Here is a 126,812-nt window from a genome sequence, read left to right on the forward strand (position 1 = left end):
CGGAGGCGAGGGCGACTTCTTACTGCACGCCTTCCATCATCTTCAGGAACTCTGCGGGGACGGGGAAGGGAAGCATAAATTGCACGGCACCGGCGAGAGCTCCCCACCCTGCCCACAAAGCCACGGAGTGCCGCGTGGGGGCCACGCCCCGGGCGTTCCCGCGTGGCCCCGCCCCCCGCCGCGCTCCCGCGGGCCTCACCGTCGAAGTCAATGCGGCCGTCGTTGTTCTTGTCACCGTCTTTCATTAGGGATTCGAGCTCCTCGTCTGTCACGTGCTCCCCAGAGGCCCTGAAAATCTCAGCCAGCTCTTCCGCATCGATGTAGCCGTCTGCGTTCCTTCGGGGCGAAACGACAAGGCAGGACTCAGGGCAGGCGAGGGCGAGTCGCCCTGGCCACGGCGACGCCCCCTCCCGCACCCGCGCGCGGAGAGCCGAAGCGCCCCGCCGGCGGGACTCGCCGAGCTCAGCGCCTTCTCGGCCCCCAGGCCCTCAGTGTCTCGGCCCCCAGGCCCCCAGTGCACCTGTCAAAGATGCGGAAGCACTCAGCCAGCTCCTCCTCGCTCTTCCCCTTCGCATCCTCTTTCATCTGGCGCACCATCATGACCAAGAACTCCTCGAAGTCGATGGTGCCGCTCCCTGAGGGGAGCAGGGGGTTGAGTGAGCCTCAGCCCTGCATGCCCCCCTCTCCCCACCATCGCAGCCCCGCCTCGGAGGACCACCTGCTCACCGTCTTCGTCCACCTCCTCGATGATGGCATCCAGCTCCTCTTTGGTGGGTGTCTGGCCCAGCATCCTCATCACCGTGCCCAACTCCTTGACGCTGATGTCCCCGCCACCATCAGCGTCAAACATGTCGAAGGCAGCCTTGAACTCTGGAAGAGGCAGAGGACTGAGGCGGGCTCGGCTGGACTGTCAGCCTCACACCTTCTCTCCCACCCTGCCCAGACACTGAACACTGCCCAGCACACACCCACCCAGCAGCCAGCCCTCCCACCGGCACTCCTGCACTCACCAGCGATCATCTCCTCGCTGAGGTAGGACCGGGCCTCCGCCTGCTGGTCAGTCTGCAGAAGACACAGAGTCAGAGAGCAGAAGGGGCGGCCCCAGAGCTCATTCTTGCCTTAACCCCATTCTCTTCAACCCCCTTCTGTCAGTGCCCTTTGGTCTTCCAGAAAAACGATTCCAAACCAGCAACACCTTCTGCATGCTCCTACAGCACCTGACCCCAGTTTTGAAGAACTAGGGAGGAAACACAGATTATGCCCAAGGTCTTCAAACTTGCTAATCAGATGTCAAGTCAGGAACCTCCCCTCCCCCCCCCCCGCCCCATTAACCTCGGGCAAGTGCTAATTCTACCCTATTTCTTCTCAGCAGCTTTTCAGGGATGAGATGACATCAGGGATGTGAAAGGGGTTTGTACGGTGCCAGCACTATTCCAGCGTCATTTCCCAGTTTTCCCTAGCTCCCAGCAGAGCCTGGCTCTGTAACAGGTGCTCAATAAATGTTTGTTCTCAAAGAAATAATAATGCAAGGCAAAGTCATTGAGCACCGGCTAGGTGTCAGGCCAGAGACTGGGCACTGAGACCAAGATTGAGACACATCATCCCTCCCCTCCAAGAACTTGCGGAGATGGAGATTTTAAGCTTCCTTCTTATCATTCAGCCATTGGAGTAAACACTACTCGTGCTGGGCAGAATATGATGGCGGGCCTTGTGGAGGTGAAAATAACATTTCGGGAGAGGGGATCCAGCCACATCTAAGCCAAGCCATCGGGCTATGGGGCTTTGGACTGAGGCGGGTGGGGAGGAGGGGCTGAGGTGGCCAAGGCATTCTTCGACCGGCTGGCTGGCTGGCCGCCGCCTTCCTTCTTGCCCTCCCCTCCGCCCTCCTCCTTGCCCATGCAGGAGGACAGGCTATTTTTAGCTTGGCATGGGCAACAGCAGCTGTCCTCCAGGGTCTAGTTACCCCTTGAAGTGACGTGGGGAAGGGGACCTCAGGGGAAATGACAGCCCCAGATTCGGACCGCTCTCTGGGAGGCCGGGGTCTCTCTAACCTTGGTCTATCTTGCCAGAAGCCCCCTCTCTTCACCCTTGGAGCTCTTGGATCGTGCACCTCAGCTGGCTTGAGACCCTGCAGGCCCCCTTTCTTCCAGACAAGTCTTCAGGAGAGTTTGGCAAGGCTTCTAGCCCACCCCTGCCACGGGCTTGCTAGGTGACTCACTTTGGCCCTCAGGGTCCCCCCCCTCTACAATGAGGGAGACAAGCGAGCACCCCCTCATGGCTCCGTAACCAACACTGCCGAAGCCTCAGGTCTGCAGGGAGTCGGCAATCCCCAGGACCCCCCAACCCCTCCCCTTCCTAGAGAAGTCCAAGGCCTTCTTCCCAGGCTTCCTCCTAGACATCTGGGCCCCAGGAGCCTTCATGTTCCATCTTCAGACGTCCAATTACTGAACTACAGAGCACCCAGATCTGGCCTGGAAGAGGTCCAGAAGTGCTCCAGCAAGCAAAGTGATGAAGTCCCTTCTTGTCCTTACCATGGTTGCTAGTCCCAGGGCCTCCTCTGCTGCAGGTCACCTCCTCAGCTCTCCACCACCCAAAGATGCCCTGGCCTGCTCCAGTCCCTCAGATTTGTAGGGGGCACCCTCTCCTCCCACCTCCCTGCTCCCCAGGACTAGTTGCCCTGGCCAATCAGATCCTGGGGTCAGCGAGCGCCTCCTCCCCCCTCCCCCCTCCCCCCCGCCCCCATCCCAGAGTCCTAGCCCATTACCTAATTTAGCCAAGGGCCCTTGCAGAGAAATTTAAGCCTCTGAGCAGGTGGCAGGCCTTAATGTCCTAGATTCTTGGAAGGAGAACCCGCCCTGCTCCTCTGCCTTAGGGAACCCCTGCTCAAGGAACACACTGGCTCCAAGATGGGTGAGGACGATCGGAATCGAGAAAAGTGAAGCAGCATGGCAGAGGGGGAAGAGCACAAGCCTTGAAGGATGAAACCCAAGATCCAGATCCTGTCTCTGCAAACAGTGCACTCTTAGGCAGGCGACGTGCCACTCTGAGCTTCAGTTTCCTTCTCCGAGAGGTGGTGATGGGGACAGTCATGACCTCCCTCACAGACAGACCATGGGAAATGGGGGCCCAGCTACAAGTCACCCAACTTGTGCCCACTCCATAGGGTTGGTGCTTGGCAAGTGCAACGTCCTGTCTTTGAACCACGGTAGAGGGCAGGGGAGGGGAGGAGGGGAAAGTGACGGCCACAGTCATTGAACCTCTAGGAGGAGCCACACTCTATGATAAGCATTTTAACCACGTGATGTCACCTAGATCACCCCATCCCATGAGGGAGAAGCTAGGATTATTCCCTTTTTACTAGGGGGCTTTGTAAATCATAAAGGCCTCTAGTCATGTCAGTCATTCTTTTTTTTTTTTTAAGATTTTATTTATTTATTTGACAGAGAGAGAGACACAGCGAGAGAGGGAACACAAGCAGGGGGAGTGGGAGGGAGAAGCAGGCTTCCCGCTGAGCAGGGAGCCCGATGCGGGACTCGATCCCAGGACCCTGGGACCATGACCCGAGCTGAAGGCAGATGCTTAACGACTGAGCCACCCAGGCGCCCCATGTCAGTGATTCTTATTAATCCTGAAGGGAAGTTGGGACAACCCTTGAGGAGACCTGTCCAAACAAGAAATCCAGGGAGGGGTCCAGGAGATGGGGATGCAGTTGGAGGAGAAATAAAGTTGAAAGCACATCTTCCTCTCAAGTTTACCTTCTCCGGGAAAAGGGTGTTTGGGATTCTTTTTTTTTTTTTTTTTTTTTTCAGGGAGAGGGGGATTAGGGGCAGGTTCTCTAGGTGAGTAAAGGGGCAGCAGGCCCCTTCCTAGAGCTCAGTGAAGAAGTCCAGAGCAGCTCAGCTAGCCATCTGGAGAGATGGGCAGAGCAAGTCCAGTCCGAAGGGAGCCCATCCTGCAAATCCACAGGGTCCAGGCTGGGTGTTGGAGAGGTAGGCGATGCTGTGGACAGTGGCTAAGTCAACAGAAAGAGCATGAAGACAACTGAGCGCAGAGCCTGGGGCCAGTGAAAGGAGGCTGGATTCCAAGGAAGGTAGACAGACAGTGGCAGCTGGGCCACCATCTTTCTCTATTTATAGACATTCCCAAGAAAAGTTCAGTGGAGCTAGGCCAGGCTACACAAGGCCTCCACTGGCCAGGCAGAGAGCCAAGGGGCAGCGACACCAGGGGAGTCCAATTTGGACGTGAGCCCTGGAGCCACCAATGATTCCTTTGAAGCAGAGAACTTGGAACCCTCAGCAATCATTTGTTCATTAATTTGTTCTTTCATTTATTCAGGAAAATAGATAAGGTCCAAATTTATCTATTCCCTTTAACCACTCCAACCTCCATCTCCTTCCCTCCCCATCCTGCATGCTGCTCTGCTCTGGTCAGACTAAAATACAGCTCCAAACAACACCCTGTGTAGTTTCCAGGTCTTTGCACGTGCTGTTTTTTCTGCCAGGAACTCGCATCTTCTCTCTCTTTACCTGCCTACTTCACTGTAATCTTTCTCAGCTTCAATATCACTTCCTTCCGGCGCCTGGCTGGTTCAGACAGTAAAGCATGCAAATCTTGATCTTGGCGTCATGAGTGTGTGTGTGTGTGCGTGTGTGTGTGTGTGTTTATATATTTATATATTATATATTTATATAAATATTTATTTTATATATATATATTTAAAGGGGCACCTGGCTGGCCCAGTCAGTGGAGCATGTGATTCTTGATCTCCAGGTCATAAGTTTGAGCCCCACGTTGGATGTAGAGATTACTTGGAAAAAAAAATACAAATCAAAAATAACATCACTTCCTTCAGGATCCCAAGGGAGTCCAAGGCAGTCTTCAGTAGTTTCTTCAGTCATAGCCCTGAGCATGCCACATGACATGACCTGCTCTGGGTTCCATGGACCAAAGACTGTTACCTGTTCTTCACTGCATTCCCCAGCACCCAGCACTTAGCACATGCTCAATAAATACCGTGTTTTTTATAGGAATAACTGAATGGAGTGGCATCTGGTTATGAGGAGGAAGTTCCTAACCGTCAAGGTTGAAAAATCACAGGAATGGGAAGCCTCCGAAGATAATGAGCTCCCTGTTACTGACTGTATGCAACCAGGAATGTAATGACCATCTCTCAGGGTGGCTGTAGGGAGATATTATAGGATAGTGGAGAATACAAGACTTCAGGAGGAATAGTTCTGGTCCTATTTGTATGGCCCAGGGTAGGTCCCTTCCCCTCACTGAGCTTCAGACTTCCCATCTGTAAAACAGAAGTACCAGACCAGATTTCTGACAACCCATGGTTTTATGAACACCTGCTTTGTGTTTTTGAACACCTACCCAGATTTGTGAGACCTATGCCAAAATACAAGTTGATGTTCTTCGGTGTTCAATGAATGAGTGAGTGTTGAATGAATTAAGGAATGAAGTGTGTCTCTTTTTGCCCCCACACCCTGCTGCTAAGCTGAATGAAGAGGAGCTAGATTCTTGAAATTACGTGGACTTGGCCATAAATCCTAGCTCCTGTATTTCCTAGCTCTGGATTTTGAGAAAGTCAACTTGCCTCTTCATCCTGAAAACGGACCATTATTATCCAATAACAGCCCCTCCCCCAAGATGTGACTGTGAGATGTGACCCCATGTAAAATGCCTAGAACAGGATGTAGGTCACAGTGGAACCTCTGCACATAGTGGAGTGTGTTTCCCATTCAAAGCTACTTCCCCCTCTTCTCCCTCCTGTGCTGTTCAAAAAGGGTAGGAAGGACTGTCAGAGAGATTTTATTTGTTCGACTGTATAACCAACAATATCTGCCTTGCTAGGGACTGATAGCAAGGCCTTTTGACAGGAAGTGACAATAAATTCTTCCTGACCCACTGCTGCCCTCCCGGTAAAAGATAAAACACAGCCAGCCCTTCAGAGAAGCTGCTGAGATTACCAGGCCTTCTGTGTGGGAAAAGAAAAGAATGAGGAACTCAGGAAAGGTAGGCTACAAGGCCCCACACTCAGAAACCTCTGGCAAGCTGTGTGACTCTGGGCACATAACTCTGCCTTTCTGGATCTCACTGCCCCGTTTGCTACTTCCTATGTGTGAGGTTCAAATGAGATCGTAAGAACGTGTGAAGACTGTAGAAAGGATAATCACTATGGAACTGATTAGTCTGTCAGCCCCTGGTCTACGCCAGGCACTGGATCAGGGTCCTTACGAGGACTGCAAAATTAGTACTAGTTTTAATTGTTCCTGTTTTACACAGGAAAAAAACCTTGCCTCTAGGCTCGAGGTCAGATTCCAACTCACATAACGTGTCTTCCCTTGGCCTCAGTTTTTTCACCGGAGAGATGGGCTTCCCACTGTGGCATGACTTTGGAAAGTTAAGAGTGCGGGATGGAGATTGCGGGATAGATTGGGGGCAGTCGGGACAGACTGGGTCTTCGGGACGGGTGGCAGGATTCACGGGGGGAGTGAGACCCTGCGGACTGGGTACGATCCCGCAGGACGCTGGGGTTCGCCCTAGGCCTACCCAGGATTCCCAAGTCCCTCACGGAGCGAAAGGCCCGGGATTCCCGGGAGGCTCCGGGGAGCGGGCGGGGCCGGGGGCGGGGCCGCGGCAGGAAGCGGCCGGAGCGGCGCTGGGAGCGGCCTGGGCCCGGCGAAGCCCGGCCGGCCTCGGTAAGCTGCCGGGGCTGCACCCCGGACGCTGGGGAACCGCGCGCCCCTGAGCGCACCGCGGGGCGCGGGAGGGAGAGGCGCCAGCGGCCGAAAGAGACGAGGGGAGTGTCCTGGCCTCTCCCGGCAAGAGCGCGGCCCTAGGCTGCGCGGAGGGGGTGGGGGGGCGACGCCAGGAGACGCGCGCGGCTCGCGGGAACCCCAACGGGCTAGGGCGGGGCCTCCGCGGCGTCCCTCCCTCCGCCGGCTGGGCCCCGCCCCTCCTCCCCGCTAGGGGCCCCGGGTCTCCCTCCCGCCCCCGCCCAGGACCCAGCGTCGCGCACTCCCCCCAGGGTGCCATGGCCTCGCGGCTCCTGCACCGGCTGCGGCACGCCCTGGCCGGCGACAACCCGGGGGAGGCGGCGACCGGCCCGGAGGCCGAGCAGTTCCCTGAGAGCTCGGAGCTGGAGGACGACGACGCCGAGGGCCTGTCCTCCCGCCTCAGCGGCACCCTCAGCTTCACTAGCGCCGAGGACGAAGAGGACGACGACGAGGAGGACGACGGGGAGGTTGGCCCCGACCCGCTGCCCTCTGGGGACGGGGCGTCGGGAGAAGATGCAGGCGAGTTCCCGAAGACAGAAGCGGGAACCCTGGGCCTCGATTAGGCCTCCACCCCAGCCCTGTTCCCCAGCCATCTCTTGGCTGTGTGACCTTGAGAGAGCCACACCACCTCTCTGAGCCAAGTTTTCCCTCGTGTCAAATGGGGGAAATCACTCCCATCTTGGGGTTGCTGGGGGCATTGAATTTACAGGGTCTGGGATACAAATCGTTAATGTGCTCGCGATGTTTTGGGGGGGAATATTTATTTAGAGCCTACTGTCTGCCAGACACGGTGTTTGGCACCTGGCCCCTCTCTGGCCCTCAGTTTCCATTTATGTCAAATGGAAATAAAGCCTCTCACCTGTTGGGAGGATGAGTGAGGTCACCACACGTGGTTTATGTCCACCTTAGCCCCAGGCCCGTTGATGTGACTGGTCATGTCCCCATGCAGATCGGAGCCTCCCACCTGATGGACAGCGGGGCAGTCAGCCCCTGGCAAGGCAGTTGCAGGATTTCTGGAAGAAGTCCCGCAACACTCTGGTGCCCCAGCGGCTGCTCTTCGAGGTGACCAGCGCTAACGTAGTCAAGGATCCACCCTCCAAGTACGTGGTGAGTGAGGGTCCAGGAACCTCTGGGCTGTGAGTCTAGAAGTCTGGCTAAGAGAAAGGGAAGATTCCCAACTTCCTTGGGCTGAGGTGGGGCCGGGGGGGGGGGGGGCGGTGGGTGTCTAGCTGTATAGTTATAAATGGTCACTGTATTTTAGGAGTGGGGAAACTGAGGTCAGAAAGGGGATGTAATTTGTTCAGGTCCTTAGGCAAATGACTTAGCTTTCTGAGGGATTATGGACCTGCCCCCCATCCTGGTTTTGAGACTAAGAGAACTGATGTGTGGGTCCCACCCCCCAGGTTTTGCAAACTGTAGCAAAATACAGGATATACAGGAAAGAATATCTGGGTCAGACCTGAGACCCAAGTTGCATTTGTTAGTGGTTAAAAAAAAAAAATGGGTTTTGGATCCAGACCTTGATTCAGATCCCACTTATTACCAGCTGTTTCACCTTGGGTGAGTTGTGTAACCTTGATAACCCTATTTCCTCATCCGAGCAGTGGGAATAATGCAGAGGATTGTTGCAGAAATTAAATCAGTGCACAGAGAGCCCTTAGCACTGTGCCTGGCATTATGAAGTGCTTGATAAAAGTCTTATTATTATGACTTAACTTTGGCTTGAAAATGTCTGGCATCTAGGGCCTGTTGTGGCCTCCTTACAACCCAGGTCAATCAGTCCCCGGGCACCGACACTGTACACAATAATCTTGTTCTGAGGGTTAGATTTAGGGGGTAGGGGTTGGGATGAAGAGCAGTGTGGGGGAAGGCCTTGGAGTCTGGTTTTCCTTGCCTGTGGAAAGGAGAAACTGACAAGGGAGAATGAGGTCTGCCAGGTCCTGAAACCCAGCGTGACCTGGCCAGTCCTGGCCGACTCAGACGTCCCTCCTCTTCAACACCCTCCTCCATTTCTGACTCAGCAGGAAAGGGGCCTGGAGCCGTGTCCCACATGTGGGCCTCTCCATTCCTTTCTGCTGCTGTTAGTAAACAAGGGCCACGCCCATGGGGTGACTGCTCCAATTTGAGCAGGGATTGACTCTGATGATCTAGTCTTAAGGGGCAGAAGTCCCAGGCCTCACGCACTGGCAAAGGGACCCCAAGGAACAGCCGGGAAGCAGGGAAATTTGGGATGATTCTGAGAATGACAGGATAGAGCAGGATGGTCAGATATGCCCTGGCCCATGTCTGGGGAGACAGGTCCCGTCCTCTGTCCAAAGGGGACCCTAAATCCTGATTGAACTTTTCCCGACGGGGTTGAAAGCCCAGGCTGTGGAATTAGGTGGGCCTGGGTTTGAATCCCAGCTGGACCATTTACCAGCTCTGTGACTTAGGGGAAGTCTTTGAGCCCTTTGCTTCCCGTGGAGCCTGCTTCCTCCGCTGTCAAGTCAGGGCCTCCCTCCTCACTATGCTCCATAGTAAAGTGCCCAGCACAGCACATCATAGCAGGGGCAGGTGCTAAGTTAATGGACCTACTGTCATTATTACTCATGAGATAATGGACATAAAATGTTTCCTTTTTGCCAAAAATTTAAAAATAAAAGTAAAAGCTACATGAATATAAGGGGTCATTTTAGACAATGCTTCCTGAAGTGTATTTTGCAGGAAACTGGTTCCCTGGAATGTTGATAACCATTCCTTAAAAAAAAAAAAAAAAAAAAAAGGTTTTGCAGCCAGTATGTTTGGGGAATGCGGAACTGAATGGGAGTAAAATAAATTTCTTTAAGGTTAAACCTTTTAATCCTTAGTATTAACATACACTCAATCTTTGAGAGAAGTATAGAATAGACCAGAGGTGGCTAGAATATTGGCAGTTTCACAGAACAAATTCAAGAGAAAAGTCTGGGTTTGGTGTTAGTGTGCCTTCAACATCTCATGCTTAACTAATCCCCCTTTTTAAACCTGGTGGGTCAGCATTATTACAGATTAATCCGTATTCAGGTGCTCAGACCTAGGGGCAGCTTCATGGTCATCTTGATCAGCGTTTCTCAAACATCAGTCATTCCAGTACCACCTTCATGATTCTCGTCCTAGCTAAATGCTATTTGTACGATTCCTTGCTTAATATTTTTCTTTAAGTAAACCTATTTTTTTCATAAATAAGTTCAAAAGACTTCAAGGCAGTACTGTAGCTGGAAAGCCTTGCTTGCCATACCGTAAAAATTAATACAATAAAAGCAGTCATTAAAACCCTGCATGAATGCTGTTGCCTGAAGGCCCTGACCTGAGATTTGCTTTCTAGGTCTTTTCTGAAAGTGGAGATGAGACGTGTGGGAAAGTGCATTTTAAAAACCAAACAGAGAGCTTCTCATCTGTAGTCAGGATTCAAAGAGAATAGGGGCGGGCGGGGGGAAGTCGGGAAGTCACCTCCTGTCTCTGCTTCAGTGTTATTTATACTCCAGCACATACCACCTAGAATCTCAGAACCAACATTTACTTATACGCATCCCACCTGTGAGTGGACACTGACCTAGGCCACCACTTCGAGGAAAGCAGACCCAAGGGGGGACTGCCTTGCCTGACGACACGCCGCGAGGGAGTAGCTGACCAGGGGGTTAGGACCTGTGTCCCGATGCCCTCTTCACAGTGATCGCTACTTGGTCTATCTGAAGACCTCTCCTCCAGGTCTGCTTCGGAATAACCTGGCTAAGGATGTGGGGGCTCTGTGTCCAGAGCGGAACAAAGTCCAAGCTGGTCTTGAAGGTTGGTTCAGAGGCCCAAGAGATGGGCCTGGGTTTCAGCTCCCAGCTGGTTTACCAGAGGGGCTGTCAGAAGAGCTAACTGCCCTATGGGAAGGGAGTGCTCCCTGGAAGGGGGCAAAAGGGGTGACAGCTCCAGGCACTGAAGCTCATCTCTGTCTCTCTTTCCCCGTGCTGCCTTCGGCCCGGGTCATTTCAGACGAGCCTCAGGTAAGATGGGACTGGGCTCCCTGGCTGCCGCCCCAGCAGCTCCCACCCTCCTGGGCCCAGTCTCAGGGGCGAAGGGAAGAAGTGGGGCAACGCAGCTTGAGGTGTGGGTGTGGGGAGGGAAGGGGCGCACGGACAACTCACACCTGCCCTGGCCCCACCCTCCCCACAGCTCTACACCCTCGCCGTGATGGGTCCAGGGCCACCTGATTGCCAGCCTGCCCAGATCTCTCGCCGCTACTCGGACTTTGAGCGGCTGCACCGAAACCTGCAGCGACAGTTCCGGGGCTCCATGGCCGCCATCTCATTCCCCCGGAAGCGCCTGCGCCGGAATTTCACGGCAGAGACCATCGCCCGCCGCAGCCGGGCCTTCGAGCAGTTTTTGAGCCACCTGCAGGCAGTGCCTGAGTTGCGCCTTGCCCCAGACCTGCAGGACTTCTTCGTACTGCCTGAGCTGCAGCGGGCCCAGAGCCTCACCTGCACCGGCCTCTATCATGAGGCTCTGGCGCTCTGGGCCAACGCCTGGCAGCTGCAGACCCAGCTAGGCACCCCCTTGGGCCCAGACCGACCTCTGCTGACCCTGGCTGGGCTGGCTGTGTGCCACCAGGAGCTGGAAGATCCTGGGGAAGCCCGGGCATGCTGTGAGAGGGCCTTGCAACTGCTGGGGGACAAGAACCCCCACCCTCTGTTGGCACCCTTTCTGGAGGCCCACGTCCGGCTCTCCTGGCGCCTGGGCCTGGACAAACGCCAATCAGAGGCCCGGCTCCAGGCCCTGCAGGAGGCAGGCCTGACCCCCACGCCACCCCCCAGTCTCAAAGAATTGCTCATCAAGGAGGTACTGGACTGACTTTGCCTAGACTTCAGGCCACTGCGGGGAGAGGCACCGCCCCGGGATGGAGGATGGGGGTGAGCAAGGAGGACATGAATAGCAGTTGGGAAGCTGTAGGGGGTGCTGGGAACCCCTAGAAGCCCTATGAAGGATTTGTAGCACACCAAGGAACCATGTTCCTTCTGTCGAGCTGGGCTCAGGACAAGTTTGGCCGGGGTTGCCCTGGGGTGGTGTAGGGAGCAAGTCTGATGCAGCCTCTCCAGCTCATGAGTGTCTGGGGACCGTGCCCCAGTGTCGGTCGGCATTACCTCTTCCTTGGCCGGACGGCCAGGAACTCTTCCTCTGGAGTCCTGGAGTATGGCTGTCGTCTGGCCCAGGGGAATTAAAGGCCAGCAGCTCCAGTGGTATTAGTCTCTTTATTGGGTTTGGGGACAGAAAGCCCAGCCCTCAACTGTACGGAGTTGGTGGGGAGAAGAGTGATCCTTGAAGCCCGAGGCCAAGCTGGTCCCTCTGGCTACAGCTTGCTCTCTGAGACCCGGGGCTTCACTCGGATCACGCCCTCCTGGGCACAGGACACAGCCAGGACGCCGTCCCGACGCCACAGCCGCCCTTGGACCAGCCCCCGGGAGCCACCTGTGGGTGAGGGGAAGGGTGAGAACAGCCTTCTCCTTCACCAAATGTGCTTCTTGAAAAGGGTGCAACCGGTCTGGCTGCCCCATACAAGGGCACATCGAGTGTTGTGGCCTCCCCAAGTCTCTAAGTGCCGCGTGATGAGCCTATTAGGAATGGTCCCTGGGGGGAACTCCTGAGGGAATCCCACTTGACAGTTTAAAAGCACTTTCACATATCTACTGGCTTCCTCAGAAAGCTCACAGCGGGGAGAATTCTGAGGGCAGTCTCGGGTCAGTAGCTTGGCTAAGCAGATCCACCCCAACTCTGGCCACTTGTGGTAGGAAACCCCGCAGTTCCCTTTCTAATGAATCAAACCGGGTCCTCCAGGGCGGTATTTCACACCAAAAAAAAAACCCCATTCTCACCCCTACCAGGACGAATGGGGTGGGGTGGGGGGACCTGGGGCCATCATATCTGGCCACCCTCCCTCCCCGCCTGGAGACTCCTTTGCTAGCCTTGGCCCTGAGTGGAAGGTTCCGGAGGGAGCTGCTGGTCTCCCTTACACAGAGTAGAGCTCTCTTAGTTCTCATAGTAGCCAAGTGAAGCAGGCCTTGGCCCATTTTCCAGATGAAGACACAGGGAGCCTCAGGCACTCAGCTATAAGGAGCTGGCCAAACCAGGTGTCCTAACTGCAAGGCTGCTGATCTGTGTTGCAACATTACTGATGCTGCAGAGTCCCCCTTCCCTGAAGAGAGGATCCCTTAAGTTTTGTCCCTGTTTTATAGAGCAAGGCCTTTCTTCATCTGAAGTGTGCTTCCCCAGAAAGGAGCCCAGGGCTCTGAGACTAGACAGTGCTGAACGCGTCTGGGCTTCCCTGCGTACCACGAGGGTCCAAGTAGCGGAGCCCTCAGAGACTACGGAGGGCCCTGACCCCCAACCAGGTTGGTTAATCTGCACCATTGTTCAGGGAGCTGCTTAAAAATAATAGTTTCCTGGATTTCATCCAAGACCTGAGTCAAAATCTTGGGGGTTGAATCTGAGTATCTATTTTGAAAAAACTCCCCCAACTGGCAGTCTGACATGCCACCACATTCAGCTACCACTGCTCTCATGTGACCCTATTTGTTTAGATGGGGAAACTGAGGCTCAGAGAGGAGCTGAGACTGGCCCAGGATCACATAGAGAATCTGAAGTGCTTCCGGGCCTAGAACTGGTCTCTGACACTCCCTGCATGCTACAGAAATTCAGCTGAGCAGGTGTCCCCTCTCGAGCCTCACGCTGTCATTTTGAAGACAAAAATGCCAGAGCCGAGACGCCTGGGTGGCTCAGTTGGTTAAGCGACTGCCTTCAGCTCAGGTCATGATCCTGGTGTCCCAGGATCGAGTCCTGCATCAGGCTCCCTGCTCAGTGGGGAGTCTGCTTCTCCCTCTGACCCTACCCCCTCTCATGCTCTCTCACTCACTCACTCTCTCCCTCAAATAATAAAAAAATCTTAAAAAAAAAAAAAATGCCAGAGCCTAGGGGGGCAGGAGAGGAAGTGACGGGCAGTGCCCCACAGGATCACCCGAGAAAGCAGGCTTCCTGCCCACCACACCCTGCCAGCCCCCTTGTCCCACGTGGCCCCGTACTCACCAGCCCAGGGGCTCTCACACTCATAGAGCATCCAGTGGTCAGCTCGGAAAGGGGTGTGGAACCACATGGAGTGGTCCAGAGAGGCCATGAAGTGCACCTTGTGCTGCCGCTGGTGGGGCAGCATTGCCGTGCCCAGGAAGGCGTAGTCCGAGATGTAGGCAGCCACGCAGCAGTGTATCTTCATGTCGCCCTCCCCTGCAACGCATGGGGGCCCCGTCAGCCCTGGGCTGCTGGGTTTTACAGCTCAGGACCTGCGGGGAGGTGGGCAGAGAGGGGCTGCCATGCACAGATGTGTAGAGTGCTCACTGCATAAGGGCACCTGGCCCGGGGGGTGGTGGTGTCTATGTCTGTGTGTGTGTGTGTGTGTGTGTGTGTGTGTGTGTATGTGTGTGAGTGACAGGTGACAAAGGAGGCAGGGATGGGCAGAGGAGCAGGGCTAAGTGAGGTATGAAATCCAGTCTTCACTCCCTGTCTCCCACGCTGAGCCCTCTAAGGGGTGCAGCTTGCACAGAGGCCATGTGGTTAGCAAGGGGTCCTGGAGAAGAATCTCTAAAAGGTGCCTTGCCTTCCCCAGAAAGGGCCTCTATTGGGATTATTGCAGTCACCTCCCCCGTATCTCCATGTAGGCAGTGGACAGGGTCCTGGTGAGAAGCTACTTCCCCATCATGCCAACAAGGAACAGCAGGCCCAGAGGGGAAAGTAACACACCCAGTGCCACAAAGGGCGTATAAGGTCCCAGCCTAGCCCCTAGAAAAGTGTTTTCTTCCAGTCCTTGGGGTCCTCTTACCGATATGGCCCCGGGCTCGCACCCAGAACATCTGTTTGGGGTCCATGCTCTGCAGCTGGCTCAGGGTAGGTGGCTTTACCGGCTTAATCTCAATGGGCACCTCCTTGGCAGCAATTCGGTTCAGTCCCACCCGGTACTTCTCTTGGAGGTTGGGGTCCCTGAAAATAAAGGGGAAAGGGAGAGCCTCTCTGAGCTGCCTCTGTGACCCCCTCCTTCCTCCATGGGGACTCCTGACTTTTCCCCACCGCGCCCCTCCCGTCTGACAGGCAGAAGAGCATAGTGTCTGAATGCTTTCTCTGCCACTTAGGAGCCCTGTGACCTTGTGCACGTTAGTAACCTCGCTGAGCCTCTCTTCCCATCTGCAAAACGTAGACAATGACAGCAGCCTACCTCCTAACGCTTCAGAGTAGCAAGGCGGACCCTATCAGAGGTACCCTTCTAAGCATTTCACATACACTACACACTATCTCATCACGACAACCCTATGAGATAATGCTACCATTACCCCCCTGATAACTGACCTGAAATAAGCAGCGGGAGTTCGAGGAGCTTGCTCAGGAAGTGGAGAAGGCAGGATGTGGACCCAAGCAGTCCGGTTCCATGGTTCAGGCTTTTATCCACTTTGCTATTCTCAACTTTCAGGAAGCAGGCTGCGCAACTGGGACCAACCTACCTAACCCTAAGCAATTGGGAAGACCGTGTTCCGGGGGAGAGTGGGGAGCCCATCTCCAGGGGCGCCCCCTCCACCCTGGTGACAGCCACCCCAAGTGCTCTTCACCAGGGTTTCCATTTTCAGCCCCACCCTCTAAGGCACTGTCCCCCAGACCTTACGTGACGGTGGGAAGGTTCTGGACCTGCACTGCCCATTCCGCTAGCCGCTAGCCACATGCGGCTACTGAGTGCTTGGAGTGTGGCTAGTGTGACGACAGAATTGTGCGTTCTATTTAACGTTACCTTAACAGAGCCTCATGTGGCTAGTGGCTTCCTAGGTGGACAGTACAGCTCTCTCTCTAGGGACCTTTAAGACCAATGTCCTCCTTTCCTTTCAGCGAACATTTGTGAGCTCTGAAACCAAGCTTTGTGCTTACTCCTGTCAGTAGTGGTATAACTACAATTCACGAGCTGTCACGAAGTGACTTATTATCTCTTACAACATTTAATCCTCCTACAGCTTTATGAGGTAGGAATTATGATTCGCCCCCTTTGTACCTGTGAGCAGAGGCTCAGAGTGGGAAAGCAACTTGCCCAAACTCACACAGCTAGCAGAAACAGAGTCTACATTTGAACCCAGGCCTTTACCAAAAGATCAAACACGTATCTATCCCTTCAGTACTCTGCTCCTCCCCGCATGCAGCACAGGACAGGGGAGCTCTCCCTAGCTACAGCTGTGAAGTAGGCAGGACAGACATGACCATTCCCAATTCTTGGACAAGGTAGGACTCTGAGAAGCTGGGGAGTCGGGCAAAGTCACACAGCAGGGGAACACTAACAGAGGCACAGACCCGGCCAGAATCCGTGCTCTGTCCTGTGTCGGGGCCCAGAGCTCTTTCCCCAACTTTATTAGCTGTGATCCAAAAGAAATGTATTTCACCAGGTGATACTCAAAACATTGAACACACACTAAGGCAAAGGCAGCAGGGACCGTCACCCCTGCCAGGCATTACCTCCTAGGCTGCTTCATCATGAGTGATCCCAAAGGAGGAGAGGGATCTCTCGGGGACTGGAGAGGTATGTACCAAGTGATCACAGAAGTGTTCCCATGTTTTAACAATCAGTAAAGCTGTAACAGTACCTGAACCGGCCGAATCAGAAGCTCTGCATTTACATCATGACGCAACACGCTTGCCCGTGCGCACAGGTACACACACCAGACACACACAACCGACACACAGGACTCACAAAATGGGGCTTACCCTTACTACACACAAGATGCTCCAATATCTGCATTTTTTAAAATGCCAGTCAAGACCCACTAAAGGATTCCGTGACCCACTCCCAGGTGACAACTGCAGGTGTCCTGGAGCCTCCCAGCTCTCTCACCTTAAATACTGGTCGATGAGGGCCTCGTGGTCCAGCAGCTCTTCGGGTGGGCGCACGCTGGGCATGGAGAACTGGTGCTGCACGGGGTTGGGCTGAGCCTTCTGGAAGGAGGCCTGGCAGATGAAGATGGGCTTGCCATGCTGCACGGCCTTCACGGAGCGCACCGAGAAGCTTGTCCCTGTCCGCGTCCGCTCCACCTGGTACAGCACCGGCAACTTGGGGTCCCCTGCGGCAGGCACAAGTGACACATTGAGTCCAAGTGAGCCCCATGTGAGCAGTCATCATCACCACGGCTGGACGGGCACCTCCGCTACTCGTTCCCTATTCTGCTCGGTAGCCCCTGACTGAGGCCTGCGACAGCCCTGGGACTAGGGATGCCGCGAGAATACCAGAACCTGCCCTCTCTCCACAGCACAGAGCAGCGGGACGTTCCCTGCATTCAAATCCTGGCCCGGCCACCTCTCACTAGCTGTGTGGCCTTGGGAAAATCTCTGAGCAGTTTACTCATCTGTAAAATAGGGATCATCAGTGCTTAGACCTCTGAGGATGTTAAGGAGAATTCAATTAGTCATAGTTGTAAAGTGTTTAGAATAATGTCCAGCATGCAGTAAGTGTCCCATGTGTTTGTTAAAGAAAATAATCCCAGCTTTTGTCTGGTTTCATCTGTGACTGGGATCTTGTCATGGAGTCCAGTACTAATCTTCTAGATCAGAGGTCCACAACTCTGGCCTGCACCTTTTCAGAACAAGCAAAAGCTATTCATTCCAAGTTTAGTATAGCAAGGGAGTCAGTCACCGTCACTTACGTTTGGCAGAAACTCAAAGGCAGGCAGAGGAGCGGGAAAGCAGTATAGTGAAAAAATGATTGAGTGTGTGCCACGACAGGAGGCTGCTGCCATGGGGAGAAGCAGGGAAGCTAACTAGAGGCAGGGCAGCCTCTGTAATTGGGTAGGTGTGCACATTTGGCTTTCTCTGGTTGGTCCTAAGTTGGAAGTGGGGACAAAAGCGGGGAAGCTATTAGCTATTAATCAAGTCTCTGGTGTTTGGGGCTGACTGGTAACAGGGGCTATGGTTCGGCTTCCTGGACTGGCTGCTAGAGATGGTGGCCTGACCTCCTCCTACAGGTCTGACGTGTAGACAGCAGGTTGGCTTCCTAGGCTGCTTGCTGCCAACTGTGGATCAGAGTTCTTTTTTTTTTTTTTTTAAGATTTATTTATTTTGTTGGGGGGGAGGCAGGGGAGAGGTCTTCAGACTCCCCCGAGTGCGGAGCCCGACACGGGGCTTGATCTCACGACCCATGAGATCATGACCTGAGCCAAAACCAAGTCAGACACCCAACTGACTGAGCCACCCAGGCAGCCCAGAGTTCTATTTTTATATGTGGTCTGGCCATTATCTGTTTGACTGTTCATTCTCTCAGGAAAAGCCTGCTGTCAGTCAGTCCCTTCATCCTAGATGCAAACAACTGTCACTTGGCCCTTTTCTTTTGGGTGTCTGCAGCCCCAGGGCAGGATGGAATAGGCCTGTGTTGAGGCCTATTAGCTAGCCCTCAACAAATCAGTCAGGAGGGTTTTTAGGAGGAGAGAGTCTCCTTGGTGTCCCTGAAGTCCTTCAGTGTCTCTCTGATTCAGGCCGATGTTGGAGAACTCTGGCACCTTGGCAGTGAGACATCTTGGGTATGACTTTCAATATTCAGATCAAAGAAGCAGGTCTCAAGAAGTGTTGCTTCCTCCACCATCATCCAAATGGGGAGCCAACCAGGCACTGGAGGCTCATTCAACAGCAAAAACTATCACCATCCAAAGCTGGCTGGTTTGCTCCGCAATCTGCTGGCCAGCATTGCCAAAGGGGCATTTTTATCAGAATGGGGGCTCAAGGTTGAAGGCCTTTAGGAAGGGCTTCCCAAGAGTCCAGATCCTGAAAATAGTTAACGTGTGCAATCTGATTTCAGGGGCTGGAAAGGAACCCTCCTTTCCCTCCCAACAAACTTGGAAAAAAAAACACAGGGTGGCTGGGTGGCTCAGTCGCTTAAGCATCTGCCTTTGGCTCAAGTCATGATCCTGGAGTCCCAGGATAGAGCCCCACGTTGGGCTTGCTGCTCAGCAGGCAGAGTCTGCTTCTCCCTCTCCCTCTGCTTCTCCCCCTGCTCATGCTCACTCTCTCTAATAAATAAAATCTTAAAAAAAGAAAAGAAAAAGAAAAAAGGCTCTATTCTAATCCTTCGGCTGTAGCTAAAACATAGTACTTCCAGTTACTAGTGATTTACCTTTCAGTGTGAATGAGTTCCAGACCTGTTCTTGGACATTTTTATTGGAACAGTGCAGGTAGGCCCTGGAATATATTGAAGGAACAGAGTAAACAGTTGTGGAGTACCTACTGATGGGTACCAGGTGGCATTAGAAACTAAGGCAGATTGGGGCACCTGGGTGGCTCAGCTGATTAAGCCTCTGACTGGGTTTCTGCTCAGATCATGATCTCAGGGTCCTGAGATTGAGCTCTCCCCCGCCCCCAAAATCAGGCTCCGCGCTCAGTGGGGAGCCTGCTTGAGAATTCTCGCCCTCTGCCCCTCCCCCCACCCAGCAGGCTCTCTAAAATAAATAAATCTTAAAAAAAAAAAAAAAAAAGGACACGAAGGCAGGTTTTCTCAAGTGGGTCTCACAATAGCTATGAAAGGTTTTTTTTCCCCATTGAATAGATGAGGAAATTGATGCCATTAGTAACATTTTTTAACTACACACAAGCCACCATTTTTTCACATATTTTCTGTTCTTGCTTTTGCCCTCAAAACCTAATTTTTTTTTTCAAGGAGGCTCCAGGCCCAACGTGGGGCTTGAACTCCTGACCCTGAGATAAAGAGTCACATGCTCCACTAACTGAGCCAGCCAGGTTCTCTAAAACATAAAATATTTTTTATCTGGCCCTTTACAGAATAATGTTTGATGACTCTACTCTTGATCTGCCAAGCTCTAAACCTATCCCAAGTCAGATGACTCCTGTACTACATTCTTCTACATCTCTAGAGAAATACCTGGGGGGAAAAAAAAAGACCACAAAAAATTAAACTATCATTCTATCCTTGGTTTTTAGAAAAAGAATTGATATGATAAATAGCCAAGGACAACCACCCCCCATCCCAGCATCTCTTATTTAAAAATATTGAAATATCATCGTTGGACCCGGTCGGAGGTCACGTCTCACACTTGTAAGACAGCTTCCCTTTTTGCCTTGCTGCCAGGAAGCTCAGAATGAACTTTATAAAACTGCAACAATATGCCTTAGCCTAGTTTTTTTTTTAACAAAATCATTTCTCCCAAATCCTGTTACTACTAGTCTCCTGTCCCGACTTCTATTTTAATAGGCCTGTAATAGCTGCCAATTATTCAATATATATTGAAAAACTCCAGTCTTTTAAGAAGCAGGTTGGGACACAAATGATTGATTATTTTGAAATAGTAGCATGGACATGCCTCATTCCATGATGCCCCTGGATGGAGACTTTCCGAGGAAAAGGGTCCTTCCCCCAAAACCTGGTAGCTCTCCCATGGTTTGGAATTACCTCCCAAGAGTGAAAGAGAAAAGCAGAGGAGGAGGGCAGAGTGTGGAGCTTGGAGACACACACACTCAGATTTAATTCCCGCTCTGCCTCCCTGAGCACTTCAGGAGCTGGTTCCATAACCTCTTCCGGTGGAATGCTGGCAGGAACGCCCACCCGTCGGGTTGACTTACAAGGGGCCAAACAAGATAATGTACAGAGCTATGCTCTGCGTCATGCAAATTTTATTTATTCCCACAAATTCCTCATTTAAAAAGAATGATAGTTCTCATCTATGGAAAACCAGCAACAGTCCAGGACCCTCCCCTTCTACAGTTTTCATGTGGGATGAACCAAGCCTGGCTGCGGATAGGGGACGGGGGACGGGGGTGGTAACCTCACTCAAGATCCCTTGGCGAGATAGTGGCAAAGCTGAAACCAGACCCACGGTCTCTTGATTTCCAGGCTGGTGCTCTCTTCTCCAAGACAAGCTGCCTACTGCCCAACTCCTAGCAGAGGTGACAGCACCCCTCTGAGGATCCAGCACAGTGCTTGGCACCAGAAGGTGTGTAAAGAATGAACAAAAAACCTGCAGGACCAGTTAAGCAACAAATCTTGTATCATTTCACCCCAGATAACAAGTGACGTGGGAAACAAAGGTCAAAGAAAAAATTAAATTTCCTTACTACTTACAGCCCACTGACAAGTCCTTGAAACAGGCAGAGTGACGTCCCTCGAGAGACTCAGCTGCCTCAATGTTAATACTTTGCTGGGCAAAAAGGCAATCTTAGCTATACCGACCCACCCCACCCACCCCCAGGATCCTGTAAGTCTTCTTTAAACATATAGAAATTCCTCTGGAAACTTCCTTTATCTCTACCCCCCAAGATGCATGTTGGCAATCATCCTCCAAGCATATGGTCCACTGATACACATCTGAAGAGTCTCATGACTAAGGTTTTATTAGACAGCAATAAATGATCTTTTCCTAACAATAGCTAGCCCCCTCAAGGTCCTGGAAACCTTGTTTCCAAAATACCTTGGAGGCTTGAGCTGTCCCTAACCCCCTCCCAACTTCAAAGTGTAATCAGTCACTGGTCACAACCGCAGTGCAGCTCTTTCTGCCCACGGGTCCTGTCCCATGCTCTAGTAAAACCACCTTTCTGGGGGCACCTGGGTGGCTCAGTTGGTTAAGCATCCAACTCTTGATTTCCGCTCAGATCAGGATCTCAGGGATGCTCAGCCGGGAGTCGGCTTGAGATTCTCCCTCTCCCTCTGCCCGCCCCCCAGCCCCACACTCTATTTTTTTTTTTTTAAGATTTTATTTCTTCATTTGAGAGAGAGAGCAAGAGCGGAGGAGAGGGGCAGAGGGAGAGGGAGAAGCAGACTCCCCACTGAACAGGGAGTCCAACGTGGGGCTTGATCCCAGGATCCTGGGATCATGACGGGAGCTAAAGGCAGCCACTTAACCAACTGAGCCACCCAGGCAACCCCCGCTTCTAGAAATAAATCTTTAAAAACAAACAAACAAAACCACCTTTTTGCATCGAAGACTTCTTCAAGAATTCTTTCTGGACCATTTGCTCCGAACCCCAACATTTTCACATCAACACGCACTCAGTTATCTCAGGTGTGAGGTCCAACACTCTTCTTGGCCCCAGGCTTTGTTCTTCTCTAGGGTCCCCTGAAGGGAATCAACTAATAGTCTCCCTCTTCCTCCCTCCCCTTCCCCCTCCTCAGTCAGCGCCCCCCACCTCTGGGTGCAGGAAGAAGTGGCTGCTGGGCCATTAGGCTTGGGTTGGGGATAAGGAGGGGGTAGTTTACCTGCCCGTACAAAGTAGCAGTGCAGGGAGTGCACATGGACGTCTTCGCTCACAGACTTGGCTGCAGCCACCAGCGCCTGGCCCACAATCTGACCCCCAAACAGCCGCTGGGTTGTAGGTACCCAGTAATGTCTTCCTCTGTGGGGAAAGGGGAAAGCAGGAAATACTTGGGCTGAACACAGGGCCAAATCCTGCAACCATCACTGAGCCTATAGGGAAGGATCTCTCTGGGATCCTTCTGAAATCTGGTGAAAGCCATGGACCCTTCTCCCAGGCAAATACCCTTACTCTGCATACAGCATACATATAACTTCAGGGCCTTCAAGACTGCCCAACCCTTCTGTGGACTTCAGTTAAAGATAAGGAACCAATCCCCTTATTTTACACAAAGAGAACAGGAATCAGAGAGGGAAAGTGACTTGAGCAAGGTCACAAAACTCAAATATTGCCAATCCTGAGCAGTATCTGCATCTTTTGCCCCCAAGTCCAGTGTTTCTTCCACTGCAGTATTCCAGGATAAGGCAGAAGCCTCTCAAGGCCGTTAGGGGACTAAGATGAACCCCAAGAGCTGGGGGCAGACCGCATTAACGCCTGCCACTTACACCTCTCAACCTGGGACAGTCCAGTGCTTCCAAGAACTAGATCTAGAACTCTTAAGAGCCCTGAGGCTTCAAGTCTAACCCTTCAGTGCACAGATGAAGAAACTAAGGGCCCAGAGGTGAAACTCCAGCTTTCTACCACTGAGCCCAGCCCAGTCCAGCCCTAGGTTAGCATTTTGTAATATAATGCATTCCAAGGTAGCCCTGCGGGAAGTTATTTGTAATTCATTAAGTAGGGGGAAGGGAAGTTAACACCTAAGATTGCTTCTGAAAAGCCAGTAGGAACCATGAAGGCCAAAACCATTAAATCCCTAGCTACCGAGAGCATGTAAGTGGTATCTGGAAGAAAACTGGCTCAGGCCTCAGAAAGAGTAATGAGCTATTAGGTCCAAGTGGTGGAGGGAAGGAGGTCTGTAAGAGGAAAAAGACAGTGAATGTGCAAGGAGCTGCTTATAAGTTTTAAACCTGATCAGCTGCGTGCACTAAGACAAGTGCACTTAGACAAGTCACCACCCTTTCTGGGCTGGCTCCCCCAGGGACATGACTCCTCAAGGGAGGCTGCGGAGAAAGCTATCTCAGGCCACCACTTTATTTGCCCAGATTGCTAGGGACTCCTAGTGGCGGGGCTGAGCAGACCTGGCGCACAGAGGGAGAAAGTTAGGGCAGCTAGGGCAGGTCTGTTGGGGACAAGTTCTCTCTCAATCGCTGCAAAGCCTGCATCCCGCACAGAGTCCATCCTCGTCCAGGGGGCTATCAGCAGGGGGCAACGCAGTGGCGGCAGTTTGAGATCAGAAACCTCTGTCCCAATGGGGGCGGGGGGCGAGCCAGATGCGGCCGGCTACCTGAACAGATCCTCGTCTAGCGGCTCGAGGTTGAGCACGCTGGCAACCAGGACGCTGCCGAGGTCCCCGGGGGGATCGCCGCCGCCCTGCTCGTCCTCTGGAGCCTGCCGGGACGACATGGGGTTCACCTGCTGCCGGCCAGGACGCGGCGCCGGACGGACACGAGGAGACCCGCACTGAACGCTGAGCTGCTTCCGGCAGCTTGCTCCAGTAACCGGAAATCCCCTGCCCACCCTGAGAAAGCGGGATCCAAGTTATGATTGGCCGGTCCTCCTGTCAGTCTTCGCGAGAGGCTGGCTATCTTTCTCTGGTGATTGGAGAAAATGAGTGCCAGTCTGGGAATCCCGTGTGTGATTGGGTGTGACTGTGAGCGGGCGGAACCTGGGACTGAGTAATAAGGGATGGGTGTCTTTTTTTTTTTTTTCCTCCCCCTCTGTCGGAGAGCGAAGACGCCCCCAGACCCATATATCCCGCTCAGCCCTAGGGGTACTCCTAAGCTAAGGCCACTCAGTTGGGGCCGACCCTTAAGGCATACTGGACACACGCCAGCCTGTAGACCCTCAGAGTATGACCTCTGAACCCTGGTGTTGATCTTGGGACCAGCCCCTGGTGTGGGCTGAGGGGGCGGCCATGGAGCTGGGCAGCTGCTTCAAGACCTACGAGGATTTCAAGGAGTGCTTCAGCGCCTACAAAAAGGAGAACAGGTGCTCCTTCATTCTCAGGGACTGCGTCTCCGTCCGCTTCCACAACCTCAACCATGGCACCTCCATCCGCGAGGACATCCTGTAAGGGCGGGGCAGGAGGGTGGGGAGGAGGCCGGACTGTCTGTCCCCTGGAGGGAGGCCTGGAGGAGGAGGGAGAGGGAGTGCAGATGGGCCCTGGTCTCGAGCATTCAACAGGCACTAAGCACCTGTCCTGTCCCTGGTGAAAAGAGCAAAACCTTCATAGGCATCGCTTTTTGACCACCCACTTCCCCTTCACTCATTCACTCCATTACAGCTTTCCCGGAATTCCCGGAATAACTGCAATTTGCCCCATTCTTTGAGCACCTTCAGTATCCCTCATACAAAGTACTGTCTTCACAAATAGGTAAAAACGCCTTCGCGATGATTTCCTTTGTCAGTGTTCTCTCGACAAAGCAGTTAACGTGTTCACTTGTTGGTTAGTTTGTGCATTCATTCGTTCATTTTGTACACGGTTCTTGAGCTTCTGAGATTTTTTTTTAAGATTTTATTTATTTGAGAGAGAGAATGAGAGAGAGAGCATGAGAGGGGGGAGGGTCAGAGGGAGAAGCAGACACCCCGCTCAGCGGGGAGCCCAAGGTGGGACTCGATTCCGGGACTCTAGGATCATGACCTGAGCCGAAGGCAGTCGCTTAACCAACTGAGCCACCCAGGCGCCGGAGCTTCTGAGATTAACAACTGTTTTTCAAACACTTCCCATGCCCCAGGCATCCTTCTCTGTAGTGTGCGTGCTTTACCCCCACAGGACTGTATTGAGAATTATAGATAAATGCTATTTTTCCCTTTTGGCAGCTGAGAAAACTGGCTGAGAGGCTAAAATAAGGGTTCACAACGCCATTGTCTTCAGCGCTCAGGTGAAACAGCCCAGTGTAAGAAAGTAAAGAATGATGAAATAACAAGACACCAGGTCTTTGTAGCAGGACCACAGAGGTGTGACTGGGGCGAAATGGAGAGCAGGCCCTATCTAATCAACTCCAGCTAATGGCCACCAGGTGAAAATGAAGAGCCGGTGTTGCCAGAATTGGGGGCAGAAGTCAGAAATCCCAGCTTTGGGTCAGTATCTCCACTTTTTAGAAATTGCAAGGCAGTTCAAATTTGAACACGCTCCGTGGGGGCCAACTCAAAGTAGTTTATGGGCTCTCTGTCTAAATTACGTTAGGTGGTTAAGGGAGAGGTGAAGAGCTCTTCTTGAGTCTGTTGGATCTTAATTGTTTTTCAGCTCAAAATAATCCACATGCCAAAGTGGCAAATTCTGGGGCAGCCTGCCCTGAACCCCATCAGTGGTTAAAAGGGAGAGCTCAGGAGTCAGAAAGATGGGCTTTACCCTAGAGTTTGGGCAAGACTTAATTTCTATGGCCATTTTGTCCTCTGTAAAATGAGGTGGATGTGGTGAAGAGTAAATAACAAAATGCATGTAAGAGCAGAAACGTGGTGCTCTGTAAGTACTCACCGAAGTTGTTAAGCTAGTACATGTTAGAAAGTGGTACTTGGACTCAGTACTTTGAGAGGCAAATGTGCTGTGGGAATTAATCACTAAGTGACCGAAAGTCCCGTTCCGCTGGAAGATTCTATGATTTTTATACCGTTTCCCCTCTCATTTTTATATATGGCTGTTGTGTTTTTCTTTTTGGTATGTCTTTTGGGGATTGATATTCTTTGAACAGTCCGTGGAGTAGTCTCCTGTCTCTCTCCATTGCTGTTCAGTTAAATAGCTACCTTTTTCGGAACATATTTTTGGGCCGCATTCCAGACACTACTAAGAACTTTACAGGCACTGTTTTATTTAATCATCATCACACTCTGTGAACTAGGCCCTTATCTGAGTTTTCATTTTCCATGTGTCCATAGTCACAAGGCCCGGTAGGAAAGCGGATGTCATACAAAAATCTTGCTAATAAAGCAGCCACTGATAAAATTAGTCAGTACTAAATAATTTCCTGCTTATCCCTACCAGTCCCATTAGCCTCTTTGGCACTCAGTTTCTGGCTAATCGATAGATGTGGTAAACATCAGGATAACATAAGTGAGACAGTAAATAAAGCATCATAGTGTTTGGGGAAAATGCACCAGGAAAAAAAAAACAAAACAAAACCCAACAGTTGACACTATAAGTCATGCTTTGATTATTTTAAGAATTGGTATATGCTGGGGCGCTTGAGTGGCTCAGTCGTTAATTGTCTGCCTTCGGCTCTGGTCATGATCCCAGGGTCCTGGGATTGAGCCCCACATCCAGCTCCCTGCTCGGCAGGAGGCCTGCTTCTCCCTCTCCCACTCCCCCTGCTTGTGTTCCCTCTCTTGCTGTGTCTCTCTCTGTCAAATAAATAAATAAAATCTTTAAAAAAAAAAAAAAGAATTGGTATATGCTGCCATTATAACCTACATTTTGTTAAATATATTTTTTTAAAAGATTTTGTCAGAGAGAGACAGCACAAGCAGGGGGAGCAGCTGGCATGACCCTGAGATCAAGAGTCGCATGCTCTTCCAACTGAGCCAGTCAGGAGCCCCTAAATATAATATTTTGGCTGCAATTAACTGAAAACTCTGATTCAAAAATGGCTTATTTCTTAGAAGCTCAGAAGGGATCTTTGAAGGTGACTTTCCATGGCCCAGGCTTTTTGTTTCTTTCCATTCTGCCATCCTCACGTCTCAGCTTTGCCTGCAGGAAGGCTCCCCACATGGCACAAATGCAGGGGTCATGTGCAAAGGGAAAAGCCTTCCTTGGTTTCCTGCAGATTTTCTATCATGTTTCTTTCTCCAGAATTGGGCCAGTATCCATGCCCATTCCTAATGAGATTACCTTAATTGGCTTAGACTAGCTCTGAAGTACTTAGCTATGTGGGGGAGGAATGGCAACCCAAATTAAGATGGCTTTCTGTTAGGAAGGAAAAAGGGGCTAAGGGCTTTTGAGTTAGCAACCCACAGATCCAGTCACAACTTTTTAAATGAATTCACTTTTAGTGGGTCTGGTTGTTTTTTTGTTTTTTTAAAGATTTTATTTATTTATTTGAGAGAGAGCATGAGAGGGAAGAGGGTCAGAGGGAGAAGCAGACCCCCCGCTGAGCGGAGGGCCCGATGTGGGACTCGATCCTGGGACTCCAGGATCATGACCCGAGCCGAAGGCAGTTGCTTAACCAACTGAGCCACCCAGGCACCCCAGTCTGGTTGGTTTTGAATGAGGTACTGACTCTTCGTAGACCAGTACTCTTGTTATTTCCATGTTTACAGATAAGGATTTGGAGACTTAGAGGAAGTGAAATGACTTGTCCGGGTTCACACAGCTAATAAGTGGTAGAGCTGAAACTTAAACTCAGATCTTCTGACTTGAAGTCTTTTTCCTAACTCAAGTTATATTGTCTAAAATGGCTTTACTCCACCTATAAAAATCCTATTCATTGCTGAAGGTGTGATTTACACACAAGGACACCAATCTTACGTAAAATTAATCAGAAGCCTTAGTTAATCTGTGCCAGGCCCCAGAGAGTAAATCACTCCTTGTTCAGTTCTAAGTGTATTGCTTGTACCTCTCTTTTTTCTTTCTTTTTTTCTTTTTTTTTAAGATTTTATTTGACAGACACAGCGAAAGAAGGAACACAAGCAGGGGGAGTGGGAGAGGGAGAAGCAGGCTTCCCACAGAGCAGGGAGCCTGATGCGGGCCTCGATCCCAGGACCCCGGGATCATGACCTGAGCTGAAGGCAGACGCTTAACGACTGAGCCACCCAGGCGCCCCGCTTGTACCCTTCTTTAACTATTCACTTAGTATTTCACTGGCTGCCTGTGTGAGCCTCTCTCTGCTCACATAGACTTAGTGAGTGGAGACTATGTAATTAGTCTGTGTAGCCCTGTGAGCCACTAGTATCGTGTTCAGTACATAACAGAACTTGGTACATGTTTGAAATTAAACGAAGGACTTTTCAAAGTCATAGTCAGGAAAAGGAATAGTGCTAGGACCAGAAGCCAAGCGTTCTGCTGGAACGCTCCCAGTGGTCTTCCTAGTATACTTCTCATGTTCTACAAGGAGAACTTCCTGTGCTCCGCCCTCAATCATTTAACATTCATTTGGTACGCATGTGTACATTAACATTCATTTGAGCACCTGCTGTTTGCTAGCTGTGGGGGTGGGCACTGGGAGCACACTGGCCGCGCTGTCCAGTAGGGAATACAGACACCTACAAAGTGGATGGGAAGCAAGGCTGGCTGACTCCCTTCCTCCAGATACTGGTTGAGTGATCTCAGATATAAGCAGTAAGGGAGATTCAGAAAGGTGTGAAACCTTGTGCCTGTCTTCAAGGGCGTGGGTGCTTTAAGCCGTGAGACAACTCAGTACAGATTAAAATAACTGCAGTACTCAAGTTCTTAACAAAAGATTTGCATACTTTACTATATGTAGGTTATATCTCAATAAAAAAGATTAAACAAAGCAGGGAAAAAGGCTTCAACCTAGTACCCATGATGTTTGAAATGCATGATGCCAACAAGGACAGTATGTTTAGAGATTTTTTTTTTTTTTAAGATTTCATTTATTTTTGAGAGAGAGAGCACGAGCAGGGTGAGGGGCAGAGGGAGAAGCAGACTCCCCACTGAGCAGGGAGCCCAATGTGGGGCTCAATCCTGAGACTCTAGGATCATGACCTGAGCCAAAGGCAGACACACAACCGACTGAGCCACCCAGGCACCCCAGTGTTTAGAGGTTTTTAAGAAAGTTACTGAATCTGACTAGTGTGCTGAGGGTCAAGTTGACGAGGGTAAGAATGAGTATTCTGAGAAAGAAGAGATTTTGAAAGCAGACAGGCAGTATAAGGGTTAACTACACAGCCTGTAGCCAAGCAGGCTTAGTTCAAATCCCAGATTCTTACCCTTGAGGACATTTTTAAGCCTGTTTCCCCATCTGTAAAATGAGGATAATAGAACGCCTTTCCTAATATAAAATGGCGCGTGTTAGGGGCTTAATATAGCCTGGCGTATAATACCTTAATACATGTAGTACTGGTAGGAAAGAATGTAAAAGACTGGTTAAACTATTGGATATAGATGTGGAAAAGGAGGAATTAAAAAGAATACCAAGGTTTACACCCTCAGAGGTACAATTGGTCATTAATGGCACCAGGAAAGGTTTGAAAGACCTTTATGGTTAGCATTCGCCAGTATCTTTTTTTTAGACTAACCTAACAAACATGCACTAAGAGCACATGAAGTCAATCTAATGGGATGAGCTAGGGCTCTGCTAAGATGTTGAGCCGGCAAAAGGGTAGGGCCCAGTCTATGGACTTGGGGAAGGCTTCCTAAAAATGATGATGATGGTTGCATGTAGTCCTGAAGAAGGAGTAAGCTTTGAGATGAAGGCAGGTGGGAAGGGCATTCCAGAGAGAGACAAACACGAGCGAAGGCAGAGAGGTGAGACACAGCATAGTGAATAGGACACAGAATAGGAAGTTGTAGACAGTTTGTCTTTCTAGGGCACAAAAAATAAGGTGGTGAGGGGGTGGGAAAGGAGGCTGATGAGAGAGGCAGAGGCCACACCTCGGTCACCACTGACTGGCCTTGCCTACTACTGGGCTGCTCCAGCCCTTTCCTCGCCCTGAGCTAGGGATGGTGTTGCCGCCCCAGCACTGTGCACACAGCAGGTGCAGGCATTTTCAGCCCCGGACCACTCCACCCTGTTATTGCAGGCCTGACCTATCCTGTTTTTCTAAGCTTACCCCACAGGGTGGGCAGACAGGACCAGCTAGATTAGAGTGTTTGGGGAAGGGTTAGTGAGGTGCCCAGGCTGTGTCACGTCATTCCAGAGGCTGAGATTTTCCCCCCTCTCCTGGTTGCTAGGACACGCCCTGAGGAGGCAGGGGTGTGACCCGTCCCACCCGTGGTCTATGCGTCATTCATCGGAACATCTTTGATAAACATCTGCTGAAAGAATAGCATTGTGTTAGATGCTTGGAATACACTGAGAAATAACTCATTCTTGCCACTTGATGACAGCCCCATCCAGTTGTTAAAGTACTTTATAAACACCCGAGAGAATGTCACAAGGCCTAGGAGCTGTAGTAACAGTAGCAGCCTTCTGTTTAGTGTAAATAAAAGGCTGATCCAGGCTATGGATAAGTATTATGTCTGAGGCTTATTTAATCCCCATAACAATCTTTTTTTTTTTCTTTAAGATTTTATTTTTAGGGCACCTGGGTGGCTCGGTTGAGCGTCTGCATTTGGCTCAGGTCATGATCTCCGGGTCCTGGGATCGACTCCCATGTCGGGCTCCCTGTTCAGGGGGGGAGTCTGCTTCTCCCTCTCGCTCTGTGATCTCTCTTTCAAATGAATAAACAAAATCTTTAAAAATTTTTTTTTTATTTTTAACTAATCTCTACACCCAACATGGGGCTTGAACTTGAAACACCAAGATCAAGAGTTGCACGCTCTACCAACTGAGCCAGCCAGGCGCCCCAAATGCTCATAACAATCTTAATAATGCACACAGAGGGGTAGAGTGACTTGCCCAAGGTCAAAGAGCTTCTGAGTGGTGGAGCCCCAATTCATATCCAGGCCGTCAGCCTCCAGCATCTCCACTGTTTAACCACTAGGTATACTGCCACCCAGAGAAGCTTTTAAGCCTTTTATGTTAAATAAATGCTATGAGTTCAGAGAAGGGAGCAGTCACTGTGGGTTGAAGACATCCACAAAGCCTTCCTGGAGAAGGTGGGACCTGATTTGGCCTCGAAGCATGGGTATAGGAAAGGAGCAGATACTCACTTTAATTACCCCTCTCCTTTGAATCATCACTTTCAGCCTAGAATGGCAAAGCTGACAGGGACCTGAAGATCGTCTGACCCAGGGGTTCTCAGACTCTCTTAGGATTTGGACATTTTTGTTGAAATAAAAGATGAATAGAGATGTTTCCTGTGAGAGAGGGCCACTTGTACCATTGCTGTCTGGAGGAGGAGGAGGCAAAAGCAGTAGTTCCCAAAAGGCAGGAACAAAGGGGACACTTTAAACAGTGAGGAACCAGCTGGCCCTCTGCTGCTGCCTCTTGTCTGTTTTCCCTCGTGGCTTGCCTCACACTGAATCACTGGGAGCTGCAGATGGGCCACAGAGGGTGAATGAAAGGGAAAGGAGCGGGGCTTAGAACTGTGGACGACGAAAATGAATGCAGTGTTAGTTAGACAGGGTCTTGACAAAAGAGCTGAACACTTTGGGATTGGAGTGTGAATGTCAGGCTTCCCTCCCTATATCCTACACTGCCTCGTGATCTCTGGGACACGTATCTGCCACTGAATCCCTACGGGGTCTTGTCTTATAAGAGAAAGGGGCGGGCAGTACCTTTCTCACTGTCACCTCTATCTTCCCTAGATATGTGCAGGTGAAGTTTGTCTGTATTCGCACTCAGTCAAACAGGAAGAGAACCTCAGAGGTGGACATGTGCCCAGCGTACTTGCTTCTGCAGTACAATGAGAAACTGGATAGGCTGTTTATCAGGGAACTCAACACCCAACATATCCATGTTGACTCCAAAACTGCAAGTCCTAGAGGAGACACCGCTGGCAAATCTCAAAAGACAGTGTGCCTGCAGAAATCCCAGCCCGCACAGCCCACGCAGCCCGCAATCAAGAAAGACCTTGACCTGGCCGAGAAGTCCCCTGTTGAACCAGCATTTTGCTTAGATAAGGTCCAAGCGCCCTCAAAGCCAGAGCAGGAGGGCATCACTCCTTCTGACCTGGCCAAGATAGCGAAAGTGATGAAAAACTTTCTTAAGGTGGATGAGGGTTCCATGGCCTCTCTCAGCGTGGGCAACAGCCAAGACCTGGACCGGCTCAGCTTCCAGAGCAGCAAGATGAGCGATCTGTTCATCCGCTTCCCAGAGAATCTCTTGCTACACCGGGTGGAGAACGCCCAGGGCCACATCCTTTATGCTTTCTTGGTGGAGAACAAGGAACGAGAGGGTCGCGTGGTACACTTTGCCGTGCTTCAGGCTGAGACAACTACCTCCGTGGCCAAGATGCTGAGTATCTTCACGGAGTTCAACTCAGATTGGCCCAAGGTCAGGGTGGTGTTTGTGGACCCGGCCTTCCCTTATCGAACCATCCTGCAGGAGATCTTCCCTGCTGCGCGCATCCTCCTCTCCATCTACCACACCACCCGGCTCCTGGAGAAGAAGTTGCATCGGAGTTCAGCAAATCCATCCTTTAAAAGGCTCATGAAGGAAGCCCTCCGGGAAGCCGTGTTCGTCACTTCTGATGCCAGCCTGCAAAATCTCTGTCAGATGTCCCAAGCCTTACTAGATGAGCAGCTCTTCGGCTTCCTGCAGGCCCACTGGTTCTCCTGTGAACTGCTCTGGTACATGCACGTGAGGAAAGGCCTGCACGCGTGTAACACGTACATGGACAGCCTAGACGTGGTCACGAGCAAGGTGTCCAGCCTATTCCGGGAACAGCAGTCTCTGCTGGACTGCATCCTCCGCTTTGTGGATTATATAGACTTCTTTAATACCAAAGGCTTGAAGAACTTGCCCACAGCTCCTCCCAAGTTAAAAAGAGCCCGGCCGGCCAGCATGCCACCAAAGCCCAAGAAGGCGTTTGGAGTCTGTGGGGGGAGCCTCACCAGGCTCCCCGTGGAAGAGACCAAGCCAGGCCCACAGTGGGGGCAGCCGCGGCAGCAGCCACAGGTGCGGCCCTCCCAGGGCAGCATCTCCCAGGGCGGCATGCTAGACGCCTTGCACAGCAGTGGCTCCCAACTGGCCTATAAGCTGTGCCATAATGAGTGGGAGGTGGCACAGAACTCCACCCACCTGGTGGACATGGCTGGCTCCTCAGTGGACATTCAGCTACTGGAGGATTCTCACCAGGTGAGCAAAGATGGCTGTAGCTGCAGCTGTTCCTTTCATCGGTGGTACCACCTGCCATGCCGGCACATCTTGGCCCTGCTGCACACCAGCCAGAAGCCCGTGGGAGAAGCCATGGTGTGCCGCCGGTGGCAGAAGAGGTACCAGCATCTCCTTGGGCCCAGTGGGGAGCTCCGGGACCCCATCATGGTCCCAAACACAGGCCAGCCTGGGAGGCAAGGACGGAGTGACATGATTCAGGACCTAAGCAGGGAGCTGGCAAACCTGCTCATGCAGAGCGAGGGGCCAGAGCTAGAGGAGCGCTGTTCCACCCTGCGCAAGATTGTGGACATCTGGGCGGACCCCTGCCAGCCGCCTGAGCCCAGTCAGCAGCCAGAGGACTTCAACGATGTGGGCCGCCTCCCTTTCCTCTGGGGAAAGCCAGAGGAAGGGGAGGGACTCCCTCCCGCAGGAGCCACGGTTCATGATTGAAGCACTTGCACTGGCACATTGGACCACAGGCCCCTATCCTTGGAAGTGTGAGAGCTCAAGGCGGGCGGGACATGCTAGGGGCCAGCATTCTCACGAGGGTCTTCCTAGGTAGGGCTAGGAAGATTGTTACAACAGGGGGAGGAGGAACCCCACTGGGTGACAGGTCCTTTGAATCCACCTCCTTTTCTGCCCCACCTTTGTCATTGCTTGGGAGCCTCCTTCATTGTCAAGGCCAAAGTTATCTCCGTGCTGAAAGGTCACCCCTCTTTCTGCCCTGACTCCTGAGATCAGATCTTACTCCCATTAGAGAGATGAACTCCTGCCCCAAGATAGGGTGAGACAAAATATACCTGGTAAAAGGACCTGTTTTCGGGGAGGAAGGGACGGAGGGTGACCTTGGCTGTTGCTGCTCTTTACGAAGATTCTGTTATTTGTACTTATTTTTTTTCATAGTAAATAAAGGTTGTGTGTTTTTAATAAATAAGCGGGGGAACTGTGTGCTGCTTGCACAGGGAAGGAATCTAATGGGGGTTGTGGAGTGCGACAGCACCTGCTGCCTTAAATTCAAAGACGTAGCAGTCCACCACCGACTTCACCCTCTTCCTACCAACCAAGGCTTCAACACTGACTTCAGGCTGCCTAGAATTCTAGCAGGAGGAGCCCAAATAGCTGTGGGGCGGGGGGAACCTGAACCCTAGACTCCACTGCCTGTATTTGCTGGGGGGACTGTGGGCAAGTTTCTAATTTCTTTGACCCCTGGCTTCTCATCTGTAAAGATAATGTTGGCCTGTTCTAATCCCAATTTACCCTCTAGGTTTATATAAACAGAACATTTTCCTTCCAGTTCTAAGCCCCAGCATGGACTTCTGTTGTTGTTAGTTTGTAATTTTTTTTTTTTAATATTTTATTTATTTATTTGACAGAGACAGAGACAGTGAGAGCAGGAACACAAGCAGGGGGAGTGGGAGAGAGAGAAGCAGGCCTCCCTCTGAGCAGGGAGCCCAATGTGGGTCTCGATCCCCGGACTCTGGGATTATGACCTGAGCCGAAGGCAGCTGCTTAACGACTGAGCCACCCAGGCGCCCACTAGTTTGTAATCTTAATCACCTAAAACCTGGGAGCTACCCAGCTTGCCCAGATGTCATCTTCAGGGGAACCGAGGTCAAAGGTGGCAGTCAGTCTTGGCTCCTGCACTAGTCTGCCATGACCTCAAACAAGTCACAGCGCCATTCTGGATCTCTTCTGTAAAACACTGGAGGGGCTGGGGCTGGGCAACACAAGGTTCAGCTCTCACAAGATCATCTGGATTTCCTCAACTCTAAGGGCTGGGCCCCTGACCCCTGATGGAGAAGTCAGAATCTGAGACCTGGGCCTCAGTTTCCCCAACAGGCTGAAGACACAGTACAAACACATAGGCATCCTTTCCTACCCGACCCGCCCCTACACACACACACACACACACACACCCGGGGCTTTGGAATTTGATCAGAAAAGAAAGAAAAATCCATAAAGCACTGATATTTATTTTCCTTTTCATTTTCGGCCTCTGAGGAGTTTCCATAGTAACACGCCCTTCCAGAGTCTTCTCCCCAGGCGCGGGGCTTCGGAGTTCCAGCCTCAGGGCTCAGGCTCGCCTGGATGCTAGAGTCCTCGGGCTTTCATTGGCCATCGCCAGCCGAGCCCCTCGTAACCCTAGGAACAGCACCCGCCCACAAATCGCCGGGCTACGATTGGCCCAGGCCCCCAAAACCGAACGCGAACTCTTCCGGCCATTGGCCCGAGTCACGGCGAAGCCCGTCCCGCGGTTGGTGAGCCTAGAGGTCAGTCAGAGTCAGAGGCAGGGTCAAATAGGGAGAAATGGCGACGGAGCGAAGCCGTGGGTGAGTGATTTCTGAAGGGGTGGAGGTGTGAGGCGATTGACGACCGCGGTCAGCCATGACACAGCTCCCAAAGGGGTGGGAGGCTGACTTCTCTTCTGGCTCCGGCCGGACTCCGAATGGGAACGTCTGCCATCTACATCCTCCCACCCGGGTTAGAGGTGAGAGGTCAGAGGCTGCGTCCTCTCTCTGGTGTTTGGACCTCAGGTACTGTGGAAAGCAGTCAGGATCCCGAGCCAAAGACTGAGCTTCCAGCCACTTAAGGAGTAATGGTGGGCAAATCACTTAACCTCTTTGAACCTCAGTTTCTCATCTGTAAAATGGGGACAGTAACCCGGTTTGGGGCAAATAGAGGAAACTTTTAAACAGAGTACTGCAGTTAATAGAGGGATTTATGGAGAGGGAGGAGCAGCCATGCACATTTGATAGCCTCTGTGCGTGGTTCAAGGGCTTGAGGCTCAGAGGGAGTCACTGACTTGCCCAGAATCATACAATTTGAATTATAGTTCTCTTATATATACTCGGATCAAATGGAAGAATGGATACCAAGTGGTAATCTGTAAATATAGAGTGCTAGACAAATATTTAAAATGCTATTTAAGGTGGGGGCTGGGAGACCATATGCAGCTCTAGCCTTCACACCCAGTTAAATCTCTGGGAACTGAATCTTTCCATGGCCAGTTTATCAGTTAGGTCTCAGCTCCAATGTCATCCCCTCTCCCGACCCAGAGAGAGCTTCCCTGGCCACCTTAGCTAAATATCTCTCCCTCCCCCAACTTACTCCCTACCTGTTACCCAGTTCTGTGGTCTTTGCCTGTTATATCTATATCTGTTGACATGTTTATTATGCGTCTCCCCCAGAACAGTGCTGATACATAGTAAGCAATTGTCTGGATGAATAATCGAGGAGCCAAGCCCCTGCTGTCTCCTTAAAATTCTGTTCCTCTCCATAGGCCCATCTTTGGAACAAGATCAGGGAACTACATTCCAGCTTCAGCTTAGGTGGAGCTTGAGATCCTGAGATTCTCCTGGCAGAGAAAGTATTTTGACCTTGGCATCTAGACATCTCCCATCTCCCCCATGGCCCTGACAATGCTGAATGAGCTCCTGATTGAGGACCCAAACGCACCTATGCTGCTGTATCAGGTTAGCAAGACTGCTCAGTTAGATACCGTCAACTACCAAAGCTGCTTTATGCAAGGTGTCTTTGCCCATTTCCCTGAGATCTTATTTATCCACCGGACCTATAACCCAGTAGGCAAGGTGCTATATACCTTCCTGGTAGATGGACCTCGGGTGCAGCTGGAGGGTCATCTTGCCCGGGCAGTCTACTTCGCCATTCCTGCCAAGGAGGATGCTGAGGGCCTGGCCCAGATGTTCCAGGTGTTCAAGAAGTTTAACCCAGCATGGGAGAGAGTCTGTACCATCCTGGTGGATCCCCACTTCCTCCCGCTGCCCACCCTCGCAATGGAGTTCCCCGCAGCCGAGGTCCTGCTCTCAGCCTTTCACATCTGTAAGTTCCTCCAGGGCAAGTTCTATCAGCTGTCCCTTGAACAGCCTGTGGAGAGGGTGCTCCTCACTTCGCTTCAGAGCACGATGTGCTCGGCCACAGCTGGCAACCTGAGGAAGCTCTATACACTCCTGAGCAGCTGCATCCCTCCGACCCAGCTGCCTGAGCTCCACTCACACTGGCTGCTCAATGACCGCATCTGGCTGGCCCACCGCTGGAGAAGCCGAGCTGAGAGCAGCCGCTACTTCCAGGGCCTGGAGGTCACCACCCGTGTCCTCAGCCAGCTCTTCGGCACCACTCCATGTGTGGAACAAGGCATGGCCTCTCTGCTCCGATACATGCAGCAGAACGCGGGAGACGAGGCAAGCTTCAGCCTGGGCCTGAGTCCCCAGAACAGTCGCGCCCCCTTAGACGTCAGCCCCGAAAGCCCCAAAGTGGAGCAGCTGGTAGAAGCCCGCATCCAGCGCTCCCTCAATGCCATCTGCACGGGGCCGGCCGCCCAGCTCTGTCTGGGTGAGCTCGCTGTGGTCCAGAAATCTGTGCACCTCATCGGCTCCGGCTCAGAGAAGGTGAACATCCAGATCCTGGAGGACACCCATCGGGTGCAGCCCCAGCCCCCTACCAGCTGCAGCTGCTACTTTCACCAGGCCTTCCGCCTGCCCTGCCGCCACGTCCTGGCCATGCTCAGTGCCCGCCACCAGGTGCTCCAGCCCGACATGCTGCCGGCCCGGTGGACGGCAGGCTGTGCCGCCGGTCTAGACAACATCCTGGGCAGCAAGTGGAGTGAGACGCTGGATAAGCACTTGGCCGTGGCTCTCCTCACCGAGGAGGTGGGTCAGCTCTTGCAGCACTGCAGCCAGGAGGAGTTTGAACGGAGGTACAACACCCTGCGGGAGCTGGCCGACAGCTGGATCGGCCCTTATGAGCAGGTCCAGCTCTGATTAACCCTCCATGCCCAGAGATGCACATGCACATGTACACACTCACATCCACCCCTATACACACAACATAGAGTCACACTACTACACTTCCGTGGGCCCACCGCGCCCCCTCCGTGGCCCCCTCTGGCTCCGGATGCACCATCATGAAAGCTTGCCTTCCAGGAAAGGACAAGGGCCTTCTATTCTACCACAGCCTGTTACCTAAAATGTGTCTAGTTCCTAAGACAGGAGTCAGCAAACCTTTTCTGTAAAGGGCCCGGTGGTGAATATTTTAGACTTTGCTGGCCACAGTTTCTGTTGTATGTTCTTGGTTTGCTTTTGTTTGGCAGCCTCTTCAAAGGCTTAAAAACCATTCTTAGCTCCAGGGCCTTAGAAAAAGGTGGCCCTGCTCTAGGATAAGACACTGGGTGGAGATCAAGGGCAGGGCTTTGGTAACAGCTTCCCCAGTCATTAGATGACTCACCTGACCCACAGAGGAGAGGCGGTGGATCCCAGCCTTTGCCCCTGGCCCCCACCTGGAGGTCATTAAAGTCAACGTTGCCTATTCCAGCACTCGTCTTGTCTTGTCTTCTAGAAGGCAGCAGAGCAAATATCGGGGAAAAGAATAGACTTTGGAGTCTGACACTACATGCAAATCCCGGTTCTTTCTCTGCCTGCTTTTTGAGGCCTGACTGTAGCTTTTACTAGCTCTGGGACATCAGGCAAGTCACCCCTCAAAAGGCTCAATCTGTTCATCTGTAAAAATGGAGATCCTCACAGCACTGCTAAGATTAAAGAATGCATGTAATGGGCCCATGACCAGTGGGTGCTCAAATAACTGTTCATTTTCCTTCCTTGCTCTTGGTCCCATCACTTGCCCTCAGCTGGCTGGGAAATGTAAGGCAAGGGGAAAATTCACATTGCCTAGGACTTTGTACCAGACATCTTGATCGAATCCCAAAACAATACAAAAGAGGCCTCCACTCCAAGCCGGGCCCCCTACCTCAGGTAATTTTCATTACACCATCTCCTAACTTAGTGGTGTCTGGAGAAACTTCCTGGGGTCTGGGCCCTGATGAAAGACTTGTATTGACCAGAGTGGCTCAAAGAACCCCCTTATCCCCATCCATGTCACAGGCACTCCCAATTCTATCTGCCCAAAAACCATACAGAGAAGCCACCCTATGTGTCTGGTGCTATTTCATCCAGCTACAAGCAGGAGCCAGGAGGCTGGCCTCTCCTGGATCTCATTAGAGGCGCTTGCCCAGAGGCTGTGTGGGCACGTGCCTGCTCCCACCGCGCCCCCTCCATGGCCCCCTCTGGCTCCGGATGCACCATCATGAAAGCTTGAGCCGCCCGGATCAGGTCCTCTTCCCGCAGGCCTGGGACAGGCACGGTGGGGATGCCAGCGATCATCATGGCCAGGGTGAGGATGCAGATGTCAGGCTGGGAGCCGGCCTCCTTCCCCACTGCCTCAGAGGACGTCGGTAGAACCCCTGGTGATAGCCCACACAGCAGCAGGGGTCCGGGCCTGCCAGGGCCACCCAGGTGGGGAGCTCTGCTTCTGGAGCATCCATCCTCCCAGCCCAAGCTCTCCGGCTGTCTTGCGTGGGGGAATTTGTGGTTGTATCGGCCATACTCCTTCCGCTGCAGTGTCTCCCAGCTAGCTCCCCCAGGGCAGCCCCTGGCTTCCGGCACTGCCAGGGCCAGACCCCAGGCCTGGGCAACAGGTGCCACCTGCTCAGCTTTCTGGCCCAGTGGGCCTAGTCCGCTAGAGGCCACCACCACTGGCTCTATAGGACTATAGAGGCCAAGGGATGAGCCTGGAGAAACAGCCCCACCTGTAGAGACAGGAATGAGATGGAATGTTATTCTTGGTGTCTTTCAGGAGGCCCTGAGGGGCAGGGCATAGGATCAAGAGCACTGGAAACAGGAGCAATTAAGACCAGCCCAACAGGGCTGTCTAGTGGTTGGGAACTAGGTGTTTTACTCGTATCCACAGCCCCAGTCCCCAACGCCGAGTAAGTACTGGAGAAGTGTTTGTTGAGTCAATGAGTGAGTTAGCAGGTAGCTACTAGCAAGGACTTTTGGAATGGCTTTCTTCAGAGAGTTGACTCCAGGGCCAGCCCAAAAATGTCCAGCAGAACCTCCACCTCCCCAGAGCCAGGAAACGAGTTCTCAGGGAAAGTTGTGGTACCCCCTCCAGTTCCAGGAGCCTCTCTCTCACCTTGGCTGGAAGGCAGAAGACCTTGATGAGTTTGTGGAGACACGAAATAGGACATGGCTGCCCCAAAGCCCCCGTTTGTGAGGGAACAGTTGTCTGCCTCCAGTCCTACCCTCTCCACCATTCTAGAATGTCACCTCATAGTCCCTCCCCTTTACACCTGGAACCCACCTCACAGCACTGACCTGTTCATTCTAGAACCTGTATATGACAATGGCATGGGGTTAAGAGAGTGCTGGACCAGGACATTCTAGGTTCTTACCTCTACCTTGGGCAAGTCACTTGGACAGTTTTGTTCCTTGATACTCTCCTTTGTAAGGTGGAAGTAATGACTACCCACTCCCTCACCAGAAGTTGTGAGGATTAAATGAGATTATCTGTAATGGAAGCAACGGATCAGAGATACAAATAAAGAGGTGAGTGCTTTGTGCTCTGCAGTATGAGAGAAGTTCTCTGCACTCACTCCTTTGCTGTGTGACTTTGGAATACATTGCCACCTCTAGGCTTCGTTTTCCCATCTGCAAAATGAAATCGTTGGTCCAGGGCACTGGGTCTCGTGCTGGGATGCACATTAAATTCTCTGGGGAGCGCTTAGAAATCCTGATGCCCAGCCTCGTCCCAGACCAATTAAATCAGAATCCCTGGGTCAGACCCAGTTAGCAGTATTTTTCAAAGTTCCTCAAGTGGTTACAATATATGCCAAAGTCAAGACCTCTATTCTAGGGGAATCCTCCTCAATCCTGGCTGAGCTTCTACAAAAGAACAATGTCTAGGCCTAATCCTCCAACAAATGGAATGGGACTCTCTGGAGATGGGGTTTGGGGCATCAGCTCTTTAGTTTATCCCACATAATGCTAATGAGTAGCCAGGCTAGGAACCAATGATCTAGGTGATGTCCATAATGCTCTGTCTAGGGGCACCCAGGTGGCTCAGTCCATTAAGTGTCTGCCTTTGCCTCAGGTCATGATCCCAGGGTCCTGGGATGGAGCCCCACATCGGGCTCCCTGCTCTGCAGGGGAGGCTGTTTCTCCCTCCTTCTGCTCCTGCTCCTGTGCTCTCTCTCTTTTGCTCACTCTGTCTCTCAAAAATAAAATCTTAAAAATAAATAAATAAAAATAGAATGCCCTGTCTTGCTCTGACCTGCTAACCCACAGCGATTCTAGAAGGAGTGCCGCTCACAGGCTTCCAGGGCAAGGAGACCCTCCAATGATCAGTGTCAGCATCGGCTGTGTTTATTTCCAGGCCTGGCTGGCAGCAGTATGGCCAGCTTCAGACCAGCCACAGCTCCGGGGCCAGGACACGCTCCTCTGGCCCTGTTTCAGGGCGGCTGCCGGCCTTTACTCGTACTTGCAGAAATCCTTAAGTCCTTTCGGCAGGTGGAGCCCATCAATGGCCAACCGGTGCACCACGCTCTTCTGGATGACTAGGCGGCACAGAGTCTGCAGGGATGGCACTGTGGAGAGAAGGCTGTCAAAGGCAAACTGAACTGGAGGGGGGTTTTGAGGCTGAGACCCAGAAGATCTAGGTCCTGGTTCTCCCTTTGTCATTAACTTGGGCAAGTCCCTTCTGCTCTCCAGGTCCAGCCTGTGACACAGGGCTGTTCATGTGGTTGACATAAGCACCTCTTTCGAAACCTCCACAATGCAGCAGCCCTATTTCTATTTTAACCCTCCCTTAGCAGTTGCCGGGGGTACAGGTAGTGCCTGATTCACCCGTGCACGCCCATCCTCCAGCACAGGTCTGACACAAGAGTGGTTTCTAGTTCACTGAATTCATAAAATGATCAGAGGTATAAATAAAGGGCTTAGGCCTATAAAGGACCAGATCTCACGAATAAAACGTTCTCAATCTGGAGCCTATGACGTCTGTAAACTGGTATGCCCAAATCTAGGAGCATTTGTCTAATAAAAGAGCACACAATTTTCAAAGCAACCCGGGTATAACAGTTTAGAATCCCTGCCCTAGGTTAATATAGAAGATACTGGCAGAGCAAGCAACCTAATGGATCACAGCTGAGATGGCGAATCGGAGGCCCAGAGCCAGGGACTGACTTGTCCAAGATCCCAAGCAGAGGCAGAATTTGAAGTCAGATTCCCCAACTTCTAAACTAATGCTGGACAGACCAAAGCCTTGCTAGCTGGCTTGGGAATCCTAGCAAGTTCCTGTCCCCGCACTGGGCCAGGAGGGGTCGCTGCTCAGGGGGTGGGATACCTACAGCCGTACTCGAGCTGGACCAGGCGCACGCTCTTGGTGGAGGCAAACACGTCCACCACTGCGTAGAGGGGCTGAGCGGCTGGCAGCCCTCGAGCGCTGGGGCCCATGTCCTCGCCGTTGATGACGATGTGCATGTCGGCCGTGCCGTCCGGGCGCGGGCAGAAAAGAACGCCCAGGCGGCTGCGGCGCGCGGTCGGAGGCAGCACGTTCAGCTCATACAGCTGATCCAAGAGGTGGCTGTAGAGCCCGGGCCGGCTGCGACCCACCAGGCGGTCGCGGGGAATGCGAAACTGCTCAATGCACAGATACGGTTCCACCAGGAGGGCTGGGGGGCGGCCGGGGACCAATGCCTCTGCCTCCGGGCGGTCCTCCCGGGGCACGCGGTTGTGATGGCGCGTGATGGCGAAGACCCAGGTGTGGCCGAGGCTGACCAGGTCGGGCAGCGAAAACTCGGGTACGGCAGCCAGAGTGGCGGGGTCCAGCGCGGTCAGGCCGAGGCGCAGGTGCCCGCACCAGCCCAGCTCTTTCTCCTCGATCTCGACCAGGAATACCTGGCCCGGGGCCAACGGCTCGCGACTGAAGCATACGCCGTGAGCGAAACTCTCCACGCGTGTGGCCCGCGTCCCGGAGGGGTCCACGCGGATGTTGGCACCGTGCACCTGGTGGAAGCGGGTGGGAGGGGGCTCGCGGCGCGCGGACCGCCAGGCCGCACCCAAGTCCACGCGGTCTGAGACAGCAGCCATCTCCCGGCCACGAGACAGGCTAGCGGGCGCCGGGCGCTATTTTGGGAGGCGTGCTCAGAGGGTGACCGCGGGGGCACCAAGTAAGGTAACCCTCCCATCCCCCCGACTGCCTTCCTCGAGGCTCTGCCCTGGGGTCCTAGCGCCGCTTGCTCAGCCATTCCGCCTGGACCCGGGCCCCCGGGAGGCCGAGGCATCCTGGCCGCCCACGTCTAGATCATCTGATGGCTGGCGCGCGCGAGACGACCTGGGAGGACCGCGGACTCTGACCCCGCGCAGGCCGCCGCCTGCGAGCCACCGGTCCAGGGGACCCGGCGAGGCGCCGGAGGACGGCGGTCACGTGACGCCGGCACCCACGTGACTCCGACTCCACATGACCTCCCGCGGCCGGGCCCCTCCTGGAGAGCGAGGACGCGGGGGAGCAGAGGTGAGGGTGCCCGGGGAGGCTGGAGGGGACCCGCAGCCCAGGGTCGGGCGGCGGGGCGGGGGTGAGGGGCGCTGGGGCCCGGCCGGGGACTCCTCTGGCAGCCGCGCAGCCGCCAGCTCCTCGGCGGGGCGGCCCCACGGAAGCGCCGAGGAGCGAGGGAGCGCGGAAACAGGGTGCCCCGCTTGCTTCCGCAGATGGTCGGGGCCGCGCTGTCGCCGCCTTGGCTGCTGCTGCTGCTGCTGCTGCTGCTGCCCTGGGCGCCCCCGGGCCAGGCAGCGCCGGACCTGGATGAGATCCAGTGCCTGCCCGGGTTGGCCAAGCAGCCAGCTTTCCGCCAGTACTCCGGCTACCTCCGTGGCTCCGGCTCCAAGCACCTGCACTACTGGTCTGCGGCCCTCCCTCCGGGGCGGGGAGGGGACGGGACGGCGCGCGAGCTGGGGGAGGGTCTGAAGACCCCCGGGGGAGCCTGGGAGCAGGGAGCACTGGAAGGGGCCCCTCCGCCTGCACCCACCCTGCTCTGCCTCCCCTCCCAGGTTTGTGGAATCCCAGAAGGATCCCAAGAGCAGCCCTCTGGTGCTTTGGCTCAACGGAGGGCCCGGCTGCAGCTCCCTAGATGGCTTCCTCACGGAGCACGGCCCCTTCCTGGTGAGTGGGAAGCCACTGTCTCCCCCCTACCCCCAGCCAGGAAGGGGAGAGGAAGGGCACTGTCCCTAAAGGAAAAGACTGGGGAGGAGGGAGAATGGGACTTCGGGGTGTTCCCAAGGGTGTTCCCTTTCCCTGAGCTTGGGTTCCGTCGTCTGTACCATTGGCTTGACTGGGGGTTTTGCCCAAAGGGGGAGTGCCCAGCAAGGTGGCCCTTTTCCTTCCACCCAGCTGGCGCTTGGCACTTAGCCATCTCTCTCCTCCTCAGGTGCAGCCAGATGGTGCCACCCTGGAGTACAACCCCTATTCTTGGAACCTGGTATAGCTGGAGCTGTGGGTCCTGTGGGGGTGTCTGGGCACTTGGATGGGGTGGGGAGCCTTCTTCAGTTGCTTTCCTCCTGCCATGTAGATTGCCAACGTGTTGTACCTTGAGTCCCCAGCTGGGGTGGGCTTCTCCTACTCTGATGACAAGACTTATGCAACCAACGACACCGAGGTGAGTCCAGTGCCCGCCCCGTGCCCTGTGCCCCAGCCTCCCTGGTTCTCTAAGGGTGGCACAACCGGGGGGAGAAGAACATGGCCTTGGAGCCTGTTTTTGGCTCTGTCACATACTGTGTGTGGTCTTGGCAAAGCCACTTCCTCTTGCTCAGAATGGGTGGGTGTCATTATCTCTGAGGTTCTTTCTTTTTTTTTTTTAAGATTTTACTTATTTATTTGAGAGAGCGAGAATGAGAGAGAGAGAGAGAGAGAGAGCACATGAGAGGGGGGAGGGTCAGAGGGAGAAGCAGACTCCCCGCTGAGCAGGGAGCCCGATGTGGGACTCGATCCCAGGACTCCGGGATCATGACCTGAGCCGAAGGCAGTCGCTTAACCAACTGAGCCACCCAGGCGCCCTATCTCTGAGGTTCTTTCCAGCTCAAATAGCAGAACCCTTTGATTCCCTCCATCCTGCTTTCCCTAGGTCGCCCAGAGCAATTTTGAGGCCCTGAAGGATTTCTTCCGCCTCTTCCCTGAGTACAAGGACAATGAGCTTTTCCTAACAGGAGAGAGCTATGCCGGCATCTACATCCCCACCCTGGCGGTGTTGGTCATGCAGGATCCCAGCATGAACCTTCAGGTACAGGGCCGCTGGCAGGAGGGAAGTGAGGCAGCTTATGGTCATGGCCTTTCGGTGAGCGAGGTCAAACAGGCCATCTTCCCCGTCCAACCTGGTCTCTTTTGTAACGTGCTTGCCACTGCCTGGCCTGCCTCTGCTCGTGTGCCTCCCACGACAGGAAGCTCACCTGTCAGCCAGCCAGCTCTGTTCTTTGAGTGGCCTCACCACAAACCACCTTGGATTTCAGCTTCCAGATTGCTGGAGGTCTGGGTGTAGTCAGGGGAGGCTCCTCCTCTCCCTCCAGGTGACCTGAATGCCCTGGGTGTTTCACAGGGGCTGGCCGTGGGCAACGGACTCTCCTCCTATGAGCAGAATGACAACTCCCTGGTCTATTTTGCCTACTACCACGGCCTTCTGGGAAACAGGTATGGGAGGGGGCGGTTGGGCAATCTCCAGGGTGGGGCAGGTCATGAAATCTCAGGTCTGCTCTCCAGGCACAGGAGTGACACCCCACGGGGCCCTACCATGGTTTATGAACAGGAGGTGGGGGCTGAGGTTGCTGGAAGGGACTGAGGAGGGCTGGCAGGGTGGCCCCAGAGTAGCTAGGTTTGGAACCTACATACCATTCCCTGTGATCTGTTTCCTCGTCCCCTGGGGGCAGGTGGTGGTGGGAGGTTGGAGGGAGAGGGTGGGAGGCCCGCTTGGGGCCTGAACACTTTCATGCATCTCCTACAGGCTCTGGTCTTCTCTCCAGACCCACTGCTGCTCTCAAAACAAGTGTAATTTCTACGACAACACTGACCCAGAATGCGTGACCAATGTGAGGTTCTGCCCCCAACCTCTTGTCACCCCGACACCCCCAGCCCTGAGAACGGGACCACATCCCCTCCTTGGGGACTCCCTAACCCCGTGTCCCCTATGGCTTTGCTGTCCTGCCTCCTTCAGCAAGTTGGTGTTTTCTGGGACACGTCGAGGGATGTGTTCCTATCCCCACTTCCTGTGACCTCCTGGGCAAATCCTGTAACCCCTGGGAGGGAAAGGATCTCTCACTTATCGAGCACCTACGGTGTGCCAGGCACCGGGCTGACGTAGGTCAGTGCAGATTATTTAATCTTCAAGATTCTCCTTCAGGGGAGATTGTATTGTCCACATTTTCCATTAGAGGAAACTGAGGCCAAGGATGTTAAAGTCACTCGCCTGAAGTCACAGTGCTAGGGAGTAGAGGCACTAGGGTTTGGACCCTGGGCTGGCAGATTCCTTCCACTGAGCTTCAGTTTCCCTACCTGTAAAATAAAGCGGGGGAAGGGTAATGACAAGAGGTGAAGTAGGAGAGCGATCTTGGGATGCATTGGTGGGATCCTGGGGAGGCCGGGGTTCTGTGACACGGGGTGGCTCGGCGTGTCATTGCAGCTGCAGGAAGTGTCCCGCATCGTCGGTAACTCCGGCCTCAACATTTACAACCTCTATGCCCCCTGTGCTGGGGGTGTGCCTGGCCATTTAAGGTAAGCCCTGCGGTGTGTCCTGGGGGGGGTGGTGGGCCCTGGGTCCAGCCTCACCTGAAGGCCGAGGCACCCATCCCCCACTACACTTGCAGGTACGAGAAGGACACTGTCGTGCTCCATGACTTGGGCAACATCTTCACTCGCCTGCCGCTGAAGCGGATATGGCATCAGGTGTGCAAGCGCCCGGCTTCTGGTGGGGGTGGGGCAGGGAGGCGAAGACCCTGACCTTCAGGCGGTGCCGCCAGGCGCTGCTGCGTTCCGGGAATAGGTTGCGCATGGACCCGCCCTGCACCAACACCACGGCCGCCTCCACGTACCTCAACAACCCTTACGTGCGGAAGGCCCTCCACATCCCCGAGCAGCTGCCCCGCTGGGACATGTGCAAGTGAGGCTCTGGGGGTGGCAGGCTCAGGGCTCATGGGTATCAGGTTCCCAGGGATCCCTTGGCCAGGGTCTCTCTGGGGTGGCACTCAGGGTGCCGCGGTGAGTTGTGCAGGATGTTTGACCCTTCAATCGATTGCTGTTTTGCCAATTCATTCTTAAACGGCCACATCGGTTGGTAAAATGGCGGTTTGCGTCCCTGGTATTTAGTATACCAGACCGTCTCCCCCACTCCCCCACTCCACTGCAGTCCCCAGTTGCACGGACCTCCTATGACCCGTGTGAGTAACAGGGTGACGCCTGGCCCCGTGGGGCCACTCAGGTCCTCTCACTGGCCGGTGCCCCTGCCCTCCTGTTGTTCCCTGCTGTGGTTCTCACACCTGTGGGCCCCTCGGCACGAAATGCCGGCTGTGGACCCGTGACTAAACGTTCCTATATACGTTTCTAAATGGGGGCGAGTTGAGGACCGCTGAATTCCAGTCCCTCATCCAAGTAAGTCCTAGAGAAGTGACACGAGGAGGGGACTGAATCCCAGCTCTGCCTCCTGGGCTGGAGCTTAGAGCCAGGAGGGGCTAGGAGAGGAGATCCTGTGACTTTTTGTCTGTCTTTACCTCGTCTTCCTGGGGCCTGCCCACGTCCTCCTGCAGCTTCCTGGTGAACATACAGTACCGCCGTCTCTACCAAAGCATGCAGTCCCAGTACCTGAAGCTGCTCACCGCGCAGGTGAGTGGGGGCAGCACCGCTGGGTCCACCAGCAGCCTCGGGACCCTGGAGCAGCATGATAAGGTGGGGCCCCCTTTAAGTGCCACTCCGGACACAGGAAGCTGAAACTCCAAGAAACAAAGCCCAGTGACTGGCAGGGTCATGATTTGAACATGGCTTTGTCCCCATCCCATGCTGTTCTCTTCGTAGGAGGCTAGGGGGTCTGCGTCAGCCAAGGAGACGTTAGGTTGAGAAGAGCTAGGAGAACGTGCGATAGACAAGCAAATGGAGGTCCAGGGTGGGAGAGGGTCTTGTCCAAGATCATCTAGGAGACCCTGACAGCCGGTCAGGACCAGGTTCTGTACAGCACAGTGGTTAGAGCGTGAGCTCTAGGGCCAGATCGCCTGTGTGCAAGTTTCTTTACTAGCTGTGTGACCCTGGGCAGGTTTCTCATATCTTGAGACTTGCTTTCCCCACCTGTCAGATGGGGTTAATAATAGTATTTGCCTGCATAGGTGAAGCATTTCGTAGAGCACTGAACATGTAGAGAACAGTCAGAAAACGCAGCGTTTCCTGCTTTGTGCTATTTCACTGGGCCCCTTGAATTCCCGGCAGGGGTAGGGCTTGAACCAGGGAAGGGCTGGGACCTGGGCTCATTCCAGACCCCCCATTCCCTCCCCTGCCCTGCTGCAGAAATACCGAATCCTGCTCTACAACGGAGATGTGGATATGGCCTGCAATTTCATGGGGGATGAGTGGTTTGTGGATTCCCTCAACCAGAAGGTACGGCGCAAGGATCCTGGCTCTGGGGAGGGATGGGGCAGCTGTGCCCGGCAGCTAGGCTGTGGGCAGACAGGGCAAACCTGGGGGAGTTCCGGGCCCCTGAGGTCTCCTGGCAGCCATGAGCAGCGATGATGGCGCGGCAGCAGGCTGCTAAGTCTTTTCCTGGTGGGGCAGATGGAGGTCCAGCGCCGGCCCTGGTTAGTGGACTATGGGGACAGCGGGGAGCAGATTGCTGGCTTCGTGAAGGAGTTCTCCCACATTGCCTTTCTCACCATCAAGGTAGGGCCTGGGCCTGGCAGGGGCTGGCTTGGCTGGAGGGGATGGGGCAACACCTACCTGCCCTCCTTCCAGCTCCCTTTACACTGGGTTACCGGGATCCCATCTTGGCCCCGTAAGAGCAGGTTTTCGGGCGGGGGCGGGAAAAATGCAGTGCTTGGGGCAGGGCTGGGAGAAGAGGAAGGTCACCGGTTGGAGGGATCCAGTAGGTTGGAGGACACACCCACGGGCAGGGGTTACACAAGAAGGGCATCTCACAGAGCTTTGCTCCTAGGGCGCTGGGCACATGGTCCCCACCGACAAGCCCCAGGCTGCCCTCACCATGTTCTCCCGCTTCCTGAATAAGCAGCCATACTGATGGAGACAGTCCCCCTTCTGCCTGATCCAGCCCCTCTTTCCTGCCCCTCCTGCTAGAAGGGAGGTCCCCCTTTATGCAAAATGCCCCTGTGGGGCGGATCCCTGCCTCCAGAACAGCTTCCCCTTTGCCCCCTCCACAGCCCTCTGCCTCCCAGACCAGGCCCCAGTGCCTCACATAGACAGCCTGGGGGAGTTAGCACTTTATTCCTGACTTGGGTGGGGCCTGGCCCCCTCCCTTCATGCACTAGAACACAGCAGAGCTCAGGACAGCCCACGGGGAGGGTGGACGGACTGTAATTGATGGATTGACTGATGATGGAATTAAATTGGGTACAGCTTCAAGCCCTGTCTTCTCTGTGGCACTATGGGCTGGGGAGGGGGGGCGGGGGCTGGGGGAGGGGACGAGGGGTGTCAGAGTCCTGAATGCCCCTGCCAGGGTGGGCTTGAGGGCTCAGGCAGCTGTCGTGGAGGGCGGTGGGGCACTGGGCGCCCAGGAGTCCCTGGTGTCGGCAGGCCGGTTCTTCTCAATCACCTCTCGTAGCCCTTTGGCAAAGTGGAGGTCGGCCCCAATAGTGAGGAAGCCCTGTGCGGTGGGGGCAGAGAGGGGAGTCTGTTCATTCCATCACAGGCCAAAAATTTCAAGATAGAGCCACAGTCCTTAGCCTCGAGGGGTTTTCAATTTAGTGGGACAGGAGGAACAGCAAAGAAGTTCTAGCTCCCTGTGAAGGGTGGAAAAGAGAGGCTGCAGGAGCACAGTCTGTGGAGGTCAAGGAGGACTTCCTAGAGGAGGTGACCTCTTAGCTCAGACGTTCAAGAGGAGTAGATATTGGGGGTGGAATCCGGGAAGAGGTTTACAAGGTGACAGCCCAGCTGTGCAGAGGGCTGGAGAAGTCTGATGATGGAAGATTAAAATGGGAGGGGCCGTTGATAAGGGAGGGGCTGGGGTCGGGTAGCAGAGTTAGGTCGGTGGTGAAGCAGGGGCAGGGAGCCTCTGCCCTCCTCCCTCACCGCCCCCTACTCACCGCATGGTTCGTCACCACCTCGCGCACAAAGTTGATACCCTCGGGCAGCGGGATCTGCACCCCCCGCCACATCCGCTCTGTGGGTGGGAGCAGGTGGCTCAGCTTGGGCCCACCCAGCTCCCCTCGCCTTTCTCTCTCCTGCCTCCCGACCCCCAGCCCTACCATTGAGCATGGGCATCACCCCAATCTGCAGCATGGTCTTCAGAGGGGCCTGCAGCGGGATCAGCTGGGAGGGAGGAGGCAGGACATTAGGGCAGCCAGCAGGAAGCGGCCTGGCCTTCGCTGCCCAGCCCCGACCCGGCCTCGGCACCCCCGCCACCCCCCAACTCACGGCCAGTGACTCCAGGGCGGACTGGTTCGAGTAGATTCGGAACCTACAGGAGAGAAAGAAGTGTCCAGTGGGCACAAGGCCCGAACGCTCCCCCTCCTCGGGCCACCAGAAGCCCCCGAGTCTCAGCCGCAGATGCCCCCACCTCCACATCTGTCCGGGGGTTCTGCCACTCGCCAGGTGTGCATCCCTGGGGGAGTCCTTTCTCCCTCTTGGGGTTCCTTTCGTCCAAGTTTGCTACTTTTACTTTGTCGACCACTTCCTGTATACCAGCCTTGTGCTGGTAGCTTTGCACGTATGGTTTGTGTTTATTTAACCAACCTTACAGAGCTCGCTCCCTCCCAGATAATAAGCATGTTACAAAAGTTAAATGTTAAGATATTTTAAAATGCCAACTTGACTTCATCCTGATAACCCTAAGGAGGCGGCACTATGAAATTGATTTGCACTTTTTAGAGGAAGCAGATCAAGCCTAGAGAGAGGAAGTAATTTGCCTGCGGTCTCACAGGTGGTAAAGGGCAGAAACTGCCTCTAGAATCTAGGCTCTTAACCATGACCCTGCGGTATCTCATTTAACCCCTGGGACAGTGCTGTCCAGTAGAACTTTTGCAAAATGTCGCATGTTTGCATTTGCCATGTAAGAGCCACTAGCTACCTGTGGCTAGCATAGTAGATGCTATTTTTCCCTAGCTCCCCCAGTGGCTATAGGTCTGAGTGGATTTTTGCTCCCCAGTTCTTGGGCGGGTGCGATTATCCCAAAGGCACGGAGCCTCAGCGAGGTTAAGCGCTCGCCCGAGATCTTGGCCAGCTGCTTACCGGCGCAGGTCCAGCTGGGTGCGCAGCGCCTTCCCCCGGAGTGCCATCTTGGCGCTGAGACGGGCGTCCTGCAGGCAAGGGGGTTGGGGAAGGGTTACTGGCCCACAGGGTCCGCAGCACACTGTCCCTGACCCTCCGTAGCCCCCACTCTGGTGCCCGCACCATGGTCATGCTGGACAGCTGGACCTCGGGCTGGTCTGGGGGGACCAGGGCGATGGTGACACTGGCAGTGACAGAGACCGTGGTACCCGAGGGCTTGATGGTGCAGCGAGGTGGAGCCAGGACGCGCAGCTCCAGCTTCAGTGGGGAGTCGATCACTGCTGGGCTCTGGGGACAGAGTAGGGAGGGCGGGGGAAGTCCCAGATCTGTTCCCTGATGAGCCCCGGGAGGGGAGATGGGGTGGCTCGGGCTCTGCCTGCTGGGAGCCCAAACACACAAATACGAGGACTGGTGTGGCTTCCCAGACCCTTCAGGACTGTGTCCAGCCTCTGTGTCTTTGCTGACACGAGGGATGGAATGTCTCCTTTTCCTGCTGTCCTGAGTTCCCGGCGGTGGGGGATCCATCTCCAACCAGACTCCTCGGGACAGTGTTTGCATCACATCTCTCTCCCCCCCCCACCCCCCGCCGTATTGCCCTTCTCTGAACTGCTCTGCTCTTTCTCCTGGAGGCGCTGACCAATACTTTGCCTGTGTTAGCTCATTTAAACCTCATCATAACCATGTGAGGCAGGAATTACCGTACTCATCTTTGAGATGGGGACACCGAGGCACAGAGAAGTTAAGTAACTTGTCCAAGGTTCTGTGGTCATCCAGGTGCAGAACCTGGGATTCAGAGCCGGGCACTTTGGCCAGAGAGTCCATGCCCCCACCAGTGCTTGGCCATCAGGTTGATGGTGACGATGGGGATGACAGCAGTGGGGAGAGCAGCTAGTGTTTCCTGAGCACTTACCTGCGCCAGGGGCTGCTCTAATTTCTTTACATGAATTGACTCAGCTAATCCTCACGACAGCTCTGGCGGGTTGTATAGTGTAGAGGAGATTAAGGGCAAGTTCTCTAATGATCACTGAGATACTTCTTAAATTTTGACCTTTCATCCCTCTCCCCATGAAACAAGCAAAAAGAATACATCAGGGTCGCCTGGCTGGCTCAGTCGGTAGAGCGTGCGACTCTTAATCTTGAGGGTCGAGTTCGAGCCCCACGATGGGCGTAGAGATTATTAAAAAAATAAACTTTAACTTAAAAAAAAGAATACATCTGTCATTGTTAAAGTCCCTACACTTAGAGAGCTTGGGTTCTCAGCCTGCTGTCCTCCTAGCTTCATGAAGAAGAGCAGGAAGTAGGGCGCCTGGGTGGCTCAGTTGGTTAAGTGACTGCCTTCAGCTCAGGTCATGATCCTGGAGTCCCGGGATCGAGTCCCACATTGGGCTCCCTGCTCAGCGGGGAGTCTGCTTCTCCCTCTGACCCTCCCCCCTCTCATGCTCTCTCTCTTTCTGTCTCTCTCATTCTCTCTCTCAAATAAATAAAATCTTTAAAAAAAAAAAAAAACAGGAAGTAGCAAGGGCCCGTCACAGACTTGGAATCGACCTTGACAAATAGGAGGACTTAGCCACAGGCAGGAGGTCAGGCCTTCTGTTCACTCCATGGTGGCCGTGGAGGCCTCTGCCTGCACACCTCACGCGTCCCCTCGCCGGTGTGCAGGCGGTAGGGCCACCCACCCTGGCCACGTCCCTACCTCCCGCCAACACTCACCAGCAGGACGATGCTCCCAAAGTAGGTGGCCCTCAGCAGCATGTCCAGATCGTGGGGCACCTGGAGAGGGGAAGGGGGGATGAGGCAGGGTCATCAGGAGTTCCGGACAGGGCCCCTCTTGCCCATCCCACAGACAGGCCCCAGCATACCTTGTCCCCCACCAGTGACAGCTGCAGGGCCCCCGCCCGGAAGTAGCTCTCCATGGCAGAGTCAAAGAAGAACTCCGAGAAGGCCACGTACACCATCCGCTCCTCGTCCTGCAGTTGGGGCTCTACTGCCCGGTTGGGCAGGCTCCAGTTCCCCTCAGCCAGGGGAAAGAAGGCCCCCTGCAGTTGGGGAATCAGGGTCAGCTTGTGGCCCAGCACCCAGATGTTCCCACGCCCGGTGTCAGGCACCATGAGGGATGGTGGGGGTCAGACCCAGCTGCTATCTTGAGGGGACCCATTAGCACAACTTCTTTTAAGTTGTATTTATTTAAGTAATCTCTCCACCCAACATGGGGCTTGAACTCATGACCCCAAGATTCAGAGTCGCATGCTCCACCGACACCCAGCCAGGTGCCCTCGTTAGCACAACTCTTTAAAAAGGCATTCACAGCAGGGCAGCTGGAGTTCTGCAAAGGAGCACTTCCATCAGACCAGAGAAGGGACGCCCAGGAAAGGGCTGGGGAGGAGGAGGCATGGTGGGCCTTGAAAGATACAGAGCAGGAACTATAACAGCTGCAGTTTACACTGACATCGGTTATGCGCATAGAGCTGTATATCCCGCTGCTCCGGGGGAGATGGGGAAGGGCAGTGCATGAGCAAAGGCCCTGAGGTAGGAAGCGAGGGCATATTTGGGCAAGAATGAGTGCCGAGAAACAGGGTGAGGTTAGAAAGGTGGGGCCAGACAAGGTTGACCAGGCTCAGAAGCCAGACCCGGGAGTTGAACCGAATTCTGCAAGCAGGCACACTCAGCAGTGGAGTGGCCGCATCGGAGCTGTGCCTTCAGAGGACAAAACGAGCAACACGGGACAAGGGGGAGGTCTGGTGAGGTCAGAGACGCCCTACCAGCCAGGCAGCTCACCCGGAAGACCATGTCCAGATTGCTGTCGGACGCTACAGGATCCTTCAGGAGGGAGTAGTCGATGCCAACCAGCTCATCCACAGAGCTGCGAACTGCGGGAAGGAGCTCAGTCACTCCAGCTGTGTGATGCTGGGTGAGGTGCTCACCCTTCTGGGCCTGTTTCTCACCCACAAAGCGGTGATTATAAATCTTCCCTCAGAGGGTTGTTGTAGGGATCAAATTAGTTTTATGTGGGAGGCACTTAGTGCTCAGCAGTATTGATGCCGACTCCCTCTGCCACCATCGTCACCGCAATACAAGGGTTTCATCAGATCACTAAACAAGATGCCAAGGGAGTCCCTTCCTTCGTTGTTCTCTCTGGCCCCTCCCTCCCTCCCCATGCTCTGTTGTGGGGCCTGATGATCTCTACCCCCCAGCAGACAGAGGTCACAGTTCAGGAAAAGGGAATTCATGTTAGTTGAGCACCTTTGAAGTGCAGAGGATGAAAACAAACAGGGTCCCAGTGATCAGCAAGCCCCCTATCGAGGACCTTGACAGGCATCACTGAGTTAATCCTCACAACAACCCCCACGAGGAGGCATGGCCAGCCAAGCGAAGATACCAAGGCCCAGAGAGGAGTACTTACCTAGGGTCACATGGCCAGTCAGTAGCAGGGGCCATATTTGAAGCCAGGGCATGGCAGGGGCCCACCCTGAAGTATACCCAGCCTCCTCAGCCCCATTCCAGTCCCAGGCATGGCCCGGAGCTCCCCTCCCAGCCAACTCACCAGGCACGGTGTCCAGGAGGGAATTGAGGAGCACCATCCCTGCGTGGTAAAGCACGGGGCAGATCTGCGAGGTGGGGTCTAGAGTCAGGGCCTTCCAAAGAGAGGGGACCCCCCACACACACACTGCTGCTGTACCTGCTGGTTGAGGAGGAAGCGCATCCCCGAGGTGATGAATGTGGAGAGGAACTCATAAATCTTCCTGCAAGGAGGGGAGAGACCACGTGAGCCCAGACTCTGCCCCACCCCTCTGGAGTGGGGACTCCAGATCCAGGAGAAATCAGTGGCCAGAGAGACAGGGGGGAGGTGGCTCAACTTTGACCTGTATTACCAGCTCTTTAATGGAGGTTTTCCGAATCCCCTCGCTAGCCTGATTCTCAAGACCTCTCCCTAACCCCCACCCCCCACCAGCCTAATGAATTTGCCCCCAGTTCTTCAAACCTGCTGTACGCATCCCCACCTCCAGATGCTTACTCACGCCCTCCCTTCCACCCTCGGAGTTCCTGTCCTGTATTTCCCTCTGTAAGAGTTCAGATGCTTCCTCTTCCAGGCAGCCTTCCCAGATTGCCCTCTTCTGAACCCCTGGAGTACTCAGTTCCTCTCTCAAAGCCCCGATGACAAATGTTTTGTCCCTTCAGCGAGGCTCTGAGTTCCTTCATGAATCCTCAGGGAGTGACATATAACTTTATTTGTTCAGTAAATAAAAACTTGACAGTATACCAACACCAGATGATAAATCCACCATCTTTTCTCTCCCACTCTCTTTGAGAGCTATCACAAAGTTCCCTTCTTAGCCCAAAACCTGAAATGATGCTATTGTTTTTAGTAGTAGTAGTAAGAGCTGCCAGTTATTGAGAACTCAGTTCATGCCCAGCTGTGCATCCTGATCCTCACAATTACTCTTATCCAGGAAGCTAGCCACTAATATGCCAGGTACTGTTCTAAATATTTTTACATATATTTTTTTTCTTTTTTCTTTTTTCAAGATTTTTTTTTATTTATTTACTTGAGAGAGAGAATGAGACAGAGAGAGAGACCATGAGAGGGGGGAGGGTCAGAGGGAGAAGCAGACTCCCCGCTGAGCAGGGAGCCCGATGCGGGACTCGATCCCGGGACTCCAGGATCATGACCTGAGCCGAAGGCAGTTGCTTAACCGACTGAGCCACCCAGGTGCCCCTATTTTTACATATATTAACAACTAGTCTTTGCAACATCTTATAATATAGTTGCTATTGTCATCCTCATCTTACCAAGGAGGAAATTGAGGCACAGAGCTTCAGTGACTTGCCCAAGGTCACAGAGCAGGGAAATGAGTGTGCTGAGCGTTGGACCCAGTTGGCCCGGCTCCCAAGCGTGTGCACTTTGCATTGCACCAGGCAAATGGCAGTGAGGCTCAAAGGGGGCTTACTTGAAGGTTCCCCCGAAGGCCGCGTGCATTCTGGAGACTGAGGCCTGGCAGGAGACGTTGGACACTTTGATACGGCCAGTGGCATCCCGGGAGAGCTGCAGAGCAGTGCGGATGGACACACCCTCGGCAGAGGCATTGATATAGCCTCCATCATAGCTGCAAGGGGGTGTGGGGCAGTCAATGTCCGACTTGGAGCTTAACCACGTCTTCGCCACCCACCCCATAAATCGTAATACCTCTTAATAAGACTTCACTTCTACCAAACCCTATCAACCCTTATGAAGTGGGTATGCTTGTCCCTACTGTACAGACGAAGAAATTGAGACCTAGGAAGGCTAAAGGACTGCCCACAGCCCCACGGCATCCCAGCCCTCCTGATTCACCCTCCACTCCCCTGAGGGTGCCAGGTCCTCACAAGAACCAGTAGAGAAGCTGCCTCCGGAAGCGCAGCCCCAAGGACGCATTGCTGATTTGTAGCACCAGCTCCTGCTCCGGCTGGAAATGGAGCTCAGAGGACGTCAGCTGCAGCTCTGTGACCTTCACCCTGCAGGAAGCCTCCGGGTCAGCTTCAGGGCCACGAAGAGGGAGTCCACCCAGCCACAGGAAACTAATTCCCTCCTCTTCCAGTCCAGACCTGGGGAAGCTGAGCTGGGTGGAATGAATTCTTCCACTTTCCCTCAAGTGCCCAGCCTGGACTTGGACAGCTCAGAGATGAGCTTCACCCCTTCTTTTTTTATTTTTTTTTAAAGATTTTATTTATTTATTTGCGAGAGAGAGAATGAGAGACAGAGAGCACGAGAGGGAAGAGGGTCAGAGGGAGAAGCAGACTCCCTGCCGAGCAGGGAGCCCGATGCGGGACTCGATCCCAGGACTCCAGGATCATGACCTGAGCCGAAGGCAGTCGCTTAACCAACTGAGCCCCCCAGGCGCCCTCACCCCTTCTTTAGATGCCTTATTGCTTGCACTCCCTTCCCTCCCACACCCTGTGGCTGCTTGACCTGGACCTGGTCTTTTAGCCGAATCCTTTGATTTTGTGTCCATCAGCTGAGCTACATACCCCATTTCTCCTGTCCCCACGGGACCTCTCCCAGTAGCTCCACCCCGGGCGCTATACCCCACTCTCACCCATCGGCAAGTTTCGTGACTCCCCGGCTCCGGAGCTCTTTGGCCACGCCTTAGCCCCCAAGGCCTCTGCTTTGCCGTTCTTGGCCCCGCCTATGTTGGCTGGCTTGGCCTTTATCTTCTCCGCCCCATCCTGTTTCTTGAGAGCCGCCTCCTCGGTGTGGCCACGCCCCTACCCCTACTCAGTTTCCCCGGCCCGAGACCCCGCCCCCCGGATCCCCTACTTACTCCGAGATGTTGTAGTAGAAGTGGCCCTCCCTGCCCCGCAGGTCCGGAATGGTGATGGTCTCCAGCTCTTGTTCCAGAAAGCGCAAGCCCTCCTGCTTCACTGAGGTAGCAGCGAGACCCTTAGGTCCTGCACCCACAGCTGGAGCGACCCCTCCCTCATCGGCCCTCACCCGGCCCCGCGCCTTACCCAGCTCCAGCGCCTGGGAGGTGACGCGGGTCTTGCAGCCGGGGAGTTCCGCATGAGCGCCTGCCAGAAGCGCTAGGAGGAGGGCCCCAAAGAGGGCCATGGCGAGAGGGCCTGGGGTGGGGTGGGGTCGCTGGAGTCATCAGGGCCGCTAAAACCCACTCCCCGGTTGTCCAACCAGAAGAGGGACAGGCCGGATCGTTACCCTCGAAACAGCTCTTCGGAGAACTTGGAACCAATTATATTGCCTCCATTTGGCAGATGCGGAAACTGAGACTCAGAGAGGCGACGCGACTCGCCCTCTAGCTCCCAGAGGATTTGGGGCACGGGGGAAGGGGAGGGGACATTCTCGGTCCCCCCGTGCACCCGCTGCGTGAAGAGTTTTGACCCCTCGGGGACCAGCGCCCCCCGCCTCCACCACCTCCCGTTTCCTTTAGCAGAGGACAGGCGCGGCTTGCCTGTTACCATGGAAACGGCTGCACGCGCATTCCTGGGGGGTGGCTTGCGGTCTCCCAGGCCCCGCGCCGGGGGAGTAGAGGGAGCTGCCGGCCAGACCTCGGGCTGCCGGGTCCTAAATCCCTGCCATCGGGATTCGACCTGGTATCCACCCCCCACCAAAATCAGCGCCCTCCTTCATGGGATCTCTCCCCCACCCCGGGTTCAGTAGACCACGCGGCTCAGCGAGGGCCTGAGGGTGGATGGGGGCGCCCTCCAACTCACTGCGGCGGAACTGGGGGTCGGTGCGGTCACGTGGGGCGGCGGGCTGCGCGGGGGATCCGGGCGGCGGGGTCTGGCGGGCTGTGCTGGTCCAGCCGCCTTTATAACGCCGGGCCTCTCCGACCCCCCTCCTCGCTCCCGCTCTCCCCTCCTCCCTCGGGGGTTGGGAGGGGACGGGGCGGAACGCTGGCAGCCGGGAGGGTGGAGAGGGCTGTACGGAGCCCCGTGACAGGCCCGGCGGCTGTCAAGACAAGTGGGGGACCCAAGCCGGGAAGGAGGGAGGGAAGTGCAGGAGTCGGCCTGCCCAATCCCAACAGTCCTTGCTTCTCTGGGACCTTGGTTCAAATTCCAAGTGCCCATGTCTTCCTCTATGACCCTGAGCAAGTCACTTCACTTGGGGCACCGCGCCTCGGTGTCCTCATCCAACGAAATGTGCGGGATACTTGGGACAACCCGCAAAATCAATGCCCAAGACACATTATCTTCCTTCCTTTCCACCCACAATCATCAAGACCTCTCCTTGCCAGGCTTCACTAGGGGAACCTCCCCCCCAAATGTCTCTATGTCACTACCTAGGGACCTAACAGGCCCAGAGACTTCTCCCACTGGGGTCCAAGCAAGTGCTGCCTGCCCAGGTGGACAGGGCACAGGCTGCTGGAATCACCCCAGAGGGAGGATGGGTGTTTCCCAGGGACTGTGGATTTTGTGTGTGTGTGCACCTTTGGAGCTAGGTTCTCAGCACAGTATCTCTATCTACTGCCTGCAGGGTGTTCCCAGCTCCTGGCACCTGCACAGAGTAGTGCTTGCTACCTTTTTTGTTATCCGATGGAGGAAAGAGGAAAGGAAAAGCGATAAAGGTGAGTGTCCACTGAACATGTATGTAGCACCAAGCACTCATCCCGGTAGGAATACCAACACGTCCTGATTTGCCCAGGATCTTCCTAGCTTTGAAACTGAACGTCTCCCTTCCAGGGAACCCCCTCCATCCCAGGCAAACCAGGATGGTTAGTCATCCTAGATCGAGACTAACTTATTTAATCTTCTTAACCTATGAGGTTGGCACTAATATAGACCCACCCTAGCAGGAAACCAGAGGGAAAGACCACCATGCAGCAACTACTGGAAAACCCATGAACTGTGCAAGGGTGGGAGGTGGTGTTTATAGCCCAGTCATTAGTGCTTAGACTCCAGTCTGACAGACCAGGATTCACATTCTAGGAATTTGTCCAATTCTTGGACCCCTTACTGAAGCACCTCTGAGACTTAGTTCCCTCTTTCTGAAACAGAAACAATAAGGTTGTTGTTGCGAGAATAAATTAAAAGTGCCTAGTGCATGTGCTGAGCACAGTACGTGGCACACCATCAATGCCAAATAAATGCTGGCTATTAAGGTTAGGGGCACACACCACAAGCACATGAGACAGAAAGGGTGTAGGAGAGGAAGGAAGAAAGAGCTAAGGATATCCAGAGGAGGAAGTGCCTTCGAGCTTTGAACTCTAGTAGCCCTCGCTCTTCCTGGAGCCTGGCTCAAGCAGAAAACCTGGCAGATGTTAGTTTTCTTTCTTCTCACTTTCCCTTTTTTTTTTTTTTAAGATTTTATTTATTTATCTGACAGAGAGAGCACAAGCAGAGGGAGCGGTAGGCAGAGGGAGCTGCCCAGCTGAGCAGGGGGTCCAATGTGGGGCTCGCGGGGCTCCATCCCAGGACACTGGGATCATGACCTGAGCCAAAGGCAGACGCTTAACCGACTGAGCCACCCAGGCGCCACTCCTCTCACTTTCTTTTTCTTTTTTTTTTTTTTTTAGATTTTATTTATTTATTTGACAGAGAGAGACACAGTGAGAGAGGGAACACAAACAGGGGGAGTGAGAGAGGGAGAAACAGGCTTCTCGCGGAGCCAGGGAGCCCGATGCGGGGCTCGATCCCAGGACCCTGGGATCATGACCTGAGCCGAAGGCAGACGCTTAACGACTGAGCTCCCCAGCCGCCCCCTCTTCTCACTTTCTTACTGAAATGCAAGCTCAGTCTTTGTATCACTGGGATCTCCTGTGGGAGATTCTTGTCTCCTGTGCGTCACTGTCCCCACAGCAGCCCCAGTGAGCTTTAAATGTAGCTACGTGATCTTGGGCCAGTGGTCTAACCTCTCTGGGCCTGTTTCCACATCTGGATTACTCGTGAGGATTAGAAGAGTTAATGCATTTAAAGGACTTGATGAGCACCTGGCATGTAGTAAGGGCTCAAAAAACGTCAGCTACAGTCATCCAGCATCCTTCGCCAGCATCTAGTGGCTTTCAATGACACTCAGAATAAACTCCTGCCTCCGTGCCCAGACTTCCAGGCACGTGACACGTGCACCCCTGTCTTGTCACCCACCCTCTGTCACCCTCCTTTGCTCTGGCTACACTGGCATTTGCCCTTGCTCTTCCCTCTGCTTGGAATGCTTTTCCACCTGATCTTCCCACAGCTAGCTCCTTGTCATGCTGGTCTCGGCTTCAATGGCACTTCCTCAGAGAAGACTTCCCTGCCTACCTAGCAGTTACTCTCAGTCCCATCAACCTGGTTTATTTGCTTTATAGACCTTGTGACTATTTAATATTGGTTTGCCAAACTATTGGTTAATGGAGACATGGTCGGTCTCCGTGAGAGCTGGGATCTGGTTCCCCACTTATTCCCAGTACCTAGAACAATGCCTGCACTGAGGAGGTCCTGCCTATTTGCTGAGTGACTAAACTGGTTTGGAGCCCTCAGATGTGTCTGGGGGGCAAGTGATACCTATGCACCCTGGATTCTTTAGCAACTCCTGCGCCTCGTTTGTCTCAGCCCGACTGACTCTAAACACAGCCCTGGGCTGGGGGACAAGATGTACTCACTGGCCTTGAATCCAGGGACTTGCCCTGTCAGCCTGAGCCCCTCTGTCACACGGGTTTCCCCTTTCTCCCAAAGCCTGTGCCCCCAACGCTTACACTTCAGTGATACTGGCAGACGGGCAGCCCAGGAAGGTCTTTGGCAACCTCCCCGGTTCCTCAACACTTGACTTGAGGGATGAAGAGATCAGAAGGCCCAAATCCCTTTCCACTTTCACTCCTGTCTTTGAAGAGGGAAGGAGGGACTTCCCAGCACTCAAAGGGACAGGAAAGAAATGCTTTTTTAGCCTCTACTGTGCACCCAGCACAGCGATATTGTTAAACCACGAGGAGAGCAAAGCATTAATTAAGCGCTTTGGAATCAGACAGACCTGGTTCAAATCCTGCCTCTGTCATTTTTTAGAGCAGAGGTCAGAGAACTGTTCCTGTAAAAGGTCATTAAGATAGTACATATTTTAGGCTTTGCTGGCTCTGTGTTCTCTGTCACAGCTGTTCAAACTCTGTCATTGCAGCTATAAACAAGACTTACACGAACAGACCCCTCGCTGGACTTGGCCCATGGGCTGTAGTTTGCAAACCCCTGTTCTAGAGTAAATTAAAAAGTAAGTCTCTTTAAGAGCCCCAGTTTCCACATCTGTAAGTTGGGGATGATCTAGTACCCGACAACCTCTCCGGGTGGTGGTGAGATTTTAAATAAAGTATATAAAGTGCTGGGGCACCTGGGTGGCTCAGTCGGTTAAGCGGCTGACTCTTGATTTCAGCTTGGGTCATGATCTCAGGGTCCTGGGATCAAGCCCCACATCTGGCTCCTCGCTCAGTGGGAAGGGTTCTCTCTTTCTCCCTCTGCCCCTCCCCCAACTCACTCTCTCTGTAAAATAAATAAATAAATCTTTTTAAAAAAATTTAAATGGGGTACCTCGGTGGCTCAGTTGGTTAAGCGTCTGACTTCGGCTCAGGTCATGATCTCAGGGTCCTGGGATCAAGCCCCTCGTCAGGCTCCCCACTGGGCCGAGAGGTTTGCTTGTCCCTCTGCCCCTCCCTGGCTCTGCTCTCTCTCTCTCTCAAATTAAAAAAAAAAAATCTTTAAAAAAAAGTATATAAAATGCTGAACCTAGGGCGCCTGGGTGGCTCAGTCGGTTAAGCGACTGCCTTCGGCTCAGGTCATGATCCTGGAGTCCCGGGATCGAGTCCCGCATCAGGCTCCCTGCTCGGCGGGGAGTCTGCTTCTCCTCTGACCCTCCCCCCTCTCATGTGCTCTCTCTCTCTCTCAAATAAATAAATAAAATCTTTAAAAAAAAAATAAAATGCTGAACCTAGTACTTGGTACACTAAAGGGCTCAATAAATGTCTCTGGTCATTGGTATTAACTAGTTGTTTAACAAACAAAAAGTGCTTTCCAGATATTACCTCACTTAAAACTCATAACGTCCTGTAAGACAGGTATCATCATCCTATTTTACAGATGAGGAAATAGAGACCCGGAGAGGTTAAGGAACTAGCTCAAGTCAGCCTGGCTCCAGAGCCCTTGCTCGTAACCACTCCACTCACTTGCGTCTCTTTTTAAATGACCCCGTTTAATCCTCACAGCAATTCCTTGAGATAGCTATCATTGCCCCTGTTTTGCAGACGGGCACACTGAGGTACAGCGGCAGGAAGGAACTGGTCCAAGTAAGTAAACACAGGCTCCACTCACCACAGGACACCAAGTTGGATTTCTGCCCAAGATGTCAACATGTGTAGCCTGGCTTCCCCCTTCCCCCTTCCCCTTTCACCAGCTGTGTTTTCTTTGGATCCTTGCATGGCTTGGGGAAGCTGCGTCAGCCCATCTCCCCTCCTGACCATTCTCCCGCCCCCGCCCCCCCCCCACGTGCATCCAAGCTACCCCTCAGGAGATGAACCCCCTCCCTCTCCCCGCAGTGTACGGACAGGCCTGTGTTGGTCTGTGGGTGTGCCTGGGAATGTGCGACAGGGGGCGGAGTTGGAATGAGGGAAGAGGTATGTGTAGGGGGCAGATGTTCTACCAGGAGACTCTGATTACATCTCCCCAAATAAGCAGAATGACGGCGCATGGTGGGGGCCAGACATTTACCAAATGGAGATAAGAGAAACACAGGACTGGGGCTTTCTGAGTTCAGCCAGGACAGAGCTGCTGACTGCCTTTCTGTGGCTTCTAAAGCTTGGACACTTGGCCTTTTGGTTTCTCCTTTTCTTTCCCATTTTCTCCTTGAAGACCGGTTCCTTTTTCTGTGGATGGAGCCGGCCACCTGGCCCCCAAAGGATCGTCCAGGTTTCAAAGTCAAGCACTCCAACGTTTTTCATAGGGTGTTGCTCCCCAGCTCCCAGGTCCTGTGCACCCCTGTCCCTGGTACCTCTCCAGCAACTGGGCCTCAAGCAGCTTACTCATCCTCTGACTTGTCTACTCTTCTTCATGTTCACCCTCCCTCCCAGCTTCCATGCCTCTTGCAGCCTCTAGCTGACTCTGACTCATGGGGCCTCTTTCTTAATAGTTCTCTAACCCTCCTGTCCCTGCTTTCATTAGCACTCAGCATGGGTTTCCCAGCCACCCACTGCATTGAGGAAGGGGTGGGAGATCTGAACAGTGCTGCCTAGATGTTTGGAGTTCTTAAGCCAGAAATAGAAATTTCCAAGTAACTGAAGGGAGGGGGGCGGCAAGCAGTAGTGACTTTTCCTTCTGATGATGAGGACTGGTCACCATCTTCAGCCTATGCTTGTCTCTTTGCAGGCCTTTCGAAAGGTTGCAAGAAACACCGGACACATTCCAGCGTCCTGATTTTTTCCAAGATGCTCTGCTACCACAGTCTCTAGAGCCCAACATACACACAGCCAGGAGCCATGAGGACATCACAGCCCTCCGGCCTCCCTCCCCGTTGCCACCCAGCTAGTGCCGTCTTTCAGCACTGTCCCCACTCTGGTACCAAATTCTGGGGCTCTCCCAGGCTTCTCATCTCAGATCACGGGCCCATGTTCACCCAGATGCTCCAAGCTCACCCAGAAGCAGGGGAGTAATCCTTTGAGTCTCTTACTTCCTGAAAGCTCATGTCAGCAGATCCTGGTGTTCCGAACTCCAAAAGGTGCTCCCCCTGCTCTATGCACACCTCTCCATTTGCACCAACACTACTAGTCTGGGCCATTTTCTTCTTTTACCTGGACAACTAGTCTCGTCTGCCTGCATCACTATTCCCCTAAAGATCTAGCCTTCCTGCACCAACCACAGGGATGTTGAAAAGGTAGAAATGGTAGTATTTTACTACCCTATTCAAAACCCTCATTCACTCCCCATCACACACAAAATAAGACCTGGACTCTGGCCACAAGCTCGGAAGGACTCCCGGCCTCCTAGCTCCTGCCTACCTTCCTCTCTATCTTCCACCACTGCCTGGACACCAACTCACTCCGTCTCAAGCTTGCCATTGACCCTTCCCTCCACTGGACGCACCTTTGCAGACAGACTTTGAGTGGTTAGCTTCCTTCATTCACTCGAAACTCTCCTCAAGTGTCACCTGCCCTGGGAGGACCCCTCCCCATCACCTCCTGTTGTTCTGTTTCATTCTTTTTTGGCCGTTTCTTCCAGCAGACTGTAAATCCCATGGTGGCAGGAGCCTGATACTCATGGCTGTGTCCGCAGGGCCCAGCACAGGGTCCAGTACATAGAGAGTGGGTCGTTATTACCATCTACAGACCCTTCAAAAAGAGGAGATTTTATCATGGACAGAGCAGCGCCAACCTAACCCCCCCTTGAGCCTCTAAGCTCCTTATACTTCCTGCTGGCACCACCCCTCTCCCTACATCTTTCTGGGGTTATCTGGAGCTGGTCTGCAGCCAGGAATGCCATACTTTGCTAATCTTTTCAGGGGCCTGAACAATCCCTAAAGTCACGGGGTGGGAGGTGCTCCCTCAGGATCTCAGCTGGCTGTGCAGAAATCAGGACTCCCTGACCCAAGCCACTCCCAGGCCCTTTTACCTCACCTTCCAACTGGCTGGGCTGCCCTGGGACTTCATGTACCTTCTTGGGAGGCACCTTGCCTCCCACCCCCAAGCGCCTATGTTTCCTGGTATGGGAGAGCCTGCTGGCCAGCCTGAGGTCCCTCTCAGTGCCTAGGCCGGAACTCCAGGCCTAAAGTTAGATCACTGTTTTTCAGCCCTCCTGCACATTAGTAGCTTTTAAAGTAGGGAGGGTTTTGCTTTGTTTCGTTATGATTTGAATACCTATGGCCCCAAACCCGAAACTCTGATTTTTTTTTTTTAAGTAGGCTCCACACCCAGTGTGTTGCCCAACACGGGGCTTGAACCCACGACCCTGAGATCAAGACCTGAGCTGAGATCAAGAGTCAGACGTTTAACTGACTGAGCCACCCAGGTGCCCCTCTGGTGTGGTGTTTTTTTTTGTTTTTTTTTTTTTAAGTAGGCTCCATGCCCTATGTGGGGCTCAAGTCATGACCCTGAGATCCAGAGTCACACATTCTACAGACTGAGCTGCTCAGGCACCCCGCAAAACTCCGATTTAATTGGCTTGGGCTGAAGGCCAGGCATCAGTGGGTGTTTTTTAAAAAGTTCCTCAACAGGATATAATGAAAAAGGCTGATAGTAACAAGCATTGGCAAGGATGTGGAGAAATGAGAACCTTCACAGGCTGCTGCTGGGGATGTAACAGAGCGCAGTGCTTTGTCAGTTTCTTATAAAGCTAAACACACACTTACTGCATACACAGCGATTCCAATTCTGGGTGTCCACGCCACAACTGGGAAAACCAATGTTCACACAAACACTTGCACACGGATGTTCGTGGCCGCACCATTCCCAACAGCCAAAAAGTGGACACAACCCAAATGCCCAGCAGCTGGCAAACAGATAAACAGAACGTGGTGTATGTGTGTGGCAGGGAGGACTGTTCAGCAGGAGAAAAGAATGAATTACTGATCAGTGCTGGGACATGGCTGAATCTCAAAAACATGATGCAAAGTGAAGGGACTGAGGCAAAGACTCTCCATTTATGTGAAAGGTCCAGAAAAGGCAATTCTTTACAGATAGAAAGCAGAGTCGTGGTGACCTGGGTCTGGGGCGTGGGAAGAGGGGGTGATGGCAAACAGGGGCAAGAGCTCTTTTTTGGGGTGACGGAAATGTTCTAACACTGAGTTGTGACGGCTACACAGCTGTGCACATTTACTCACAGTCATCGAATTGTACATTTGAAACAGGTGAATCTCGCAGCATATATAAATTATACCCCAGGTTTTTCCTGCCAGGGTTGAGATCTCTGGGTTAGAAGCCGAGCGTCCTAGGAACCCCTCAGCTGGGACCCAGGCTCAGTTGGTGTCCTCCCTCTTCCCCCTCTTTAGGTCAAGGTTTCCTCTGATCTCAGATGTTTGCGAAGCTGCCAGCTGTCACCCTGGCTTCTTTTTTGGGGAAGTCTGGGGTTTCATTCTGCAGACTCAGCTCATAGGGGTGTGAACATCCTGGTTCGTGGCCACTCTGCCCAAAGTAGTAAGAACAGGCATCAGAAGGAATGGGTGGGGAGGGTGAAGGTGCCCCCTGACCCCATCCTGAGATGACCCAGACACCACCTGGAGATGCTGGGTGCTCACCCAGAACAGGGACTGAATTTGGGGTCCAGGACCCTGGCTCGACCTGCACCTTCCCTGTCGCCTGACGAGTTCCTCCAACACACCACCCCTTTCCACCCCTCCAGGACTTGGTACAGGCTGTATCCTCACCCACCTGGAAAGTCCTACCCTTCCAGCAAGAGTCAGCTCATTGCCATCTCTTCTGAAGCCTTCTCTTCCGTAGCCTTCCCCACCCCCGCCCCGCCCCTTGGTCAGCCCAGCAGAATCCTTAGCTCCCTGGAGCAGAGGGTTTATTGATGCGTCTGCCTCCCCACCTCCGCTGTGAGCAGCCTGAAGACAAAGAGTCTGTCTTATTTCTCTCTGGTTCTCAAGGTTCTGGGGCAGGCCCCACCACATACCATGCCCAGCCCAAGGAAGAAATGGAGGGGAGCGTGACACCACATCAGACACCTACAGGACCGGGAAGATCAGAGGAAACGCCCCACTCCCCTCGTCTATTCTTGGCCTAAATGACTTCTCTCATCTGACCCCAGAATGGTCAGAGAGCCACTCCCAGTGGAAACCACAGTTTGGGGTGGAAGACTTTCTGCCGCAGCTTCCCTGGGGCCAGGCCCACTGGCCTCGGAAACTGCCTTAGTCTTATTTAAACTGCAGAATAGCGTCTGTGGGCAGCTCTGGGCAGACCTGGGTGGGGGCACCTGGATCAGGATCACGCTGGAGCCTCCCTTCCCTGACTGCCTGGACCTCAGGGGTTGAGATGTGTGGCTCCCTCTCAGCAGCTTCCTGCTGTAAGGGCGAAGACCAAGTGGGTGAGGGTATGTGGCAGCCTGAGCCTGTATGTTTATGTTTTGTTTTGTTTTTTAAGATTTTATTTATTTATTTGACAGAGAGAGAGAGAGAGAGAGCAGGAGCAGGAACACGAGCAGGGGGAGAGGGAGAAGCAGACTCCCCCGCGGAGCAGGGAGCCCGACGCGGGGCTCGATCCCAGGACCCCGGCACCACGACCCGAGCCGAAGGCAGACGCTTAACGACTGAGCCACCCAGGCGCCCCTGTATGTTTATGTTTCTGCTTTAATATGGAGACTGGGCTTTGTCCTGAGTTGAGGCTGAGGTCCTCAGAGGCTCAGCCAGCAGTCTCCCAACCAAGACTGGCTAAAGCTGGAGGAGCCCTGCTTATCTCAACCATCTCTCCCAACTCACGAAGCTTCTTCAGAAAACTTGATGGAGTGCTTGAAAGCCCCGGGATCTCTGCTTGACCTGCTCATCCCTACCTTGGGAGAGAGGACCCCAGGCTGCTGGCAGGGACTCTGCCACGGCAGGCAGATCATGCTTTTCTCGGCATCTCAAAGGGCGCTGCCTTGGTGTGCCCGCCACAGAAACCAGAGCCTGGAATAGAAACAGGGATACCTGGAAAAAGTCACCCAGGCTTCAACCCAGTGTGGTCTGTCCATGGTCAACAAATATTTACAGAGGGTTAGGCACAGCACTGGGTATGGGCGCTACAGATGTGAACAAGCCCCAGCCCCACCCTTGAGCAGTCCACTGAGCACAGGCTGCTACAGGAATACAGAAGAGGGGTCCCTGACCTAGCCTGGGTGAAGGTGAGTTCAGGGAAGGCTGCCTGGTGGAGGTGACATATAAAGTAAGACTTGAAGAAGGCGCCGGGGTGGCTCCGTCGGTTAAGCATCTGACTCTTGGTTTCGGCTCAGGTCATGGTCTCAGGGTTGTGAGACCGAGCCCCACATCGGGCTCTGCGCTCAGCAGGGAGTCTGCTTGAGATTCTCTCTCCTTCTCTTTCTGCCCCTCCCCCAACCCCCCAATAAAAAATACATGAAATTTTCAAGTAAGACTTGAGGGCTGAATGAGTCCAGTTGGGGAGGAAGAGGGAGAGCAAACATCATATGCAAAGGCCGGAGGTCAAAGAGAACCTGTCACCTCTGGGGAAATTACCCCTAGTTCAAGATGGCTGGGGTCTGATGAAGGAGAGGTGGTTTGAAGGTCCGGATCATGAATAACATGAATGTATGGAAAGTGCTCGGCACAACCATAGTAAATGCTCTGCCGTGGTAGCTCTCATTATAATTATGACCTTGTAAACCAGGTTAAGCGTTTGGGACTTCATCCTGCAGTCAGTGGGGAGATAGTCAAGGGTTCTAAGCCCAGGGTGACTGAATCAGATTTGCCATATGACCCAGATTTAAAGAGATCTCTGTGACTGCAGGGGAGATTACGGACTAGGAGAGAAGCAAGGCTGGAGGACAGGAAGAGCAGTTTGGAGACTGGTCTTATTATTCACTCATTCATTCATTCAAATATTCACATAAGTAAGCAATGGATTAACTCTATTTATTTAAATACAATTATTTTGTTATTAATTACTATTATCTATAATAATTCAGGGGGACGTATGGGGTTGGGGGGCTTCAAATATCTCCCAACAGTAGAATAGATAAATATGCCTTGGAAGACAGAAGACAGCAATGAAAATGAACTCTAGCTACATGCAACGACATAAATGGGTTTTGCAAGTGCAATGTTGAGCAAAAGAAGGCCAACACAGCATAGGACTGTATAATTCCATTTGTATACAGTTCAAGGAACAGGCAAAATGCAACTATTGTGTTTAGGGATACACGCTTAGGTGGTAAAACTATACAAGCAAAGAAGTGATTATCACGAAATTAGTGGTGATTACGCTGTGCTTGATGATACCTCAAGCTGAATGATGTTCACCTGGGTATTCGCTCTGTGACAGATCATGAAGGTTTACATTTCCGTTTTGTGCACTTTTCTGTATGTGTGCTATTCTTTTTCTTTTCTTTTTAAGATTTTATTTATCTGACAGAGAGAGACACAGCAAGAGAAGGAACACAAGCAGGGGGAGTGGGAGAGGGAGAAGCAGGCTTCCCGCTGAGCAGGGAGCCTGATGTGGGACTCGATCCCAGGATCATGACTTGAGCCGAAGGCAGCTGCTTAACGACTGAGCCACCCAGGCGCCCCCGTATGTGTGCTATTCTTAACAAGAAGGTTTCAAAAATAATGGGTCTTGCTCTAGGGTAGTCGGAAAGGGGATGGAAAGAAGACGCTGATTTTGACTGTACGTGGAAAGCAAGGAGAAGGGAGATGTGAGGAGTGCATTGGAAGGAACCAGTCTGGGGAGGCAGATGAAGGCGAAGAGCAGTGTTCATTTGACACTGTGAGTCTGAAGTGGAGCTGTCCGGGACCGCGGTGTGAGTTCAGGCAAGTCACTTCCCTAAAGTCCAGATTCCCTTCCCCACAAGAGAGGGAAGCAGTGTGGTTTCATGGAATTGGCTTTGGGTTTTGATGCTGGGAACCCTGGCCTCAAGACCCCAGTTCTAATACTTCATATTACCTCGTACAATTACTTGACCCCTGACCCTTCCCCGCAGCCTCAGTCTGCCCACGGGTAGACTTGACAATCATTTCTACTCTCAGAGTTCTTAGAGAGGATTGCATGGTAAAATAGGAATAGGCACTTGGGATGTGAGACTCTGAGCAGCAAATGAAAAGATACTTTGAAAGCATAAAAGCAAGAATAGACAGCAATGACTATATGGTTTTTACACTCCAGTTTTAATAAGAACTAGCTGCGGAGCTTGCAAAACTGGGCAATCTGTAAGTCTAGAGTGACCATATAACTTATCGTCCAAACCAGGGCTTCTGAGAAAGGAGGCAATATTAATAATTATGCCAGGACAGCAGCCATAAATCAAGACTGTCCCAGGGAGAGCAGAACATGTGGTCCCCCAGGTAGGTCTGAGGTGGGGACCAGGCATCTGATTTCCTATGAAGCTTCCCGAGTGAACTGGATGCTCCGTGAGGGCAGGATTGGCTTCACCCTATATGGGGCAGGTTTATTTTTAGAGGGCTCAAATCTACTTGGAGCAATCCTCATAACCCCGTGAGGCGGTAATAGCTAACGTTTATTAAATGCCAGGTACCACATGTGCTGAGTACTTTACAGGAGTCATCCCAGTTAATTCTCACCAAACCTCTACGAGGCAGGCGGACTTATCTTTCATTAGAGGAAACTAAGGCTTAAAGAGGTCCAACAACTCCCTCAAGGCCACACATTTAGGATGGAGGAGCAGGGCTCTAAACCTAGCCGGACTGATGAATACCCTAGTTCATACTATTGCCTCCGGTTTTGTTGACACTCCAACCCCAGCCGGCTGCACGTTGGGCAGGCACCGCGGACGGCAGAGGCTGCGGCCCAGCTGGGGTACCTGCAGCCTCTGGCTCCGCTTCGGACGCGCCAGGCCAACAGCAGGTGGCAACCTCGTATTCCTCTGAAGCTACTACGGTTGAGAGGTCAGTTTACGAAGGCGGCCCGAGAGAGGTGGAGCTAGCGAGTCGGCCCGCCCCTACCCAAGAATCCTGCAGGGAGCCGGGCATGGGGTACCTAGCAACTGCATCTCCTGCCGGCCTTTGGTGGCCGGTCTGAGCTCTCAGTGCGGCTTAGCACCGCAACTAGTAGCCATAGGTATGTTAGTGTCGGGAGAGCCTTTCTGATGCGTTTAGTTAATAATTTCCTAAATTTGCCAAAGCCCTTTATTATGTCTCCCACGGCTGTTTTGAGTTTCTTCTACACAAGAGCACTTGTAACTTTTATGTAGCCTCACAGTGGGAGTTCGATTTGCTTGCATCCTGGACATGGAAAATGGCTGGAAAACACTCTTGCCAGGGGCCCAGAGAGGGCAAGCGACTGGACGTTTAAGCGGCAGAGCCCCGCCGGAGCTAGGACCCAGGTCCCTGCTAGGCCCAAGAGCAGCGTCACAACTCCGCCCCCGGGTCGGCGTCTTTGCCGGGCGCCCGCAGGTTCCCAGCCCGCCCCGCGCCCCCCGGTGCGCACTCTCAGTCCGGCCCAGGCGGTGCACCTCCCACCCAGGTCCTCCAGCCCGGGCGGGTGTGCTCGCGGAGGGAAACTGAGGCAGGGAACGTGCCTGTGAGCTCGTTCCTTCCTCAATCCACACCCCACAAACCGCAAAGCTCCCGTGCCCTCCTGAGACCCGCATGAAACAACAGGGAAGGAGGAGGAAGGGGAGGGGGCCCGAAAGCAAGCCGGGTCCGTGGAGTCGGCCGGTCCTGCCACACTCAAGATGGCGGCTCGGCAGCGGCGAGGTCCCTCAGAGGCGGTACCAGCGCATGCGCAGCGCGGAGTCCCGGCCCGGGACACAAGATGGCGGCAGCGGCGCTGGGGAGGGCGAGGCGGAGGCGGCAAAACGGGAGGTCGAGCAGAACGTGTAGCCGCGTCCCCTCGAGTCCGCTCCGGGCAGGTAAGAGCCCCAGGAAGCCATGGTCCCGCCGCGAGTCGCTCCGGGGTCTGAGGATCCGAAGCCGGGCAGCGGTGGCCCCTCTGGCGCTTTCCGCTCGGGGCCACCGCTTGCCCTGTCTCTGCCGCCGCCGCCATCTTAGGCCTGCGGGTGGGCGGCCGGGCCGGTAGCTTGGGTGAGGGAGCTGGGCCCGGAGAGCGCGGGCGGAGCGGCCTCTAGGGCCCCTCCGCTGCTGCCGCCGCCACCGCTTTTGTGTCGGGCTCCGACTCTGAGTCGCCTCAGCCCGGGGGCGGGAGCGCGCGGTGGGGCGGGGGGCGGAGCCCGAGAGATGGGCCGGCGCGCGCGCGCCAAACAGCCCGCCCCCGCTGGGGTTGGGGGGAGGGGAAGGTGTGCGCGCGCTCGGGTGTGTGTGTGTGTGTGTGTGGGGGGGGGAGCCCCCTCCTTGAGAGGCCCCCGCGCCTGCGCATTTTGCCAGTCCTTTGACTCCGCCCTCCTGAGTCAGAGGGTTCTGATTGGTGAATTACTGAGATGGTCCCGCCCCATCTTTCTCCAATCCTGTAACCGGGTTCTTTTCCTTGCGGGTTCCTCGGGTCGGGCAGATACAGTTGTTAAGCTGGTCGGCGCTGTCAGACTGCGGTATGCGCGGGGGCCGGGAAGCCTTTGGATAAATAAAAACATTACCTTAATAATAGAGTTATTTCTTACTTAACGTGTACAATACGCTAGACTCTACGTATAGAGACCACAGAGGTCGAATGATTCCTGTTTGTGAGTCGGAAAGCGGCAGAAGGACCTGGACCCTCTGCCCAAACCCAGAGCCGGTTCTTCGGCCGCCGACCTGCTGCTTCCAAATCACCTGGGAAATTAAGAAAATTTTTTTAATCGTAAAAAATTGGTAAAGGTTTGAAGCGGTGTAAAATTTGTCATCCGTTTCCCAGGCCTACCTTTTGGGGTGTGTTTAAAAAATACAAATTCTTGTGAGATGAATCTTCCTTCCCCATTCCTGAGTCCTAGGACGTGAAGTGAGGGACAGGAATCTGAATTGTTTTACAAGCCCTCGAGATGCACAGTTGGCTTTGAAAACACTGCAGTGTCCCCGTTTGGCCTCTCAGCTGAGTTGTTCTTGCTGTCTCTGCGTAGTTCAGTTACTGCATCAGTGTCACACGATATTTGTTGGGGAAACTGTCTGCCAATAAAGATGAACATGCTGTGTTATGTAATGCATTTGCATATATGATTATTATTGTGGTTTTAAAAGATCGATTCAAAGAAGTGTGTTTTTCACTCACTGTGGGTGGCTTGGGAGCGTGCCCCTGGGATTTGATACGTACAGTTGGCCCATGAATAACGGGTTAGAGGCACCAATCCCGGCACGGTTGGAAATCCCAGTAGAACTTTCGACTCCCCACAACTTTACTAATAGCCTCCTGTCGACCAGAAGCCCTACTGGTAACATAGGTAGTGGATGAACACGTGTTTTGTATATTATGTGTATTATACATCGTATTCTTACAATAAAGTCAGCTAAGGAAGAGCAACTGTTACTAAGGAAATCATAAGGAAGTGTAAATACGTTTATAGTAGCACATTGTATTGGGAAAACTGTGTAAGTGGACCCACATGGTTCAGACCTGTGTTGTTCAAGGGCCAAATGGTATGTTCACTTTTCTCTTGTCTTAGGGATATTTTAGTTGATAGGAGCAGCTACACAATTTGTGGGGTCCAGTGTGCAAAATGAAAACACGGGCCAGCTTATTAAAAATGTATTGAAAACTTTAAGACCACAACCATAGAGCATGAAACCAGTTAGGGCCCTTCTCAGCACGGGGCCTGTGTGACTGCAGGCTGCAAGTCTGTGAAGGTGAACCCTTTGGTTTGCAAAGTTTGAGAAGTATCATTTTCGTCCCTTAAATCCCCAGATCTCCCACAGTGTCCCCTGCCCTGTCCTGGGGGCTCCCAACTTGCTCTGTGTCGTTGCCCCTCTTGCTGTAGTGCGTGTGCTGCAGCATTTCACAGGTCTGTGACGCTCTCTTCTCTTTGCTCTGCAGTTGCTGATGCAAGGAATTCCCTGGGCCCCCATCCACTCCACTGCTGACCAGCCCACCCACCCGCGCTGAGCCTTCCTGCAGGCCTCCCCCCTGTCTCTGGGACCCTGTGACGTGGGGGTCCATCCGGTCGGAGAAGAAAACCCTCTCATGCTAGCATTGCAGACCCCAGAGGGTGAGAAAAAGAGGGACCTTTTGCAGGCTTAAGACATATGGGCTCAGCCCCAAGGCACCGGGAATCCCTCCTCCCCAGAGAATCAAGCCTTTTCTCCCCCTTGGTTCGTGCTTCCGAACCTTTCTGTTATGACTGCCCCCTTTGGTTGTATGTATGTTCTCTTGCTCTGTGCATTTTTACTGCCAAGCTGTACCGACGAAGTAACCGCTCACTTTTCCCTTTCCAAATTAACGAAGATATCTATGACTGTACAAATAAAATTAATGTCCCAGTGATTCCTATGATGTTGTCAACAGCCAATCAGAGCTTCTGATCATCATGAGATAATCAGTGTGACCACAACGAGTTGATAAAATTTCAGCAAGCAAAGATAACTGATGTTTCAACATGCCTTTGTGCTCTTTTTGTGGGTAAATGTTTGATTTCTTTGGGTGCTGTGACATCTTGAGAACAACTTTGGGATCACCAGTCCAATCTCCGTTGGGCCCCTAGGAGTCTTTAACAGCCAGGTTGGGAATCAACTGGCCATTGAGGCTTGTGCTGGATGTGCTTTGGGTGGGGGTCGTGGAGAATACAAATCTGAAGGAGCTGACCTGCTTCCTGGTATTTAAAGTACATTTCACCTGGGGATTAGGAAGGACTGAATTAGATATTTCTTCTCAGTCCCACTGGTTTCTTTAGCAACAGATTGTTTCCTGCCCTGAAGCACAGAATGAGGCAGCCACTTAGATGCCATGTTCCCTCTGGGCTGCACTCTGTTACAGTTAGATTTTTTTGGGTAGGAACAGGAAAGAGGTCCTCCTGTTCTTTTTTGTGGGAATAGCTTCTCAAGGGCAGACCCTGTTCTGTGTTCTGTGCCACTCTGTGCTTTGTAAATATTTGCAGAATGAATAGAGTTCCTATTGGGTCCAGGTACCCTGCTGAGTACTGGAGAGATGAACTGGACCCAGTTCCTAGCCCTGGGAGTTCTGACTGTCTGATGGGTAGATAAACCCAGCTGATAGGACTGAGTGCCGCAGTGGAAGTGTTCATGGCCCCGCAGAGGGGGGTCGGGTGGAGAGTCCAGGAACGCTTCCTGGAGCACGTGAACATCGTGACAAGCCAGGTAGAGAATTGGGGAGAGTATGTCAGGCAGAAGGAGCAACATTTTGCAGTTGGGGGAACTGGGACTTAGATCCCAGGGCTCCTTTGGTACCACACTGGCCCTCCAGGGACAGGACTGGATTGATTTCTTCATGTCTGCAAGTGGTCAGTGGAGCCCTCAGTGGATTGTAATTGGTGGGTGAGAGGTGGAGCTGACCTCCATGCCCTGCTGGCCTGACACCCTTCGGTCCTCTGTGTGGCAGGTCCGGTGTGGGTGCTGAGATGGCCAATGAGAATCACGGCAGCCCCCGGGAGGAAGCGTCCCTGCTGAGTCACTCCCCAGGCACCTCCAATCAGAGCCAGCCCTGTTCTCCAAAGCCCATCCGCCTGGTGCAGGACCTCCCAGGTACTGGCGAGGGGCAGGGTAGGGTGGCGGGGTAGGAAGGATGCCTCAGGAGCAGCCCTGAACCTGGCTGGGCTCCATGCTTGTTTGCAGAGGAACTGGTGCATGCGGGTTGGGAGAAGTGCTGGAGCCGGAGGGAGAACCGTCCCTACTACTTCAACCGATTCACCAACCAGTCCCTGTGGGAGATGCCTGTGCTGGGCCAGCATGACGTGATCGTGAGTGCCAGCCCAGGGCAGGGCTCCTGAGCAGCTTCTAGCATCTGGGCCTTCCCCAAATCTATCTTGAGCAGCTGTTATTTGCCTAGCCCCATCTTGGGACCTAGGGATACAATGACACACAGACACACTCCCTGCCCTCATGGAACCTACACTCATGTAGGGGAGATTGACACGTAAAGAGATGATTGTAATGTGTGTGAGGCTGAACTTGAACTCCATGTTGGGCACTGTGCCTGTGATGCAGTTATAAGCGAGATGGACCTGGTCCTGCCCTTGCACTCTTGGGGGCCCACAGTCTACTGAGGAGCCAGAAGGATCGAAGTGTGGCATGTGCATGAAGTCACGGGGAGGGGAGGGCACAGGGAATGCTTCTCCTTGAATTAGCACTTAAGGTGACAAAGTTAGTGAAGTGAAAGTTGTCAGAGGGGAGAAGCACGTTCTAGGAATAGTGTCCATGTGAGGGGGCCGTCTGGCAGGAACGTGTGCTTTTGGATCCCTATCAGGTGGGGCAGACTTTCCTTACTGGGCATAATCAAGCCAGTTGGCAGCCCCATTTTGCAGATGAAAACACTGAGGGTCAGAGATGAGAAATGACTGGCCCAAGACCTTGAGCCAGTAAGAGGCAGAGCTGGACTCGAACCTGATGTGATTTCAGGGCTACCCTGCCATCACTCCTACTCGGGGTCACCAAAGGAATTTCATCCATGGGGTCTTGCTCTTTAAAAAAAAAAAAAGCATTTTTTGAGTTTTTCCCTTTATTCCTCTCATTCTGGTGTTTAAGGAGGAGAAATTAACATGTACAGAGGGTTCTTCTCCTGCCAGATGTCTTATTAACTGGTAATATTCCTGCACTCATTGAATCATCTTCCCAACAGGAGGTTGGGCCTGTTTAGCACGGCCATTTTGAAGGTGAGGGAATTAGGAAGGGACGTAACTCTCCCAAGGTCACACAGTTGTAAGAGGCAGGCAGGGGTGGAGCCCAGTGTTCTTTCTGCATCCCAGCCCCCTTTGCTCTTCTTGGAGCAGTAGGAGCTGGGGGCAGGAGGGCATCAGGATTCTGTAATACTGGGACTCTTAAGGCACTGGCTCCCGTTGCAACTCTGCTGGTCTCCCTCCACCAGTCGGACCCTTTGGGGCTGAATGCGACCCCACTGCCCCAAGACTCAAGCCTGGTGGAAACCCCCCCGGCTGAGAACAAGCCCCGAAAGCGGCAGCTCTCGGAAGAGCAGCCAAGCGGCAATGGTGTGAAGAAGCCCAAGGTGAGCGTCTGCGGGCTGTGAGGACGTGGGGGGTGAGCGGCTGCCCGAAGCGGGCAGCCAGCAGGTTCCCTGCGAGGGCTGGGCAGTGGCAGGTCGGTCAGGAGGGGGCCTGGGGCACAGCTCACCAGCTGCGCCGGTGCAGTAGCCATAGGCCGGCTCTCTTGACCCTGGTGCCTTCTACTTTTTTGCTCTAGATTGAAATCCCCGTGACACCCACAGGCCCATCGGTGCCTAGCTCCCCCAGTATCCCAGGAACCCCAACACTGAAGATGTGGGGGACATCCCCCGAAGATAAACAGCAGGCAGCTTTCCTCCGACCCACCGAGTGAGTCCCTGCTGATTGGTTTGGGGGCATCCATTGTCCATGTGTGCCTGGGACCGTGGGGTGTGGTGGCAGGGCACCCCAACTCCCTTGCCTCTACCTTCCTCTGTGCTTTCTGTGCCCCAAGGGTGTACTGGGATCTGGACATCCAGACCAACGCTGTCATCAAGCACCGGGGGCCTTCAGAGGTGCTGCCCCCACACCCCGAGGTGGAGCTGCTTCGCTCCCAGCTCATCCTCAAGCTTCGGCAGCACTATCGGGAGCTGTGCCAGCAGCGAGAGGGTAACTGCCTCCTGGGCCTCAGGACCCTTGTTTCCGCCCACCCTTAGCCAAGAGCTGGGCTTGGGAATGGCGCAGTGGAGCCTAGCACTTGAGAGTGCAGGCTGTGGAGGGGGCAGGCCTGCTGGAGCCCCAGCTCCGCTAACTGCTTACAGAAAGACTGGCATCAGTAACCGCAGACGCCATCATAAACACTTCCAGAATGCTTACTGTCCGTCAGGTATGTGCGAAGCCTTCTCGTGGCTCTGTAAGAGGGCACAGAACCAAAAGTACCTGCACCTCACGGCATTGCTGCTGGGAGGAGAGGTGGAATGGGAAGTCCTCAGGGAGCTGCAGCTTTCATTCTTTAGTAAAGAAGCCTGCTTAACTTCGCTGAAATGTAGTGTTTCTCTTTTCCCCTTTTCCGAGTAACGTTTCCTAACACTCTGCAGAAAACTCACGATTCTGAGTCTACCTGGGAGATGTTGCCTGCAGGCGGAGTGCCGTTTACTGCTGCCCCTCCGGTGCCCGCCCCCCCTGCCGTGTGCTGGGCCTGCGTGGAGGCTGCTGACCAAGCCAGACCTTCACCAGCTCGTCTGTTCCACAGGCATCGAGCCCCCTCGGGAATCTTTCAACCGCTGGATGCTGGAGCGCAAGGTCGTGGATAAAGGCTCTGACCCCCTGTTGCCCAGCAACTGTGAACCGGTCGTGTCACCTTCCATGTTTCGTGAAATCATGAATGACATTCCCATCAGGTACAGGCCCACAGCTGGGGCCGACTGGGTTGGGTGGGGGGGTTGGTGTGTGGCCAGTCCTGTATAGAAGGGCTCTCACTCTGCCTGCTCTCGGTCCCAGGTTATCCCGAATCAAGTTCCGGGAGGAAGCCAAGCGTCTGCTCTTTAAATACGCAGAGGCCGCGAGGCGGCTCATTGAATCCAGGTTTGCTCTCGGCATAACCCAGCAGGCTGGGTGTGTGATCAGAGTGGGGAGGTCCTGGGCTCTCTGGCCCATCTCATGGAGCTCGGTCATCGCTCTTGGTGGCAGGAGGAGGGCCAGCTCCCAAAGGCAACACAAGGGCTGCGAGGGAAGCCTTGATGCCCGAATGTCAGTGCAGGTGGGGTGGGAGGAGTAAGCGTGGAACAGATGCCCAACCGCTGGCTCCATTATGTGCCCTCAACTGGCAGGAGTGCATCCCCCGACAGCAGGAAGGTGGTCAAATGGAACGTGGAGGACACCTTCAGCTGGCTGCGGAAGGACCACTCAGCCTCCAAGGAGGACTACATGGTGAGTGGCCCCGGGGAAGGAGGCCAGTGGCAAGGCTCTGTGGCTCCTTCCTCCAGCTGCCTGCCTAGGCTGGGCAGGACCCCACAGCAGCCTGTTGTGCGGTTCAGCAGACCTTTGATGCTCATCAGTCCCCAAACTCCCGCATGTAGAGATGTTTGTCCAGGCTCCTGGCTCTGTCCTAAAGATGGTCTCCATTAAGGTTCTTTAATGGAATCCTGTGCTTGGCCACACACCATAAGTAGCTGCCTTTTCAACTTAATGAATGTTGAACATCTCCCTTGAATAGATTTTTGGACACAGATGGACAAACTGCCTTTTCTTGGGTGTGTGCGTTCGCCACAGTGAAGAACTGGCACCAGATTCAATGCCCTGCTTTACTGTGTCCGCAGCGATTCTGTTTTCTGGCCCAGACCCGTCACTTCTTTAACTCTCCACCAGCACTAGCAATGGGCTTTCTTTTCAGGATCATTTTTCACAAGAGACAAGGTTTCGCACTTCACGATAGTAACTGTACTTGACACGTAGAGTGACAAAGGTAGGTGTACTCACTAGCCAGAGTGACTCATTTTCACTCATCACTTTCACACGTGTGATTCAGCAAAATTACAAATGCCTAGTTAAATCCTTGCCAGTTGCTAAAAGCTCAGATCTCAAATCTGCAATGACCAAGGACCCCGTTTTGTAATGGTCTCTCTCCCTGGTAGTTGGCAAATGCTTTATAAGCGGGGACTGTGCCTGCTTTGTCTGTTTCCCCAGCAATTGTCATGGGATCTGGCACAGTGTAACCCCCACTAGAGGTGCTGGCATTTATTGCACATTTGCTGTATGCCGGGGGCTTGGTTAAGCCCTTAATGGGAATGATCACATTTAATACTCAAACTGTCTTATCCGGTAAGTATTTTGTGTTCCCTTAACAGTTGAGGAATAAGATTCAGAGATGCCAAGGGACTTGTCTTAAGTGACACAGCTAGTTAAGTAGCCGTGTTTGAAAACGAGGACTGCTGGAAGCCTCCAGCCCTCCCCCACCAGCACCCTAGAGCCCTGATCAGGAGTGTCTCCTCCAGGACCGCCTGGAGCACCTGCGGAGGCAGTGTGGCCCCCACGTGTCAGCCGCGGCTAAGGACTCCGTGGAGGGCATCTGTAGTAAGATCTACCACATCTCCCTGGAGTACGTCAAGCGGATCCGTGAGAAGCACCTTGCCATCCTCAAAGAAAACAACATCCCAGGTAGGAAGCCAATGGCAGGGAGCCAGCCGTGAGGCCATCAACTCTGTTTCCTGGGCCCTGACGGAAGGGACAAGCGAGGCTGAGCCTCTAGGCTGCAGGCTGGTTTGGGGAAGTCTGTTTCCCCCAGCAGTGTCTGGGGCAGGACCTGCTGTCCTTGGGCTTGGGGGTTTCAGCCCTCTTCTAGGAACTGGAGAAGGGCTGGGAAAGGGAGAGACAGAAGGTGGTGCAGACAGGCCGGGGGGCAGCAGTCAGGCGGACTTGTGTTTGCACCTGCTTTCTGTAAGCCCCCATCTCCCCACACGGCGCTCTAGTGCCTGGCCACAGGCTATGTGAACTCAGGGGTAACTCTGAGTGCTGGGCCCAGAAAGCTCCCTAAATGAGGCATCGTAATCCCTAGGAGAGCAATGCAGTTCTCATACTCCTGTCTGGCCAACTGGGGGCCTGTGCCAGTACAGAGCATGTTGACCCAGGCCACCACCTCTTGCCCCTGCTGACTTCCTGGCTGTTAATGTCGTTACGGAAGTGTCTGAGCTGCATTCTGCTCCTCTGTGCGACAAGACTCACCTCCCCCGGTCACTGGGACACGTGTGTGAGGCCCCCGGCACGCAGGAGGCACTGCGAATGAGCAGAGCCGAGGCAGGGTGGCCCCTCACTGCTCTCCCTGCCCACAGAGGAGGTGGAGGCCCCAGAAGTGGAGCCCCGCCTGGTGTACTGCTACCCGGTACGGCTGGCCGTGTCTGCGCCCCCTATGCCCAGCGTGGAGATGCATATGGAGAATAACGTGGTCTGCATCCGGTATAAGGGAGAGATGGTCAAGGTCAGCCGCAACTACTTCAGTAAGCTGGTAAGAGCTGGGGTGAAGGGGAGGCAGGTCCCCAGCAGGAGGCCGGCGGGTGGGGGGCGGTGGGAAGGGAGGGAGGGAGCACTGTTGAAGGACCGCTCCCTGCCTCGCAGTGGCTGCTTTACCGCTACAGCTGCATTGACGACGCTGCCTTTGAGAGGTTCCTGCCCCGCGTCTGGTGTCTTCTCCGACGGTACCAGGTACAGGCCCTGGGCAGCGGGGGGCGGGGGGGCTCTGCTGGAGGGCGGGGCAGGGGGGTGCGTGCTGAGCCCCGGAGGCTGACGGCGGCCACTGTGCAGATGATGTTTGGCGTGGGCCTCTACGAGGGGACGGGCCTGCAGGGATCGCTGCCCGTGCACGTCTTTGAGGCCCTCCACCGGCTCTTCGGCGTCAGCTTTGAGTGCTTCGCCTCGCCGCTCAACTGCTACTTCCGCCAGTACTGCTCTGCCTTCCCGGACACAGATGGCTACTTCGGCTCCCGCGGGTGAGAGCCAGGGGCTGCCGGGGCCCTTCTGTCCGGGCCCGGGAAGGGCTCCTCTAGAGCAGAGATGCCACCTAGGCCGGCTACTTCCTAATGCTTTAGGGTTTTGGAATCGGGCAGTCCTGGGTGTAGTCCCTGCTTTCACCCCTTGCTAGCTGTGTGACTTTGGACTGGTCGCTGTACTTCCGGGAGCCTGTGCTAGCCCCTACCCCAGCCTGTGGGTTTCTCGGTGAGTTGGTCCAGGCACTGAGAGGCATGGGAAGTGACAATTCAGACCTCTGCGACCTTACAGACTTAACACGGGAGGGTGGAGGGGAGTGAGCACAGGTGAGAGGAGACAGGTCTGAGACAACAAGAGCTCCTGGCTGGGGCCTGTGCCGTGGTGACCACGGAGTCCGAACTGGGTTTGAGCCCCAGCCCTTCCACTAAGTGGCTTGGTGGACTTGGCCACCAAGCCTGAGCCTCTCCATCCTCAGCCCTTCAATGGGGTCGGCCACACCTTGTCCCAGGATGAAATTAAGGATGCATGTTGGCCTAGGGCCCGACAAGGGTCCATCCCTTCGACAGCGTGGGGGCAGCACCCATTTCTGGTGGAGGGCCTGCGTCCTGGTAGGACTTAGGATGCTCACCTCTGTCCCCAGGCCCTGTCTGGATTTCTCCCCGCTGAGTGGTTCCTTTGAGGCCAACCCTCCATTCTGCGAGGAGCTCATGGATGCCATGGTCTCTCACTTCGAGGTGGGTGTGCTGCTGCAGGTGGGGGGTGGGGGTGGCAAGCAGGATTGCCAGCCACCTGGAGGGCAGCCTTTGATGTCCACCCCACGGCCCCTCCCGTAGAAACTGCTCGAGAGCTCACCAGAGCCCCTGTCCTTCATCGTGTTCATCCCCGAGTGGCGAGAACCCCCCACGCCGGCGCTCACCCGCATGGAGCAGAGCCGCTTCAAACGCCACCAGCTGGTCCTGCCTGCCTTCGAGCACGAGTACCGCAGTGGCTCTCAGCACGTCTGCAAGAAGTGGGTGCCCGGGGAGGGCGTGGTGGGGGGGCGCCGATCACGCCAGGCCGAGCCCCCCCCCTGAGCTGCTCCTTTGTTCACAGGGAAGAAATGCACTACAAGGCTGTCCACAACACGGCCGTGCTCTTCCTACAGAATGACCCTGGCTTTGCCAAGTGGGGGCCGACACCAGAGCGGCTGCAGGAGCTGAGTACCGCCTACCGGCAGTCAGGTCGCAGCCACAGCTCCGGCTCCGCCGCTTCCTGCTCAGAGAACAAGGACCGGGACTCGGGTCGCGAACAGGGCCCTAGCCGCGAGCCGCACCCCACTTAACACATCCTGCGGGGAGGAGGAGCCCCAGGGTGCTGGTGTGGACTGCTGAGATTCGGGCCTCTTGGGGCTGAGCAGACCCCAGGACCCTCCCCCTGAGGTGGCAGCAGGACTCAGGCTGCCAGTGTCATAGGAAGATGATGGCTCTGCCAGGGCTCCCCCCCCCTGCCCGATCCCCCAACCCCTCACCTCGAACTCACTCCATCTCCCGTGTAAATAGGTCCCATCCCTTCCCCGTCCTCCCCTGATCCTTACCATCTTATCACCATCTTGTTTCATTTGTAAAAGGAAATACAGAAACCCCCCTAAGAATGTGTGAGGGTCTTGAGGGCCGAGAAGGCAGAGAACCTGGAGCTAGTCCTGGAACCACACCCTCTACATCCAGGCTCACCTTCTTACGACCCCTGGGCCTTCACACCCCAACCCAGGGCTCCAGTGTCTAACTTCGCGCCCTGCTGGCCCCACAGCTGGGTCTCTGGTGGCCTCTGCCTGTGTGTAGCTAAGTCTGGAGTCCAGAGCCCTGCATCGTCTATCTGCAGGCCCCAGAATCCCACAGCCAGGCCTGCACTCCTGCCTCCAGGGAGCAGAGGACTGGGGGCTGTGCCCAGGCAGAGAGCAAGACTCCTGCTCGACCTGGAGCCGCCAGTGAGGGGGCAGCCAGCTAGGGCTCACAGCCCGGGGTCAGGAGGAAGAGCAGCTCTGGGCCACCATGGGCTTCAGGGTTTAGTCTTCGGGCTGCTGGCTGTGCTGCCCTCTGAGGACCTCTAGGCAGGGAGCAGATGTTCTGGGGTCTAGGGGAAGGGAAGAAGGTCTGAAGGTGCTCAGGGGGGGTTCTTACCAGCTCAGCAATCTCTCCCAGTATCAGGCCTCTGCCCACGGGCCTGCCCTGCCGTTGGGCCACCACACTGTTTACAGAGGCGAGGTGGGCTGCACTGTGGGGCCAGGCAGCTCTCGTGAGCTGTACGCTCCTCCTTCCTTCCACTTCCCAAGTCCTTGCGGACAAAAGTAAGATGGTCGGGACTGGACTCTGGTCCCTTTATTGAGACTGAGGGGCCAGTGGGTCCATCCAAACAAAAATAAATTTCTCTCCCCAAAGCCTGCCTGCAGGCTAGGGCACCCAGCATGTCCTGGCTGGGGCCCATGGTTGTCCCCTAGACCCAGCAGCACAGGTCTGGCTCTCTTAAGAGTGACAGGATACCGGCTGCTCAGTGCCTGGAGACCCTAGGTGGAACAGGGAGGTGAGTCCCAGCGGGTCCCCCCCACCCCCACCCCTAAGCACGGCTGGCCCCAGTATCCACGGTCTGCGCTGGGCCCTCAGGGCTCAGTCATCGGTCAGGGTGATGACGTCGTACTCGATGCCCTGGTGCTGCAGCTGTTGGATATGTTCAGGCACCGCCTCTTCTGCGCCAAACAGGCCCTGGGCTTGGGCCATGGCAGCATCGGCCACCGCTGCCAGGGGAGGGGAGAGGACAGTGAGCCCGAGGCCCCAGAAGCTCGGCCTGGGTCCCCATGGTCATCAGGCTCCCATCCCATACCTGTGACAGCTGAGTGTGCAGCGGCCTCCAGTTGGGCCTGTGTGACCAGCTGCTGGCCTGGGGACACAGGCACATACTGGATCTAGAGTGGAGAAGCCAATGAGATCTGGCCTTGGAGGAGCTCTGCCCCGGCTCCCTCTGATCCCCCCAAACGCCTACCTGGGACTCCTGAAGGAAAGGGGCCCCTTGTTCGTACTGGATGTGTGTGATCTGGCCCTCCTGTACCTGCAGGGAGGAAGGCAACGTGACGACCAAGGAGGCTGTACTCGCCTGGCCTCGCTCCCCACTCCTGCTCAGGCCTGGCCTACCTGGATGTGATGGCCCTCTGGAACCACCACATATTCCTGGGGGAGCAGCTGTTGGACTCCATCCTGGGAGATGATGTACTGTACCTGGAGAAGGGTGGAGGAGAGGCAGGTGCTGAGGCCTTGAACCGGGAGCTTAGCAAGGAAAACCGAGCAGGGGCCCAGGGACACCCAGCATGAATGATGGCAGCTGCAAGCACGGACCCGGGGCGGGGTGGTTTGGAAAGTACGGTTCCTCCCCAAAGCAGGCCCTGGGGGCAGGCGGAGGGAGGGCAGTGCTGGCCGCAGTGCTCACCTGGTTGTCGGAGGTCACCAGATGCTGCACTGTCTGGCCGTCCGCGGTGGTGATCTCTTGGATGTAGGTGGCTTCTTCCTGCCAGGACCAAGCCAGCTCCAGCCTCGGCTCTGTGTGTTCCCCCACCCCGGCCTGTGACCTCCCAGCCCAGGCGCTCACCTGATTGGTCACGGTCTGCTCTTGGGCCACGATAATGTGTTCCTGGCCCAGTGCCTGCTGTAGCCGCTCTGGGCCCAGGACCCCGTGGCTGGACTGTAGTGCAGCTGGGCAGAGAGGGGAGGATGCTCACGCAGGGACTCGGGTGAAACCTGACAAGGCCCTGCCCCCCCCCCCCCCGGTCCCCCGGGGGCAGCTCACTGTGCAGCGTGGCCAGCGTCTCCTCGTCACTATTCAGGATGATGGTCTGGGTGGGGGTCCGGGCTGGGGTCCGGGCAGTCGGGGTCCCCGTCTTTCTCCCATCAGGACTGTGTAGCCGCTGGATGTGGAACTTGAGGTGCCCGTTCCGGTTGAAACTGAGGGGGGGGGGAGAGGCTCAGGGGCCGCCCCATCACACATGCCCAGCAGCCCCTGCCCGCCTGTTCCCGCCCCACGCCCCACGCCTCACCGCTGCCCGCAGAGGTGGCACGCGAAGGGCTTCTCGTTGGTGTGCGTCAGCATGTGCCGCCGCAGGTCCTTCTTGTTCTTGGAGGCAAAGCTACACTGGCTGCACTGGTGGGGCCGCAGGCTCGAGTGCTGCGCCATGTGGGCCTGGGGAAGGGGCAGAGTTGGGGGCGCTGGCTGGGGGAGCACAGAGCACCTCACGGACAGGGCCGTCAGGGAATCTGTCCGCAGGGGGACAGGAGCTGCGTAAGAAGTACAAACCAGACCGAGATGTGGTGCTGCTGTGTGTGGCGAGAGGGACAAGTCCCAGGCCCCCGCCGTTGGGTCACTTAGAAAATCCTGTCCCTGCTCCCAGACTCCCGTCGGCCCCGCGTGAACGCAAGATACAGGTTCAGATGAGGGAACCTCTGAAGGGCTCTCCCAGCCCTGACGTTCTAGGGCCTGGGCCCTGTCCCGTCACCGAGCTGCTGTGGGGATTCTGGGTCTGGAAACGGTAATCCTTGGGGGAAGGACTCCTGCCCAGGACCTGCCCTCCTCACCTTTTCCACACTGTTTCCACCACCTTCCTCGTACCCTGCGCTCTCCCGATTCCAGACAACTTGCATTTCCCTAAGCACGCCCTCTGCCCCTCCAGGCCCAGGTCGGCCGACACCAGCACCCCAAGCCCACACGACCCATGCCGTCTGCCCTCTGTTCACACCAGGGACACTGCTGGGCATCAGTCACCGTGTCTGGATGGTTCCCCACCAGACTGAGCGCCAGACTGAATGCTGAGACCTCACTCCCTCCAGGGGGAGGGCCTGGCTCGGGGTGTTCAGTTAAGGTCTGTTAAACAAGTGGCCGAATGAGTGCCAGGGGAGGCACGGGGGGCAGCACTTACCCGGACCTCGGGCCACTGGCGGGCACTGAAGGGGCAGTCGGGGCACTTGAAGGCACTAGGCCCGGCATGGGCCCGTTTGTGACTCTCCATCTCTGCTCGGCCAGGGAAGGCCTCAGCACAGATCTTGCAGGAAAACTTCTTGGAGGAGGCTGTGGCTGCGGACGGTGGCGACGGCGGCACTCCCAGGCTCAGGGCCTTGCTGGCCGTGGGGGGTGGGGAGGCAGAGCCCTGGGGGTCTCCCACCCGGTGGGTCCTGGCTGGAGATGGGGGCTCAGGGCCATCTCTGGGCAGTCCCCCACACTGTAGTAGGGGCCACTTGGCTCCAGAGGCCAGGGAATCCGGGCTTGGGAAGGAGATGGAGCCATCTGCAGTCAGCTGTAGAGAGACGGAGGAGCGTGAGGTACTGGGGAGGACTGGGGAAGGATAGCGGGGGGGAAGGATTGTACCCCAAGCCTCACCTCAATGTGGTGCAGCTGGGTCCCGTCGGCTGCCATGATGTAGTGGGTACCAGCTTCTTTCAGGGTGTCGCTCACAACCACAGCCTGGGCTGCCTCCCCTGGGGGCTCCTCGCTGTGAGCACCGAAGAGGGGAGGAATGAATTCTAGGAGGGGACAGAAGGCCACAGGCGTCCCCTTCCCCAAGAAAGTCATCAACTGAGGGGCTGACTGCCACCACAGGTGGACTCCCTGGTCTCAATTCCAGCTGAACCTCAACTGTATCTTCTGTAAATAGTGACCACAGGTCCAACATATCGTCCTGCTCAACAGCAGTCCATCCGGCTCCTCTGAAGGGCAGGGCGGCAGTGAGGCGGAGAGCCCCAGGGGTCTAGCCCAGGTCTGGCCAAGTGTGGCAGCAGGAGGGCCAGTGGGGCAGCGGCGGGGGGGGGGGGGGGGAGGCCTGGCAAGTACCCAGAGACCAGGAGCAGATGGCAGATGGCTGCCCGCCGGCCGCCCAGGGATCTGGATTCCTATCCCAGCCACACACTGTGGCGCTTCAGTGCTTGGATTAAGGGCTTTCTCAGACCGCCCCGGAGTTCAGGGAGCATACAAATATTTCTGCCCCGAACTTGCTCAGTGCAGAGGAAGCCGAGTGCGGCTGCCAGGCCTCCAGTGCCGGCGACGAGCCTGAGCTTGCCACGAAGCTCAGAATGGACAACCCCTCAGGATCACCCAGAACAAAGAGCACGTGACTTTAGAACCAAGGGGTCGACTCCTCGCTTACTGCCTGTCTGACCTCAGGCAAGTCACTCAATGTCCCTGGCCTATTTCCTCACTTGTAAAATGAGAGAAACGCGGATCTCACAAGAATGATTTAGGTGAGTTCCGAACGTCCAGTGCCTGGAACATCTAAGTGGCCAAAAATTAGTAGCTTCCAACCTCCTGAGAAAGATACGACTCCTATGGCCAATTATGTTACACGTATTAGGAGTTTTGCCTCCTGCCCACTAGGCTCTGGTGCGCAGGGCCCTTATCTGAGGCCTCCCGGCACTCCTATCAATGACTAAAGGGGGCCTTGCAGGCAGCAGGTCTCACCTGTAAGGCGTGCCAGGAGCTGATGTCCCCTCCTCCATAGGGGGCGCAGTGATGACGCTGTAGCCAGTCCCACCAAATGGACCAGGTGCCAGGGTGATCTGCTGCAGGTCAGGGGCACCTAGCTGGCTCTCTGCTGCCACGCTGCCCCCCGGCTCGGCCACGTGGAGGGTTACCACTTGCGGAGTGGCACCTGCTGGGGAGGGCTGCCCACCAGGGGATGCTAACTCTGCTTCCACGTCCTCGGACTTCACCACGGCCACCTGTAATGGACCCAGTGGGCATCAGGAGCAGGGTCTGTGGCAGAGAGGCTGGTGTTCAGGGCCCTTCTCTACCTCAAAGCTTGCCCACACTCGGGCAGCCCAGTGCTGCCACCACTCACTTGCACAGCCCCAACTGTGTGTCCTTTCTAAAGCACACTCTGACTCTCCAAGCCCCACCCAGCAACTGGAAATAAGTAAACTTAACAAGACCAGGGTAGCACAATACTGCCCTCCAGGGGCAGCTGGGCAATGTCTGCAGACATTCATTGGTCACACTTTGGAAGGGGAGTGGTCCTGGCACCTCGGGGTTATCTGTCAGGGATGCTGCTAACCACCCCGCAATGAATAGCAAGGCTCCCACAACAAAGAACTATCTGCCACTAAAGGCCAAGACTGAGAAATCCTAGGGTAAAGGGAAAAGTGGCAAACCATTTAAGAAAAAAGAACTTGACCTCACATCTTACTCCAAAGTCCACTTCAAATGGATTAAACACTGAAATGTAATAAATCTTTTTTTAATTTTTTATTTATTGGACAGAGACACAGCGAGAGAGGGAACACAAGCAGGGGGAGTGGCAGAGGGAGAAGCAGGCTTCCCGCCGAGCAGGGAGCCCGACACCGGGCTCGATCCCAGGACCCTGGGATCATGACCTGAGCCGAAGGCAGACGCTTAAGGAGCCACCCAGGCGCTCCGTGAAATGTAATAAAAAATTCCACAAATATAAAGAGAAAATGTGGATAAGTATTTTGATGCTCTGGGGTGGGAAGATTTTTTCTAATCAGCAAAACATAAACTGAAATCTGAAAACAAAATGTGGTATTTAACAATTCATACGAGAGAAAAGGGGAGTCTCCTTCATATACAAGGAGCCTCTGCAGAGTGATAATAAAAAGACCAATAGGGGCACCTGGGCGGCGCAGCTGGTTAAGCGTCTCACTCTTGGTTTTGGCTTGGATTGTGATCTTGGGGTCATGGGATCGGACCCTGCATTGGGCTCCGCGCTCAGTGGGGAGTCTGCTAAGGTTTCTTTCCCTCTCCCTCTGCACCACCCACCCTCCCACTCCATGTGTGCGCGCGCTCTCTCAAATAAATCTTAAAAAAAAAAAAAAAAGACTAATAGGAAAACTGATACAGGACACAAACAGGTAAGTCAGAGAAGAAATAAATGGTCTATGAACATACAGAAAGTAGTTCAATCTCATTTATGGTCATAAAATTATAAATTAAGACCATGAGGGGCACCTGGCTGGCTCAGTCAGAGGAGCATGCGACTCTTGATCTTGGGGTTGGGAGTTCGAGCCCTACGCTGATTGGGAGTAGAGATTACTCAAATAAATAAAAACTTAAAAAAAAAAAGACTATGAAATATACTTCTACTACGTGGATGAGATTTATAAAGATTGGGGACACCCAGCACCCAGTGTTGGCAAAGGTGTAGGGAAACACGCTCTAGCGGTGGTCACATAAACTAGCATCTCTCACTCTCTGAGGCTTCGTACCTTCAGACCCACCAATTCTACTTCTAGGAGGCTTTTTTTTAACTAAAAAGTGTTTAGGAGCACCTGAAATATATGTGCACCGAAGTACTGCCTTTGACTGATTAGAAACTGGAAACAACCAACCAGTAAAGGACTGCATGACCTACAACACTGGGACGGAAGGATGTGGAGACGTACATGGGAACAACAGGGAGAGGTCTGGGTGCACAGGCCAGACCATAGCGCACACGCTGCCCAGGGAAGAAAAGTGGGCTATGGAGGAGCATGAATCATGTGGTCCCGTTTTGTTTTGTTTTATTTGAGGGAGAGAGAGGGCATGCACACGCAAGCAGGAGGGGCAGAGGCAGAAGGAGAGAGAATCTCAAGCAGACTCTGCATTGAGCACGGAGCCCGATGCAAGGCTCTATCTCATGACCCTGAGACCATGACCTGAGCTGAAACCATGAGTCAGATGCTTAACCGACTGCACCACCCAGGCGGCCCTGTGATCCCATCTTTTAAGGAACACAATGTCTGTGTTAGCGTGTACATAGAACTGGAGAAATGCTTATTAGCCCATTAACAGTTGGGATGGGAGGGATGTTAAGGACTTTCACTTTCTGTATAGAACAGTTCTTAATGTTCTATATGATTTTTTTACAAACATATGTGTTTGTAATCAGAAAAAAAATGCATGACGTACTGGCACGAGAACAACAGACAGAGCAATAGAACAGACCTTGTCTGTATATGGCGGAATCTAGAATTTGATAAAGTGGGCATTTCCAACCACTGGGGAAGATTATTTCATATACTGCACTGGATAACTTTTGGAAAAAAAAGTAAAGTTAGTCCCCTACCTTTCTACATACACCAAAAATAAATTCCAGGCGGAGTAAAGATTTAAGTGTAAAAAATGAAACTCTAAGGGGCACCTGAGTGGCTCAGTCGGTTAAGTGACTGCCTTCGGCTCAGGTCATGATCCTGGAGTCCCGGGATCGAGTCCCGCATCGGGCTCCCTGCTCAGCGGGGACTCTGCTTCTCCCTCGGACCCTCCCCCCTCTCATGCTCTCTATCTCATTCTCTCTCTCAAATAAATAAATAAAATCTTAAAAAAAATTTTTTTTAAAAATTAAAAAAAAAAATCTTTCCTTATAAAAAAATGAAACTCTAAGAAAAATACAAATGAATGTTCATATAATCTTAGGGCAAAGGAGGCCTTTCTAGGGAGGATATCAAAGGCAAAAACCATAAAAGACTGATTTAACTATCTAAAAATGTACAACTTCTGGGGCGCCTGGGTGGCTCAGTCCTTAAGCAACTACCTTCGGCTCAGGTCATGGTCCCAGGGTCCTGGGATCGAGCCCCACATCAGGCTCCCTGCTCAGCGGGAAGCCTGCTTCTCCCTCTCCCACTCCCCCCTGCTTGTGTTCCCTCTCTCGCTGTGTCTCTCTCTGTCAAATAAATAAATAAAATCTTAAAAAAAAAAAATGTACAACTTCTACACACCACCAAAGGCACTGCCGGGATCCTAGGAAGCTCTGCAGGTCCGACACCCGGCTCCCACCTCCGGAGTTGTGCCTGTCCTCTACGCCCCAGTGGCACGCTATTGCTACAAGTTCTTGGAATTTATCATCTCAAACACAGATTCGACATGTTTTCACGAGGCTCGGAGACAGGAGGGGCTAACAAAGCTCTCTGGCCCCAGAGGAACGGGGGTGGGTGGCTGGGAGGAGGGAGAAGTCCTGAGGAGCTCGGGGAGGATCTGCTGGCCAAGAGAGGCCAGAGCGGAGAGAGCCCTGGGGGCCTCCCGGCTGTGGGACGCATCGCCGGGGGAGGGCGCTAGGCTAGATGGGAAGCTGGCGTGGACCCACAGCTCCGGGTGGCTGCAGAGCTGGGAGGCCTGCGCTGGAACAGGGCCTCAGAAGCCACAGGGGTGGCACTAACCGCTCGGACTGGCAGAGGTCGCCGGGGACTCGAGCTGAGCGGGAGCTCCTCTGACCTCCCTGGCACAGGAGGGCCCCTCTCCTCCGCGTCTGCTCCCGGGGTTTTGCCAGACAGTCTCCTGGTTAAGTGGGGGTGCCCCGAGGGCAGGGCGCATCTGCCTCTTCACCCTCCTCCCCTCCCAGTGTCCAGTGCGGAGCGGGCACCGAAGATGGCTGCACAGGGGAGGCGAGGCGAGGCGGCGGCCCCGGGTGGCTCACCTGCAGGGCTGTGCCCCCCAGCTCCCGCTGGGCGCTCATGTTCAGCAGCAGATCCAAGGCAGTCTGCGTGGCCATTGCCGTGGACTCCTCAGCGCCTGGGTTGGGTGAGACCTGAGCCTGAGAACGGCCCACCGCCCCCTCTCCCTCCACGGGGCCCCAGCAGGAGCCCTGCCCCTGCCCCCAGCTGCCCAGGCTCCCACCTTCCCTCAGAGCTCACCTTGCTGGTAGATGATGGTGGCGCCACCAAGCGTGTCAGAACAGAGCAGTGGGGGGGTCTCGGGTGCCTGGAAAGGTGCTGCCTCGGGGGGAATCTGTGGGGTGGGGATGTGGCCAAGTCTGAGAGGGGGCAGCTTGGATGTAAGCACTGATTGCCAAGCACCTCCTACGGGTCAGGCGCTTTACATCCGTTGGCTTGTTTCATCTTCACACAACTACGTCTTAAGGTATTTCTCAGCTCAGTACTACCGAAGAACTATCTGAGGCTCAGACAAGTAAAGCAAATGGCTACGACCCCACAGCTAGTAAGTATCAGAACTGGGATCTGAACACAAGACTGACAAGGGAGCCTGTGTTCTACCAGCACATAGTGGGGGTCCATCTTTTGTGGCACGGGAGGGGGAGGCAATGTCCTCAGCTATGAGACTATACTTCTTGGCCTGCCTTGCAGCTAGGTGAAGTGTGGCCTTGTGGCTAAGCAGGAGCTTCTGGTTAAGTTCACGGGAAAGACAGATGGAGAAATGGCAGGCTTCCTTTCTGCCTTTGCCCATCCCTTCCTCTTGCTTCTTGCCCGGGATGTGGCAGGAAGGCTGGAGCTCCTGCAGCTATACTGGACCATGAGGCAACCACAAAAATGGAAGTCGTATGCCTAGGATGGCTGGGAAAAAATATTGAGAGAGCTTGGTCCCTGATGACTGACCATGGAGCTGTCACACTAGCCCTGGGCTGCTGACCTCTGGACTCATCTTTGAGAGAATAATAAACTATGACCATAGTTAAGCTACTGAGATCTCATTCTCTGTTCCTACCACTGAAAAGCCACTCCCACTCCGAGCTTAGGGTGGACAGGTCTGTGACCTCATCTGCCCTTTACCACAGTCGGAGGCAGGGACCATTTTGTTGTCCCCAACATGCCAATGAGGATGCTGGGGACGGGAAAGGTGACAGGACACTGTCATCCTGGCCCATGCTCCCCAGCCCCTTCTGCCTGCTTGGCTGAGCTCACCTCAGGAGGTCCCGGGGAGCGGGGGGGTGGTCCGGGGGCCGCACTGTGCTGCTGCTTCAGCTCCTCAATCTGCTGCAGAGAGAAGAAGGGGCGACGGCGGGAAGGTGGCTCCTCAGGGTGGCGCCGCCCCCACTCCTCAAAGCTGCTTGCGTGTCGGCATCGCACGTGCAGGCGTAGGTTCTTCTTGTGCCGTGTGCTGAAGTGGCAGTACTCACAGGCAAAGGGCTTGGCCCCTGTAGGCAGAGGTGGACGGATGCTTGGGCTTCCCCAGCCCCCACCCCCCACCCCAGGAAGCCCTCTATGGGCCCCAGGACCTCTCCAACTGTCTCCTGCCAGGAACTGGGCGAGCACGTGCTGTAGTTCGTTCTGGTGGGCCAGGCCGGACAGGAACCGGGCCCACCTCCTGCACTCACAGCCTTCCTCGAAGTGTCTCATTTTCACGTCACTGGACCACCCACTTCTCTTATCAATCATCTCCCCCAGGCAGACGGGAATCCGGCCCCATAGCGTGTCTAATCTCCCCCAGCATGCCCATCAGAGGCACGGGCACCAAGGAGGAGAAAGAATCAACTGTTTTGTGCACCTTTTGCATGCGCGAGGCGGGGCCTCCGCCAACATGTCTCCTGTCCAGCACCCAGCACAGACAGGGCTTGTGGAACAGAGCTCACTTTTATAACCATCACACGGCAGGTACTCCTGACACCCCTTTCACAGCCAAGGAAGGCTCAGACAGGGCAAGGTGGCCCATGACCACGCAGAGCTGAGGAGAGAGGGTGACACCTCCAGGGCAGAGTCCCTTACAACTGAGCAGCCGGAGCTGGGGCTGCGGAGGGGGAGGAAGAAGAAAGCGCTGAGCTGTGGGCTCCCCACGGTGGGGCGGGGCGGGCCTGACCTGTGTGCTTGACAGCCACGTGAGAGAGCAGGAAGTCCTCCCGGAAGGTGCGGTAGGGGCAAAAGCTGCACTTGAATGGCTTGTCACTGACATGGGACAGCTGGTGGTTCAGTAGTGCCTTCTTGTCCTCACAAACAAATTCACAGAACTCGCACTTGAACCTGGAGATGGTGAGAGGGAGGGAAGCTCAGCAATAGGGTGGGGTGGGGTGCTCCAGCCCCGGGGCCTCCTTGGGGATATACCTGCGGTTGGCAACAGCCTGGATGTGCGTGAGCAGGTGCATCTTAAAGGTGTAGCGCTTCTTAAAGGACTTTCCACACTGTGAGGGGTAGGGTGAGTTAGATGGGGAACTGCCTAGGGAGACCCCTTCACCCTGCCCCCGGCCCTTGGCGCCAGCCACCTTGTCACACATGTGGGGCTTCTCCGTGCTGTGTGTCTTCATGTGCTGTGTGAGTCTCTTCTGCATCGGGTAGACACGGCCACACACAGGGCAAGGGAAGGAGCTCAGCTTTGGGGCCTGGGAAGGGACAAGAAGAAACCAGATGAGGAGAGAGGGTGAGACCTCACCTCCTGCCCCCACCCTCACAAGCGGCCCTCAAGCAGGCTCCCTTCCTGGGCCAGGGCCCCAGACTCACCGGATCTGGTCTCTTCTTCCTGGGGTGGGGCGGGGGGGGGGCGCAGAAAGGCATAGGAGTCAGACCATTGCTTCCCCAAGCCCACCTCAAACCTTCTCACGCTGACCGGACCCAGTCTCAGCTCTGAGTGTCCCTACTGCCTAGCCAAGCCCTTCTCTCAGAACACGCTTTCCCCAAGTGGAGTTCACTAGAAAATGCTAAGAGGCACGCTGTAAATAAATTCTAGATTGGTGCCTTCTTCCTTTGTCACAAAATAAAATGTGCATTTTAAAGGCCCTGAGAAGTCCTGAGCAGAAAAAGAGTTGGTGAACCAGGTGTCCGAACTGGTGTCCATAATTTTACCTCCCTCCCCACCACCCCCATCTGCCCCGCCTTTTTTAAAGAAAACCCATAAGCACTGGAGAGAGCAGGCTTTCCCACAAGCACAGTTTGAAAGTCACTGCCCTCATGGATTCCTGTACCCAACCTCTGCTCACACTGCACCCCAAGAGGAGTAAACTCCTTCCTGAAGCTGCAGGTCTAATGACAACTCAGCGAGCAATCACAGGGCCCCTAAGGATTTGCTCCTCTGCTGATCTGTCCTGGGTGTGCTCCGGGAGTTGGGAGTCTAGAAGACCTTTAGATGATGTCCTGAGCTCCTTTAGGCAGACAATTCCCTTTAATCACCTCAACAATGACTGTCCCCATCTTACAAAGCTCACGGCAGGGAAGAGACAGAACAAGAGCCCTCCAGGCCCTGCTACTGCTCTGAACCAAGTGAGCTGGGATGAATGGCCTTATCTTTCCGCTGTCTGTGACATGCTGCCAACGGGGCGGCCCAGGGCAGGTGCTCAGTAAGGGGGCAACACGGCTATGGTGGGCCTCCACTTCCCACCCTGGCCCGTCCCCACCCCTCACCCCCACGCACTGACCGGTCTCGACTGTGCACGGCCGCGTGTCGGACCACGTCCTTCCGGTAGACGCTGGTATAGCTGCATTCATCACACTTGTAGGGCTTACTGCCCACGTGATTGAACATGTGCTCCTGGGACAGAGGTGAATGGATAGTGGGCTGGGGCTGGCCTCCCCTGCACCCCTCAACCTGTGCCCACAGCCTTAGAGCTGCCGTGGGAGCGGGCTCCCAGAACGAGGGAGAGCTGCAAGGGCCGGAGCCTATTAGGGCTGGGGACTCTCCCCAACAAGGGCACCTACTACTCTGCACCAGGCCCTGTGCTGCCTCACCATCTGACAGATGCAGAAACTGAGGCTCAGAGGGAAGTGACCTCGGCCCTGAAGTGACTTTGTGAATGGCGGAGCTTGGAGCCAAACCCAAGCAGCATGGCTCCAGAGCCTCCACCATCCCCACCGCACTCGGGGACAACCCTCCCCCAGCAGAGTTCCCGAGAACACCTTCCAGGTCACAGGCCTGGCTGAGGGAGGAAGAACTGTGTGCAGAAAGCACAGGGGCTCTGGCCTGTGGTTCAGGTAGCCCCTGCTGCTCACGACGGCCAGCTCTCTGCCTTACTTGGGCCAAGCCAAGCCACAGTTTCCTGGGTCAGTAAAATGGGCCTATTGATACCTACAACCTCTTCGGGCTGCATGAGCATGAAACTCGAGCATGCCTACCAGGCCCAGGTGCTGGATAAAAAACAGCTTAGGGTTGCAGCAAGCCCACTGGCACTTTTGGGTAAATGGTACAAAAAGGAACTCTTTCCTTGAGACACAGTACCGCCATCTACTGGAAAACTTTCTAACACACTGAAGGAGACAGAACCGGTTTTACTGCCATCTGCCAAAGTGTGTGGCGATCAAGCAAATCTCTGCTGTCTGCACCGTGCACAGCACCTCTGAGGATGAGACACCACTAGGCAGTGTGCAGCCTGCACAAGAGTCCATGGTGCCCACACCTGAACTCCTTCAGTACACAGCGGCACACCACTTAACGGGCCCTGCGAAGGAGCAGGAGAGTGCCGGCCAATGGCCCGTGAGCACCACTCCCTCTTGGCACTGCCCGCCAGCCCTCGCCTCTGTCCCAGCGCCCCCCCACCCTCCACACTGCGCACCTTGAGCGAGGACCAGCGGCGGGAGCGGTAGCTACACTGCAGGCACCTGAAGAGCTGGGGGTCCCCGGCCTCGTGGGAGTTGACGTGGAAGCGCAGGTCCTCATGGGACAGGAAGCGGGAGCCGCAAATGCGGCACAGGAAGGGCCTCAGGAGCGGTTTGGGAGACTTGTAATAATACCTGGCAGGAGGGCATTGGAGAGGTCTGGCTGGGCCACACCGCCAGCTGTCTCCCCTACCCTGTCCCTGCTCTACATACTTGCGGTATTTCTTGCCTAGGAAGCGCCTGGAGGGTCTGCCCCGGCGGCGGGGCGGGGCAGCAGGCTCATCCTGGCAGGAGGGAGCCGCGTTCTCCGCATCTGACTGGGTCACGCTGGGGTCCACGGGGGCCCTGTCGGCCTTGCCCAGGGCAACCAGGCATCCTGGGCCCGAAGAGCTGGGTGCCTCGGGGTCCGGGGGCTCTGGAGGGCTCTGTCCGCTCTGGGAACTCACTAGAGGCTCTCCTTCCACACCTGCCACAGACATGATCCCAGATCAGCCACGGACACACCAGGACAGATGTGGACAGGTATGCCAGGGGCCAGCCAAAACATCTCCCTCAAACACGGTCACAGACCGCCGATGGGCACGTCAGGTCACGGGACAGGCGCAGGCGGCGTGGACGCAAGCCCGTCCTGCAGCTGGCCCCCTGCCAGCACAACTCCCGCCCGGCGGTTGGCAGCAGCCTGTCGAGAGGCCCACACGCTAGCTGAGCCTGGACGTGGGACTTCCGTGCATCCTCGGGCAAAGCCATCGGCCCAAGTCTCATTTTCCCATCTGTCAAGTGGAGATGTTAACTGCTGTGCTAGTGACCTCACGGGAACATTCTAGAGTCTGGGAGTGACAGCAGGTACTTTAACATTGGTCTTCCCTAGGGAGGCTGGAAGGCTGGAGGGCAGACGGGAGGAAGGGAGGAGACATCACATCACCGTACACGCTCACAACCTCTAGAAGTCTGAACAACTGAATGTGTTACCTATTCAAAAACATCAACAGTATTCCAATGTAATGTTTTATTTTTTTTTAATGATTTTTTATTTATTTATTTGAGAGAGAGAGAATGAGAGATAGAGAGCACGAGAGGGAAGAGGGTCAGAGGGAGAAGCAGACTCCCTGCCGAGCAGGGAGCCCGATGTGGGACTCGATCCCGGGACTCCAGGATCATGACCTGAGCCGAAGGCAGTCGCTTAACCAACTGAACCACCCAGGCGCCCCATGTTTCATTTTTAAAACATTACATTGGAAGGGCGCCTGGGTGGCTCAGTTGGTTAAGCGACTGCCTTCGGCTCAGGTCATGATCCTGGAGTCCCGGGATCGAGTCCCACATCGGGCTCCCTGCTCGGCAGGGAGTCTGCTTCTCCCTCTGCCTCTCTGCCCCACCCCTCCCCTGGCTTGTGCTCACTCACTCACTTTCTCTCAAATAAGTAAATAAAATCTTAAAAAAAAAAAAAAAAAGCGATCCAGACAACGCCGGTAACATCCTGCTTCTTGACGGGGGTGCCGCCTGTACAGGTGCATTCCCTTGTCAAAATTCCCTCAGCTGGGCACTTAGGATACGTGTGCTTTCCCATATAGATCTTAATAAGAAGCTATTTTTAAAAAGGATGCTAAAAAAGTGTAATGATCTCCCCCAGACCGTGTATACAAAAAGAGCTACCATGTATTTTTGTATTTACACCTTAAAGCAATCCTGAAAAGGCAGGTGCTATCACCTCCATTCATAAAAAGGGGACAGGGGATTCAAGAGGCAAAGTCACATAGCTAGTAGGTGGCAGAGCCATCATGCCCATGGGGCTTTCTAAGTCCCCAGCCAGTAATGCTCCAAGCCAGTGCTCCCTGGACACAGTTTCAGGTCTCAGACTTGTTCTCATTTCAGTAATCATACTTAAAACTTATCTTCTTGGTTTAGTTATAAAGGTTCACACTTCTCCTGCTCTGTAAGACACCTTACCACCGAGGATACAAAGCTGACTTATCGCTTCTTAACTCAGGGCTTCTCAAGCTCGGTCTCAGAGGGCTGGCCGTTTATGAGGAGGCCTGCGGGTCTCCCATGTTTGATATGTGCTGCCCTGCATGGCACACTCACTCCCCAAGGCTCTACAGAAGGAAGCAGGGAATGAGGCCACCCCTCAGCCCTACTCACATGGCCCCACCTACGACCAACTCTCACCATCTGGGAGGTCTGAGGTCTCTAGGCGAGGCAACTTCCGAGGCCGGCCAGGTCTCCTTCGGGGTCTTGGCATACTGGGAGTAGGGCGCTGGGGACGTAGCTGCCGGCCCCGGGGCTCATCCTCGGCCGGATTGTAGTCACTGTCCTCTGTGGGGACCGCAAGAGAAGGTGGGCATCAGTCCTGGACCCGCCCTTTCAGCCCTGATCCCTGGCCTGGTTTCCCTGGCAAGAGGCCCTCTTCCCATCCCTGCCTACTTCTCCTCCAAGTCCACCTACCAGTGATGCCTCCTCCAGAAGCCCTCCTGACCTCCTCCTGGCTGACTCTGAGCGCCTTTCTCCAAGCCCTTGCAAACCTTTCTCTACACCTCTCCTGACTCCAAACACTAACTCAGACAGCACCACTATGTGAATTAGAAAAAAATGCCCCTTCCTTTAGACACTTTACAGCCACTGTTAGAAAACTGTTGGAAGAAACATTCAAATCTACAAACTCTGATGACGGTGCTCTCCAGTGCGGGAGCCACTAGCCGTATGTAACTACTGAGCACTTACGCCTGGTCTACACCGAGCTACTGGATTTCAAAACACTAGAATAAAAAGAGAAAATAAAATAACCCACCGATAATTATGATTAAATTTCATTTTATCTTTTAACCTTTTTAAATATGGCTGCAACAAAAACTGCGTGTGGCTCGTCTTCTTTCTGTTGGACAAACGTGAACGTGGCCCTCTCAGATGTGGTGCTCTTTTTTAGCACACAACCTGCACAACTGCACACACAGGTCCTGACCCCAGAGCCCCGACTCCTGTCTTACACTGGAGGCACCTGCGTGGCTGAATCTGTGCCAAGTCCTCCTTCCCAGCCCTCCATGTGGGCCAGAGGCAGCTCAGTATTTGGAGATGGGTATGGTGGTGGCATGCCCGGGAGCGACACTGGCCTACCCTCCAGGTCATCGATGGCGCCAGCGTCGACGATGTCATCGTCATCTTCCTCCTCTGGCCCCTCTTCCTCCTGGGTCTTGGCTGAGGTGCCCCACTTCCGCAGACGCTCCTTCTTCCCTGCTGCTGCTGCTGCTGCGGAGATCAGAGAAGCTTGCCACGTCTGGCTCTCGGCCCTCCACCCCCATCCGCACAGCCCAGCTGGCCAGGCTGCTGTTGGCGCACCTGGTCGGAAGTGCCGCTCCCGCATGTGGCGCAACAGCGTGGCCTTGGTGCTGCTCCGGTACTGGCACATCTTGCACTTGAACTGCTGGACTACCACCACCTCCATCATGGCCTCCAGGCTCTGCAGGTCTGGCTCCTCGGCGCCAGAGCCCGGGGGCGGCTGTGTGGGGGAGCTGGGCCTACCCCGTGCCTCCTCCGGTGGCTCTAGGCACGTGGATGTGGGGCCATCAGCCAGGGCCTCGATGGCTGCCAAGCTGTGGGCCAATGTGGAACTGGACATCGGCGAGGCCATGGGGGCACCTGGGGGTGGGCGAGGGAATCAGAGTGGAGGGGAAGATGGGCCACGAGTGATGGCTGCCCCTCCCAGGCAGACCCAGAGATCCTAGAACCCAATTCCCCACCAGTGACGGCAGGGAAAGTGGGGCCCAGAGCAGCGGACAACCTGCCAAGACCACATACTGAGTTTGTGGCACAGCCTCCCTCTCCGACTCCCTCACCCCCACTGCAGGGCTTCCTGGGTCTGCTGCCCGGGGTCTTACCATCGTCTGGGCCCTGCAGGATCAGGTACCGTGCCGTCTCGGCCCCACCATCCTCAGCACTGGTTACGGTGATACAGCCTGGGTAGAGATGTAGGGATGGGATTCCCAGCTGACGATAACAACTGTCACTGTCCACATTCATTCTGGCTCACCTGCACCAACTATGATCCAGCTGCATTGCCCTGCCCCTGCCCCGAGCCTCACTTGCACCCTGTACCTGCCCGTGCACCTCCGCCCAGAGCTGGGCTGTTGGGAGGTCTGGCGTGACAGGCTGGCCCAGTAGCCGGCCTATAGTCGCAGAGATGCCATGGCTACCCAGCTGTCCCACCTCTGACCACTAAAGCCTGGAGAGTCCCCCTCCCCGTCTCCAAACTCCCCCAAGGTCAAGGCCTAGCCCCTGTACCACTTTCTCAGGGTTGGCTTCCCACACCACCTGAGGGCTTTTCAAAGTCTATGGCCTTTACACACACCATTGATAATAGAGAGTACAGTGTGGTAACTCATGAGTCCGGACACTGGAGTCAGACCATCTGAGCCTATGGCCCAACATTGCTGGTCTCGGTGGGTCCTCTGTACCTCAGATTTCTCATCTAGACTGTGAGGATGGTAGCACCTATCTTTTGGGGTCGCTGGATTAATGAGATACTATATGTAAAGTGCTTAGAGCAAACCCCAGTACAAAGTTAGGTATTATTGTTTCTATGTTTATTCAGTGTTTATCACATGCCAAGCACTATACTACACTGTTTCATTAAATCTTCACCTCATTTACCACTACAAAACAGGGGCTACTGTTCCCACGTGACACATTTAGAGTGGTAGGGTTATTTGCCTAAGTTTGTGCACCTGCTTCTGCTGGACCCCACAGGAAATCCCTGTGGGCCGACTCCCGCTGCCCTCTGCCAGACTCACTCGGGATTAGGTCCGGCCCGATGGTGGACTCAATGATCTTATCGATGGCCGAGCCCAGGTCCGAGGAAGAAGCCGTGCAGTCAGACACCAGCATGTTGGGGTCTGGCAGTGCGCTGGAGTGCACCAGGGCTGGGGGGCCACCTGTCACCCCTGCCACTGGCCCATGGGACAGAGAAGATGAATCAGGCAGGTAGCCGTGGGGCAAGGGGTCTGTGCTCGAGCTACTCTCAGATACTTCCTCCTGGGTGACAGAAAACAAGGAGAGAGGAATTTTAGGAGCCATGATGGGGCAGGGCAGGTTGCCTGCCACCCACTAGATCTAGCTCCCTGGCCCAAAAACATGGTGAGTGGAACCATCTACACCATCAGGCCCACTGATGACGAGTAGATGCCTTCTAGCCACAGAGCCAACTAAAGAACAAGTTCCAGGGTCTCCGGCTCTGGTCAGGTTAAGAGGCTGCATAATCCCCACACCCAGATGTAATCCCCACACTCATACACAGCCTCGAAGAGCTGTTTTCACTGGGCCTTTTTGAATTAGCTCTTCCCTCTGCCTGAAATGCTGCCCAGCTAATTCCTACCCAGCCTTCTCACCACCTTTAGCAGGTACTCTTCTAGAGAGCCAACCCTGACCCCCCAGGCCAAACCAGGACCTCTCTGTCCTTGGTGCTACAGTCACCTGTGTCCCCTCATCACGGTTCACTCTGTAGTATAATGTCTCCTAGGTCAGACTGTACTTTCCATAAGGGTCAGGCCCACACCTGTCTTGTCCCCGGCTGTATCCCCAGAGTTCAGCACAAGCTGGGCAGGCCCATCTCTGCTAAATTAACGAAACCCTTGGACCCCAAAAGGGGGTCCATCGTTGGGCAGCTCTATACCTCGGAAGTCATCTTGCAGGTAATGACAGCAGTAATAATGGCTAATACTTACTGAATGTGTCCTACGTGCTGAGCATGGTTTTAATTGCTTTGCAGGTATTAATTCATTTAATCCTCACAAAAACCCTATTGAGGCAGATATATTTATCATTCCCTCTTTACAGATGAGAAAACTGAGAGCTAGAAGTAGGGTAGCTTGTCCAAGATTAGAGAGCCAGGAGGAAATGGTAGTTTTACACAACGTGTCCAAGAGTATTTCCTCTGAGGCAGGTATTCCTGCTCCATTTTACAGACAGAAGAATGAGGCTCAAAGAGGTCTCCCGGTGAATCAGAGGTAGAGCCAAGCCTTGAACCAGGACACCTGCATCTCAGAGAGTGAGGACAGTGGGTAGTGGAGTGGGTAAGACCACAGCGTAGGTTTGAATCCTGGCTCTGTCGGCTCTCTGTGCCTCGGTTTCCTTCCCTGTAGTGCAAAAGAGTGATATATGCCTTGCAAGGAATGAGGCTTAAATGAGAAAATCCATGCTAGGGGCTTGGCGCGGTGCCTGACACACAGTAAACCAAAAACAAGTTTTAGCTACAAGCCAGCCTTTCTGGCTGCTTTCCCTTGGCTGCCAGGCAAGCTGCCTTTGGTCCCCGCCTCCACCCACGCCGGCCAGCCCGGTCCATACCAGAGAGCTGCTGCCGCGGTCGGAGCTTTGCCCCACGCCAGAGTCGTCGGCCTCCGCCGACCCCGGAGCCGCCGCGGCGTCGCTGCTGTCGGCCGACACCGCTTCAGAGGTGCCCACGCCCAGGCCGCTCTCAGAGGGCTCCTCGGGCCGGCCAGGCCCCGGAGCCGCGTCGCTACTGCTCTCCACCTCGTTCTCCTCCATCGGCTCGGGGAGCCGCCTGACAGGGAGGCGCAGGGTCTAGATTCTTCACTCTGCGAGAGGAGGTGACGCGGGCTGGAACAGGTGGGCCTCCTCCCCGGCCCGGGCAACCACGGCCCACCCAGCTGCACCCGTGTGCCCATTTCGCAGGTGCAAAGACTGAGTCTCCGACGGGGAGAGGCTTTCTCGTGTACAGAGACAGAAGCCTCGGGAAAAGAGGACCAAGAAGCCTGGCCGCCCAGTCTAGACCCCTTCCCCATCCCCGGGAGGGTGGTCAATGGCCGGTAATCTTGACCCTTCTCGTCTCTCCTCCATGACTCCCGCAGCGTGGTTCGCCCGAAGAGCCTGCTCGGGGCTCAGTGGTTCAGCCCTTAGGCCCCCCGAGTCCCCCCGGGTGCAGGGTCGGTGGTACAGCCCTCAGGCCCCCCTGGGTCAGTGGCTCGCTCCCCCCTCCCCTGGTTCCCATGCGGAGGGGGCTGACAGCGACGATCCCGGGGCCTGGCGACTCGGGGCTGTCCCCGGCGCTGCCTGCGCTCCAGGCCCGACGCCATCTTGTGGCGGCGCCGGGTTTCCGCTCAGGCAAGTGCGAGAGCGACTAAAGGGCCTGGGACCCCGGGGCCCTGTTCGGACAGCCCCGCCGGCCCGGGAGCTCGCCGCTGGCTATCCCCGCAGTCTGGCCTCACTTCGCGGCAGGGTGCAATGGGGCGACCTGACTCTACCCGATGCTCACCTGACGCTTTCGTAGCCGCGCTCCTCTCCGACTCCGGCATCGACGAGGTCGCCATCCTCTTTCCCCCGCTGCGGAGGGATCCGTCGGCCCACCGTAAGCCGGGACTACTTCCTACGCCGATCCAGAGAAAGACAGCTTCCCGCTGTGTCAGAAGGTTGCCCTGAGACCTCAGAACCACAGTCCAGTCCGGAGAGGGTCTAGTATTTTATACGTCGCCAAGTATGGGTGACACAGTCCGCTGTGGGTTGGGGACTACTTTCTCTCTTGGCGGAGGGCTACACTGGGCGTGGTTATGTGACGTCACTGCTGGGCCCCTTCCCTGGGCCGCAGGGTTGGGCGCGGTGAAGGCTGCCCCACGGTCTGGGGGCGTGGCCCTCAGTGGCCCCTCCCGGAACAGCCCCTACGGGTGTGCGGCGCCCGGGAAGTTTTGACTTGGCGGGAGAGGAATAAACATTAGTCATTTCGCTTGGCTTCTGATCGATGACTTAACGCTCTTATCGAGGCTAATCGAATCCTTCCTAATTAGGTTTGATGTGTCCTGGGAGGAGGGAAGCATATAATCCTTGTACAGGTGGGGAAAATGAGGCCCGGAAATGGGAAGTGGCTGGTCCTAAAGTCCCATAAGGGCACTCCGGAGGCAGGTGGGATGGCTGGATTCGGGGAAATGGAGAGGAGTCAATGCCCGGCCCTTAGTGAACTGTATTCATACGTATTTGTTGCATTAGTAGAGCTAGAGGTCGAGACATCCTCCACAGCCCTCCTTTGCTCCGTGTAGACCAGTGTAGATGTATTTAAAGGTCAGCAGCCCTTCAGGTATGCCCTTCTTCCTAATGCTGCAAATACCATCTTCGGCACTACTTTCTGTTTAAGCCTATTTATCATTTTGTGAGGGAGCTTGCTGCCGTGGTCTGTCCCTAAGTCTGTGTTGCACGAGTTATTTTCCTCAGTTGAAAAATACAAATGGGTTGAGGGAAGGAAGACTCTTCAAAAAACTCCTGTTAAAAAAAAACCCTATTTAAAAAGGCAAAGCGTGCTTCCAGCTGTTACAATTTGTGTGTACTTGAGTATGAGGGGGTTTCCCTGGTCCTTTACTAGGAGCAGGTTTGGGTAGGGGGGGATAGAGCGTGAGGCCTCTGGATGGGCTAGGTTCCTTCATCACCCCTTACCTCCCATCCAGCAGGACCAGGCCCCCAGAGCAGGCTTGGAAAGCTGGGTCAACAATGGCATGATGGCAGGTTGATTTTGCACTCCCTGCACAGGTTTCCAATGAGGACCTGATTTCTCAGCTATCCAGAGCCACCCCCAACCGTCACCACTTGCCAGTAGGATATATCCTGGTGACCATGTCACCTCTCCCAAGGATGTTGGGGTACTCAGCAGTAGTCCTGCAGCACCCGGTACTCAGCAGTAGTCCTGCAGCACCCATTCCCTTCCCCAGCCCAACTAAGGCTCAATCCAGACCTTGGCCTTTGCCACCAAATGACAAGATTGCAGAATGTCACGATGTAAAAGGTAACAACCTCATCATGGAACAGAAGAGGAGCCCAAGACCCAGAGAGGGAACGCTCTTTTTTTAAAATTTTTTTATTGTTGTTAATCACTATACATTACATCATTAGTTCTTGATGTAGTGTTCCATGATGCATTGTTTGCATAACACCCAGTGCTCCACGCAGAATGTGCCCTCTTTAATACCCATCACCAGACTAACCCACCCCCCCACCCTCCTCCCCTCTAGAACCCTCAGTTTGTTTTTCAGAGTCCATCGTCTCTCATGGTTCGTCTCCCCCTCCGACTTACTCCCTCCCCTTCATTCTTCCCTTCCTGCTATCTTCTTCTTTTTCTTTTTTCTTAACATATGTTGCATTATTTGTTTCAGAAGTGCAGATCTGTGATTCAACAGTCTTGCACAATTCACAAGGCTCACCATAGCACATACCCTACCCAATGTCTATCACCCAGCCACCCCATCCCTCCCACCCCCCACCACTCCAGCAACACTCAGTTTGTTTCCTGAGATTAAGAATTCCTCATATTGGGCGCCTGGGTGGCTCAGTTGGTTAAGCGACTGCCTTCTGCTCAGGTCATGATCCTGGAGTCCCGGGATCGAGTCCCACATGGGGCTCCCCGCTCAGCGGGGAGTCTGCTTCTCCCTCTGACCCTCCCCCCTCTCATGCTCTCTCTCTCTCTCTCTCCCTCATTCTCTCTCTCAAATAAATAAATAAATAAGAACTCATATCAGTGAGGTCATATGATACATGTCTTTCTCTGATTGACTTATTTCACTCAGCATAACACCCTCCAGTTCCATCCACGTCGTTGCAAATGGCAAGATCTCATTCCTTTTGATGGCTGCATAATATTCCATTGTGTATATATGCCACATCTTCTTTATCCATTCATCTGTCGATGGACATCTTGGCTCTTTCCACAGTTTGGCTATTGTGGACATTGCTGCTATAAACATTGGGGTGCACATACCCCTTCGGATCCCTACGTTTGTATCTTTGGGGTAAATACCCAGTAGTGCAATTGCTGGATCGTATGGTAGCTCTATTTTCAACTGTTTGAGGAACCTCCATACTATTTTCCAGAGTGGTTGCACCAGCTTGCATTCCCACCAACAGTGTAGGAGGGTTCGAGAGGGAACGCTCTTGGCCCAAGGTCATGGCTCCTTGGAAACAGCATATCAGAATCCTTCCATTACAAAGACAAGCAGGCCAACCCTGGTTTTCTGACTGCGGATCTAGGGTTCTTCCTACCAAAACATGCCGTTTGTCATTATTGCCTCAGCTCGAGGGGGAGACTTCTTAGAAGCAGCGAAGAGGCTCCGGGTCAGAAGGACAAAGTGGACCATTGAGAAAAATGCTGAGGAGAGGAGCCAAGAGGGGAAGAGGAGGGAAGCACTTTCAATGAGCACCTGCCACGTGCCAGGCACTGCACACACGCTTTGCTGCATCATGGTGCCTTAAGGAAGCGGGTTATTCGCATCTTCCATTGTAGAGAAGAGGAAGCTGAGGTTCAGGGAGGGGAAGTGACTTGTCCAAGGTCACACCACCAGGAGGGTGTACGGACGCAAGTCTGTCAGATTCGAAAGCCCCAAGCAGTTTGGGTGCCATGTGTTATATGCTTGGTAATCACAAACTTAAAATGCTCTGTGCTAGTCGTTGTTCTAAGCACTTAACCTACGTCAGTTTTTGTAATCCTCATGACCACCCTGTGAGGTACTTGCTGTCATTAATTCCACTTTATGTATGAGGAAATAGGCACAGAGCAGGAAAGGAATCTAAGTAGGGGGTAGAGCTGGGATTGAAAACCAGGCAATGTGGCTCCAGATGTCACACTTTTAGATTGCTGTACCATTGCTCATGCAGTAATAATAGTAACAGGTGACACTTTAACTGTTCTTTCCTGAGCCAGGTAGGGCTAGTTTCCCATTCTACACATGAGGAAGCTAAAGCCCGGAGAAAGAAAGTGACTTGCTCAAGATCATGCAGCAAGTTTCTTGGTCTAGTGGAGAGGGTTGTGACTCCAGGCCAGAGCTCCTGCAGCAGATAACAATTGCACTAGTGAGTGTTTACTGAGCGCTTACCAAGTACTCTACATGAGGTGCTTTACATGCATTTTTAAATGGGAATCATCCCAACAACCAGAGATCCTAGGTACTCTCAATATTCCCATGTGACTGATGAGGAAATAGGCTCAGGAGCTGTGAAGTGACTTGTCCAAGGTCATGTACTTGGTCAGCAGAGCTGGCATTCAAACCCTGGTGTCCTGACTCCCAGTCCACTGCCCCTTCCACTGTACCAGATGCCTCAGGAGGGCAACAGAGCCAAGAGTAGGCAGTCAGCAGGTGAGTGCTCCGGGCTCATCCCTACCTTCTGTCTCCATGCCCACGGCCATCTATGGGTTTAGCTAAACCTGTTCTTAAAAACCTATTTATAGCTTAAAACTGTACCACCACTTGAGATAATGAATCCCTTAAGTTGACTTCCCATGGTGTAAATTAAGGCTTCCTTTCATTTGTCCTAAATTTTTCTCTTTGAGGATTGTGGGGAGGAAAGGTGGGGCAAGGCCTTAGGACCAGGACACTTGGATTCAGAAAACAGGCTGTGGTCCGAACAGTGTTTACCTGTGATGGCAATTCCTGAAACCCAGGGAGCGGGGAACGTTTATGCAAGCATCTCTTCGGATCATCACGGAGACACGAAGGATAGGCAGTGTGTGGATTTTCATGTCTTTTGATGGATCTTGTTTCCTGTGCTTGCTTCCCAACATGTAGCACAGTTTTGCAGTCATGAGGATGCCACTAGATTCCCAATGTTGAATGAATCAATGAGCCCTCATTTTATAGGCTAGGAAACAGAGCCACAGAGTGTCAGGGGGTCTACTCAGGAAAATAAGACCCATACCAAATGATTCTAAAGAGGGAATCTAATATGATGGAGAGTTTGTTATAAAGTTTTGCACTGAGCAGGAAGAGCAACCAGGGGAAGCTGAGGCAAACCAGAGGTTAGCAACAACTCAGGAAGACATGACCCCCCCCCGCCCCCCAGGGCTGGAGCTCTACAGGGAGGAGATGGCATTACCAAGACTGGTACCCCGGGGCCACCCAGAGAGGAGCGGGGACCACAATGGGCCTCTCTAGCTGTACCTGCAACTATGGAGGAGACCTCCTAGCTGCTGCAGCCACAAACCCCCTCCAAGGCTGAGAGAGATGGGGGGAGAAATACCCTAGCTTCTCCTTTCATCTTACTCTGCTCTCTCCAGGGCTTCCCATTGGCTGAACCTAGCCAGAAGCCAGTTGGCAAAGGAGCTCAGGAAGCATGGGTTGCAGGGACCAGCCTCTGCCATAAGAAGGGGCGCAGGAGAAGGGCAGTGAATGGATTTGAGATAAACAGAAAAATTAAGTGGCCCAAATAGTCCCACACCTAGGAAGGGGCCACATATCATGTGTATGCTGTCAGGCAATTCTCCTCCCCCCTGGCCCCAATTTCCATTTGATCCTTCTAAGGCTCTTTATCTTTCCACGTTCACCTTAAGCATTACCTCCTTCAGGGAGCCTTCCGGGACCCCTTCCCAGCAGAGTTGCTATCTCCCTAGTGTATGTTCCCCTAGCACATTCTACACGCCTCTGCCGTGACGTACACCATAGTGCAATGCTGCTGATTATCCCCCAGCCTCCTCAACAGATTTAGCCTCCCAAGGCCAGACCCAGGTCTGATTTTTTTTTTTCTTCTCTCTGCTGGGAAGAAAATAGCTATTGAATGAGTCAGGGGCGACCTGGGGTCTGGAGTCAGGCTACACCTAGGGTCCAAATATTCCAGCGCCTATATTTATATGTTGTGTGACTTTGGCCAGCCCTCATTCCCTTTGAGTCTTAGTTTCCTCATCTGTAAAATGGGAATAACAATACAAACCTTGAAGAGTAAAGGGAGAACGTGTGGCCGTGCAGTTAAGTTCAGGTCCTGGAATCAGACTGCCTACAGTCAGCCCCTGTCTCCTCTCCAAGTTACTTAACTCACCTGTGAATTGAGCATGATATGAATACTTCCTATGGTATCTGGGAGCATTAAATGAAACGATGTATGGAAGACAGTGCAGGCTGGCAGTGAATGGGCCTAGTGTCAGCATGGATAGGGCCCCACCCAGCAGCTGAACACTGAATAGGTACGTTCTCAGTGACATATAGCAAATAGGGATCTTGATTTTCTTGTTTGCCACCATAGCCCCATTACCAAGAACAGTTACTGGCACATAGTAGGTGCTCAATCAGTCTTTGTGAGGCCATTGAACAGTACTGAGTTATATATGGGGATGTTATTTTGCCTATGAGCCAGTGCTTGTGAGACACCCCCCCCCGCCGCCCCCCCCAGCACCTCCACAGAGGATGCCTGTTCTATACCAGCCCAACCCAGGCCTGGAGACACCTTATCCAAGAAGGGAAGGTGGAGACTGCTGGGCCTATTGGGAGGAGCAATGAAGGGCTGGAGACAAGGTTCTGGAGCAAAGGACTAGCAAAGAGATCTAAAGTTTATTGAGCACCTACTATGTACCAAATGCTGTACATACCGGATTGCATTTCATCCTCTCAGGGGCCTGCAAAGTGCCCATCCTTACCCCATTTTACAGGGGATGAAATGGCAGTTCAGGGAGAAGAGAAAACTTGCCCAAGGTTGTGCAGAAATGAAGGGGCCCAGCTAGATTTGAACCCTCGAATGTTTGGTTCCGAACGCCCACTCCTTCCATGGTACCAGCTGCCTCCCAGAGGGCAGGGGAATGGAATCAGCCTCAAGCCATACAGGAAGCCCCAGCAACCAATGCGGAGGCCAGGCTCGGGCTGAGTGACAGCTTGAGAGCACGATTTTGACAGCTGTGCCCAGGCTGGGCTGGAAGCAAGTGGTGCTCAGCTCCGGCGCCTGGGAACTGGAGCTGTGATCACACAGGCAAAGGATGGCCGGGGCAGCAGCAGGGCGCCTTGGAGGTGCTGGGCCCCAGACAGAATGTCCGCGGGCCCCGCCCCCAACAGAGAAAGCTCCCTACTAACTGGTTCTGTGACCTTGAGCAAGTCCCTCAATCATCTCCGTTCAGGGTCCTCACTTGTCACACAGGGTCACCTTGCCTTCTGGGTTGTCAATGGAGTTACATGAGACAATGCAAAGAGACAGAACTGGGGCGAGTCCAGGCCAGGGCTCCAGCACTAATTAGTTGTGTGATCTGAGGCAAGTCACTTCACCTCTCTGAGCCTCAGTGTCCCCAGCTGTATAATGGGCATAGTACATGCCTCACCAGATTGCCATGAGGATGTAGTGATTAAAAGTGTGGGCTCTCGGGGCGCCTGGGTGGCTCAGTCCGTTGAGCATCCGATTCTCGTTTTGGCTCAGGTCATGATCTTGGGGTCCCGAGATCGAGCCCTGCATTGGGATCTCTGCTCAGCAGGAGCCTGCTTGAGAATTCTTTCTCTCCCTCTGCTCCTCATCCCACTCACGCTCTCTCTCTCTCTAAAATAAATAAACAAATCTTAAAAGAAAAAACTTTAAAGTATGGGCTCTGGAGTACAGTTGCCTGGGTTCAAATCATGCTTCACCCCTGACCTACTGTGAGCCTCTGCCAAGTAGCTTGGTTCTCTGTGCCTCACTTTCCACCTCTGTAAGCTGGAGAAGAATAGAAGCCTACTCACTTCATGGAGTTGTGGTGGTTAAATGATATAATCAACAGAAAGAACACAGAACAGCGGCTGACACCAGTAAGCTCTCTGTCACTGTGAGTAATCATTAGCCCTGGGTCTGGCATCTAATAGTGACTGATCCTTGCCACACACCAGGAACCACTTTAAACTCTAATCCTCAAAGCAGTCTTGTGAGATCGGTGACATTGCCGCCCCATATTTCACTCATGAGGAACTGAGTTATCCAGGGGTTCAATGACTTGCTGTAGGTCACACAGTGATCAGAGGACTGACCAGGACCTGAGCCCACAAATCCTCCACCAGGGCACTCCTTCATTCCTAATAAAGGCTCCATAAAAGAAAGCTCTCAGGATGTCTGTGTTCCGCGTGGACGTCTTACGAAGGCAGAGCAGATGGCAATTATTTGTGTCCACGTGGAGTACCCTAAATGCACAGGGGAAAGTCTGGGTGAGCGTGGCGGAGTGGAGGCGCGCAAGGACCCATCTGCTCAGCTCGCGATTGTCTCCAGCAGGGGGCGCCCGCTGCCTCCGCTAGTCCCTAAAACCGGAACCAGGCCGCTGGGCTGGTGGCCTCGCGTGGCCGGTCCAGGTCGACCTTGAGGACCCCGTGGAGGGGCAGCGGAAAGTGACAATATTAGCTTGTACAAAACCAGGGACATGGCAAGAGGGGCTTATCTCCCATGGTTCCCAAATGGGGTTGCCCAGCTTCATCGCACAGAGCTTCCGAAAGATGCAGAAGCCATCTGGCCCCTCCCCCACGTCAGAATCTTCTGGGTGACGGGCCAGGGATCTGAAACTTTTAAAACGTTGAAGAAATACTATATAGGCGTGAAAATGAATCATGCCCGAAAACGTTATGTTGAGTGGAAAAGCGAGTTGTTAAATGCACAGAATTTAATGTGTGTGTATGCAGGGCGGGGGAGGAGAGCCCAGGGCAAGAATACAGAGGCCCACCCCCATCTGCCTCTCACCTCATACCCCTCTCCCCACCCCATTGTGTGCTCCGCCCCCAGGTTCCACTCCATTTACTCCCCATCCGGCCCCTTCCCAAACTGTAGACCCTTGGCCACCCAACTGATCATTCAGGTGCACATTCAGGCAGATGGCCCATCTTCAGGAGGATGGACCCTGGAGAAAGACCTGCATAGGTGCTGCATAACACTGGAGGCTATCTGAACTGGGAGTCCTGGGGGCTTGCTTACCCTGAGTGTGGTCTCTAAGAAGCTCACAGGCACTGCACGTGCACATCCCTTAGACTCCTTGCCCCGTGGAAAGGGGCACAGACAGAGAAGGGCCAGAGGGAGACCTCTCTAAAGCTCTGGATCCAAGGCCTGACTTGCCAGGGTCTAAGAGCTCTACTGTAAAAATTAACACTGTTTCTATAAAGGATAAAACATGCAAAATGTTTTTTATTGATAGATATAGAAATTTTATTTAAGTTTTTATTTTTTATTTTTTATTTATTTGACAGAGAGAGACACAGCGAGAGAGGGAACTCAAGCAGGGGGAGTGGGAGAGAGAGAAGCAGGCCTCCCGCCGAGCAGGGAGCCCGATGTGGGGCTTGATCCCAGGACTCTGGGATCATGACCCGAGCTGAAGGCTGATGCTTAATGACTGAGCCACACAGGCGCCCCGATAGATATAGAAATTTTAAAAAGAATTTTAAGGCATAGGAATGAAAACATGCCTATCGGGGCGCCTTGGTGGCTCAGTCGGTTGGGCGTCTGCCTTCCGGTCAGGTCATGATCCCAGGGTCCTGGGATCAAACCCTGCTTTGGGCTCCGTGTTCAGCGGGAAGCCTGCTTCTCCCTCTTCCTCTGCCTGCCTTTCTCCCCGCTTGTGCTCTCTCACTTTCTCTCTGTCAAATAAATAAATAAAAAATTAAAAAAAAACAAACCAAAACAAAAAACCACAAAACCATGTCTGTCTGATAACACCAAATTCAAAACGGTGTTACCTTTAGGGAGAGAGGAAGGGGTGGAGCCATAGAATGAGGCGCAGGGATCTTCGAATTGTGTCTGTCATGTTAAATTACTTAATCTGGGCGGTGAGAACCTGAGTTTGCTTCATTATTATCTATTCTTTTCCTATGCCTAAGCTATTTCACAATTTAAAAATTAACCTTGGGGGGCGCCTGGGTGGCTCAGTCGTTAAGCGTCTGCCTTCAGCTCAGGTCATGATCCCAGGGTCTACAAGTCCCTGCTCAGTGGGGAGCCTGCTTCTCCTCTCTCTCTTTCTGTCTGTCAAATAAATAAAATCCTTTAAAAAAATTAAAATTAAAATTAACCTTAAAAAGTAATATATAAAAAAGCAACATACGTTCATAGTTTAAAAATTTAAGAAGTAGGGACGCCTGGGTGGGTCAGTCAGTTGTGTGTCTGCCTTCAGCTCAGGTCATGATCCCAGGGTTCTGGAATCGAGGCCTGAACCTGCTTCTCCCTCTGCCTGCCACTCCCACTGCTTGTGTTTTCTCTCTCTCTGATAAATAAATAAATAAATAAATAAATAAATAAATAAATAAATAAATAAAATCTTTTTTAAAAAGAGATAAAAATTCAAGAAGTACAAAAAGATATAAAATTAAGGTAAAAATCTCTCCCTGTCCCTCAATGTTAAAGGGGACTTCCTAGAGGTGACCCCTGTTATCAAGGCCTTGTGTACTATCCAGAAATGTTTTAAAAGTCTACACAGACTGGGGGCGTGTGGGTGGCTCAGTTGTCTGAGTGTTTGACTCTTGATTTCAGCTCAGTTCATGATCTCGGGGTCCTGGGATTGAGCCCTGCATCAGACTCTGAGCTCAGTATGGAATCTGCTTGTCTCCCTCTCCCTCTGCTTTCTCCCCCAACTCTCCCTCTCTCAAATAAATAAATCTTAAAAAAAAAAAAAAAGAATCTGCACACACTGGATATATAATACTAACTGCTGCTGACAATGCTCCCTCCACAACCCAACACACACTTAATAGTTCTTGTCGGATAATTTTCCACAAGTACATGTAGTTACATCTCGTTCTTTTTAATGACTGGATAGGATCCAATGCCCAGGGGATGTATCATATTTAACCAGTTCTCTATTGATGGACACTTACATTTATTTGTTTGCCATTATAAACAGTGCAGCAAAAAACACCTTTGAACCTGTATGTCTTCTTGAGTTGCAAGAATAACACCATGAACTCTTGTGTAAGTGTATTTGTAAGTAGAAAAATCTCAGCAGTGAAATTGCTGGGTCAAAAGTTATGTCCATTTAAATTACAGGATTTCAAAATTATATTCCCAAAAGTTCACACCAATTTACATTCTTATTGATGATATAGGAGGTTGTCTGTTATTCCAGGCCCTCACCAACACTGGATAGTTTATCTTTGTCTTATTGATTTTTAAGAACTCTTTGTATATTAGGGAAATGAATTTTTTGTCTCCCCTTTGTGTTACCAAGTTTTTCCCCAGCAAGGCATTTGGAGTCCCCCCACTTCCACCATTTGGAGTTTTTAAAGTTGACTTTAAAAATTGCATTCCTGGGGCGCCTGGGTGGCTCAGTCTTTAAGCGTCTGCCTTCAGCTCAGGTCATGATCCGGGGGTCCTGGGATCGAGCCTCACATCGGGCTCCCTGCTAGGCGGGAAGCCTGCTTCTCCCTTTCCCACTTCCCCTGCTTGTGTTCCCTCTCTCGCTGTGTCTCTCTGTCAGATAAATAAATAAAATCTTAAAAAAACCCCAAAAACTTGCATCCCTATTTTTTTAATTGAAGTGAAATTCACATAACATAAAATTCATCATTTTAAAATTTACAAGTCAGTACTATTTAGTACTTTCGTAATGTTATGTAACCACCACCTCTATCTAGTTCCAACATATTTTTATCACCCCCAAAGAAAACCTCATACCCATTAAACAATCAATCTTCATTCCCCTGTCCATCAGGACCATTTGTTTTTGTTATTTTTTTTTGCTTTTTTTGGCCATTTGTTTTTATGTAGTAAAATTTATTAATCTTTTTTCACAACAACTTTGTGATTTGAATAGAGCATAGAAATGCTTTCCTCACTCTCAGATTATTAAAAAGCAAAGAATTTAAAACATTATTATTAATGGTTAGTGAAATCTTACAACCTGGGAACCAGTGTTTTAGATCACCCTCGGTAGTATGAGTTCCTGGAGGGCAATCACCCTTGTTCTCATTTCTAGCATCAAACACAAAGTTAGAGAATAAGTATTCAGTAAATGTTGGTTAAAGGCAATTCCTACCTCTAGATTATAAAAGGAAAACGTCTCACATTTTCTTGTAGTCCTTTTAGGGTGGTGTTTTTTTTCCCCCCTTAATTAACATTTTCATCCATCTGGAATTTATTTTGGTAAATTGGAATGAGGTAGAGATACAGCTTTATTTTTTTCCAAGTGGCTAGCCAGTTGAACCAACACCATATTGAATAATCTGTCTTCCCCCACTAATTTGAAATGCCACCTTTAGCATATACTAAATTCCCACATGTATTCAAGTCTATTTCTGGACTCCTTATCCTTCTTCGTGACCTCTCTGTCTGGGATTCTGGATTTTTTAAAGCTTCCCTGGTGATTCTGATGCAGTCCATCTGTAGTTGGTGCTTATCTATGATGAGATATGTTTGCGAATTCTTAGCAAAATGAAGGGAAATAGTGTCATAATGTTAAATTTCATTTTAAGGGCCCATCTTTTATTTTGAGATAATGTCCTTACTAAACTTTTTCTTTTAAGATTTTTAAAAAACTGAATGCTGATAGTAGATAGTCATTTATTTATTTATTTTAAGTATATTTTTAAAAAGATTTTATTTATCATTTATTTATTTGAGAGAGAGAGTGAGAGAGGGTTGAGGGACAGAGGAAGAAGCAGAGTCTCTGCTGAGCAAGGAGTCCAATGAGGGGCTCGATCCCCAGACCCCGAGATCATGACCTGAGCTGAAGGCCGACACTTAACCAACTGAGCCACCCAGGCGCCCCTTAAGCACATTTTTGAAGGAGTGTAACACACGTAGAGACATGCACACAAATCTTAAGTGTACAGCTTGATGAATTTTCCTTAAGTGAACACACCCATGTTAGCGTGTCCTGGGGTTACCAAGACAAATGACCACAAACCTGGTGGCTTAAAAGGACAGAAATTTACTTCTTAGTTTTGGAGGCCGGAAGTCTAAAATCTAGGTGTCAGCTGGGTCATGCTCCCTCTGAAGGCTCTGGGGGAGAATCCTTCCTTTCCAGCCCCTGGTGGTTCCAGTTCCTTGGCTTGTAGCCACCTCTTCACATGGCCTCCTCTCTGTGTCTCTGGGCAAATCTCTACCTTTCTCTTCTTAGAAGGACACTAGTCCTTGGATTGTGGGCACACCCTAATCCAGAACGACCTCATCTCAAAATCCTTAACAACATCTGCAAAAACCCTTTTCCCACATACAGTCACATTCACAGATTCCAGGTGGATATTGCTTTTTTGGGGTGAGGCAGAGGTACAATGTAACCCACTACACATCATGTAACTGACATCCCACATCAAGACCTTGGGAATCACCCCAGCCGGCAAGACAACTTGTGCTCTGCCCGGCAGCAGAGGAACCTTGACTTCTGATTTTCCCCTGAACTTTGTCTTTCAAAAAATTCTCAAACTTTCAGGAACGTTGCAGGAAGGGTACAGTGAGCTCTCCTATAATCTCCACCTGGAGTCACCAGTTCTTTGTTTGTTTTTCCCTTTGTCTTATTATTTATTTTTTGTTTTTGTTAGATTATCAGTTAATATATTGACACATTTGCTTCCTCTCTTTTTCTATTTATGTCCATTTATGTTTATATTTATATTTCTATAAAGATATATAATATTTTTTCTTGAACCACAAGGAAGGGAGTTAGTTGCAGACATCCTCATATTTCACCCCTAAAGCCTCCACCCCAATTTCCGAAGAATGTAGGCTATCTTCTACATAACCACGGTATAATTATCCAATATAAAATCTTTTTTAAAAATATGTATTTTTAAAGATTTTATTTATTTATTTGTCAGAGAGAGAGCACAAGCAGGGGCAGTGGCAGGCAGAGGGAGAAGCAGACTCCCTGCTGAGCAAGGAGCCCGATGCGGGACTCGATCCCAAGACTCTGGGATCATGACCTGAGCCGAAGGCAGACGCTTAACCAACTGAGCCACCCAGACGTCCCTATAAACTCTTTTTTAAATTAAAAAAAAAAAAATTATTTATCTTAGAGAAAGCGGAGGGAGGGGCAGAGGGAGAGGAAAGGGAGAGAGAATCCCAAGCAGATTCCCCGCTGAGAGCACATCCAGACTCCTGGCTCAATCCCAGGACCCTGAGATCATGACCTCAGCCAAAATCAAGAGTCAGCCACTTAACTGACTGAGCTACCCAGGCGCCCCTCCAATATACAATCTAAATGCAAATTTCTCCAATTATTCCATGAAATATATCTTAATGCAGGCTATTTAAGCCCAGGATCCAGTGCAAGATTTCATATTACTTCTAGTATCCATGTTCTTTTTTTTAAATCATTATTACTGCATTTAAATTTTTCTGGCAAAATGAAGAGTTAGAATTTTTTTTTCTTTAAGTAATCTCTACACTTGTCAACATAGGGCTGGAGCTCACAACCCCGAGATCAAGACTTGCATGCTCTACCAACTGAGCCAGCCAGGTGCTCCAAAGAGTTGGCAATCTTTTGTCCTTGCCCAAATACTTTTGAACATGTACTTGTCCAGAAATTCATAATCTGTGAGTCGCTGCCCTAGAGTAGCAGCATAGTCCTGAAGAACTTTCTGTGGTGATGCCAATGTTCTTTAACCTGTATTGTTGGGTGTGATCACCACTGGCCACATGCGGCTTTTGAGCACTGGAAATGTGGCTAGTGAGACCGGGGAACTGATTTTTACATCATATTTCATTTTAATTAATTTAAATTGAAACAGGCACATGGGCCCCATGGCCTTAGGGTCAGACAGTCTGGGTCTAGACCAACCAGCGCACAAAGCTGGGAGCTCAGGCAGAGTCTGGGTCTGAGTTTTCTTGTCCTTAGCCTGTCATCATCACCATCACGTCACAACATGCAAGTGCTGAGTGGTGGGATGTCAGAGAGGGAGAGGGAGGGGCTCTGAAGTCTAACTTGGTCCTCCCCTCCTATCAGCCCACCATCCCCACCATCACTTTTTCCTCTGTGCCCCACACATATTTATTTATTTATTTATTTTTAAGATTTTATTTATTTGAGAAAGAGAGAATGAGAGACAGAGAGCATGAGAGGGAGGAAGGTCAGAGGGAGAAGCAGAGTCCCTGCTCAGCAGGGAGCCCGATGCGGAACTCGATCCTGGGACTCCAGGATCATGACCTGAGCGGAAGGCAGTCGCTTAGCCAACTGAGCCACCCAGGTGCCCTCCACACATATTTATTGAGCGCCTACTTTGTACTAGGCCCTGAGAATAAGGGATGGATGGTCTTTGCTGTGGCTTTGTCAGAGGGGATTGTCAATGTCTGTGAATGTGTTTGTCTTACATACACCACTCTGTCACCCACGGAGGTCAGGGGCCCAACTCAGTGCCTGACACTTAGAAGGAGGCTGGTAAAGGCTGACTGACTGAAGGGTAGGAATGAAGGTAGAGAGTAGTGTTCCAATTGCCAGGACAGAGAGCACAGGGGAGATGGTGTTGCTTGAGAAGAGTGCTAGTCCAACTCAGGATGAGTAAGGAAAGGTTTAAGGTATAGGCAGGGAGAGGTGGGAGGCCCCTGACTGCCCTGCCTAGGCTCAGGCTACTAACCAGGCTCACAGAAGTCCCAGATGCTAGAAATGTTATAGACCAGATATTAACCAGAGAGAAGGGAACATAACAAATCCATCTTGTTTGTTCTAAATATAGATGGGATATTTTAATATTTACAAATCCACCTTGTTTATCCCAAATGTTATGGACAAGATATTTACCAAGTTCCCTAGTCAGTTTTCTTTAACAGACTGACCATAACTGCCCTCAATGGCAACCCATTAGGACCCCTCATGCTCTATAGGTTTATTTTCTTTCCTTTCAATTCTCATCTTCACTTAATAAACTTTCACTTCATCTTTTGGGTCCATGAGATTCATTCTACTACTCTGTGAGACAAGAACCTGCAACAAGGAAGCCCAAGTTCCTGTCTAGGTGCTAGCCCTGACTTGTCCTGTGTTCTTGGCAAATCTCTTCCTTTCTCCAGCTTCAGTTTTCCCAATAGTAAAAAGAAGTAGCTGGGCTAGGTCAGGCCTCAGGGCCCCTCCCACGGACAGGGTCAATGAAGTGGGGAGCCGAAGAACACCTCTTTTTTTTTTTTTTTAAAGATTTTATTTATTTATTCATGAAAGACAGAGAGAGAGGCAGAGGGAGAGAAGCAGACTCCCAAGGAGCAGGGAGCCCGACGCGGCTCTCGATCCCAGGACCCTGGGATCATGACCTGAGCCGAAGGTAGACCTATAACCATCTGAGCCACCCAGGTGCCCCGAAGAACACCTCTTAATCTGTCCTATGTATTAGGGTTTTCTTGAGATCCAGTTTCCTAAAAGTATTCTGGGGCTTAAAAAATCAGGAGACTCCTGCACCAGAGGAGACTCCCAGAGTTTGTAAAGTCAGGACGAGGCCAGCCTGCGTGAGGTTTTGGGGAGACTCCTCAATTCTTCTCATAGGCTCCAGGTCTGTGCTGGGCCTGCACCTGCCTGAAGGTGTGCCTGCTGGGACCTTCCTTCTGAGGTGGTGAGCCAATCCCTGCAAGGAATGGGGGCACAGTTCAGGAGTGAGCCTTGAATCTTGGGGCAAGAGGGGAGGGGAGGGTACCTCTCACCCACGCAGAGACTGAAGGACCAGAGCCCTAGGGCATGTGTAACCTGCCTCGCCCCACTCATGCATGACTCAGGCTGAAACTGGACGCTAAGACAGTCACTCTGTCTGAGCCTCATAGGCCAATATCTGGAGTGCTATCCATTGCCTTCCATTTGCCCTTCAGGAAAACGGCTGTAGCATTGATAATTAGAGGTTGTCAAGTCTGCAAAAGCCACCCTCCCGCCCCCGCTCCTTTTCTAACATGGCAAACCCTTATCCTTTCTTCAAAACCAGGCTCAGGTGTTGTTCCTGAAGGCTTCCCTGACTTCTGATTTCTCCTCCAAAGAATTAATCACCCCCTCTTCCAATATGCAGACTCTGGCGCCAGACTGCCTGAGTTTGAATCTCTACTCTGCCACTTAATCTCTGTGTTTCCTTGGGTGAGTTACTTAACTTCTCTGTGTCTCTATTTCTTCATCTGTGAAATGGGAAAAATAACAGCACCCACTCACTGGAGTAGTTGTGAGGATTAAATGAGTTAATATATATAAATAATTAGGACAGTGCCTGGCACATAGTATGAATTTAAGAAAAAAGCAGATAACATTACTATTATTTTTCTATGCTTAAGAAATACTTGCAAGTGTAATGAACACGGCAGATAAGGGTCCTCTCTTCATAACCATCTCAGTCTGTGAGGAGAGATAGATGAATAAACAGGAAATTCACTCTGAATTATGAAAAATGCCACAGCAAGGGAAGTGGTGGGTTGAGGGGAATCATGAGAGCACAGAAAAGCCCCACTTCCCAGGTTGGGGTGGTCAGCAGTTTTTTCCTGGAAGAAATGATATCTCAGCTGAAATCTGAAAGATGAAGATTTAGCCAGGCACAGCGGGAGGGCAGGGAGGGGAGGTGTGGGAAGGGTTTGAGGCAGGGTGGAGGGGGGTGGAGAGTGCACTCCAGGGGTAGAGTGTGATGTCTTCTGAGAACTGAAGTAGGAGTAGAGAAGGGTGGGCGGGTACCCCCCACGAATGCATGTCTTTGTGATCTTCCTTCCTGGTTTGTGAGGCCCTACAGGCCAAACCTCACGTCTCCTTTGATTCCATACACCTGCCTGCCTGACGCCCAGTACTCAGCCTGGCACACAGCAGAGCCTCGATAAATGCTAACTAGGAATGAGAGATGAGAACCTTGCCTTTTCCATCAGGGGGCCACCCCCAGCAAACTTTTCATGTGTCCATACTTGTGAGTTAGGCATTCTGATAGCCCTGGGAAGTCAAGTTCATTTGTTTGTTCAGAATCATCATCTGCTATGCATTCCAGACTCCTGTGAGTTGGATGGTTCTGTCAGGACAAAGTCATATTTCTGACCCAACAAGGTGACCCCAGGCCTCACTCCTGTGGTGCCTGTAAACTTTCCAGCCTCGGTGTGCTTACGGATCACCTGGGGTCTGTGCAGGTGATCCAGATTCTGATTCAGTAGGTCTGGGGCCCTGCCCAAGATTCTGCATTTCTAACAAGCTCCCAGGTGATGCTGAAGGTGTATGTTCAGGAATTACACTTTGTTGTTTCGGTTTTTATTTTTTATTTTTTTTAAGATTTTATTTATTTATTTGACAGAGAGAGACACAGCGAGAAAGAGAGAGAGAGAGAGAACACAAGCAGGGGGAGTGGGAGAGGGAGAAGCAGGCTTTCCGCGAAGCAGGGAGCCCGATGTGGGGCTCGATCCCAGGAACCTGGGATCATGACCTGAGCTGAAGCCAGACGCTTAACGACTGAGCCACCCAGGCGCCCCTGTTTCGTTTTTTAAAATCATGAATTACACCAGCAAGGCGGTAGACAGTGTGGCCATTTTTCCTGGCCCTGATCACTGTGCTGGTTGTTAAAGGAGGTTACAGCCAGGTTCTGAAGGGCGTTGGGTGCCAGGCTAAGGAGTTCAGTCTTTTTTCTGGAGACACTAAGGGGCATGGAAACTTTCTGAGGCATGGTCAGGGAGAGCTGGCCAAGGAGAGGAATCTGAAGTGTGGGTGCTGGGTGGCTAGCGGAGTGAGCTAGTGCACTAGCAGGTGAGAAAGGGTAGGGCTGAAGCTCAAGCAGTAGCAGGGAGATGCAGAGGAAGGAGGAGAATGCAGAGGCTGAATTGTGTCCCGCCCTCCCATTCATATGTTGGAGTCCTAACTCCTAAGACCTCAGAATGTGGCTATACTTGCAGAAAGGGTCTTTAAAGAGGTAATTAAATTAAAACAAGGTCATTAGAGTGGATCCTAATCCAGTATGACTGATGTCGTGTCAGAAGAAGAAATTAGGACACACAGCTGCATAGAGAGGAGCCCATGTGGGGACCCAGGGAGAAGACAGCATCTACAAGCCAAAGAGAGAGGCCTTAGGAGTCACCAACCCTGTCAACACCTTGATCTTGAACTTCTAGCTTCCAAAGTTGTGAGAAAATAAATGTCTGTTGTGTAAGCCCCCCAGTCTGTGGTACCTTGTTATGGCAGCCCAAGTAGACAGGTACAGAGGGCATGGGTTTAAGAGGATTATACAGGTTGTCAACTGTTCGGATGACATGGGGGGGTACACTATAGGATTCTATACAGGTGGTGGGGAAATTGGGAAGACCAGGGAGGAGAAAGTGCTATGAATAGAACAGAAGCAGGCCGGTGAGCGAGGAGGGAGGAGCCCGGCTGGAGAGAAGTGCATCGGGACCTGGAGGCAGAGGAGGTACCACCAGGAGCTGCAGGAGGGGCTTCCAGGGGGCTTTAGGAAACCCGGCTGGTGGTGCTTGCAATCAAAGCCAGACCCTCAGGAGGTTGAAGGGAAGGAACAGAATGGTCCTTGTGTCAATAGGGGCCCTTGGCTGCAAGCAGTCAAAACTGGTCCGGGCTAACTTAAGCAAAAAGAAAAGTATCCAAAAGGATTCCGGAGGCTCCCAGCATTGAGGTGAAGTCTCAAGCCCAGACTAGGAAAGTAAGCGAGAGGCAAAGGAGGCTGGTCAGCTGTGAGCATAGCTGGAATCGTGCTGTGGGGACACCCGAGAGGGCTGGTGGGGCTGCTGGGCTCCCAGCACCACCTTCCACTTGCACCCATTAGATTCCTTCCCCGCCTCTCAAGATGCCTGGGAAAGCTATTCCATTACTGAGTAACCGAATAAAGCCGTGGCTCCCATCACTGTGTAATCAGCTTATTAGTCCCATTATAAAGACGAGGAAACTGTGTGGTTCAGGGAGGGGAAGTGATTTATCCAAAGGCATAGAGTTCAAATCCAGACCTGTGGGACTCCAGCACCAGCTCCTTCCACTGCACCAGCTGGTGACTGGCGGCTTCTTCGAGGAGCCCATGGTCGGAGCTGGGACAACCTTAGCAGTGGTCTCCAAGCCAGGCCCCTTCTGAAGCTGGGAAGGAATCTCACCTACCCCCCACCCCCCCATCTACTGCCGCTCCTCTTTCCCCACTGGAGAAATCCCGCAGTGCCTCTCATCAGGAGCTGGGCTGGAACTGCTGGTTCTAGACCTCCGGAGGCCTCTTGCTGCATCCACGCTGAGCCTGTGAGCTGTCTTCCCTTCAGCCTGGCAACCCAGCTTCAGGTGTATCAAAGTCCCAGCGCTGCGTGAGGTTCAAACACATCTCAGCAGGCTTCCTGAATACATTAGTTTTATGCCCCCCCCACCCCCGCAACATGCCACAGGGTTGGGAGGTGGAGGAGGAGGGGGCCCTGGAACTCAATATGCCAATGTATGCAGATCACATCTAAATGAGGGTGTCCCAGGAATAATGGGAAAGAAAGGCAATCAGAGCAGGCCTGGGGCTCCACTGCTGAGCGGTACAGCCAGGAAACGGCTCTCCCGGGAGGGTGTCTTAGGCTCTGTTTCAGAGCGTGTTCTTTAAAGCAATGTCTCTGCAGCACAGGGGAAGGAAGAGCTGCGGAAATTGGTTCTGGATACTTCCTGGCAAAATGTTCTTGGTTGCTTCAGCCACGCTGGGGGTGGGCTGGGAGTGAGGGGGTAGAATCTCTGAGCCTCTCTCAGTCGCCACGGCCTGCGGGGACTATCTCCATCACTGATTTCTAAACCAGTGGAGCTTGCTAACGCCCAGTTCCGGGCCCCACTGATTACGAATCTCTTGAGAATTTTTTTTTTTTTTTTTTTTTAAGTCCGAGGCTTTGGGAAATACTGATGCATACCAGGGGTTCTTAATCTAGAATGTCTCCCAGACTTCAGGGAACCTGTATAGGATTGTTCTCTTTAAAAAAACAAAACCAGGGGCGCCTGGGTGGCTCAGTCGTTAAACATCTGCCTTCAGCTCAGGTCATGATCCCAGGGTCCTGGGACTGAGCCCCGCATCGGGCTCCCTGCTCCGCGGGAAGCTTGCTTCTCCCTCTCCCACTCCCTCTGCTTGTGTTCCCTCTCTTGCTGTGTCTCTCCCTGTCAAATAAATAAATAAATAAAATCTTAAAAAATAAATAAATAAAAATAAAAAAACAAAACCAAAAAAACCAACCCAATGCCCAGGCCGCAACCCAGACCAATTAAGTCAGAATCTCTGGGGGAATGAAACCCAGGCATTGCTAGTCCAAGGTGAATCCCAGGAGACTCCAATGCACAGCCTGATTTGAGAAGCACTCTCGAACAGGTATTCTGATAAGACCTTTGTTATACTTGTGCTCTCTTTTGGGCTGCGTTAAGCTCCAGGCCCTCCACCCAGTGTGCATGTTTCAGGAGCCTCCCCTGGGAAGCAGACTATACTCAGGGCTGGTGTTCAGCTGGTAAGCACCAGTTGTTAAAACACTCAAATCTTTCCTTACCTACCCATTGGTAACAGGTGCTGCTTTGAACCTTCTAAATGCCTCCTAGGACCAGGGGACCAGGCATGAAAGGGTTAATAATCATTACCCCCCCCCCCCCCCGCAAAGAGGGGCCTCCTGAAGCTCCTTGGATGGAATCAGTCCGACTGGTGGGAGTCCTGGTTGTTAAATATTTGAAGTCATCCCTCATTATATTTCTGTGGTGAGGAGCATCAACTTTACAGTCAGAAAGACCTAGAGGCCTACCTAATTTTATTTATTTATTTATGATTTTATTTATTTATTTTAGAAAGAGAGAGACAGAGTGCGAGTAGGGGGGAGGGGCAGAGGAAGAGACTCCCCAAGCGGACTCCCTGCTAAGCACGGAGCCCCAGGAGGGGCTGACCTCACAACTCTGAGATCATTCATGACCTGAGCCAAAATCCAGAATTGGATGCTTAACCCACTGAGCCACCCAGGCGCCCCTTTGAGCATGCATTTTAATACAGAGAGTGCTGGGTCCCACCCAGAGGTGCTAAATCAGTAATTTTGAGGTTGGAGCAGTCGAGGATCCGCATTTCTAACAAATTCCGGGTGGTGCTGATGTTGCTGGTCCTGGGACTACCCTTGGAGAACTGCCCAACTAGAAAATGCATGAGATAGTGTGCCTGGCCAAGAGTAGGGGCTCAGCCCAGGTTTGGAAAAGGGGCAAAGAAGTCGCCAGTTATCCTGTGTGCAGTGTGGACTTCTCCCTCCCACTCCAGTCCCCAAGGTTCTCGATTCAGGCCAGCACTGACTGAATGTTTAACCTAGGATTAATGTTTGACCACTAACTGTTTAATCTGCGATTTCCAAGGATTGGGGCTTTCCCCAGCCCCCTCCCCATTGTGAACAGGACCAGATACAGACATTTAGGGGCTGCTATCCCTGAGAATATGGTGCCCTGCCCCCTATGTCATTCAAAGTAAAACAGCACTAAACCCTGAAATGACTATATAAGGAAATCCACCAAAGATCAGACTTTTCCCATGGTGGCTACTTTAAGGATTTTTTTCAAGTATCAAAATCAGTCTTTGTGGAGGGGAGGGATGAATAAGCAGAGTACAGAGGATTTTTAGGGCAGTGAAACTACTCAGTATGATAGCATAATGATGGATGCATGTCATTATGCGTATGTCCAAACCCATGCAATGTACACCACCACCAAGGAACCCCTAATGTAAACTGTGGACTCTGGGCGATAGCAATGTGTCCAGGCAGGTTCACAGATTGTAACAAATGGACCACTCTGGTGGGGGGTGTTGATAATGGGGAGGCTGGTATGTGTGGGGGCAGAGGGTCTATGGGAATTCTCTGTGCTTTCTTCTCAATTTTGCTGTGAACCCACTAAAGCAGCTCTAAAAAAAAGAGAGTCTTGATCTAAATAAACAAACACACAAACTTTTAAATTTGGTGGCTGCACCTGCTTTGCTGGAATCCACACCTGGCTGGTGGGCAATGCACTGTCAGGGCTGCTGGTCCCAGGCTCAGCCTCTTTCCCTCTCAGTTGGCACGACTCTCCCTCCACAGCTCCATCCCCTTTTGTAGACGCCAACCTCTCCAAACTCCCTTGGACTATCCTCTGCCCT

General features: G+C 53.2%; 11 protein-coding genes and 1 long non-coding RNA gene across 20 annotated transcripts in view; 6 read left to right on the forward strand and 6 right to left on the reverse strand.

Moving 5' to 3' along the window:
- The window catches only part of TNNC2 (troponin C2, fast skeletal type), a 1,321-nt gene extending 117 nt beyond the window's left edge, over window positions 1–1,204 (reverse strand). Inside the window, exons 1-6 of the mRNA XM_028121978.2 lie at window positions 1,187–1,204; window positions 1,011–1,062; window positions 727–870; window positions 521–635; window positions 200–336; window positions 1–51 (exon numbers count right to left, since the gene is read on the reverse strand). The exon at window positions 1–51 is cut by the window's left edge and continues 117 nt beyond it. Coding sequence (XP_027977779.2) covers window positions 20–51; window positions 200–336; window positions 521–635; window positions 727–870; window positions 1,011–1,062; window positions 1,187–1,204 — 498 coding nt within the window. The 3' untranslated portion in view covers window positions 1–19. The remainder of the gene's footprint in view (window positions 52–199; window positions 337–520; window positions 636–726; window positions 871–1,010; window positions 1,063–1,186) is intronic.
- Window positions 1,205–6,754: 5,550 nt separating this feature from the next.
- Window positions 6,755–12,016, forward strand: SNX21 (sorting nexin family member 21). 2 transcript variants are annotated; one of them, XM_028121949.2, is made up of 3 exons: window positions 6,755–7,301; window positions 7,732–7,889; window positions 10,959–12,016. In XM_028121949.2, the coding sequence occupies exons 1-3, from the start codon at window positions 7,040–7,042 to the stop codon at window positions 11,631–11,633; spliced, it is 1,095 nt and encodes a 364-aa protein (XP_027977750.1). In that variant the 5' UTR covers window positions 6,755–7,039; the 3' UTR covers window positions 11,634–12,016. The 2 variants fall into 2 exon arrangements, with proteins under 2 accessions (XP_027977750.1, XP_087882906.1); XM_088026780.1 differs by having other exon boundaries at window positions 7,732–7,882; window positions 10,959–11,067.
- Window positions 12,013–23,679, reverse strand: ACOT8 (acyl-CoA thioesterase 8). Of its 2 annotated transcripts, XM_028121952.1 has the most exons (7): window positions 22,042–22,129; window positions 21,755–21,901; window positions 18,952–19,016; window positions 16,687–16,912; window positions 14,647–14,804; window positions 13,860–14,054; window positions 12,013–12,248 (listed from the first exon to the last, which is right to left on the reverse strand). In XM_028121952.1, the coding sequence occupies exons 2-7, from the start codon at window positions 21,814–21,816 to the stop codon at window positions 12,130–12,132; spliced, it is 825 nt and encodes a 274-aa protein (XP_027977753.1). In that variant the 5' UTR covers window positions 21,817–21,901; window positions 22,042–22,129; the 3' UTR covers window positions 12,013–12,129. The 2 variants fall into 2 exon arrangements, with proteins under 2 accessions (XP_027977753.1, XP_027977751.1); XM_028121950.2 differs by lacking the exons at window positions 18,952–19,016; window positions 21,755–21,901 and adding an exon at window positions 23,482–23,679 and having other exon boundaries at window positions 22,042–22,178.
- Window positions 23,680–23,920: 241 nt separating this feature from the next.
- ZSWIM3 (zinc finger SWIM-type containing 3) lies at window positions 23,921–33,981 on the forward strand. 2 transcript variants are annotated; one of them, XM_028122064.2, is made up of 2 exons: window positions 23,921–24,266; window positions 31,561–33,981. In XM_028122064.2, the coding sequence occupies exons 1-2, from the start codon at window positions 24,112–24,114 to the stop codon at window positions 33,518–33,520; spliced, it is 2,115 nt and encodes a 704-aa protein (XP_027977865.1). In that variant the 5' UTR covers window positions 23,921–24,111; the 3' UTR covers window positions 33,521–33,981. The 2 variants fall into 2 exon arrangements, with proteins under 2 accessions (XP_027977865.1, XP_027977866.1); XM_028122065.2 differs by having other exon boundaries at window positions 23,921–24,185.
- Window positions 33,982–35,038: 1,057 nt separating this feature from the next.
- On the reverse strand, window positions 35,039–40,177 carry SPATA25 (spermatogenesis associated 25). The gene is made up of 2 exons (XM_028122048.2): window positions 40,055–40,177; window positions 35,039–39,668 (listed from the first exon to the last, which is right to left on the reverse strand). The coding sequence occupies exons 1-2, from the start codon at window positions 40,173–40,175 to the stop codon at window positions 39,037–39,039; spliced, it is 753 nt and encodes a 250-aa protein (XP_027977849.1). The 5' UTR covers window positions 40,176–40,177; the 3' UTR covers window positions 35,039–39,036.
- On the forward strand, window positions 35,246–38,394 carry ZSWIM1 (zinc finger SWIM-type containing 1). Of its 2 annotated transcripts, none has more exons than XM_028122046.2 (2): window positions 35,246–35,400; window positions 36,351–38,394. In XM_028122046.2, exon 2 carries the CDS (start codon window positions 36,478–36,480, stop codon window positions 37,846–37,848), a length of 1,371 nt encoding a protein of 456 aa, XP_027977847.1. In that variant the 5' UTR covers window positions 35,246–35,400; window positions 36,351–36,477; the 3' UTR covers window positions 37,849–38,394. The 2 variants fall into 2 exon arrangements, with proteins under 2 accessions (XP_027977847.1, XP_027977845.1); XM_028122044.2 differs by having other exon boundaries at window positions 35,376–35,669.
- Window positions 40,178–40,200: 23 nt separating the features above from the next.
- NEURL2 (neuralized E3 ubiquitin protein ligase 2) lies at window positions 40,201–43,215 on the reverse strand. Its single transcript, XM_028121908.2, has 2 exons — window positions 42,267–43,215; window positions 40,201–41,504 (listed from the first exon to the last, which is right to left on the reverse strand). The coding sequence occupies exons 1-2, from the start codon at window positions 43,006–43,008 to the stop codon at window positions 41,389–41,391; spliced, it is 858 nt and encodes a 285-aa protein (XP_027977709.1). The 5' UTR covers window positions 43,009–43,215; the 3' UTR covers window positions 40,201–41,388.
- Window positions 43,216–43,327: 112 nt separating this feature from the next.
- CTSA (cathepsin A) lies at window positions 43,328–49,513 on the forward strand. Its single transcript, XM_028121904.1, has 15 exons — window positions 43,328–43,432; window positions 43,627–43,817; window positions 43,966–44,077; window positions 44,343–44,393; window positions 44,484–44,570; window positions 45,036–45,191; window positions 45,504–45,595; window positions 45,906–45,990; window positions 46,581–46,672; window positions 46,765–46,843; window positions 46,918–47,057; window positions 47,701–47,776; window positions 48,449–48,538; window positions 48,713–48,817; window positions 49,089–49,513. Exons 1-15 carry the CDS (start codon window positions 43,379–43,381, stop codon window positions 49,170–49,172), a joined length of 1,494 nt encoding a protein of 497 aa, XP_027977705.1. The 5' UTR covers window positions 43,328–43,378; the 3' UTR covers window positions 49,173–49,513.
- Window positions 49,356–58,659, reverse strand: PLTP (phospholipid transfer protein). 3 transcript variants are annotated; one of them, XM_028121907.2, is made up of 16 exons: window positions 58,577–58,659; window positions 57,860–57,970; window positions 57,673–57,772; window positions 56,738–56,866; window positions 56,323–56,478; window positions 55,053–55,116; window positions 54,918–54,981; window positions 54,152–54,243; window positions 53,236–53,412; window positions 53,087–53,146; window positions 51,500–51,664; window positions 51,338–51,405; window positions 50,525–50,567; window positions 50,356–50,419; window positions 50,194–50,270; window positions 49,356–49,754 (listed from the first exon to the last, which is right to left on the reverse strand). In XM_028121907.2, exons 2-16 carry the CDS (start codon window positions 57,957–57,959, stop codon window positions 49,623–49,625), a joined length of 1,491 nt encoding a protein of 496 aa, XP_027977708.1. In that variant the 5' UTR covers window positions 57,960–57,970; window positions 58,577–58,659; the 3' UTR covers window positions 49,356–49,622. The 3 variants fall into 3 exon arrangements, with proteins under 3 accessions (XP_027977708.1, XP_027977706.1, XP_027977707.1); XM_028121905.2 differs by lacking the exon at window positions 58,577–58,659 and adding an exon at window positions 58,062–58,429; XM_028121906.2 differs by lacking the exons at window positions 57,673–57,772; window positions 57,860–57,970; window positions 58,577–58,659 and adding an exon at window positions 57,380–57,433.
- A 709-nt stretch (window positions 58,660–59,368) lies between these two features.
- LOC148163608 (uncharacterized) lies at window positions 59,369–64,742 on the forward strand. Its single transcript, XR_015769024.1, has 3 exons — window positions 59,369–59,430; window positions 63,064–63,105; window positions 64,181–64,742. It is a non-coding gene; the product is annotated as an uncharacterized LOC148163608 (long non-coding RNA).
- Window positions 64,743–72,174: 7,432 nt separating this feature from the next.
- PCIF1 (phosphorylated CTD interacting factor 1) lies at window positions 72,175–83,543 on the forward strand. Its single transcript, XM_028121882.2, has 17 exons — window positions 72,175–72,316; window positions 74,362–74,533; window positions 75,880–76,022; window positions 76,113–76,237; window positions 77,362–77,499; window positions 77,694–77,824; window positions 77,949–78,103; window positions 78,687–78,834; window positions 78,935–79,018; window positions 79,264–79,363; window positions 80,428–80,590; window positions 81,262–81,434; window positions 81,545–81,631; window positions 81,731–81,915; window positions 82,554–82,647; window positions 82,747–82,922; window positions 83,006–83,543. The coding sequence occupies exons 3-17, from the start codon at window positions 75,899–75,901 to the stop codon at window positions 83,232–83,234; spliced, it is 2,112 nt and encodes a 703-aa protein (XP_027977683.1). The 5' UTR covers window positions 72,175–72,316; window positions 74,362–74,533; window positions 75,880–75,898; the 3' UTR covers window positions 83,235–83,543.
- Window positions 83,544–84,240: 697 nt separating this feature from the next.
- Window positions 84,241–104,512, reverse strand: ZNF335 (zinc finger protein 335). Of its 3 annotated transcripts, none has more exons than XM_088026782.1 (28): window positions 104,411–104,512; window positions 103,483–103,733; window positions 101,934–102,174; window positions 101,022–101,099; window positions 100,483–100,782; window positions 100,261–100,389; window positions 99,319–99,465; window positions 97,369–97,621; window positions 97,113–97,290; window positions 95,982–96,094; window positions 95,071–95,089; window positions 94,836–94,952; window positions 94,678–94,754; window positions 94,436–94,596; window positions 93,544–93,776; window positions 92,539–92,632; window positions 92,322–92,416; window positions 88,379–88,638; window positions 87,305–87,416; window positions 86,847–87,221; window positions 85,971–86,113; window positions 85,724–85,878; window positions 85,526–85,629; window positions 85,367–85,444; window positions 85,075–85,158; window positions 84,926–84,991; window positions 84,767–84,848; window positions 84,241–84,680 (listed from the first exon to the last, which is right to left on the reverse strand). In XM_088026782.1, exons 2-28 carry the CDS (start codon window positions 103,681–103,683, stop codon window positions 84,553–84,555), a joined length of 4,023 nt encoding a protein of 1,340 aa, XP_087882908.1. In that variant the 5' UTR covers window positions 103,684–103,733; window positions 104,411–104,512; the 3' UTR covers window positions 84,241–84,552. The 3 variants fall into 3 exon arrangements, with proteins under 3 accessions (XP_087882908.1, XP_027977682.2, XP_087882907.1); XM_028121881.2 differs by having other exon boundaries at window positions 100,261–100,392; XM_088026781.1 differs by lacking the exon at window positions 104,411–104,512 and having other exon boundaries at window positions 100,261–100,392; window positions 103,483–104,166.
- Window positions 104,513–126,812: the final 22,300 nt, after the last annotated feature.

This window comes from Eumetopias jubatus, unplaced genomic scaffold (assembly GCF_037043125.1).
Source record: "Eumetopias jubatus isolate StellerSeaLion01/CBP00866 unplaced genomic scaffold, mEumJub1_p1.0 scaffold_9, whole genome shotgun sequence".
NCBI classification, from domain to species: domain Eukaryota; kingdom Metazoa; phylum Chordata; class Mammalia; order Carnivora; family Otariidae; genus Eumetopias; species Eumetopias jubatus.

Bases quoted from the DNA above. Each gene is read 5' to 3' on its own strand.
- ZNF335 (XM_028121881.2), bottom strand. From the start codon at position 103,683: ATGGAGGAGAACGAGGTGGAGAGCAGTAGCGACGCGGCTCCGGGGCCT. The intron at 100,783-101,021 runs GTAAGACCCCGG...GCCCACCCCCAG, and splicing joins CCTGCAGGGCCCAGACGATG to GTGCCCCCATGGCCTCGCCG. The intron at 85,630-85,723 runs GTGAGCTGCCCC...CTCTCTGCCCAG, and splicing joins GACGCTGGCCACGCTGCACA to CTGCACTACAGTCCAGCCAC.
- PCIF1 (XM_028121882.2), top strand. From the start codon at position 75,899: ATGGCCAATGAGAATCACGGCAGCCCCCGGGAGGAAGCGTCCCTGCTG. The intron at 77,500-77,693 runs GTGAGCGTCTGC...TTTTTGCTCTAG, and splicing joins ATGGTGTGAAGAAGCCCAAG to ATTGAAATCCCCGTGACACC. The intron at 78,104-78,686 runs GTAACTGCCTCC...TCTGTTCCACAG, and splicing joins GCTGTGCCAGCAGCGAGAGG to GCATCGAGCCCCCTCGGGAA.
- PLTP (XM_028121907.2), bottom strand. From the start codon at position 57,959: ATGGCCCTCTTTGGGGCCCTCCTCCTAGCGCTTCTGGCAGGCGCTCAT. The intron at 56,479-56,737 runs GTGAGGACCTGG...ACCCCCTTGCAG, and splicing joins CAGCTTCTCTACTGGTTCTT to CTATGATGGAGGCTATATCA. The intron at 53,147-53,235 runs GTATGCTGGGGC...TCCCCTCTCCAG, and splicing joins TGTCACTGGTGGGGGACAAG to GTGCCCCACGATCTGGACAT.
- SPATA25 (XM_028122048.2), bottom strand. From the start codon at position 40,175: ATGGTGGAGAGGGTAGGACTGGAGGCAGACAACTGTTCCCTCACAAAC. The intron at 39,669-40,054 runs GTGAGAGAGAGG...CTGTCTCTACAG, and splicing joins TCTTCTGCCTTCCAGCCAAG to GTGGGGCTGTTTCTCCAGGC.
- SNX21 (XM_028121949.2), top strand. From the start codon at position 7,040: ATGGCCTCGCGGCTCCTGCACCGGCTGCGGCACGCCCTGGCCGGCGAC. The intron at 7,302-7,731 runs GCGAGTTCCCGA...GTCCCCATGCAG, and splicing joins GGCGTCGGGAGAAGATGCAG to ATCGGAGCCTCCCACCTGAT. The intron at 7,890-10,958 runs GTGAGTGAGGGT...CCCTCCCCACAG, and splicing joins ATCCACCCTCCAAGTACGTG to CTCTACACCCTCGCCGTGAT.
- CTSA (XM_028121904.1), top strand. From the start codon at position 43,379: ATGACCTCCCGCGGCCGGGCCCCTCCTGGAGAGCGAGGACGCGGGGGA. The intron at 44,078-44,342 runs GTGAGTGGGAAG...TCTCCTCCTCAG, and splicing joins CGGAGCACGGCCCCTTCCTG to GTGCAGCCAGATGGTGCCAC. The intron at 47,058-47,700 runs GTGAGGCTCTGG...GTCCTCCTGCAG, and splicing joins CCCCGCTGGGACATGTGCAA to CTTCCTGGTGAACATACAGT.
- ZSWIM1 (XM_028122046.2), top strand. From the start codon at position 36,478: ATGGCCCTGACAATGCTGAATGAGCTCCTGATTGAGGACCCAAACGCA.
- NEURL2 (XM_028121908.2), bottom strand. From the start codon at position 43,008: ATGGCTGCTGTCTCAGACCGCGTGGACTTGGGTGCGGCCTGGCGGTCC. The intron at 41,505-42,266 runs GTAGGTATCCCA...TTCTCTCCACAG, and splicing joins GGTCCAGCTCGAGTACGGCT to TGCCATCCCTGCAGACTCTG.
- ZSWIM3 (XM_028122064.2), top strand. From the start codon at position 24,112: ATGGAGCTGGGCAGCTGCTTCAAGACCTACGAGGATTTCAAGGAGTGC. The intron at 24,267-31,560 runs GTAAGGGCGGGG...TATCTTCCCTAG, and splicing joins TCCATCCGCGAGGACATCCT to ATATGTGCAGGTGAAGTTTG.
- ACOT8 (XM_028121950.2), bottom strand. From the start codon at position 23,600: ATGTCGTCCCGGCAGGCTCCAGAGGACGAGCAGGGCGGCGGCGATCCC. The intron at 14,055-14,646 runs GTAAGAGGACCC...CATGCGTTGCAG, and splicing joins GCGAGCCCGGGGCCATATCG to GGGAGGGCGACATGAAGATA. The intron at 12,249-13,859 runs GTGAGTACGGGG...CCTCACCCACAG, and splicing joins GTGTGAGAGCCCCTGGGCTG to GTGGCTCCCGGGGGCTGGTC.